General features: G+C 41.9%; 4 protein-coding genes and 3 long non-coding RNA genes across 8 annotated transcripts; 4 read left to right on the top strand and 3 right to left on the bottom strand.

Moving 5' to 3' along the window:
* The first annotated feature begins 44,556 nt into the window (after nt 1–44,556).
* Nucleotides 44,557–47,690, top strand: LOC143133985 (uncharacterized). Its single transcript, XR_012988580.1, has 4 exons — nt 44,557–44,820; nt 45,930–45,997; nt 46,183–46,357; nt 46,737–47,690. It is a non-coding gene; the product is annotated as an uncharacterized LOC143133985 (long non-coding RNA).
* Nucleotides 47,691–72,824: 25,134 nt separating this feature from the next.
* fam193a (family with sequence similarity 193 member A) lies at nt 72,825–97,601 on the top strand. 2 transcript variants are annotated; one of them, XM_076293995.1, is made up of 23 exons: nt 72,825–73,220; nt 75,829–75,888; nt 76,095–76,343; nt 76,883–77,064; nt 77,245–77,412; nt 77,628–77,865; nt 78,101–78,225; nt 78,497–78,644; nt 78,758–78,832; nt 78,992–79,069; nt 81,325–81,440; nt 81,641–81,883; nt 82,557–82,710; nt 84,417–84,566; nt 84,907–85,170; nt 86,306–86,519; nt 88,743–88,979; nt 89,397–89,646; nt 90,568–90,754; nt 92,375–92,611; nt 93,790–94,774; nt 94,994–95,075; nt 96,566–97,601. In XM_076293995.1, exons 1-23 carry the CDS (start codon nt 72,987–72,989, stop codon nt 96,657–96,659), a joined length of 4,770 nt encoding a protein of 1,589 aa, XP_076150110.1. In that variant the 5' UTR covers nt 72,825–72,986; the 3' UTR covers nt 96,660–97,601. The 2 variants fall into 2 exon arrangements, with proteins under 2 accessions (XP_076150110.1, XP_076150108.1); XM_076293993.1 differs by having other exon boundaries at nt 88,743–89,024.
* Nucleotides 97,602–102,271: 4,670 nt separating this feature from the next.
* tnip2 (TNFAIP3 interacting protein 2) lies at nt 102,272–106,009 on the bottom strand. The gene is made up of 6 exons (XM_076293992.1): nt 105,403–106,009; nt 104,857–105,147; nt 104,585–104,674; nt 104,139–104,441; nt 103,740–103,856; nt 102,272–103,529 (listed from the first exon to the last, which is right to left on the bottom strand). Exons 1-6 carry the CDS (start codon nt 105,724–105,726, stop codon nt 103,266–103,268), a joined length of 1,389 nt encoding a protein of 462 aa, XP_076150107.1. The 5' UTR covers nt 105,727–106,009; the 3' UTR covers nt 102,272–103,265.
* A 3,042-nt stretch (nt 106,010–109,051) lies between these two features.
* Nucleotides 109,052–112,797, bottom strand: scpp1 (secretory calcium-binding phosphoprotein 1). Its single transcript, XM_076295812.1, has 13 exons — nt 112,541–112,797; nt 112,328–112,382; nt 112,121–112,168; nt 111,586–111,636; nt 111,286–111,342; nt 111,063–111,152; nt 110,848–110,904; nt 110,678–110,707; nt 110,535–110,579; nt 110,389–110,427; nt 110,147–110,179; nt 109,950–110,015; nt 109,052–109,818 (listed from the first exon to the last, which is right to left on the bottom strand). Exons 2-13 carry the CDS (start codon nt 112,379–112,381, stop codon nt 109,345–109,347), a joined length of 1,044 nt encoding a protein of 347 aa, XP_076151927.1. The 5' UTR covers nt 112,382; nt 112,541–112,797; the 3' UTR covers nt 109,052–109,344.
* A 9,528-nt stretch (nt 112,798–122,325) lies between these two features.
* Nucleotides 122,326–128,800, top strand: sparcl1 (SPARC-like 1). The gene is made up of 9 exons (XM_076293163.1): nt 122,326–122,451; nt 124,259–125,329; nt 125,595–125,706; nt 126,048–126,169; nt 126,300–126,420; nt 127,106–127,242; nt 127,985–128,133; nt 128,387–128,535; nt 128,772–128,800. The coding sequence occupies exons 1-9, from the start codon at nt 122,326–122,328 to the stop codon at nt 128,798–128,800; spliced, it is 2,016 nt and encodes a 671-aa protein (XP_076149278.1).
* A 3,639-nt stretch (nt 128,801–132,439) lies between these two features.
* LOC143135092 (uncharacterized) lies at nt 132,440–133,395 on the top strand. Its single transcript, XR_012988798.1, has 4 exons — nt 132,440–132,495; nt 132,634–132,684; nt 132,876–132,918; nt 133,294–133,395. It is a non-coding gene; the product is annotated as an uncharacterized LOC143135092 (long non-coding RNA).
* A 1,091-nt stretch (nt 133,396–134,486) lies between these two features.
* Nucleotides 134,487–134,916, bottom strand: LOC143135091 (uncharacterized). The gene is made up of 2 exons (XR_012988797.1): nt 134,756–134,916; nt 134,487–134,649 (listed from the first exon to the last, which is right to left on the bottom strand). It is a non-coding gene; the product is annotated as an uncharacterized LOC143135091 (long non-coding RNA).
* Between the last annotated feature and the right edge of the window lie 9,263 nt (nt 134,917–144,179).

Genomic DNA, 144,179 nt, shown 5'->3' with positions numbered 1-144,179 from the left:
TGTAAAGTTAGCGTCTTTATTGTAACATGTTTCCCTTTTAGTTCTCCCTCGTGTGTGATCCTTTTTGTGTGGGGGGCTGCGTCCATCCCCTGAATGTGTAGTGTGTGTGTGTAACTGACCTGCTCCGTGTGCATTGTGTTCTGTGTCTGTGTCCCTGCTCTCGTTCTCAGCTAATAAACCTTTTAATTGGACAACTGTGTGTGTCGCTATCAAATCGTTACATTGGTGTCAGAAGCGACTTTTGAACATGGCCTCCGCCCAACGAGAGAAGCTGGGAATGGAAGATCATACCACTGGGTTGAGGCCCACGCAAGAGGATCCAGAGAGAGCCCTTGTAAGGGCTGCTAAAAAGCTTGAGGCCTTCTATCATTACTGCCGCCAGAGGAGAGGAGCTGTCGCCTGGACCTGCCTGCTGCCATGGGAGGAGATCTTGCCGGAAGAGGGGCCTGAAGAAGCGGTCGCGGAGAAGACGACGCTGGACTGGGCGCTGACTCCACTGCGAGCCCCGACGCGTGAGCAGAGCCGAGAGAGCAACACGAGGAGGGACTGTGTTCTGTGTCTGTGTCCCTGCTCTCGTTCTCAGCTAATAAACCTTTTGATTGGACAACTGTGTGTGTCGCTATCAAATCGTTACATAACGTGTCACACAACGTTGCTGTCTGTGCGCTCATTCAGTTCAGAGAGCTGCTGTTCAGTTACTAACCTATCGGCCAATCAGAAAATAGGATTTCTCAACCAATCAGGAAATAGTTTTGTTTTGATGTGGATAGCACATTGGCACTGTGCCAATACCACGCCCCCTCCCCCTGAGAAACAAAGTCTCACTCCTTGCAAACTTCAAAACTTGAGAGCCCTGGTGGTGAAAGACCAAAGGTACCTGAGAAAACAGATTGAAACAGATCAATGACATCATCTGACAATGACTTTCCATTGGTTAACGTCTGGGGTTCTCCTTCAGAGAGCCTCACATCCTGTAAAAGACCTAAGAGAACCTGTTATATCCATAAACCCTGTGTTTTGTATTTTTTGATGAGATCTTAATGGCTGTTACCACTTCGTGTCTGCATATGACCTGTATGAATTGGGCCTGTTATTTCTTTATATGGAGAGGACAGTAAGACATGAGGCTAAAGATATTCAATATCACTACCCCAAAAATACTATGTCTGTTTAGCTGTGGACTTTATTCAAACTGCATCCCAATCTCTTCTCCTTGGAGTATATGTGGATACAGGCTACACTAATTAATTAATGCTTAATCTCAGAATCTCCATGCACAGTTGCCATTAACATATCATACTGTTTGCATGGACGAAGGTGCAACACATTAATATTGAACAATGATGTGTGGGCGTTCTCTAGAATATCAATATGTTATAATAAGTCATACGTTTTAGAGCTTTCTGATGTTGATGGCAAGGCTGTTCCCTTATGTTAACGATAGCCTTTAGTAGTTCAGTGAAGAAGAGAAAATATGAAAGACGTTTTCTGCTGTTCAGTAAAGCCCCTTTTTACCAGCTCTGCTCCCAGATCAGTGGTCATTTCGTCTCATTTGAATTTTAAAACACACACTTTGAAAGTCTCTTTAGAAGATGGAGTCTTTGGGGGGTTGCTGGTGAGAAGGATTTCTCTGACACACACAAAAAAACTGACCTCTCTTGCTGCATCATCTGAAACACAGACATCTGTAAGAGTTATAGCTCTCTCCGTCTGTCAGTGAACAGAGGTTTAAGTAAGTGAAAAAGAGCTGTCCATCAGACATGCCTGACAGCTGTATGGAGAAGTCACCCCCCCTTTACAATAGACTGATACATGATGATAGGAAATTGGTGATGTGCACCACAGAGAACCAGCCCTTAAGAATTGCTGAAAGACACGGAGCACATCCCACCAAAGGGCAAGACAAGCCCATTTCTGTGGATCTATGACAGATGAGGATGCCAAAGACACATAAGTTGTGTGTCTGGTGTGACAGCAGGCCCCAAGGAGACTTCATGCTACCCACCAGACACAAACACAAATGGTCTGATGCAGAGACAGGCCCTCTGTGAAAGTCCTTGTAAAGCTACTGTTCCATAAGACTGAAATCCACTCCTTTGACTTGGAAGTGGTCATGCCATTTTTCTAGATCATTCTGTATGAAAGCTAAAGGGGGTGAGAGAGGTTTTCCTCTGAACACCAGGAGAAATTCACCTCTTTTATAAGCTGTTTTTAGCACCCTCAGTGGACGGATGGTCATGAAAAAACCCACTCCTCTCTGATCCAAATCTTGCTTGCATGCACTCCATGCATTTATTAGCACCCCTTAACTACACTCGTGGCAGCTGGTTTGTTGGTTCTGACAGGCTCTTGATAGAATCTGTGGAGGGCCATTTGAACGAGGCGAGCGGGGAGCGGATGTCTGGCACACACGGCTACACCCCAGGTGGAGCTATATGGTTGTGGGGACTCTGGCGCCTGAATAGCCCTTTTGTGGTGGCGTAGGCCTTGCTTCCTTCTCAGCATCTTGCTTTTTTATTTTATCTAAAGAAAAGCATTGCTGAGCTCTGGTCTCGCCCGGAATAACTGTTATTCCACTCAATTGTTATTTTCAACAGCCTTTCGAAATAACAGAGAATACCGCATTTTAACCTGTAACAGAAGATGACAAAGACAGGTCTATTCTTTCACCCTCATCAAAACAGCCAGGGTTTTTGTAGCTTAACTTCTCTACTTTGTCATTGTTATTTTGCTGCCCTTTTCCTAACCCTGATCCCTCTGATTATCTTATTTTCTCTGTCAGATAAACAGCTATCTGCTCTGCAGTGGCGCCCGAGTTCAGCACTACAATATCATTTGGTACACTGCAAGTGCTGTGTCACTCCTACACTTTGCTCAGAGCTGCAGCAAACCCTCCTTGCGTGGCCATGATGGCTAATACTGAGGCTCTGGTGCCATTGTGTGGATCTGAAAGCCCCATTAGTTACTTCATGTCTGCAATTCTGTTAATCTTTTCCCTTGTCAGTTTTTCCACAGACTCAAGTTCCAGGACTGTTTCTTTGACTGTTGCCTTTGACCTTTTCTGCTTCATTTGCAACATTCCACTTCTACACACATGCTATTCTTTTTTGTTACATGCCTTTTTTATGGATTTTATCTTATCTGGTCTCACTTTTGCCTGCCAGGTTGTTTCTACAATTCTTCTTTCACAAGTAAAATTACTTTTTGTTTCAAACCTGTGTCAGCTGTTGTGCATTTTGGATCACTCATGTCATCATCCATGTTAAAAGAGCTGAAAGAGGGAACTAGCTGGAATCGTTCAGACACATTACCACCACAAGGGTGAACCTTGGAAAATAAGAGTGCTTTTTTTAGTGTTAACAAACGGATGAAGATCTCAGCAGTATAAGTTTGGCAGCCGCTCCTGGGTAGATTGTGTACCTGCTGTCAACAATGAAAATGTCCAGGTACCCTGCAGATTCAGGGCTGTAAAATGATTTAGCCATGGAAGGTAAAACAGTACTGGCCATAAGGCGTTGTGTAGTGTGTCATGTTTATTTTGCAGCCTCATAAACATGCAGACTTGCGATATGCAATATAGTCTTGTTTGAAAGAGAGCCCTTGAGTCATATTCTCCGTATTAGCCCTCTGCACTTATGAGGCGACTGCATATGGAGGATTGTCTATGATGAAGTCTTAATAACAATGTCTGGGAGGGTTTAGCGGAAACATATTTGGAGACGAAAACAGTGTTTGAAAGGTAATGCCTTGGAATAGTGCAACTCACTTGGTGGGCTTGGAATTAAGATCTGAAGTATTTTTTTGTTTCTTTTCAAACATTCATGACAGTGAGATGGATTTATTACTGTGGAGGCAAAGCAGAGTTTATTTGCTGTGTGGTTGTGGTTGACACTTTGCAAATGCGCATGCTAACAATCTCTCTGGCTTCAATGCATTCTCAAAGTGCTCCATTTCACTCATGTGGTTCCCACATTTTCACAAATTCATCACAGCCACACACATTTCAAATTGGCTCAAGATAACACTGGGCCCAGCAACGGTGTGTTCACGTAAAGGCATGTGACATTATCTGGCTATTTCTATGCAAATCAATGGGCCTTTTCTTGTGAGCGGTATTTCATATTGTAGCATTATCTGACAGGGCAGACCAAGCGGTGAAGCTCTCAAGGCTTCATATTCTGATGAGGCTGTGGCCAAAGTGTGTAGAAACGCATTGGTCTCAATCAGAAGTGTTGCAGACTTGTTTATTTATTTTTTTATAATTTGTTATTATTATTTCTTTGTTTCTGTCTTCATGTGATATTATGTTGAGTGAAAAGCTATTAAAATAGCACAAGTGTCTGAAATATGATTATTCTGATAGAGCTGGGAATTACTGCTTCTTGTCAAGTACTTCCCGAGCTAAATTACAGATGCTTGTCAGAACTGTAAAACACCATTTCCTTTGCCAATTTCATTTGTGTCACGGCTCAATTAACATTGTTTACTTAAGTGCTGACTGTGGAATTGAAGCATTACAAGAGGCATTGAAGATTAATTTGCAGTCTAACTTATCTGTGTAATTAACTTTTTCTTAAAGACGATTACTAGTTCATTCGCAGCTCGAGGCAATCAGTGTAATGCACAACCATAAAGAAAACAGCACACACATTGCAACTAAACAGCATGACAATACTGAGTAAGGAAGTAAAGTAAGGAATGCTAAGTTCAAATAACAGCAAACAAAGAGGGTTATTCTATTATATTTGGACAGCCCATACAATTTTGCTGTCTTTAGTGGGCAGCGATCTTATACACATGTTGGTCACAAAACACTGGGCGAGGGTGTAAAAAATGAACATATTTTAAGGACAGACAGACTGGACACTTTTTTGAGCATGTTTCGATGACAGTCCATGTTAAAAACTAGCCTAATGTACACAAAAGTTGACAACAGAATCACACCATCCTTATCAATTGGACAAGGACGTCATGGAGTATAGGTATTTGAATGTCATGTGGGCGACCAAATTCAACATAATTAGGTCTGTTGTAGAAGATCGGCCTACTGCGGATCTACTGAGATGTTAGGCCCCGGAATGACCTGGTTGACGCGTTGAGTTTTGTTACCGTTTAAGTAGAGCCCAAGCGTTGTCCTTGCTTGAAAGAGTATCCATTTATTCCACAACGTACTGTAGGCTAAAAACAGCATGGCAAACGCACCTTCACGGTAGAACGGTCAAAAACCTTTTGCCCTTCCGGGGTTAACACCTAACCACAACAGTAGGCTTCCTACCTATATACCTGATGCCCCCCCACAGATACACAGCGACCCCCTGTGCAATAAAGGGACATGACACCTCAACCATAGTAACATATTTGGCTGCTACATACCGGCCCCTATTTGTTAATGGCAGGCAGACATAACAATTCAAATAAAATACAACAAAGCACCAAAATGTTGCAATAAACCCAATAATGATCCAAGTTTCATAAAGTCAAGTTAAACCTCATGCATCAAACACAGCTTTGTTACAGGCCTTTCAATTATACTGGACTTGGTCTGTAACCTCACAGAACGTACATGACCTTGTTTGTCTGGAAAGACCTCAAGAACCTTGCCCAGGGGCCAAGAACCCCGTGGGGCTGACGAATCCATGATTACAACAATATCTCCTGTGCTCAAACTTTTTTCTTCTGATTCCACTTTTGTCGCTCTTGGAGTAAGGGCAAATATTCTCGTACCCATCTTTTCCAGAAAAGGTCCGAGACATACTGAACTTGTCTCCATCGTCTTTTCACATACTGATCATGAGGCCCGAACACTCCAGGTGGCAAAGCCGGTTTACCCTTCAGAAGCAGAAGATGATTAGGAGTGAGTGGCTCCAAATCATTTGGATTAACTGAGAGCTGGGTGATTGGACGATCATTCAAAATGGCTTCCACTTCGCAGAGCACTGTATGCAATCCATCATCATCCAACATCTGCTGGCGTAGCACAGAGCTGAGAACTCTTCTCACCACACACCTCCATGGTGTGAACCTGCTGGTGGATTAAAGTTCCAGCGAATTCCAACCTGAGAAAGGGTTCCTTGAATTTGGACATGGTTCAAAGCAGCAACCGCCTCCCTCAGTTCTCTTTCTGCTCCAATGAAGTTGGTGCCATTATCAGACCTTAGCTGTGACACTTGCCCTCTTCTGCTGATAAAACGTCGCAAAGCATTGATGCAAGCGTCTGTTTCCAATGACCCTGCTACCTCCAAATGGACAGCCCTGCTTGCCATACAGCTAAATATAGCTCCATATCGCTTGCAGGTCGATCTTCCCTTCTTGACTTCGACCGGGCCAAAGTAATCCACTCCCGTGTTGGTGAATGGTGGTAAATCAGGGAGGACTCTGACCTTTGGAAGATCTGCCATTTTTTGTTCTATTGCTCTACCATTATAGCGCTTACAAAAGCTGCATTCAGAGATGACCTTACGTACAGCAGAATTGGCATTAGTAATCCAGAACCTCTTCCTCACTGCAGACAATGTGTGAGCGCGTCCACTATGGCCCAGATTCTGGTGCACATGCTTGAGAATGAGCGTAGAGACGTGCTGATCCTTTGAGAGGATGAGTGGATGTTTGACCTCTTCAGGCATTGCCCCTTTACTCAATCTACCTCCAACTCTCAAGAGTCCATCATCCAGAACTGGATCCAACCTGTATATGGAACTCTGACGCCTTATGGTCGCCTGAGATGATAGAGCAGCAATCTCTTGACTGAATCGTTGCCTCTGGCAATAGCGAATGATGACCACTTCTGCTCCCAACAGCTCGTCCAGTGTTAAGATGCCATGCTGGGATGTTGTCTTGCCTTGCCTGTTTGTTTTCAGATTGCCAGCCACGGAAGTCTCCAGCCGCTTTCTCCAGCGACTCTGTTCCAGCAACGTAGACTTTATTCTGAGGAGCCAGGGAACTGCGGTCTTAAGCCGCCTCCAGTCAGAAAAATAGACCATGAGGTGATCGATAGGATTAAACACATTAATAGCATTTACAGTCCCCTCCCTTTTAACCTCTACGTCATTGGAGTCCACGGAAATGTCCAATACATCTTTAGGCCAGTACTCCTCGTTCCTCCAGAGAAATGCAGGCCCTTCAAGCCACCTGTCATTCTTCAGTAAGTCTGCCACCTTAAGTCCCCTCGATGCATCATCTGCTGGATTGTCTTGGGTACGGACATGTCGCCACTGTGATGGCTCAGATGCATCTCTGATAGCTGAGATTCTATTTGCCACAAATGTATGAAAACGCCTATCCTCATTGTTAATATACTTCAACACTGAAGTGCTATCAGTCCAGAAGACAGAGTGACTCAGTTTAAGCTTCAGCTCCGCTCTTAACGTCGAATCTACTCTGACAGCAAGTACAGCTGCTGTCAACTCCAGCCGGGGAATAGTCACGGCCTTCAGTGGAGTCACTCTGGCCTTGCCCAGGAGAAAGGAATCCTGAATGTCGCCTGATTGATTTAACATGCGAATATATGTTGCAGTTCCGTAACCACCTTCGCTTGCATCTGCAAAATGATGTAATTGGGCATACACGATCATTCCGAAATTCCCTGGCTTGATGCACCTGGTCACATTGAATGTTCCCAGCAAATCCAGATCCTTCAACCATCCTTTCCGCTGATGCAAGATGTCAGGTGGCAAATCATCATCCCATCCACATCTCCTACAGAGTTCTTGCTGCAACATTTTTGCAAGTAAAGTAACTGGTGCCAGGAAGCCTATAGGATCATACACTGAGCTGGTGATTGACAGCATACCACGTCTAGTGAGAGGCTGCCCTTTCATCTCCATCTTAAATTTGAAGGTGTCGGTCTCCACACACCACTGTAGGCCTAAAGGTCTTTCCACTGGAAGCTTGTCTCGATCAAGGTCCAACTCCTTTAGGTCTTGAGCCCTTTGATCCTCAGCGATGGCTTGTAAAACAACACGACTGTTACTAATCCACTTTTCCAAGAGGAAACCCCCCTTTGAGCATAAAGCAGTGAGGTCTTTAATTGTCTGGATAGCTACCTGTGCCGTGGCAGAGCTCTTCAAACAATCATCCACGTAGAAATTTTGTTTAATAGATCGGAGTACTTCCACTGAACACTTGGACTGATTATCATCGGCAGTTTTTCTCAGTGCAAAGGCAGCGCAACTGGGAGAGGAGACTGCGCCGAACAGATGTACAGTCATCCTATATTCCACTAGGTCTTTAGTGATATCTCCATTTGGCCACCCCAGAAATCGAAGAAAATCTCTGTCTTCCTCAGCGACCTTTACCTGGTGGAACATGGCTTGAATGTCACCCATGAATGCCACAGTTTCTTCCCTAAAGCGGATAAGGACTCCAAGCAATGAGCTAGTGAGGTTGGGACCCTGTAGCAGTTTGTTGTTTAGACATGCTCCTTGGAAGGTGGCCCCACAGTCAAACACCACCCGAAGTGAGCCCTTTCTTGGATGGTGAACCCCATGATGGGGAATGTACCACACCTTCCCACTTTCCCCAGGTAGCTGTTGCTGCGGTACTCGTTCTGCATAGGTCTTACTGATGAGCTTGTTCATGTACCCTGCATACTCCTGATGCAAGTCATTGTTGTTCAGAAACCTTTGTTTTAAACCCTGTATCCTTTGCTTGGCCACTGCAGAGTTGTTTGGCAGAAAGACTTCTTTCCTTTTGAAAGGGAGTTTCAGACAATATCTCCCGTTCTGAAGAATAGCTCCACTAAATGCTCCACTATTTCCAGAAATTTGTGGTCTTCTCTTGACATTTCCTTCTCCTCGCTGGTTTTTTCACTAAAATCATGATTATACTGAGCAGTCAGCATGTTTTCCAGCTTACACAGAGAGACCCTGTTCACTGTAGCAGAAGGGAGCAGCCTCTTTGATGTCCCACCATTTTCAGTCAGCGGCCCGTTAATGAGCCATCCCAGCTTTGTCCTAATGGCATATGGACCTTGCCCATGGCTGTTGATAACCTCCCAAGGTTCCAATATCTCAGGTGCATTGGTTCCAATTAACAGCTCCACATTTGCATTTATACTTGGGATGTGCACCTTTGACAGGTATGGCCATTTAATTAGATCTGCAGATGTTAGCATGTCATTAATAGTGACAGGCATTTCTTTCTGTGCTAAAACCTCTGGAAGGATGTAAAATTCATTACTGTCCAGATCAGATATTTCTAGACCAGTCAAGGAGTGAGCTGGAACAATCTTTTCTTGTCCCATAGTCCTCAACAAGAAGTTGGTTCTCCTGCCTGTAATATTCAGCTTTTGCATTAGATGTTCTGAACAAAATGTAGCTGAGCTACCAGCATCTAGGAAGGCATATGTTTTTATAATGCGGTTCCCCTTTGTGGATTTCACCTTAACGGGTAAAATGGACAGAGCACATCGATCTTCTCCGGCCACTGTACGGCCACAAGTTTTGAACAAAGTCGACTGACTATTAGAAGATTCCTCTACTTGCTCCGGAGTTGCAGCCTGACCTTTAATATGAAGCACAGTAGGGTGGGTTCGATCACAAACTTTACATGTCAAGCGCTGCTCACAATCTCGGCTTATATGACCAGAACATAAAACATGCAAAGCAAATTCCCTTTTCCCTCAAATAGCTAATCTTTTCTTTGTGGTTCTTTCTCTGGAACTGCTTGCATTCCTCCAAGGTGTGACTTCGAGTACGACAGCAAAGGCACTCTGCTTTCTCAGAGGTCTCTAAGTCTGAAATTGGTTCAGACACTCCTTCAGTCAAATCCATTGATGTTACTGTAGTGGCGACAACATTTCCCTTTATTCTATCCCTGGGCTGGGATTTAAACCTAGAGAGACCCTTTACCCCTGTGGCACCAGATGATGGATCCTGTATGTCACCAAACAGAGGATCGGAGAGAATTTTGACACGGCGTTCAATGAATGTGATCAAATCATTGAAATGAGCTCGGTGACTATTTTTTTCCATGATGTCATGTGCTTTAGTCCTCCACTGCTCCCTCATCTTGAAGGGTAACTTTGAAATGATGGTTCTCATGTTCACTGGCATGTCTAATTCCTGTACATATGGAAGCTCCTCCATTACATTACAGCAACCACGCAAAAATAAAGAGTAAGCTTGGAGTGATTTGATATCCTCAGATTTTATGGTTTCCCATGCCAGAGCCCTTTCCATATAAGCAGTCGCGATTTTATAAGGATTTCCAAAGTGTTCCTGTAGAAGATCCTTTGCCACTGTATAGCCACGATCTGGTGCCATGTGCTGGCAACTACGCACCAATTCTTGTGGCCGTCCTCTTGTAAACTGCTTCAAATAGTATAAGCAGTCTGCCTTTCCTGCCTTGTCCTCTACTCCTTGCTCAAAGGCCTTAATGAATGCTCTGTACTGGAGTGGATCCCCTTCAAAGGTTGGAATTTCTCGAGGTGGCAGTGACGATGATTGCTGCTGTCGCACCAGCGCAGCGGTTATATCATTTTGTCTGTGCATGATGGTGAGAAGATCTCCAGATGGATCTTGACCAACTTGATGGTATGATAATTGCCTTTGCCCATCCTCCAATGGAGCCAATATTGACTGGTGATGAAAATGCTGTGATGTTCTCATCATATTGGTTTCTTGCTGTAGTTCTTTGCGGTTGTACCACTGCCTTGACGCCGCTTCACACCACCGCTCGGTTTCCTTTCTCCGCACCTCTAGTGGTAATGGGTCGATAGATGGTAGCAATCCCTTTGACAAATCAATATTTTGCATTGGTTTCCGGGATCCAGGTTTGTATTCCTTTGCTGTAGGGTTCAATATATTGGCAGATGGTTGTTTCCGTTTTTCCTTTTCCAAGTAAGAGTTCATGCCATCGGAGGGTGCTTGAAAGGAGCCTTTCAGATCTGAGGCTTGTAATACAGCCAGCTTGGATTGGATGGGGCCCACGTAGCGCTCTCGCACCTGGGCCCACCATTGGTTTGTTACGCCACTGGGGCAGCCGTGGCCTACTGGTTAGCACTTCGGACCTGTAACCGGAGGGTTGCCGGTTCGAATCCCGACCAGTAGGCATGGCTGAAGTGCCCTTGAGCAAGGCACCTAACCCCTCACTGCTCCCCGAGCGCCGCTGTTGATGCTCACTGCGCCAGGATTAGTGTGTGCTTCACCTCACTGTGTGTACACTGTGTGCTGTGTGTGTTTCACTAATTCACAGATTGGGATAAATGCAGAAGTCCAGCTTCTCCCTTCTTCTCCTAAGCTGTTGTTCCTGTTCCTTCAGAGCATGTCTCTCCTTTAAAGCTTCCACACGCGCTATTAGTGCAGCTCTTTCTGCCTCAGCCTTTACCCTTGCTGAAGATGTGGTACTTACTCTGCTCATACCACTCCTTTGACTTGAGCATTTACTACCAATGCCAACATTGGAAATACTATCATTTGGATTGACATCATCCTCATCACTTTGATGTAAAATGATTGAAGTATTATTTTGAAAAGTTCTTCTCACAGCAGTAGGCCTAGTGCTTTGAAGAACACCAGGCCTGCTGGAGACATTATCAGTTGGATCAACATCATCCTCATTGCTTTGATGTGTAATGACTGAAACATTATTTTGCACAGTTGCCTTTGTAACAGTATCACATTGATTTACATTAGGTCTAGCAACATTCTGAGTTGGATGAACATCCCCACCATCCCCATCATAACAAGAAACCCACAACTTTGCATCAGCAATACACTCATCATTAAACATCATTTTTGCTTTAAACCATGTTACATGTTTGTCCATTTCATCAACTGGCAAAAGTTCCAACAGAGATTCATGTATACATTGTATTTCCTTACACAACTCAATCAGTTCGTTAAGAGCTTTCTCCACCTGTGTTTTATCATTTTTTACCATTAAACCTTGCATTGATTTTCTTATGAGGCTTGCTTTATTTAACTTGGCTTTTCTATCAGTTTGCAAGTTATCCAATTTCACAGCAAGAGCCTTTGCAGTGAGCTTAATTTCACGTTTTGGAGTCTGTGTTTCAACATCGCCAGTCACGTCAGGTTTACTCGCAATTTGTACATTATTCTCCGCAACTTTAGTTACGTCAGGCGTATCCATGATAATCAGTCAAACAACGATAGTCCACCGCATCAATTCCCGAACGCAACGATCGGTCTAAATGCCCGGCTACCAATGCATTGGATTTACCCTTTATGTGTGCACACAAAGTTAATGGCCATTAAACAGTGTAGCGCTATGTTACCTCTGCTCGTTGGGCGCCGTGTAGTCCAGATGCACAGAACACTTCCTCAGGTGTAGGCCTATTACCGTGGATCCAGTGTCGTGGAAATTATCCACTTCCCGAAACCTCCAATCCAACTAGCACTCTGATGTCAAAGACCCGAAGGAGAACACCAAGACGAGAAATGCTGAAGACTGTTGATCCTTTATTCACCGTATTGCAGTGAGAATACAATCCAAACAGCGTCAGGACTGAACCGTCAGGCAATAGAGTGATGAGTTGCAGCTGCTACCCCGATGAGATCTGATCTGAATGTGCCTGAGCTCTCTCTTTTATGCTCTCAGGGGCCTGAGAGGCGTTCCTATCATCAGGAGCGTCACCAGGCCCCTTCTAGCCAATCAGAACGTTTTGGGACTTGAGATATTGGTGGAAACTCCTTCTCATACAAACATTAAAAAATGTGTGTTGCTAGGCAGAATACATGTGATCAAGTTCTATGTGTAATCTGTTGCCAGGCAGGGTATGTTTTGATTTGGTTCTATGTGTCATCCCAACTTTGGTTTCACTTCCCCTCTCTGGAAGGTCCCTGCATCTCCTCTTCTGCTAGCCCCTTCTATTTATGCCCTTCTGGCAAGTACCTTTCTCTCCCAGGCCCTGTCTTGTTTACTTTCACTCTTAGCCTTTGACAGTTCAGTCTCATGACTTCCAGTAAATGTTGCATAACAGTTGCACAAACAACACCTTTATAGTAAATGGAATGTTTCCAATAAACCAGCACACACACAAGTATTATTATTATGTCTAGATAAAATCACCACACCAGTTTAATTAGGTTTTATTATCCAAGCGATTCCCGGCAGCACTCGTAATTCCAAACGTGCAGACAGTCCAAAGACCCGTAATTCCAAACATGCAAAGATAATCCAAAAACGAAGTTTCCAAATGCAGTCCCAAATGATGGCAGGTTTTTTACTAATGTTGTAGAAGATCGGCCTACTGCGGATCTACTGAGATGTTAGGCCCCGGAATGACCTGGTTGACGCGTTGAGTTTTGTTATCGTTTAAGAAGAGCCCAAGCGTTGTCCTTGCTTGAAAGAGTATCCATTTATTCCACAACGTACTGTAGGCTAAAAACAGCATGGCAAACGCACCTTCACGGTAGAACGGTCAAAAACCTTTTGCCCTTCCGGGGTTAACACCTAACCACAACAGTAGGCTTCCTACCTACAGTGGGTCCCCGTTAAAAATTGACACTTCATTCACGATCATGGTGAATGGTGAAATGTAAGTACAACTGCAGCCGCTTGGGGGCAGCGTAGTCCACTGTAGCGTTTCACGGTCGAACCAGACGGCACATTCGACAGCAAGGGCTGTGATTGGCCGAGTTTTCAGTGCGTTTCTCTGTGTTTTTAGCAGCCCCTGCAACATGCTAGTCCACTGTAGCCTAAGCCTTGTACATAATGTTAAACATTGTTTTGGATTCAGTGGCAAGATTTCTTGATTGTACAGTGTCTGTCTCTCAGTAATGTTTTAAAATGAGAGCTTCATCAGCTGGCAGTATAGGCTACTTTGTCGGTAGTCATGAGAAGTTCGCTTGCTAACAGAACATAAAAATGCTGCCCAGAAACCTTGTGAATAGTTCTGACACTAACGAGGTTGAAATATAGCCTTTGCCTACAGCATCTCCTTAACAGTAATGTTAACAAAATGACAGCATTCATATGACAAAGGAAAACGAATCCGGTCACTCAAGACTGTGCCGCAGCCGTGTGGCAGAAGACGCTTGGTGGCCGTCCACAACGTTATAAACTTAACCTAAATAGTCGGCTGCTGTAAGCTACAATCGGATTTTATTGTATACCCCTGTTGTCTCAATGATAATAACATCTCATTTCCGACTATATTTCAAAGTGTGCCGTTCATTTGCATTAATAACATAACATCGTATTTTGTCATTTTTGGCGAAGACATGCATTCCGTTAGGGATATTGAACATATTTAACATTCTCTAACCATCGTGATTTCGAATTGGTGCAGTTGTCAGCACAAAAACTCATTTTATTCTTTTGCTCTTTTGCATTGCTCTATGCTGTTCTATGGTGCTTTCTGCCTCTTGGTTGCGCATGCATGTTTTCGTGACGTTTCATAGAAATCCATGTATAATGAGCGCATAAAACGACTTGTTTTGGGACATTAATCTAGGCTACGTTAAGCTTTAAGGATTGTATGTCCTTAATTTATTTATATAGGCCTATTTAGGCTAGGCTACTTGCGCAAACCCTGGATAGACTTTTATTGCCACACAACAATATTGGTGGTATTTGTTACATTAGCTTCAAAAGGCACTGCTTGTGAAAGAAGGGGGTGGGGGAGGGGAGCTTGCAGCCAAGTGTCGGAAAAATGCATAGCCTACAACACAGAACCCGCTTCTCGCATTAGTCACTGACAGTAGACACTTTTCCAGCCTAATGACTTAAACACATTTTGAATGATTTACAGTATGCCTAGACACATTAGCGCTCCACGTGTAGAAACTGTGCAGAATACAATGTGTGAATGATGCTCAATGATTTGCCAATAGCCTATAATAGTCTTCTGCTGGGTTGCATGTAGCCTACTGTAGGCTATAGCCTACAGTTTTACTGTAGGCTACATGTTTTCAGCCTTTATTGGTTAAATGACCATTTTTATTACGAAAATATTTCTTAACTTCAAAAACTCAGTGTCTAAAACTCGGTGTCATTCAGACTCAACCCTCTTGACGTTTGGTGATTAATTGACAGCTGTTTTGGGACACGTTAAACTTTCTTTATAATGAGCGCATAAAACGACTTGTTGTTTTGGGACATTAAGCTACGTTAAGCTTTTTCACGTTAAGGATTGTATGTCCTTAATTTATTTATATATTTAGGCTACTTGCGCAAACCCTGGATACTTTTATTGCCACAAAAGGCACCGCTTCAGAAAGCTGCACTGCTTGTGAAAGAAGGGGGTGGGGGAGGGGAGAAAGCTCGAGTAGCCGAGAGAGACGCCGAGAATGATCGGTTGAAAGCGTGAACTGAAGGACTGCATCAATAAGATCAACGAATTCCTCCGCACAACACGCAGATCTTCCCAGGGATTCAACGTGCTTTAAATTTAGACTGTAGAATGTTGAATGTAGACTGTTTTCTCCGAAGCACTTTCCCGACTTCGTCTTTCTATAGGCTAAGCATATCATGGAGATAGAGTAGAAAACTGGATTTAACTAAACAAATGTAACTAAGTAAACTGATTGTTTACTCTACAGTAGGCTATGTTCCCCCTCTCAGGCTGTACAGGAGGCCTATTGAAAGTAGACTAATGAGCTTAGACACATTAGCGCTTCCAGCCTAATGACTTTCACACATGAATGATTTACAGTAGACACATTAGCGCTCCACGCAGTGGCGTAAATATAGTTGGTGCAGCAAGTGCAGTCGCACCAGGGCCTGTGACCTCCGTCGCTACCCCCGCAATGCAATTGCTGGAAAATTCTATACCGGTCCTTTCTGACTACCTGCGTGCCTTTGACCAGGCCAAGGCTACAGCGCAGACACTCGCAAATAAATGGGGGTTCAGAGTACATTTGAAAATGTTAGAGCACGGAGAGTGAAGCGTCACTTTGACGAACTATCGGAAGATGAACGCTTAACAAAGGCGAACACTTTAACAGGGGGAATTAATTGGGCATGAATCATTGTGCTGAACGGTATTTGTCAATGAGCAGAAACACACACGACATTCAAACTATTGATAAGATGTACTGGTCTGTATCTATAGGCTAACATTGGACAAATAAATGACACTGACTCGCCATATCCTGACTCAGGAAAAAAAAAAAATTTCTTGCTTTGCCGCAAACTCAGCAATTAAATCATAGGCCAGTTTGCAGGTAGCCTAACGTCTTTTTCATAGAAGGGAGAGCCTAGTCTCTCCTGTGACATGGAGGTGCGCAAATAGTTTTTAATAGCCTGTTCAACTTCGAAAAGCTTCGTTCACCCGATGCCAGTCACTGATTGCAATTTCAAAGTTCGGAAAGCTTCATCTTTTTAAGTTTTAAGTGCAGTGGCCCCTATCTGCCCGCTTTGGAATTATATCTCGAGCCTATTATAAGGTCCAGTGCGTTATGTCCTGGGATTCGGATGTGCTCAAAAAGAAAAGAAAAAACACTTTTTTATAGATGGTTATGAGGAGCAATATGAGAGAGAAATTTGATGATCATTGATCGTTGTTTTGGGACGTTAAGCCTTTTCTATAGGCGTCAGTGAAGGAGATTGAAGAATGACAATTTTTTTATACGAAAATATTTCTTAACTACAAAAACTCAGTGTCTAAAAACTCAGCGTCATTCAGACTCAACCCCTCTTGTTGTTTTATTATCTTTTTTGTTGTCGTTTGAACGTTGGCAAGCAGGCATGTTGCGGTTGCAATTTAAGTGAAATTTCTACAGTAGGCCTACAACATGCTGTTAGGCTGGGCTACTGTCAATGTACTTGTACAGGTAAATGTTCAACAATTGCTGGTGTACAGGTTATATAATCAATTAGCTAAATCATTTGTCCAGCTGTTTAAACATTTTTTCGTGCTACATTCAAACGCAAAAGGTGCTTTGATATATTTTTCGTTTGAACGTCGGCAAGCAGGCATGCTTTGGTTGCAATGAATGAGGATAATTGCTTTTTTTTTGCATTATTTTGAATATGACTCTCTCCAGTCTCAACAGCACGTACTTTTTCCACACGCTAAGTTCTAACACACATATCCCCTCTCGCTTTCTCTCTCTCCATCCCTGCACACGGTGCTTTCTTAAAGGAGCTGCACCATTTTACAACAATTGCATCTACATTTTCATATTAGAATGTTTTGTCAAGTGTAAGCTTAAACTACCGGGATCAATTTAAGTTCCCCTGCCCCCGCTGCGTCATGGAAGCAGTAAGTCAGTCGCATCAAAAATAGTAGTGGCACCCAAGTGACACCTTGTGGTTGTTTGTGTCAACTGCAGTTTGTGCCATTTCTGCCGAGAAAATGGGGATCGTGATTCCTGAAGGAACCCGTCCAAACTTAACAGGGACCCACTGTATATACCTGATGCACCCCCACAGATACACAGCGACCCCCTGTGCAATAAAGGGACATGACACCTCAACCATAGTAACATATTTGGCTGCTACAAGCAGGGCCAGGTTCAGGGGCGGAGCCAAACATTGTAAACATTCGGGGCTTAGCCCATTTAATTTTTAATTTTTTTAAATAACCCCCTAACTACATAGTTCTCAGTAAAAATGTCAAGTTTTTGCCTGAAATTGCACTGTGCCTATTTACAAGGGCATTGTTCCCACCTCTTTTGGGGTCAACCATCAAGTGCTGGACCCCTATAGAAAGCTGAGAACCTGTAGCTTTCGTAGGAAGCAGTCAAGATAACTGTGTGATGTACTGACAAAGAGCTACAGAGGCTAGAATATAGTTTTTTCTTTCTGCCGGATTACAAGCATCTCTGAACTGACCACATTTCAGCCCTCTAGGTCACTTGATATCCCTTAGAAACACAACTACGCCCCACCAGGTCTTGTGAAGCTGTGTGCAAAAGTTGATTAATATAGAATGAAAATATGAGTGCTTTAAGTTTAGACTATTATTTGCCAAGGTATGCCCATGCGTTTTGTAAAATGCCTATGGATACTCCCCATAGGACTTTTTGTTATCCAAAATGCATACTGACAATCAAATGCTTACTGCACATGAACCCCTTTGTGTAGAAGCATAATCCTGGTCTCAAATGAAAGGTAACACTTTGAGGATTCTTGTGGACTATTTAGATTGTATGTCAGGTGTTCTGATATAGACTGACTACACAAAATATGGAATAATTACAAAAAAGTCTCTATTTTTGCATTTACTTTGTTGGTTCAATGAGTGTGTATAAGATAGACTATACATCTGTACAACTAATATTGGATAATACAACAACATGAAGATTCAATTTCTATGGATTCTTGTGAATATTTCAGTACCCAATATGAGGCATCTACTTATTGTGCTGCAGCTACACTGCAGCCAGAAGTCAGGGTATCACCAAAAGCGGAGGAGGGGGAGGGGGGCATTTTGGATCAAATTTAATTGAGAGATAATAAAATTATTCTGAGAATGTAAAGCACTATACAGATTGTACATGAAAAAAAGTTGTCATTTTTGGATTCCCAAGAGTCAAAGCTTTGAAATGGTGTATAACATTACTATGCTACATAGCAATATGGTGCATACAATTGATTTAGAATGTGTGGGGAAGGGGGGTAACCGTCCCGCCGGCGGGACACTGAAAGTTATTTGGCTAAATAATGACTATAGTGAATTTTGTGTAAACTAATGGACACATTGAGACTTAAAAAATGTGAAACTAACATTCAACAGATTCAAGGTATCTGACTGGCACTACACTGTGTAAAATGTATAGTTTTGGGTCTTTCAAGAGGCAATATCTGTTCATATCTGTTTAGCATGTACTTAGTTAATTAAGCGTTTCTTATGGTTTGTATATTATAGTATTTGTTTATTTTCATTAGGCTATTGTTTGATATGACATTATTGTTTATTATTGCTATTCTCCTTCTTCCTCTTCCCTGATCTCATCTGTGTGACAAATATATAGAATATCTTATACTATAATATACATAATATTATGATATAATTACAGTATGGCCAGTCATCATGATACAAGGGTATTTTAGAAGGAATGCATTATCATCTTGACATAGGCGTTTCTAAATTATATTAATTTTGTAATTTAGCAAGATTATTCATAGGTTTCATCAGGCCCCTTTACACAGGTGCATAAAATCAAGCACCTAGATTATGAATGCAGACTGCATGGTGCTTGATTAACACACTTATGGAAAGGGCCCTTTCCTCTCAATATATCATTGTAATGTTTTTTTTTTGTTGTTAATAATTAGTTAGGCAGCCAAAACAACATAACATGACTTATATTTATGTGGACTCTTGGATTTTAAGATCTGTGGTGGTGGATAGGATATCAACAAGGTTTTAAGGTAGGCTAACAGTTAACATTATTTTGTGCAACATAATGACACTGAAAAGTTGACATGGGCAGATAACTGTTAATGGGCTTTTCTGACATTTCAAAACAGTGTAGCCTAATTTATTACAAGACGAGGATCACTTTGTTTTGGGAGCTGGAATTTCTTATTCTGCAGTAGGCTTAGCTAGCCTATGAGAGTATTGAATTTGCCTTTTCCGCCGACGAACGAGGACATTTAACGTTAACGTTAAGCATTTAGGGAGCTAGCCAAGTAGCCTAACGTTAGCCTGCCTAACTGACTGAAAGCTCTTAACGTGAAATCACCAACCTGAAACAACACCATCCGTCAGTTCACTGGGCGATGCTGTTGCTTGAACGGAGCTGGGTGGTCTTTTGAAAAACTTTCTAATATCCATAACGTTTCAACAACATGTACACAAAGTGTTTTATCACAGACTGTAAAAGTGACAGACTTCTGACAGAGGCTTTTTGGAACACCGAAGCCATGACGTAGCGTTGTCAAGGCAGCATTTTCACTGGATCTAAACAAATCAATCTAACCATTGAAATCACCATAGCGGATAGCCCAGAGACCTGGCATAGATCGTGTAGCAAGTTAAATTATTTTTCAATATTGGGCTTTGAAAATAAGGGATACATTTCCTCAGTAATAGAGCATTTGGTGACATTTATGGAGAAACCGAGGGGAAGTTATATTGGAAATAAGAGTTGCCGGGAATTTAAAACACTAAAAAAAGATTCGGGGCTTTTGAAAAAAGATTCGGGACTTAAGCCCCCTAAGCCACCCCCTAGCTCCGCCACTGGCCAGGTTAAGGTCATCTGGGGCCCGGGGCAGAGGCCTCCCCGAGGCCCCCCCCCCATTTTTTTTTCAATATATATTACTATTATTATTATTATCAATATACATAAGAGAGAGAGAGAGAGAAGCAATTAAATTATGACAGACATAATGTAAAAATGAAATTTGCATTTATATTGTGGAACCGTATAACCAACATACAATTGCACCAACATACAAAATACAAGCAGCCTACAAACATGGGGCAATGCACACAAAAAAAATCAACCATGAAATACCGGTATTACCATCAATTACTTCAACTAAGGCTTGAAAACTGCCAGTGGTACCCAGGTCAGACAAAAATGCGCAACTCCCGAACTCTGAACTCATGAAATATTGTAGCCTAGAGTTTGGCGCGCACGCACACAGCCACATCATGACATTGTAACACACTGTCTGTAATACTCTGTAACACGCAGCCCTAGCCAGCCACGACGTCAAACATTGAAACACGCAGTCTAGCGCACACACACAGCCCAACCACATCAAATACAAACAGGTGTCGCAGCCGATAACGGTAACGTTGTCAGGGACATGGGTAGTATGCCTAGACGTGGACTTATCCCTATTTTGATCCTCGTTTTGAAAAAAGTGGACAGGGCACCTGCAGGAGTGAATGCGATGATACGCACACACCCACCTAACTTTCAACGCTTTGATAATATTTGTCCCGGTTAGGTTCCTGGTCAGTTAAAAAGTAGCCTACATACTGTAGTAGGCTAATAACATCCACATACAATATCTTTATAACAACAACGCCTAACAACGACCTATTGATTTGGACAACTTTGTAGCCTATAAAGGCTAAAGTTACCTAGTTTTGTTCTAGCGAGCTACGTTCACGTATGGCTTTAAACAGTGGTAATGCTGGCAACGTTAAAACAGCTGTTCAGGTGGGCTCATAGAATTGGAACTGTATATGAAATGTTGCGCTGACCTGGATTTGAACCAACAATCCTTGGGGTCAGAGCTTACTTCTTTAACCACTGTGCTACCACATTTATTGTAGGCCTGCATTACAAACTGATGGTTTTATGCGTTTTTTTTTACTCTGTAATGAACTGCAAGAACTGACCGTGTGAAAGGCCCAATTGATCTTTTTCCAAGTTTACACTGAATAAGGAGAGGTAAATAGGCCTATTATTATGACCGCCGCGCAGCGAAGCGGCGGTCATATAGGTTTAGTCAGATTTTTTTTTTTTTTTTTTTTTTTCGCATGTCCAAATTTCCGTCAAGGATTCCCGGGACACTGTAAGACTGGGGTACACGAAACTTGGTGGGCATGTAACCCCACATGGATAGCATGGAACCTCCTGTTTTCGTTTTGATCTGTAGCCCCCCCGCTGGACTGGACCCCCGAAAGGAGGGTAGGGCAGACACAGTTTTCTGTGAATATCTCGAGAACCGTAGGGTTTAGGAGGACCATTTTTTTTGTATGTTGATCTCAAAGGGCCATGTCAACCCATTCCATAACCACTCATTTCATGTATAGCGCCACCTAGTTAAACACAAAAAAGTAAAAATGAGGTAGGTCGCAGGTATCTGTGACCTAACATAGTCAAAACTGCACGAAATTGGAAGTGTAGGATCATTATGACACCCTCTGAATGCACGCCAAGTTTCGTGGAATTCCATTCATGGGGGGCCACACAATAAATTAATTTATGTTACTATACACCAACTGGCCTGTAGGTGTCCGGAGACAGTTTTCTGTGAATATCTCGAGAACCGTAGGGCCTAGGAGGTCCACCTTTTTTTGTATGTTGGTCTTAAGGGGGCATGTCAACCTATCCCATTACCACTTATTTCATGTATAGCGCCACCTAGTTAAAAATTAAAAAGCAAAACATTAGGTGTTTTCATCACAATATCTCTGGCTGACATGGTCAAAACTGCACGAAATTGAAAGTGTAGGATCATTATGACACCCTCCGAATGCATGCCAAGTTTCGTGGACTTTCGTTCATGGGCGGCCTTACGGTGTGTTTCCACACACCGAAATTTCGCATCGCTCTCATTGAGGTTGAATGGAGACGAAATTCGCCCTGGTTGGGCGAAATGAGAGCGAATCGCCGAGGCAGGCGAAACAAAGTTGGCGAAAGTTTAACTTTATTTAAATGAGGACCATTCGAGAACCAATCAGGTCCGCGTCTTTGTGTTTGGAGGCGGGAGTTACAAAAAAGTCTGACCAAGATGGCGGAGACTAGCTTCTACCTGAGCTGTAACACGAAAATTTGTATGTGATTAAAATGTTTCTACACGAACATTGGCACTTGTATCAACACAAATTGTGGTTTATATGCCACACGAACTTAGTCAGAGCACATACACCACTAAATAGACCACTATATATGTTAGTTTAAGCACTCGATCTTTTTAGCTAGCTGACAGGCGAAATGCTAGTATTTTAGGACATTGGATTGCATTGTAAACCTAGCTAGACAGCTAGGCTACATGCTGCAGCACAGGTATGAAATATATTATGTCTTATTGACCTTGTTGTTTCTATGAACATGAATTGTTGTTTATATGCAACATCAACTTAGTCGAGGCATAAAGACCCCTGGATATCTTCATTAAGTACTTAAACGTTTGAATTAGCTGATTAGCATAATTAGCTTGCTTGCCACCACTGGCTAGACACTGCAGTCATAAGGTTAGCGGTTTCGCCGTCACGCCCCCGAGGCGAAATTTCGCTGGCCGAAAATCGCGAGGTGTTTCGCTGTGTGGAAACACACCGTTACAATAAAATAATTTATGTGTACATTTAGTGACCGTACACCAACAAGGATTCCCAAGGAACCTCACATGGATAGCATGGAACCATCGCTTTTCGTTTTGATCTGTAGCCAGGCTAGATGGGGGTGGGGTTGTATAAAATGTATATTACATGTGAAATCTATGAACTAATCATGTTCTGGTACTTGTTGTCTAGCAGATACCAGTGAGAATTGAGTGTGCATAATGCAATTCAGTGAGACAGTTAGAATCATATATGCCTTTCAGCGTGACTTATTTTTGTGGAAAACATGTGCTGGACTGGGCGGCGGTCATATTTTGTACCGCTCTGCGGTACATCTAGTTTAGACAGAAGTACTGTAGCTATTGCACTGGTAAATAGATCACATAAATTCCCATTGAGAGACTGTATAGCCTACTGATAAGCTAGCTAGCAGGCAAACTAACTTAGCGAACATTATATTATCACCATTTTTTCTTTTTTCTACCTGTAGGCTATAAGTTAACCCTTTGTTCACAGCCTGCTTAAACACAGTGCATAAGATAGGCTATCAATCACTAACTAGAAAAGCATTTCCTGAAGGAAATACAGTGCATGAAAATGCAAAAATATGAGGTAAAATATCATACAGAGTAAAAACAAACTATATTGGTTGCTAGGTAGATGAGGTTGAATATAGTTGGAATGACTGAACAGTTAAATAGGTGGATAGTTTAAATGGTTAAATTATTTAGGTAGATAGTTGACGATAACTGACAGTTGGAATGGCTCTAATGTTTGCAAGCAGTTATGTAACTATGTTAACAAATATAATAATGCTAACCAAGTTACTTAGTTAATTTAGCTAATGTTTTCTAGCAGTTTTTAAAAAAAAATGCTAATAATGTTAATGCTGTTAACTATGCTAACAATTTTAACTATGTGACTTAGCTAACTTAGCTAATAATTTATAGTAGTTGTGCTAAAATATTAAGAATGTTAACATGCTAACCATGTGACTTAGCTAACTTAGCTATTCATATTTAGCAGTTATATTAACAATGTTAACTATGCTAACATGCTAACTATGCTAACCATATGACTTAGCTAACCTAGCTTATCATTTTTAGTAGTTATGCTAACTATGCTAACTAACATGTTAACAATGTTAACATGCTAACTATGCTAACCATGTGACTTAGCTAACCGAATCATTTTTAGTAGTTATGCTAACTATGTTAACTAGCATGTTAACAATCTTAACATGCTAACTATGCTAACCATGTGACTTAGCTAACCTAGCTAATCATTTTTAGTAGTTATGTTAACTATGCTAACTAGCATATTAACAATGCTAACATGCTAACTATGCTAACCATGTGACTTAGCTAACCTAGCTAATCATTTTTAGTAGTTTTGCTAACAATGCTAACATGCTAACTATGCTAACCATGCTATCTAACTAAAGTGGGTAGGAGTCATAGTTGATGACAAGTGTTGACATAGTTAATGACAAGTTAAACGTTTTTGATAGACAGATAGTTTAATAGATAGTTTAATAATAGTTTAAAAGTAGACTGTTTAAAAGTTGAATGTATAATAGTTTAAAAGTTTAAAAGTTGAATGTAGATAGTTTAAAAGTTGTTGGTAGACAGCTAGTTTAATAGATAGATAGTTTAATGATAGTTTAAAAGTAGACCGTTTAAAAGTGGAATGTTAAAAGTTCAGTAGTTTAATGGGTTACATTGTTTAACAATGGATTATTGTAGTGTAGTTTTTATTTTGAAACAGTTTTGGGCAGAGGAAACAGTTGAATAGGATGTGTAGTCTTAATTGACCCAGATTGTATGCTTAAACATGCCATAGGATTCTAATTGCTTAATGGCCGTATTATGATGTCATAATCGGCAATGTTAAGTCTATGGGGCGTTTACTAAACAAAGATTATGGAAATTAAACACCACTTTTCCATCAAAAAGCTTGTTGTAAAAGGCATAACTTGTTAGATTTAAGAACTAGGTTCGCTAGCTCTGTGTGTTATGAGCAAAGAATCTTTGGTTATGAGTCCCATAGAACAACACTGCCATCTACTGGATTAGAAAGTGTCAGCAGGCTACTTGTGGATCTGGGTGGCTTCTCAGCCGCAAAGTTTGTCTCAAAAATAGGCTACTGTACGTGATCCACAAATGCTGATCCACAAATGCGAAAACGAAAACTGTGTGTGCTGGTGATCCACAAATGCAAAATTAGATTTCACAAAGGCAATTTTCAGTTTTACAAATGCCATTTAATTTACAAATACACATCTACAATTGTGAAAACCAATTTACAAGTTACAAATATGATTTTTTTATTTGTGGATGTCAAAACACCAATGCAAGTCAAGAAATATGTGTGGATGTCGCCATCTACTGGATTGCGATTTCTGTGTGAAAGTAGGCTATTTACGTGTGAATTTGTGTGACTTTCATGTGAAGAACGTCTCAAAAACACGTAACTTTGGAAAGCGAATAATGCGTGTGCTGGTTATCCGCAAATGCAAAATCACATTTCACAAATGAAATTTTCGGCATTTTATTTACAAATGCACATCTATATTTGTAAAAATCAATATTCGAGTTACAAATATGATTTTTTTATTTGTAGATATCAAAACACACATGCAAATCAAGAAATATTTGTGGATCCCCCTCTGCGCATATACAAATATTATTGAGACAAATTTAGCTCCATAAATCACCATCATGAATCTGATGATCAAAATGAGACGTTCTATTCCTTGACACTATTGAGGATGTGGCGAAAGCTGTGGAGGGTGGAGCACAGTCTGAAGCTCTCTAGGGCATAACAGGACTCATGTGGTGTTAATTAACGTAATGCATGGCTCTGTATCTGAAACTGGAACTAATCGCTGCTGGATCAGCTTATCGCACCAACAAACCCAACAAGCCCGCTGATGAATGGCCATCGTATTCAGAGTTATACCCCCTTCCAAATTTATCATAACCCCTTTCAGTGGCCGTGCCAGTAAGCACAGCGTGCAGCCACAGCAAATAATTAATTAACAGGTTAAGTAACTGGAGTTTAGAATTCTGAAATGACTTGCTATTAAGGAGATTGAGTAAAAAGGGGTCACTTGAATTGAACATAGTGTGCCCTAGCTGATGCATCATTGCGGTATAGGAGTCCAGAAAGCTCCGGCTTGTCTAACCAGAGGGGGCATTGATTCCCCTGGTTCCAAATCAGACCAACAACACCAAACAATGACTGACATTGAGTAGTGCAACAGAACTGGGCTTTATTTGAGAGTGCAGATTAAATGCAGTCACCTCTTTTCATATTCAACATCACCCACGGCCCCATCCACAAGGAGTCGATTCTTATTTCATTATGTAATGTAATTTTGCTTATCTGGAGTGAAATGCAGACCAAACTGTCCTTCTCACTTACATCACAGTCAGGGGAGGATCAATTACACTGTCTTCTATAGTCAAGTTTTGTCTTTGCTCTCTCTCTCTCTCTCCCTCCCTTTCTCTCTCCACAGGATTTCCTTATTAGATTATACCAAACAAATTAATTTACAAATTGCTCATTGGCGTTCCATAGGAATGCTTGCTGGCCCGTGTCAGCAACTGCAGTCACCTGTGCATGGCTAGGCCATGTGCACACCCAGAAACAGCCAGCAACAACAACAACAACAACAACAACAACAAAGATGATGGGAGTGCAAAAGCTGAAAATGTCACATTGTTGAATTGGGTGACATTCTCTTGTTTGTGCAGGTGGCAGAAGCTAGGTGACAGATGAGTTATTCACAATGCTTTGATCCAGACTGGAGAGGTGCAGCAAGGCCAATCCATTGTGAATCCAATCCATAACGTTTCCAACACACATTGCTTTTGTTATTTTCAAGAGTGTACACAGTGTGTGTTGAACATAACACAACTTGTGTTGTTTTTTTTTAACACATCTCGATGTCCAGATAAGGACAACACAGTTTGTGTTGTTCCCAACACATTGAGAGTGTGGCTTTATTACTTGCCAATTGAAGCATTACTTACAACAGGAGTAATATCCTCCTTGTTCCAGCAGTGATGAATAGTCCAACTCCTTATCCACTACACTACCTTGGCCAGGATAGAAACCCCTACAACTATGCAAGAGTTTCTGTTTTCTTCTAATACACACTGTTATTAAACATCTGTAAACTATTATTAAATGCTGTATTCTTCATTTGTAAAGCATTATTCCTACATTCATTCTCATCTGTAAATCATGTTTACACACAGTTAAAAATGGTTTGTTCATAGTAAACACGCATATCTATATTATATTTTTGAATTGACTGTTGTAATACCACTGGGCAGAGGTAGTGTAGTGGATAGGGAGCCGGGTTAACATGCAGAGTTGGGGGTTCCAACCCCGGCGTCCACCAATGTGGCCTTGCCCTTTAATTTCATTGACATGTGTAAGTCGCTTTGGGTGAAAGTGTCTAAAGTGGCTAAATGAATAAATGCAAGTGTAAACTTTATAACTCATTTGTAAATGTGTTGCAAGGCATACAACGTCCTCACTTTAGATGAGCTCACAAAATATCATTAACTAACCACTTGTAACTCCAAAAACAACAAAAACAGAAAGGAGGGAAGGAGCAAAGCTAGGAGTTATTTCAGATGGGCAAGAAAGGTAACATTAAGCTAGGCTTTACATTTAACAAACTAAAGGTAGCCTGTATAGCCTAATGTTGTCCAAACGAATACATCCTTGTCAGGCGTTGTTGTAGGACTATTATAAGATATTGTATGTGGATGTAGTTAGGCTACTATGCAGGCTACTTTTCATAACTTTTTAACTGACCAAATGCACACACCTAAAACCGGGAAACGGACAAATATTGTCAACACGGGGGGGGGGGTTATGTGTCGGATGGTGGGGGTACGCGAGCCGAGTCGGAATGTAGGCGGTGGTACGCGGGGGGAAAAGTTTGGGAACCGCTGAATTATAGTATTAGGAAGTGGTTTATAAAATATGTATCCTCACCCTAACTAATCATAAGTACATGTGTATCATGTGTATATAACAACTGTTAAATAATGGAAATATTACTTAATCAAAACCATATTATTGCATCATTTATTAAGTATTAACAATAATGTATAAACATATTTTAGATATAGGCTTATTTACTATGAACAAACTATTTATAACTGTGTGAACAAATGCTTTACTGATGATAAATTAGAAATTACTAATGATGAACAAACCATTAACTAATAAGTAACAAAGGCTTAATAAATGATGAATTGTGTGTAGTTATTATAAAGTGTTACCAATAATTCTACTTCAAATTCCCTTAGATTGTATCTCATTACATTTTCCTACCTGTGAGATGCAAAGAGATGAGCACCACCAGTCTCCAACTACAACGTATTTACTAACTCTGAATTTAGTCATATGAATCTTCTGTTTCCATATGGGCAATATGAGAAGCCCCTGAGATGTGTTCTTAGGTTATGATTATGACAGAGGAAATTGTCAAGATCTAATTGTTTGTTATTCATAGCCACACATCTTTGAAATATCCAGACAGTGTTATCCAGGAAAGTAAATAGGATGGCATATTCTCCTGAAGAAAGAATGTAAGGACATGAAATCTAATTTTCCTCTAGGCTTTCATGTCAAAGATTTCAGTCTCCTAGCTTCCACACTACAGCCACCACAAACTATGGTTTAGTCTTCACATGATTTAGTCCCAAGTCCACAGTTCTGCCGAAACCTCAGGGTCTCTCCATAGTTCCAAAGATAAGGGCAACAGCTCCATCTACAGTGATTAAAGTAGCACTGGGGCATCAACATCAATGGGACCTTGCCAATGTCACCACTTTAGTATGCAGCCAGTAAACTGATGACTAAACTCAACTATTCATTAAACAGTAGCAATAACACATTTAAATCAAAAAGATGTAGCTAATGTATGTTGTGGTAATTAGTATTATACAGCACACATGATAAATAACTGTGTAATGAATAATGTAGCTTTCATTTTCCTATAATAGCAACTTAGAAGCCACTGTATTTATAACCCAGTGGGAGCAAACAATGCATTTGTGGTGTACATCTAAAGTCTTTCCCCCTGAAGAGCAATATCATGTCAGTCTACTGGGTGCCACTTAGCTCACTTGTTTGTTTCTCTGCATGTGAACGATTCTGTGAGACAGCTAGACAGAACCCACAGTCCTCCTCAGAGACACAATTAGATTCCACATGTCAGAAGCAGGGAGACTCTCTGTGTCTTATCCCTGCACGGACAGTTAATTGCGGCCATTTGTTTCTTCTCTGAGATTTGGCCCACCACACAATCCAGTTAATAGAGGCTCGATGAGGCTGCGAGTTTCCTGCTCTCGGATCTTCTGGGAGAAGGACACGGGATGTAGTGTGTGTGGTGGGCTGAAGAGGCCATTGATTTCGCTGCCTTGGCCACAGTGGCTTTACAGTGGATGAGCAATGTCGATATGAGTGAAACAAGCTAACGAGGACCCCACGGTCCCCTCAGTTGTAGCCTTGAAACATGTGTGAACCCCCCCCCCCCCCCCAAAAAAAAAAAAAAAAAAAACACACACACAGAGTGCATACTGTATCAAGGTGTGGAATCCCATTATCCAAGATATGAGGTCCCCGAACTTAATGCACACACAAAGCAGCATTTCATAGCACAGGGACATTCATTATTGTCACTATCCTAGCAGCAGGGTGGATAATTGGTCAACATTGTAGCTGAAACATTTCAGACTGGATTTTCATGGTTTAAAGCCATGATACTTAGTTCTTGTTTGGTAACTGGATTGAAGCGTGGGGGAACTGTGGTTATAAAAAAAACAACTTGACCTCGGGTCCATGGCTGTGGTCCAGCCAGCTTGCAATTTGAGTATTTCCAACGTGAAATCTTCTGTTTGCATACCTTAAAAATCAAGATTTTTCCACATGTTCCTTTACTACCTGGACTTTTTTGTTTAGTTGCCTGTAATACAACATATATTTAGTTCTATTTAAATTAAATTTAGTCAGAGTTTGTATGTTTTTAGGATTGCCATGTGATGATTTGCTATCATTATTATTCTGTTAAAACTACTTAGTCTATTATTATTATTAGTATATTTAATGTAGGTTATATGACCACTTTGAACTGTTAAGTTTTTCCAAAGGTGTAATACACATATTAACAAGACCCCACAAACCTTACAAAACCCATGGCCCTGGCAATTTTCTCCTGGATCGGCCCACCACTGGACCGACGACCCCCCCATCCAAAAAAAATAAAAAATAAATAAATAAATAAATAGATTGTGCATCTAATGTAACACTCGGTGGAGAGACCACTTTCCAAGTTTCACTTTCACTGTCGTTGTGAGCTAAAAGGCTAGGCCTACTATGGGAAATACTTTGAAGTTCCTTTTGAGTAGGATCAGCTCCAAAAATGAATGGGTTTTCTTTAACCTGTGCTACACTTTTCCACCAAGTTTTGCGAAAATTGTAGGCTACCCGTAGTTTTTTTTATGTTGACAGAACCGCACTATAGCTTACATGGTGCAGTAAATGGAAGCTCTTGGTAGATATTTATGGAATAAAACTAGACCTCTGATTGCTGTTTACGGTTAAACTGCGATAATGTGAACACCAGCCAGCGGAGGGCACTTACACAGCCTAGGCTACCATGCACTCGAACTAGCGGCTGCTTGGACAAATCCACTGGAGGGGTGGGGCAGGGGGGCGCGATCGTAACACACACACCTGTCATGAAGAGGCCAAAATGATTGACCTGTCACCCCCCAAGCCAAATGGATGCAACTGCATTTATAGGCTATAGGCCTAGGCCTACGTATGACTGGCCGCAAATAGGCGAAATAACTTTTAAAAAAACCCACATGTAAACCGGTCCACCGGTTGTACAGATTACCAGTCCGAGCCTGGGGGTGGAGGAGGAGCATGTGTGTGTGCATGAATAGCTATGTCCCTGCATGAAAGTGTGTGTGTTGAAATGTTAAAATCAGCAGGATTGGCATATGAAATGTTGTAGGTCGTAGTACTGTATCCTAGTTATGATTGGGAGTGGCTATGAGGTGAGTATATTTAACTGTTAATTTTTGATGATATATGTTTATTGATATTGCTGAGGTTATTGACAAAAGCATCTGCCAAGAACTATAACTGTTTTATTGTTTTGGTTAGTTAATCTGAATTGACCTCTTTCGGGGAATCTGACAACAATGTAGGCACACTGGTTACGGGGCCATCAAAAAGTCAATTATAACTGATTGATGCCTGACCTAAACAGGAAGTACGGTTGTACCATTTATCTGTGGTAACTTAACTGGATAGCAAAATATGTTACGTTAATGATGTGTTCATGAATACCCAATATGTTGTCAACCTTAGACATTAGTTTATGTACAGCATTGCAGTTTTGTGCTTTTTTCTGTGTAAAATGTGCTTTTGCTGACACACTGGCCTATTGAATTAACTATTTAGAGGACTTATCTCAATAATGCATGGAGCTTACCGTATGTCGAGTGGCCTGCTGAACCTAAACTCAACTTAAGCTAACACACGTGTATGCTACAGGGAGAGAAGATACATGATTTCATAAATAATGGGAGAGAGATATTGCGTGTATATCACAAATATTGTGTGTGTGTGTGTGGTTATGAGTGTGTGGATGTGTTTTTGTGTACACGTGTGTGTGTGTGTGTGTGTGTGTGAGAGAGAGAGAGGGAGAGAGAGAGAGAGAGAGAGTCTGAGCATGAATGCGCAAGTGGGAGATGAGATGTTTTCAGGCTAATTAACACATCCCTGCCTCTCCTTAGGGCGAATTCCTCTGAGTCTTCCTTGTCAATCACAAAACATGACACTATTGCCTTTTATATTACAAGCTTTACATTAGTGCAAAGCCTAATAGTGTATTATTTTTTAAAGCATTAAGGCATCCAGAGGGGCTCAAATGCTCTCTAAGCTGCCTTGCTGTACTGCTGTTTTCTTCGAAATTCCCTGACCATCATGTTTGAGATGAGACAGTATAAATTCATATCACACTTCCAGCAAAACTTAAAATTAATTAAAAAAAACACTGGTTATAACACTGGTTAACACTGTAATGGTATAAACACAACCTCTGCCAACTTCTCTGCCTATCCATGAAGCAACATCTAATGCATCAAACATCCCAGGAGAAAGCCTGCATGGAATACTCTTCAGCTCAATACCAGTTCCTGTTGCATCTCGTATTCAAACTCAGCACGGCCGGCCGAGACTGCTGGAGAAGACTGAGGGAGACGTGAGGGAGGGAGGCCTTCCTCAGAGGACGGCCTGTTCTCATGTACTCGCTCCTTGTTATCCTCAGCTAGGGTCGAGACTGCATACAAATCTCATTACAAGATGCCTGCTATGTCAGTCTGCGCTCGTGCCCTTGTGTGTCAGCAATCCCATGCACGCCACTGGCACCAGAAGGGCAACTCTAACCACACATTAAATGAACTCAAAGCCCAGACATTGCCTCAAAGCCTTCGCAAGAGAGCCGGGTTATCCGTCCGTACAACTCAATTTTGGAAAGATGCTGCATTTCAAAGAGGCATGTCGATGCTTTTAGTATTGATCCTGCCGCACAGTGACAGAGATTCAGTCATCGATCCCGTAGAGTGAAGCTGGTCAGGGCAGGAAGGGACTGCGGTAATAGAGACTCGGGAGTGATTCTCAAGTGACCAATTACAGGCCCTGTCTCACTTGTGGTTTGAGATCACGTCTCTTATGGATTTGCATCAGATTTATTTTTTACAAGGAAACTTCCCAGAGAACCAATTGAAATATTTCATTGAAAGAAAATGTGCTTTTGATTCTAATCTATAGATATGTTTATGTATATATTTGTGTGTCACATATTTGTGAGTCTGAATCATTAAAGCATGCGATGTAAAGGATAAAAAATAGCAGCGAAGCAATTCTGCGACTGGTGAGCTGCATGCATCAGTTGCTCTGAGCTCCTCAGAACTACCCTCGTTGACACCATACCCTTCTGAATTGAGAGTGGGTCTGGAAAGACTTCCTTCAGAGGTGTAACTAGCAGTGAAATTAAACTTAAATTGGCGCATTAAACTCTTACCAAATTGTTTCAGAAGTGTAGCAATATTGTAAACAAAGATAAATCCAGTTATTCACTTAATTGCAAAGAAATACACGTCCATGCTGGATCAGCAATTGTATTTGTGTGCAATTAGGGACATTGGAAATGGGCTTCAATGGCCTCTTGCCCCGACGGATCTGCAGAGCAAATCCCATATTTGCCGAAAGTTAGTGTATTCCCAGGCTACCTCAGAACCAGCTTAACAAACAGTATGTTGTATTCTTACATAATTTTACACTTACAGTTAGATTTAAGGGTATGCATACCATGCAAAGACAACTGTACTGATTCTTTAAGACGAGTAAGATACCTGATTAGAAAGATAGAGGATGCTTTCAACCGTTATGTGGAAGGATGGCAATTTAATGCAATTGGACTTCCACAGAAGCCATTAAGAATTGTACACAAACTAGAGGGTTGTTAAATGCATTCTTATCAGACTGTTTATTAGGTTGAGCCAACAGTCATGCATTATTGACAACTTAACTGTCCATCGATTGCTGTTACTGCACAATCAATATGTTGAAAACACAGTTATGGGATGACAATCATGAAAAAAAACTGACTAACACTACAACTAAAATAATATTTTTTTCAACCTCATCTGTTTTTCCCATGTGTAAGACATACTGAGTGATGACCACAGTCACCAGAACAGAAACTACTCAATAAACAAGTTGCACATTTTGCACTGAGAACTGAGAACATCTCTATTTTGATGATCAGACAGATTCAAAGCTTACCATGAATACATTGATGTAAATGCCTAATTTTTTCTCCAGTGAACATGACACATCTGTCTAATTGTAGCAGCATGATAGCAAGCAGCCATTTTTTCTCAGGCCATGCCCTAAGGTATATGTTTCTTTGTTATGAGAACATAAACAGGGGATGATGCCTGAGAGAGATCTCTGTTCCACATCTGTGCCAGGTGAGTACTCTCTCAGGCCATAATATGATAACAGGTTGATTGAACTTTCTCTTGACTTTGATCACAAATCAGTGTTTTTAAAGATGCACTAAGGATATAGATTCTGGCATCCACATTGAGTCATGATGAGTATGTGAAGAAAAAAAGTCTTTGGACTTTTCAACAACACATTACACTAGGGAGTGCCTTAAAAAATATGCTAGTAAATAGCAGCAAATTAATATCTAATAACAAAGTACCGGTACACCATACAGTACAAATCTTTAGGACATTCAGTTCAATCATTTGAAGTATGCTAGCTAGATAGAGAGCACAAGTAGCGTTGTGTTGCTGAGGGCTCTAACAGAAATGTTGACTCATGTTAATGTTGACTAATTGCCTATAATGCACACGTCATTGAATTGTTCTGAGCTGGGACAGGCGAGAAAGGTTATGAGCTTAATGTGAAATCAATAGGCTGACAGGTTCTTTCCTGGCACATATATTGTGTGACCTTCTGGGTGGCAGTTCTTTCATTATGGAAGCATGTTTTTTTTTCTATCCATGCTCCGTTAGTAGAACATGTTCCTGCCTGTCAAGAATTGCATAGTATTTTTTCAGGAAGAAAATTGAACTCATTGATGAAACATGAGTGAAATAGGCCATATGCTGCAAAATATAGCCTATGTGTGTCAGAGTGGTAAAGTGTTTTGTTTTTATTTTCCATGGACATATAATTACAGTACATGTTATTACAGGCCTTATTAGTTTTCTGCTGATTTGCACATGAAGCGATATCATGCCACTGTGTGAGCCAATTAATGTTGCTGGTTCTACTTGGTGTGAGTACATTTATAATTTGACTCTTTTTGACTCTGAAGAAGACGCATGGGCGTTGAAACGTTAGTCAGTTTGCACTAATAAAAATCACTTAAAGCGTTGTGTGCTCCAGTCCTACTCCTTGGTCCTAGTTAGACCTTGGGTCTCCTCTTTTGACTTCTGCGTCCTATTCCGTGAGCACCAACCAGGCTGAAGCGCAAGTGACCCCCTTTTACATTTATAATGCTTTTCAGGAGTCGCAAAGTGCTTTACAAGGAATAGATCAAATGTATGTGTACACAATACACAGTACAAAGCACAGTACACAATATTCAAAAGAGAAAACACAGACATACAGACATAATGTGATACAGACACATTCCACAATGTACAAGAGGGGAGGCACATGCATATTTGTGCACACAAGGCTCTGTATCACTGGGGTCCATGGAGTACATAACAACATTATGCCTAAACATGAAATGAACTACATGCAACGTTGAACAGATGTGTCTTTTTTCAGTAAGAGTCAGCAAGATGTAGCACATTCAGGGAGCAACAGCCTCAAAAGGCCAGTTAGCACGGTTTAGAGGTACGGGGAAAAGATAGTAAATGTAGGAGTTTTGGAGCTTAAGGTGTGAGCTGAGCAGCAGGGTACAAAGGTGTAGGATGTCAATCAGATAGTCAGATATGCTGTGTGAATTTTATCAATTTTATTGGATCCTGAATAAGTAACCATTTGGTGGGCAGCTGCCACACAAAAGTACGAGACTGGGAGTAGGCGGTGTACAGTAGGTTGACCTCACTGTCCCTACTGAAAGCCAGAGGTAGAGGGGAGGGGGTGGTGTAATTGTTTTCAGACTTGTCCTCCACACTATGCGATCTTTGTCAGGCGGAATCTCTGCATGTTCTTCGCTTCGTTCAGATATGAGCTCATTTACATAATGTCCGTCCGAAATACTAGGAGGGGAGTAGTGTTAAAGCTTGGAGTTTGGAGTTCCAAATGTCGGGATATGTTGTTCAGGTATATGGCCCAACCGCTTGATTTCCGCAGAGCATGCACTTACACATAGGTCTGAAAGCAGCTGATGAGACAGAGCATCTCTAACTTTGCAATTGGTGGAGTCAGTCACACTAGGAAATTGTGCCTAATGGATGCCTGGAGTCAATTTAAAAGTGAGATTTTGAAGCATTGTGAGAGCATTGTGTCTATGAAAACTTCTTATACTGCAGCAGTGAAGGTCCTTATGGAAGCCAAAAGATCAGACCACATCACTCCTACTCAAATCCCTGCACTGTCTTCCAGTGATGTAGAGTTGATTTTAGATAGTGCTAATCTTTAAATTGGTTGGGACCAAAATACCTTTTAGACATGCTCCAACATTACATACCCTCCAGACCGCTCAGATCATGGAGAAGAACCTACAGTATTCACAAAACCTCGTGTTAGAACAAAACAGTTGCCTACTCTTTTACTCTCCATATTTATTGTATGCTGGTCTCTAGACTTTATTCTTGCACTGTTGGACTTACTCATTTGCACCATCACCATGACACTCACTCACACAAAGCACCTTACCTTACTATGCACAGAGAATCACAGGCTCAGTCCCTGCCTCAGTCATTGCAAGCGCCTCATGATTAATCACCCACTATGTGGATACTGTTTTTAGACTTGATTTAGATTTAGTGTAATTTAGTAGAATTTGTATTTTAGTATATTCTTTATCTTATACTGTCCTTGTTGCTTAGTTGTGTTTTTTATATTATATACTTTTAATTACTTTTTTCTGCTGTTAGTGAATGTGTGTGTGATGTCTGTATGCTACTGAGACCTTGAATTTCCCCTTGGGGATCAATAAAGTATCTATCTATCTATCTATCTATCTATCTATCTATCTATTTATCTATCTAGTGAAGCAGCATTTAGCAGTTCAACTCTGGAACAAACTTTTCGAAGACATAACTTATGCTCCAACTGCTACCAGTTTTAAATCTAGACTGAAGACAAAACTATTCACTGCTGCTTTCTCTTAATTCATTTGTATTTATCTTGTATTATTTATTTACTTACTTTTGACCAGTAGCTGTATAATAAGTGGGATAATGTATTGTCCGCTGGTAATTATCGGAAAATAAGTCCCTTCAGGTCGAAGCAGGTCTGTTACGTATTTTATGACTTGTATGATGTGTTTTATAACTTTTAACTTTATTTTTTTTTTAACCTTTTACATTTATTTTAATGATTTATTTTCATTATTTATTTTTTTTGTCCTCCTTACTTTCAATAAGAACTTGTTATTCTCTTCTCTCCAATGATGTAACACACACTGAATTGCCTTTGTGCTATACATGTATAAATAAACTTTCCTGAAAAAGACACACTTTTGTTACATATTCTAATGCTCTCTCTCTCTCTCTCTCTGTATGCAGTTGCTATGCAATATGTCTCCTTGAGAGAGACAGACTGGCAATAGTTATTAAAGAGTTAGAGAAAAAAACAAGGTAATTTCTCCTGCCGTCTATACAGTGTGTCACTGTATGTCTTTCTTGTTGCATATTGCAGAGGATCCAAGTTGAGAGAAAGTGGAATAGAACATTATGTCCAATATTCCAATATATGGTTTAATGTTCTGCATTTTGTCCAATATTCCAATATGTGGTTTAATGTTCTGCATTTCTCATTAGTAGGTCACTTTGATACTAAAAGTATGATTCTATGTAATGACTGTATGATATCTATACTGTCCCTGTGTATATCTCTGTGTGACTGTATTTAGAGATAAGCGGGAACATTATGACTTTGCAGTGTTTTACTGTTCTGCATGGCTGCGTCAGTAGCTATCTGCTCCGGATTGTCAGGCTGCCACTAATCAGGGTCTGATTCAGTGTAGTCCACGTGAGATGGGATGACCAACGCCATCTCCCGTCAGCCTGGAAGGGTACTTAAACTCTAACTATTTCCTTGTCTAGTTAGAGCAGCTGATGGATCTTTAGGTGAAGTCATGCTGTCTCTCCCTTGATGCGCATCATTGTAAATAAACTCTATTCCTGATTTTTCATACTATTGGTCTGACTGGGTCTCTATTAAATCTATGGTATCAAAATTACCATCAAAGTGTATCCCCTCCTAAGTGCATTAGAACCTGAGGACTCTTGAGCTGCAATTTCACCATTATGCAGTTCATCCTAATGATGAGTCACTCAGGGGGGAAGGTCAGCTGATTGTGACGGGCTAATGTTGGTTTTCAGAAGCCTACAAGGACACTTCAGAACATTCAATGCAAAATGTAGTGTAGAGATTAGAGAGAGGGAGAGAGAGAATGAGAGAAAGAAAGGAAGATAGCAAGTGTGTGACGTTTCTCCATCCTGTTGGCCTTGAAATTACTTTCCAAGGTTTTACCTGGGAAATACCTTCAATGTATTGACCTTAACGACAAGACTCTGGATGGATAGAGAAAATGGAAATGATGGTACTGATGTTTTGTATAACGAATAATCAGCGACTTCCCTTTTTAATGTCCATCTAAGGATAAACAAAAAATTTGAAAATCATAAAGGTAAAATAGTATTTGGGTCATTCTATGAAATGGGTGCCCTTTGCATCCACAACATTTGATGAGATGCATAAGGCACAAACTAGAGCCAAAGTGTGTTTGCAAATCCAAAAGCTAATAATGCAAGGGTTGTTAACATGATGTGCAAGAATTTGTAACCATTTTTCAAAAGTGCATGGCCATTTCCATGTGTCCGGGTTGACCGACATGACATTTCCATCTAAAATATCACCATGTTATATTATTATCAAACGTTTTGTTATTTTCAGAATTAAATATATTTTCCTGATGACATTAGACATATTTATTCAGAATAAAACCAAGTTTTTGGGAAAATATTTTATGCGACTTACCACCCCATCAAATTAAATTGTTTTGTTTGTAGTCTACTGTTACTTGAAATGAATTCACAAAGACAATTTTGAATAATGTCTGCCTGTAGCAACCAAGAAACTAAGCTAAAAAATTCTGACATTATTGTTTATTTGTTGTTTTTTCATTACTATGAGGGGGTCAGTCAAGCTTAATCCAACCACCTCATCTCTAAATTCAGAGTTTTAGAGTTGAGAGTTTTAACACTATCATTGCTAAGCAAATTACATTTCTAATCAAAGGCATGTTAAGCCTTTGATTATAACTTGACCATTATTGGTTAACTATAGCCAATTTATCATGAAATATACCACCCCGTCACATTTATTATATTTCAATCCATTATATTTTAATGTGAGAAAAAAAAATGTGTAAATGTGAAAATCAAAATACTTTTGATGAAAATTCTGAAAATGTTATAGTGGACAAGGCCCATAGAATGACCCATGTATGAACTGGTGCTGATCTTTGTTTGATTCATTTTACACAAGCAAAGGATGCTGTTCAGTATGGGAGTGGTCCCTGTTGTGACAAAGTTCAGCAGAAAATGCAAATCACCTTGTCACTCTGACTTTTTGAAGGCATTGTCTTCATTTCCTGCACCTCCCCGAGGAGAGTTTATTCAGGATCGATACCATGTGGAAGGCAGATGAATCATTTGGCATTTGGCTTATGGGGGCACATTTATGTGCTGAATGCATTATTAACCCACAGATTTATTGGTCCTGGACCTGTTTACCAAGCCTGCCCCACAGGGAGGACTGGATTGAACAAAAAAGGTCTTGGCCGGATACTGATACATATTTTTGAACAATACCTCCCCCTACTGGGCTGAAAGGTTACAGCATGACATGGCCAGCCTTTGTACGGCTTTGTCTACTGATCGTTTGCTATAGATTTTATCATGGTCAGAATGACAAAAAAAAATATTTTCTGCAAATTTGCAGCAAATACATACATATTTCCCTTCATGTAACTCATATGCTGCCTTGTTTTCTATCCTAGCCTGATTTTTTTTGTTATTTTTAATTTTTTTTTATCTAAGGCAAGCAGTTTATATGATTGTTCATTTAAAACGGTGTGGCTTTTTAGCACAGGTCTAACTTTGTCTCTTCTGATTCAAAACATGTGGTAAAGCAGCATGAGTACTCAAAGGTGAAAAAGTTAATTCAGCGTTGTTCAAAGGCTCAAGTCATGCTGGCCCTGTTTGTCTAGCATACAGTAATTAATTAACACCAGAGAGTTGTTCATGTTTTATCTCCTTGCCCCACTAAGCTGTCTTTCCCACCATGACTGTGCTTATAATCTATAGCACAGACAAGAGCTCATAATTAAAATGCTTGAAGGTTATCAGAAAACATGTAGCCTATGGGGGCACTAAAGTAATGGGCTAATTTCGCATGGGTTATAATTAAGAGATCATAGAAGCAAGAGAACCATCTAGGACACGATATCAGACATGCTTCTGAAACCAGCCAAATGTGATTGGACTACTTTCCATAGCAACAATTACAGTGTGTGCATGGTCCAGTGTGTGCATGGTCCAGGGTATTTCAAGGAGCTAACTGGGAGTGAAAAGGTCTGAGTACATCATGAGAATGACGAAAACGAAGAGAAGAGAAGAGAAGAGAAGAGAAGAGAAGAGAAGAGAAGAGAAGAGAAGAGAAGAGAAGAAAAGAAAATGCATAAGAGAGAATGTTTTTCACAAGGAAGTAAATTTAATTCACAAGATGATCTTATCAATATAGGCAGTGGCGTGGTGGATAGGCTAGATCATATTACAAGTTATTGGAATATGTTCTATGGTGTTTCAACATCAGTTAGTAACTCACTGCAGAAACTGCCCAATCATGACTGTGCCAAAGGATACAGACCTACCCTACATCCACAGCTTAAACACAGAGCATTATTGTGCTTCTCTAAGACGTACAGTAAGACATTACTAATGACGCCCTAGAAAATTCAGTTGGTTCATTGGCCAGCACTGGGTCCCCCTGAAGACACAACATCCACCTCTGAGTCTTCAGAGAGAGAGAGAGAGGGAGAGATTATGTACCTCTCCACCGTCAGAGATACAAAGCAGAGACAGATTCTTACCAAGTACAGGCTAAGTGACCACAGCCTTGCCATAAAGAAAGGCCGGTACAAAAAAGCATGGCTTCCAAAAGAGCAGAGGATCTGTAGTCACTGTACGACTGGTGAGGTTGAGACAGAGATGCACTTTCTTATACTGTCCAAAGTTTGAACAGATAAGAAAGGGATATTTTTTACAATTCTCAAACAAAATTCCAAATTGTAGCTCCCTTAAAGACTCTCATCTATTGGCCCAATTGGCTTGCCATGACATGAGGGACAATGAGTCGGACACCTTGCCACAATTGCCGACCTATTGTCTGTACTTAATTCAATGTATTGTAATGCGTGTGTGTGTGTGTGTGTGTGTGTGTGTGTGTGTGTGGGTGTGTGTGTGCAAGAGAGAGAGAGAAAGTGTGTATACACAATTTTCATGTTACATGTTACTGTTTCCCTTAAAGGTTGTATCTGCCATTGCAGGCCCAAACATAAATGATTCACATTCATCTAATCTTTCCTAACGATCCGATAGCTGGCCGCCCCATAAGCAGACTGTCAAAAAAATGCTTCTCTGTAGGCAGCCTAGGCTCTGAGATCTGCACACAAAAACAATTGCTACCAACAAGTGTTGCCAACCACTCAAAGGCAAAATAAAGTGTTCCAACCAATAACTGACGAGATGCGCTTTCAGGAGAGTTTCTATTGCACGGGAGGGAGTAGCGAGCTAGCTCTCTGTTTTGTTAGAACGTCAACAGAAGTGACGTTACCCCGCAATTGCTGATACAACCTTTAATATTGTCAGTGTTCTAATTGTTACTGTAAAAATTATGGAATGGGCAACTTGTTGTTGGGAACCCGCGGCTATAAGACTGTCTAATCAGACTTGACATACCAAACAAACATCATGTATTGCAGCTATGGGACTTATAGCAGAGTGTCAATCTCCACCCACATGCACCATGCTCTCTCTGATCAGCGCAATTTGATTCCCCAAATAAAGCACTAGTTCCTTCAGTGCCCCACATGACCTCTAAACCACCGACTCTCATCCTCCACTAGAGAGTGGTTATACTCTAATGGTCCACTAACTCCTCTTCCCCTAGACACCTCATAATGCACTTCATCCCTGCATGGATCTCATTAAATTTACTGAAGAAATGCAGACTTCAATTTGAATCACGAATCCCCTTCAGGATCATGGAGTACAGCTTCAATATCAAAGGGTGAGTCACCTTAAGTAACTTATTATCCTCACTGTTGAGCTGGGGTATTCAAGGAAGACTCAAAGGCACACCACCACAGGGAAAAAAGCCACACCACCTCAGAAAAACAAATGTCCATATACAGATGTTCAGTTCATCTTCATCATCTTAGGCACACAGCAGTTCCTCCTCTTCTTTTCGTATTTATTTTATTAACCAAACACATGGTATATGATAAATATGACTATCTATGGCTATTGAATATTGTATTCTATCAAAGCCTTCGAACATATAACAGTCACATTTGGATTCAGCTTCACTTCTCATCATTTTGTAGCATAAAATCCTAACAAACACAATGACACAAGATACTAGTCTTGTATGATGTCTGTTTACACTAGGTGTATACACCACTTACTGTAACTGTACCTTTGAACATAATTTTCGACCTTCTGATGTATTTTTAGTGCTCATATTCGTGTGTATAATTGCATTGATAGATAGATAGATAGATAGATAGATAGATAGATAGATAGATACTTTATTGATCCCCAAGAGGAAATTCAAGATGTCTAATGTTACAGGGATGCAGGGATGATTCGGTTTGTCCTGCATCGGCTACAGTACAGGGTTCCCACTCTAAGTCAAATGTTAAATTCCATGACATTTCCCTGACAAAAAAACTGAATTTCCACGACTTACCATATATAATGTTAGCCTGGGTGCCAGCCGAACTTAGTCCCGCCCAAGTTCGGAAGTTCGGTCTGGCATTGCTCCGTGTGGAGCAACTATGTTCGCCCCAAATCTGGCGGGCCAATCAAATCGGGCTTTACGATGATGGACAGGTGAGCAACAGCGCCTCGTATGAGTATGGCTACGTCAGGCTAATATAATGTACAATATACCCACCAATAATTTCAGAGCAGAGCAGAACACATCACGCACCCCACAGCCTACTCCATAACAAAAATACCTAATACGTAACCTGTAACACACCCATTAGAAGTTCACTCTACGGGCCTTCTGTTCAGCAAAGTAATTGATTATATATCAATGAAATCCAACTGCTGTTTTCTATGGAGAGTAGCCTATGGCCAATCGTCCCATACTAGACTATTCCTAAGGTATGACTTAACGTCAGCATTGCTAGCATCAACGCCAGCAGCAACATTTGAGGTGTTTAAAAAGAGCTATCCAATTTCATTCATTTGGATTTAGTATCCACCAGTTCTCACAATTCTTTTCTCTTCTGCAGGCCACTTTTATGCTTACTAATTGCTGATTCCATTGCTGATTATTATAACTAAGCTACAACACATCCAGAAGTAGCTTCACAACGTAACATAATCATGAATGACAGGAAATTGGATGTTTATCCAAGATCATTGGATAAACACATTTTCACATTCCCTGCAGTCCTTGTGTGTAACAAAGTCCATGTAAAAAAATTCTCCCATAACAAGGTTCTAATCAAGATGAGGCATTATGTATTTGAATAGGTCTAACTATCTAGATTCCTAATGAAAGGCTCTTCATATAGGCCTACAGTAATTTATTAAGAAATAAAAGAGTATATAAAATAGAATGAATAAGAATAAAATGGGACTTTGTTCTGTGATAACCACATTGCCATAAACTACATTGTGAACAGTTTATACTTGCAGTGCCCGTTCAAACATGCTATTCCTGTCGAAAACCCATAGCCCAATTGCATGCCTGCAGGTGTTCATGCTTTAAAAAATAAGATATGGAAAAGCACCATTCCAGCTAAGCATTCAATAATAAATATTGTATATTAGCCTTTAATAAATGTGCAGTGAGCAGAATTTAGGCATGGCTGCATGTGCCATTTTTTACAAATGTACCTAGCTGCTTTGTGTGACACCTGATGTGTGTGTCAAATTTCAAGACTTTTCGGCCATGTTAACCACAAAATATATGCCAACCACAGGATCAGTCACCTAAGGGGGCGCTAGCGAGTCCCTGGGCCACGCCTGGGGTTAAGCTCATGTACCTAACTGCGTTGCGTGACACCTGATGTGTGTGCCAAATTTCGAGAGTTTCCGACCATGTTAAGCACCTCAAAAATAGGAAAGCAAAACAGAAACAATAATAAATATAGCCGCAAGCGGCAATGGCGGGCCTGAGCACCTGCGGGCCGCAACCAGTGACATTTCGGAATCCAACAAAGCACCAACTTGGTGCGTTTGTGAAATGTACATATCTGATTTGAGAGTGTCCGACCATGTTAACCACCTCAAAAACAGGAAAGCAAAAAAGTAGAATAACAATAATAATAAAATAATAATAATAACTAGATGTACTGCATAGCGGTACAAAATATGACCGCCGCTCAGTCCTGTACATCCGTTCCGCGAAAAGAAATCACACTTCAATTTGTCTCCATATTTTACTCCATCCCCCACTCTTGAAACTTTTGTGTATGCTTGTTTGGCATGCCTGAGTGTGTGTGTGCGGCTGCACAGAAAGTAGCCTACTGGTGCTGAAAAGGTGAATAGATTGTAGAATAGCCAAAGAAGATGTAGCATTGTTATAAAACCTTTAAAATCTCTAAACAATCACAAGTACACTGTAAAAAGTTTCTGTAAATTTACACCCAGATTCCAACATTATTCACCGGTTTTCTTTAATAAACAGGACTTTCCGGTCATTAGTAAGACAAATATGTAAAATCAGGCTCCAACACTGTTATTTACCACGCCCGTAATGTTTATTCTGGAACACACGTACTTCCTGTTATCTATTAACGTTACCTTCGTTCTGGTGATGGGAAGCTGTCTGCTGAGAGAAGACGATACGTTGGAATCATACCCAAACCCATCGAAAGCCATCAACACAATAAGGTGAGTTTATCTGTCACCTTTGACCAGAAATACAACGTTTGAAAGCACACTGGTCATGTTTATATTAAGTTGTATAATACAACATCTCTGAATGTTACCCTGCTGAAACGAAGTTAGTAGCAGTGCTATTCAGCTAGCCAAGACCGCGCTTTCGCCCTTAAGCCATGCGTTATCGTTATCACTACACTTGTCGATCAAATTTTACGTTTCTTCATTGCAATCTGGAGCCATCTAAATGTATTGGTATGTGTAGGGTATGCGTAGTTTTTGAAAGTTTAACTCGCGGGATTTACCTGCTATAACACGTGCTTGCTAGCTAAGTCTGCTTAGCATCATCAGTTTAATAAACCAGTGGCCAAATAAACAATATGGCACAAACGGATCAGTGTTGACTGCTGCTTTCAGTGTTTACTTGTATGCATGGATTTCGCCCGTGCTGGTAACTACTTAAAGTTGTGTTAAGTCCTTCAGTTTAGAAAGCTAATGATAGTTAGTAGCCTAGCTAGCTCTCCATAGCAGAGGTGGTTGCATGACACGCGTATGGTATTCCTCCCGAGTTCATTTGAGCTAGCGGCATGCAACAGGAAGATGTTTACATGTCAGATATGTGGGCATCAGTCCACTGCGTCTATTTATGTGAGCCATACCTAAATTCATGACAATATACCCAATATAGAACTTCCATGCTGTGTTCCAGATTGCCAAATAAAATTTAAGAGACATGCAGGTCTTGGATTTCCCCTGGGGATCAATAAAGTATCTATCTATCTATCTATCTATTTATCTATCTAGGTCTTTAGACGCACATGTATAAAAACCATAAACAATGTGGTTTTGATAAGACGGACACTATTTCAAAAGCAAGCCCCTTTACTTTGCACACACATTCCTCACACAAACATCTTATCACACCCGCCTCATCACTTTTAATCATTCAACGGCAGACACACACACACCTTTCATACTCACCTTGCAGACAACTCACATTCACTCACTCCTTACATACATACACACACACACACACACACACTCAGAGATTACATTCACTTTCTCACTCACACACACACATCACGAAGAGTTGTTGAGTGCCTTTCTTTTCTTTTGCTAAGGGATGTGCGACCGTAGCTGATGTTGAGTCTTCCAAGCCTACCTGTGACGCCTCACCTGATATTACTAGGTATGTTTGTTTTCATTCACTAGAGTAATAATGATCAACATATACATATTTAAATCAACTTTTGAACACTAAATGTTTTTTTTTCTGTATTGAATTTTGTTTGGACAAAATCCTAAAATGAATCTAATCATAGTTGACATGTGGATCTATATCTTAAATTGAATATGATAAATTATTTTTTTCAGGTGAACGACAAGGTAATCATCAAAAGTGGATGGTCAGCATTGAATCCTTAATCGTTTGTGAAGGGTCCAACCTCGCCACATTTCTAACAGGCCTTGCGACATGTTTCTCCACCTTCTACATTCTGAATCTGCAATATCAGGAGGAGGCAGCGTGCACCCTTGAATTCATCCAGAGGTAAGTTCATGTCACACTTTCGAACCAGAATTTGTTTTATGTGTGGTATGTATTGGGGGGGTTGTGTAGTAGTCTACTATGTAGTTATAAGCACTACTATGCAGGATTACACCCTCTGTAGAGAGCAATCATGCATAGTACTGCTGTAATAACCACAGAACACTATACTTCTACTTCATACAACTGATTAAATCAAATATAAATGCAGTTACAGTAAGTAATAAATGTCAGTTAATTTCATTGTGAGAAAGTGTGTTAACGTTACAAATTCACATCCGATTCATTCACTTTGGCACAATTTTCCTCTACATGAATCCTAGTGTACCCTATCAGTTTTTGTAACTCTCTCTCTTTCTCTCTCTCTTTCTCTCTCTCACAGAAAAAAGGCCCAGAAGAAGCCTAAGAACAATCACTAATAAGTAAAGTGAATGTTACTTGATTTCTCATGAATGTTACTTGATTTCCTCCCTGATTATCATTTATACTCATCTCTGTACTTTAAATTCTTCTGGACATAATCTGTCAGTTTATTCATTCTCACATGTACACAAGCCCAATGCGATGCAATGATATTGATAATTATCTGTGATAATTATTCTGTATCTTATTTGATTTTGAAATAGTACTACTGTAGATAACATGTCTACATTTTACATACATATGTGATACACAAGCCTAATGCAATGTTTTTATTTTCCATGATAATTCTTTTGTACCTTATTCCCGATTTTTGAAATACAACTAGATCACGTGTCTACATTTTACATTCCTACGTGATACACGAGCCTAATGCGATGTTTTTGTTTTTCATGATAATTCTTTTGTACCTTATTCCTTGTTTTTTGAAATACGATTGTCAAAATACAACTAGATAGCGTGTCTACATTTTAAACGGGCCTAATGAAATGTTTTTGTTTTCCATTGTAATTCCTCTGTGTCTTATTGCCTGTTCTTTGAAATCCGATTTTCAAAATACTACTATGTATCTACATTTTACATTCATACATGATACACGAGCCTAATGCGATGTTTTTATTTTCCATGATCATTCTTCTGTGTCTTATTCCCTGATCCTGAAATACGATTATAGTCAGTCTACATTTTCCAAAATTACTATCTTGCTTCATGTCCCTTCATCTTTCAAAAAGATTACTTTACTGTTAGACTGTCAAGTAAGTGCTGTGAAATAAAATATCTGTTAAATTACAAATAAGTAACTGATGTGAAAACATGGATTTTTATCTTTAAAATGTTGATTTGAGAGTGGATGAACTCAATATATGGCACTTGTTTCCTGTAATTGTAAAAAAATAAAGACCTGTTGTTTAACTAACGTGAAGATCACATTTTTTTCTTGTTACCCAACATGAAAATTATGTTATACAGGAATTTAATGTTATGGTAGTCTGCCGTTAAAAAACGGGAAGCTCCTGGAAATCCTGCCAGTTGTTTCCTGTTAATTTACAGGAAATTAATGTTGTTATTTTACATTAACTTAATGTTAAACCATGGCACCGTTAAATAACAGGAATCTCCTGGAAACTCTGCTGCCAGTTGATTCCTGTTTTTTTACGGGAAAATTTCTTACAGTGTAGGGCAGTTCATCACAGTTCATCCATGGCAACTGGATTGATGAAAGGTCACTTACACCTGTAGGCTACATTGTATTTGGGAAAAGCAAAAGGTATCAGCATAATGTTATTTATTTATTTATTTATTTATAAACAAAAACATCTCTGTCAGTTCCATGCCGTTTTCAACAGCTATCAAAAACAAAGGTCATTTTTGGATGGATGGATTTTTTGTGAATGTTTCTTCTTCTACATAAGATTTTAGTCATCTTTATTCTTTAGTTCATGTGATACTTTATTGTCAATGCACAAATTAAGTAACAGTAGTCTGAAACGTTATTGTTAATGCACAAATTAAGTAACAGTAGTCTGAAACGAAATGCTGTTTTACATCTAACCAGTGGTGCAAATAACTCACATGTCCAAATGGGCCTTGATGAAATGCGTCGCTAGACTGTTCATACACATTTTAACGGGCCTAAGTTGAAGAGCTGTCCGTTATTGTTCGTGCAAATATAGGCTGATTCATGTTCCCTTGCATTGTGTAACTGAGGTCCATGGCTAGTCTGGCTTTCACCAGACCAAGCTCAATCTTTTAAGAAATCAAAAAATAAATAGCGGGCAGATCAGGCTGTGTTCACCCATGACTTGTCGATAGGCGCCCGATATTGTTTAATTTTCCGATTGAGATATCCACGCTCTGGCTATTCTAAATGCAAAAATGCATCAGGGAGTTATGACAAAACTGTAACTAACAAACTAGATCCTAATAGAAAGCTGTTAGCTTCCCTAAGCTAGAGGTAGGCTTATAAGGTAGGCCTATATACAACATAAATTGTCAATAGGCTATGCTGGCGACACAAATAAAATCTCCTATGGAAACCAATGGCTTACGCCAATTACAGTATCAAGCGGACTTAAACTGCCATATCGTGGCGAAAACTTGTAATAAAATTCACGCAGCTCCATGAGTCAAGGAAAGCGCGAATGAAGTAGCCACTTCTAAATGGGACCCACTACACAGTAGCTTAAGCAGGGGCGGAGCCAGACATTGTAAACATTCGGTGCTTAGCCCATTTTTTTTTTTTTTTAAATAACCCCTTAAATAATGACTTTTAGTGAATTTTGAGTAAACTAATGGACACATTGAGACTTAAAAAATGTGAAACTAACATTCAACAGATTCAAGGTATCTGACTGGCACACTGTGTAAAATTATAGTTTTGGGTCTTTCAAGAGGCAATATCTGTTCATATCTGTTTAGCACTTAGTTAATTAAGCGTTTCTTATGGTTTGTATATTATAGTATTTGTTTATTTTCATTAGGCTATTGTTTGATATGACATTATTGTTTATTATTGCTATTCTCCTTCTTCCTCTTCCCTGATCTCATCTGTGTGACAAATATATAGAATATCTTATACTATAATATACATAATATTATGATATAATTACAGTATGGCCAGTCATCATGATACAAGGGTATTTTAGAAGGAATGCATTATCATCTTGACATAGGCGTTTCTAAATTATATTAATTTTGTTATTTAGCAAGATTATTCATAGGTTTCATCAGGTCCCTTTGCACAGGTGCATAACATCAAGCACCTAGATCATGAATGCAGACTGCATGGTGCTTGATTAACACACTTATGGAAAGGGCCCTTTCCTCTCAATATATAATTGTAATGTTTTTTTTTAGTTAATAATTAGTTAGGCAGCCAAAACAACATAACATGACTTTTATATTTATGTGGACTCTTGGATTATAAGATCTGTGGTGGTGGATAGGATATCAACAAGGTTTTAAGGTAGGCTAACATTCTTTTGTGCAACATACGACACTGAAAAGTTGACATGGGCAGATAACTGTTAATGGTTTCTGAACATTTCAAAACAGTGTAGCCTAATTTATTACAAGACGAGGATGACTTTGTTTTGGGAGCTGGAATTTCTTATTCTGCAGTAGGCTAGCTAGCCTATGAGAGTACTGAATTTGCCTTTTCCGCCGACGAACGAGGACATTTAACGTTAACGTTAAGCATTTAGGGAGCTAGCCAAGTAGCCTAACGTTAGCCTGCCTAACTGACTGAAAGCTCTTAACGTGAAATCACCAACCTGAAACAACACCATCCGTCAGTTCACTGGGCGATGGCGATGCTGTTGCTTGAACGGAGCTGGGTGGTCTTTTGAAAAACTTTCTAATATCCATAACGTTTCAACAACATGAAAACAAAGTGTTTTATCACAGACTGTAAAAGTGACAGACTTCTGACAGAGGCTTTTTGGAACACTGAAGCCATGACGTAGCGTTGTCAAGGCAGCATTTTCACTGGATCTAAACAAATCAATCTAACCATTGAAATCACCATAGCGGATAGCCCAGAGACCTGCCATAGATCATGTAGCAAGTGAAATTATTTTTCAACAGTGGTGGACATTACTTGAGTACATTTACTCAATTACTGTACTTAAGTCGCTTTTTCATGTATCTGTACTTTACTTAAGTATGTCAATTTTGTTAAACTTTTTACTTTTACTCCAGTAGGCTACATTTCGAGGCCAAATATCTTACTTTTTACTCCACTACATTTTGTGACAGCTGAAGTACAGCTGAAGTTCCTTTTGGAAAAAAAAAGACTGTACAAATACATGTGTACTTACATGTACTGTATATTTTCTATTAAGCAAGCTACAGTAGGCTTTAAATAATGGTGTTGCCTAACCTATGTTATTGTCCACTGTTTACTGTACCTTGTTGACCCCTTTTCACAATATTGATGTTAACTAGCCTCTTGACGCCATCGAGCAAATGATTGACAATGACAATCTGACACTGTCAAACACAAAAGGGAACATCTTGATTTGGTCTGAAAGTGTAAAGCATTCAACAAAGAAAAATGTGGTTACTTTGAAGTATCTAAGATATCACATTAGTTCGTTTTTAGTTCTTTCTACATACAACAATTATTAGCTGATTTTGTCCTTGAATGGAGGAGAAAGGCTCAATGAATGCCTAGCCCAGGTAGCATTCTGACGTTGGCCCAACGTTAAATTTGGTTGGATAGGTTGGGCTGACCTATGCAACGTATGCCCAACGTTGGGCCAACGTTGGTGGAGTTGGCTGTGTTTGGCTGACCTATGCAACGTATGCCCAACGTTGGGCCAACGTTGGTGGAGTTGGCTGTGTTTGGCTGACCCATACAACGTATGCCCAACGTACAATAACATATAATAATAATAATAATGATTAGTTTTATTTGTATAGCACCTTCCATACACAGAATGCAGCTCAAAGTGATTTGGAACATTTAACACAATTATATAAATAATTAAATAAGAATAATAATAAAAATACAATTTCCTTCGTCCTTCAGCCATTCCTCTTCAGCCATTCCTCTTCATTGCTGTGGCTGTTTATAATCCAATCAGCAACATATCAGAAACATGTATGACTTGTGATAGAGTAGCAACGGCTTTGCTAACAAATGCTTAGGCCTTGATGTGGACTCTAAGCATCAGCCTTAGTATGTTCTTAGTATTTGTTGTGATTACATGAATTTATATACAGACGTTTAAGGAACACAACAACCGGAAGATTCAGTTTGTCTGTTGTGTTGTATCTAAATGCAAATTAACAACAGACCATATCAAAATCTTAAAATTTGGGGTAAGGTTGGTAAAGCCTATTCAAGTTTAAGTTTGCATATGTAATGTTGGTCTATGGTCATGCTTAATGAACAACGTCAACACAAATACAATTGTTATACTATGTAAAGCAGGGGTCTCAAATGAGCTGGAGGGCCACTTCTGCCAACGTCATCTGATTGGAGGGCCACGTCCAAAAAAAGAATGGCTATTTCTAATAGTACACAAAACTTTTTTTTAAATCTTTTTAGACACCTGTGCTAGCAACCTTAGCTTATAGATAAAATAATGATAAAATAAATATTAATACAAATCATAAAAACAGGTATGTGTGTGTTTCACACCAGATAAAAATATTTTCCTCTCATAACTTATTTAAACAAACTTTAGGTGGCAGGGTTAAGAAAACAACACCATTGGATTTTGACATCAAAATTTCAAAAGGCTTGAAAGTGGTCAGAGATAAAGTCCTACTGTAAATCTAAAAATCTTTGAGTATAAACAAAAGTTTATGAAGGAGGAAAATTTACCCATCTAATTTGCCACTGGATGACAAGCACCTCAAATTATACACCTTTCAGTATACTGGATGTTGCACATATTTGAGCAGGTTTACTTTCTTGTTTGTCATATTAGGTATCCACATAACTAATTAACAGGAAAACAGTAGGCCTAAGATGTAAACCAACAATAGTAAACTATTAGTATAACCACAAACCGCTATTATAGGCCTACAATAAAGTAGCCTGGTCAAATCAGTTCCTATCGTGGGTGACTTTGTAGTTCTTCAGAGCCTATTTTTACTACCCCTGCTGTCTGTATCACGTCCATTACGGACACTATCATCATGATTACCACTGCCAACTCCAGGTATATTGGGCAGAGGGTCGAAATAAGCATGGTAGCCTATGCCTGGACACCGTCGTATAGGCTACACGCAAAGACGCACCTCCATCACTTACGCACCGTGACTACCACCGTCAATAGACGATCGATCATAAATCTCCAAAATGCAGATATTCTCCTTAAGAATCAGAATGAATAGGTGAATAACATAGCCTACCCAAGACTTTATCAAACGTGAACGTTTTTTCAACATTTGGTGTAGGCCTATTTCTGCTTCAATTTATGCAAAACTATGACCTGCATTGCTTCGGCGTCATTACAAACAAATGCACGTCTTGTCTTTCTCGCGTGTAATAAGTATTTCCTGAAAACTTTGTACAGCGAATTTAGGCTTGAATCGGAGCTCTGGATGTCTAGCAGTGGATGAGAATCGGATTTGTCACTGTACTTGGATCTATCGTCTATTTTAATCAATGTTGTTGTTTGTCGCAATTAAAAAAAAATACCCTCAAGGGCCGAATTACATTATTATTTTGACATTAGGTCGCGGGCCGATAGTTTGAGACCCCTGATGTATAGATATGCAGCAGATAGTAGGTCCTCTCAAATGCAAGAGCAGGCTAAGTTGAAATGAGAACCGTTTAGACTAACATTTAGCCCATGGCTAAACTGCTAGCAACTACTGCATATAAGTCTTTTTGTTGAACTTTGTTCATGTGTGTCTGTGGTCTGTTTTAGCTTACTTCGTGTTTCATACAACTAATACATTCCAGAAACATTTAATTGATAATCATTGTAATAATAGTTGTATAACAAGTCATCTAAACAAACCTCTCCCAGCAGCCGGTCCATTTAACTTGCTATAGTAAACACACCATATTGTATGGGTATCATACGCTACATTACAACATGAAGACCACCTGAACATATGGATGCATTGGAGCATGGACCTAAAGAAGAGCGAGCTCTTCTAAGAGAACGGTGAGTGCGTGATATAGAATTGTATAGAATCTACCGTTATCTTCAACCGTTAGCCTTCTAGCTGTTACGTTAGCCCAGCCAGCCAGTCCAAGGTAATCTGCTCAATTATTTTTTTTTACATATATACATATATATATACATAAAACCAATTTACTATCTTCACGCTAGCAATCTGATGTAAATGTAATCTTATCATTAGAAGCTATAGCTTCTAGGCAAGCCAGCAATTAAATGTAGATGAGCTAGCAGTGCTAGCCTAGCACCTACCTTTAGCCTGCTAGCTGCTAACAGTTAACGTTAGCTCAGAGCCCGTCTACGGAGAGCCTTGCCACTCCGTATTAAGTCCCATTGTACCGAATTTTGGTTGCAGTTCCACCAGAGTTCCACTGGGGGCGATCGCCATGAGTGCAGAATGAATGGGAGTCAATGGAGCTAGACGGCTAAATTTGCCTCTTTCACCTGATTGTCGTTGACAAATCTCAGATTTGATTGTAGTTTGTATAACTTCAACATGGGTTATAGGTCAAAAGTTGAATGAACGAGTACTTATGTCCTTTTGATTTCTTACAGGTTGGGTCGTTGTTGCCCATAACACGCTAGCATTGTGCTAATGAATGACGTCATTGACACGTTTGAAAGGCTTTTTAGAACAATTAAGTGACGTTAAAAAATATAATACTCAACCAAGTGTATTTTCTTTGCCTCCCCTTTCGAAAACAATATTCAAATTACTTGGAAAAAAAATATATCCCGAGAAAAGTGGATTTTGAGGGGTACAGCTCCATAGACCTCCATGCATTCTGCACTCGTGGACGAGCGCCCTCATGTGGAACCACAGAAGGAACTGCAACCAGTTCAGAACAGTTTAGAAACCGGAAGTTTTCCGAGAGTGGCAGTTCTCCCCTTATTAGACATTCTCTGGTTAGCTATTTTACGTTAGGTAAACAATGGGCATTAGCTTCCGTAGGCATATCTACGGAAGCTTATTGCTGCCACACTAAAAGAAATAAAAAGGCTCATTATTATGTAATTACGTGAAAATTTTCTTGTTATAACAATATCTTTTTCACGTTTTAACAAGATATGTATCACGTTATTACATGAAATTATCACGTTATTTCATGATAATGATATTTTCACGTTATAACATGAAAATATCATGTTATTTCAAGATATGATTTTTTCACGTTTTTACAAGATATTTATCACGTTTTTACATGAAATTATCACGTTATTTCAAAATAACGAAACTAAACGAAACAAGGCCACGAGAGCTCATGGCTGGCATAAATGATAACTAGTGTCTATGAACTTGCACCCTGACTGCTATTACACTGCTGCTTGATGAGTGTTTGTTTTTGTGCATGTGTGTATGAGTGTGTAGTCTGTGTGTGTGGTCAATTCTCAGCTGACTGAGGAGCAGCGAAGAGGGATGTGTGTGTATCGGCAGAGAGCTGCTGAAAAGGAGGCCGATAGAGAGGTTCTATGCAGGATAGCCTGCTCACACCATAGACTGTATATATATGGCTCACACAGCCTGATAGTTCTGCTTTATCTTCTTATCAACACAATAAATAAAACTTTCGCTAACTTGACGCAAGAGGGAGAAAGGGCTTTGATAAATATGCAAATCTTCACGCAATGTGGGTGAATGTATAGCCTAGACTGCTCTGGCTCGGTAGCCTGCATGTCAGGTCATCGCTGTCATTTCTAAGGCTGTGGGGAAGGGTCAAAATATCAGTATAATCAGTATCATGAAATAACGTGATAATTTCATGTAATAACGTGATAAATATCTTGTTAAAACGTAAAAATATCATATCTTGAAATAACATGATATTTTCACGTTATAACGTGAAAATATCAGTATCATGAAATAACGTGATAATTTCATGTAATAACGTGATAAATATCTTGTTAAAACATGAAAAAGATATTGTTATAACAAGAAACTTTTCACGTAATTACATAATACTGAGCCTTTTTAATTCTTTTAGTGTGGCAGCAATAAGCTTCCGTACATATCAGCTGTAACTGTAACGTTAAATGTTAGTTATTTGTTTGGCCGCATACTTACAGGGATACACACACTATGTTTGCAAACAACATTTATTCAGACAGAACACTTAAAGGACAATTCCGGCGCAAAATGAACCTGGGGGTTAATAACACATTTGTACGAGTTCGACCGTTCGCTGGGATTTATTTTCATGCTAGTCGAATGTGACCAGTTTTATTGCAAACCGCTAATTAGTGTTTAACGCTAGCCTTCGGGGCACACGTACAGTAGAAAGAAATCGCTATTTCTATACCACTAACAAGGCTCAAAATAGCACCACACTTACACAGTAGCATAATGAGGGTCTCTACATGTAAACCGAAGCATTGAGAACTTTGTAAGTGTACAGGCAGTTTATTAAAAAGAAACACATTACCGTTCACGTCTGGTTCACATACAGGCAGGCGCCTTGGGAAAACGAAACTCTGGGATGTGAAGTGAATCTCATGTGAAACGTTGTTGCTGAAAGAAAGGACTGTGCAAAAGAGAAGCACTGAACGCAACAGGAGACATAAGAGATGGCAGCTATTTGAACGAATTTGAAGACATCGAGGATGAACCCTTATTGGACGTCGGAATATAGCCTACCAACGAAGAGCTGCGGAGCTCCGTGAAAGGGCTATGAGAGAGAGAGAGCTACCTGTAGTCAATGCTGCACACAGCCTCGCACTTCTAGAAACTGTAGGCTACCTGCGGACATTGTGAAGCTATAGCCACCGAAGAGGAGTGCCTGTGTTGCATGGAGTGGGACCTGTTGCGTCTTGACCCCCAAGAGACGCAGTGTTTTGTAGAGTCTGAAGATTCCCCCTCATTGATAAACAGGGCTGTAGTTGAAACTTTTTTCCATGTCCCGAAAAGAAATTGGAGGCGGCGATCCATACCAGAGAGACCAGATGGACATCCACTAAGTAAGTACACTATACAAGTTATGTTACATCGGAGCTTATTTCTGATAGGCCTATATTGAGCAAATTACATGATTTTAGTTCACATCGCCTGCCTGTATATGTGAACAACCAGACGTGAACGGTAATGTGTTTCTTTTTAATAAACTGCCTGTACACTTACAAAGTTCTCAATGCTTCGGTTTACATGTAGAGACCCTCATTATGCTACTGTTTAAGTGTGGTGCTATTTTGAGCCTTTTTAGTGGTATAGAAATAGCGATTTCTTTCTACTGTACGTGTGCCCCGAAGGCTAGCGTTAAAAGCTAATTAGCGGTTTGCAATAAAACTGGTCACATTCGACTAGCATGAAAATAAATCCCAGCGAACGGTCGAACTCGTACAAATGTGTTATTAACCCCCAGGTTCATTTTGCGCCGGAATTGTCCTTTAAACGTCAGGCAAAGCGAAGGGCTTTCGATATCCTTAGTGAGGTTAACGTCAATGCTGAAGCTGAATCTGACGCAGCCGACGATTTAAATATACCGGTATGCCTGGCAGAAAACGCCCCCTCTGATGATGTGTGGTCAGATGCTGCATCTGATTGGCCCATGTCCTATGAATCAGAGTCTGAAATTGAGTTTAATGTTGTTGACGATAACGTTATTGATGAATTTTGGTCATATGCTCTGACAGAAACTGACACAAGTGATGAAGAATCTGTTGAGTCTGCAGAGTGTCTTGGGGAGGAGCTCAGAGGTTGGGCAATAGACAGCCAAGTACCACAATGCCATCTAAATGGGCTCTTGGGCATCCTGAGAAAATATCATCCCTATCTCCCAAAGGATTCCCGCACTCTTTTAGGCACTCCAACTAATTATGAGGTCCAGCAGATTGCTGGTGGCACCATGCATTATTTTGGAGTTGAGAAAAGCATTAGGCATATATTACACCAGATAGACCCTCTCCCAAAGGCCATTCATTTACAAGTAAATATTGATGGACTACCTTTGTTTAAAAGCAGCAATCAGCAGTTCTGGCCCATTCTAGGCTTGGTAGAGGAAGACAAAACAAAGCAACCATTCGTCATTGCATTATATCTTGGGTCTAAAAAACCAGCGAATGTCAATCTGTTCCTGGAAACATTTGTGAATGAATATGGAAAGCTTAAATTAGAGGGTGTGGATGTTATTGGCAAATGTGTAGATATTCAAATTTCTAATTTTGTTTGTGATGCAAGTGCACGGGCTTTCGTGAAAAACATTAAAGCCCACAATGCATACCATGGCTGTGAAAAATGCACACAGGAGGGAACGTGGGCCGAAAATCGCATGACTTTTCCTGAAGTCGATTCACCTTTACGGACAGATGCGTCTTTTATTAATAAAGACGATGAGTTTCACCATAAAGGGACCAGTGTGTTGACAGAGGTTGGAATTGGTATGGTCTCCCAATTTCCATTAGATTTTATGCACCTTGTTTGTCTTGGGGTTATGAGAAAGTTGATTGGGTTTTGGATGAGGGGACCGCTTCCTACTCGTTTAGGTGCTCATCAGATAGGCTTAATTTCTGCAGCTCTTGTGTCCTTTGCAATGACACTCCCCAGAGAGTTTGCACGGAAAGGGCGATCACTTGTTGAGGTAGATAGGTGGAAAGCGACAGAGTTCAGAACTTTTCTCCTGTACACTGGTCCAGTGGCACTGAAAGACCATCTGCCGAATGTTCTATACCACAATTTTATGCTTCTGCATGTAGCCATTAGAATTTTATGCTGCCCCTCACTGTGCCTCCAGTACTGTGATTTTGCTGAAAAGTTGCTAATCACATTTGTTGAGCATTTTCAATCTGTTTATGGTAATTACGTTGTGTATAACATACATGGGCTGACACATCTTGCCAATGATGCAAGGCAGTTTGGTGCTCTGCATAATTTCTCAGCTTTCCCATTTGAGAACTTCCTCTACACAATTAAAAAAATGATTAGGACCCCTACCCAGCCCCTTCAACAGATCATCAGGAGATTGACAGAAAAAGCAAGTGTCAGAGCGAAAAAAAGGTTTTTCAAGGATGGTTTTTACCAGGAACATAAGAATGGGCCTCTTCCATACAATGTGACGCAATTTACACAATATAAGCAATATATTAATGGTGGAACTTTGATTAATTTATCAGAGGGAGACAACTACATTCTGTTCAATGGAGACATTCATATAGTTAAAAATATTTTAAAAGACAAAGAAGCATCACATTTAGTCTGTCTTAAATTCCAAAACAAATCATCTTTTTTTACCTACCCCATTGATTCATCAAGTCTTAATATATCCTTTGTGAAACAACCCGGGCAGTCATTGACTATTGTCCCTCTTCAAACTGTTACAAAAGTCATTCTTTTACAATATAAGGATGGGTTTGTGGCATATCCTTTACTGCATACTGCTTAATTGAGCTTCAATTAGTGTATATAGTTTGTAACACTAGCTATGTTTGTTTGTTTGTTTGTTTGTTTTATACTGTAGATGTATTCAATTGTTGTTTTCACGGAAAAAAATGAGACAGAGGTTATACCAAGTGACTGGCTGAGCATCGATAAAAAAATTTCCTTTTGGCCCCCATATAATACTACTAAATGTAGAAAAGCGGTTGAAAAAAATGAAACCCCTGATGAAGAATGGGAAGAATATATAACTGAATGGGTGGCTGAGTATGGTAAGTTATTGAGGAAGTTCCACAATGTTAAGAAATATAGAGAAATAACTATTCAAATCTATTGCTCAAAATTAAACATGCTCCTTGTGAGTTATGCCTATAAGCAGTTATTTTCAAATGTTCAGATAATAGGCTTAACAATGTTGTTTGTTTCTATATTTAGATTCCTATGAAAAAGCCCGAAGGAAGCTCGTGAAGTTCTGCAAAGGCAATGGTTTGGAGTCGACAGACGAGGACAGTGTGCGGAAAAGAGTGTATGTTTCCTCTGTTCTCTGTTCTTCTTTTATAGCCTGTTAGGCTTATTTGCTACTAGTGTTCACTGCACCTTTAAAAATTTGATTACACTTAATGTGTCCAACAGACCATCATCGAAATATGTTGGATTTAGGTCTACATCAGCCCCTCTATCTGCAGCCTCAGTAAGACCTCCAGTTCAGGCCTCAACAAGTAGGCTCCACACAGGTAAACAGCACAGATGAAAACATGACATGTAAAGAAAACATACAGTGGTCAAGACTTTGGAATATCGTGTATTGATTCTGTTTCTCACTGTTCTTCTCACTGTTTCTCGTATGCAGAGACAATGGAAAGACCAAAAAAAAAATTCTGCAATAATGGAGCCAAAAGCCAGACCTTGCCAGCCATACCACCATTTCCATTTCCACCATCAACACCAGAGACAGTCCCAGATCTAAGACAAGATGGTACATAGAACTATTCCAAATATTTTATAATAGTTTACTTGGAGCTTTTATTAATTTCCTTTTTAGTCTATAAAAGGGATTAGAAACTCTTCAACAACTTCTTAACAATTAGCCTTAATATCTAATGTGCTTTGATTTACAACCACAATTTAGATAATAAAAAAAAGAACTTGGGACATCATGTAAAATGCTAAATAAAAACAGAAAGTAATAATTTTCAAATTGAGTATGCAAAACAGTAGACACATGTTATATAAAGTTATATACTTTGTCTGTTTCAGAAAGAGAACTCCGACTCTTTCAGATGCTAGAGGAGATAAAAGGCCAAGTCAGACAAAATTCTCTTCTGCTTCAGGCAATTTTGAGAAGAGAGAGTGTCACTGAAGTCAGCAGTTTTCCAGATTTTGAGTTTCCGCTACAAAATATTAATGATATAAAAAAAATGGAGGACCGGCTTTCTGACAAGGAAACACGGCGCTCTCTGGTAAGTTCTGTTTATGTTGTGTAAGTAAACCTATACTCTAGTTATTAGTAGTTATCATAGTCATAATCAATAAATACCATAAATAAGCCATTGAATAAATACATGAATAAATAGGAATACATACATAAATACAATAAATAGTTTTAAATAGTGTTAAAAGGATTGTACATGAGTGGTTCATCCGTTTCTTGGATACCGATAGTTTGATCTTCCTCCTTCGCTCTCATTTCAATTCTTTCAATAAACTCAACTGTCTGAGTTATCCTAAATACTTCTTGAAATCACCTCTTGAACTCAACTCTACTACAGAATCACTAATGCCTTGTCCTAGTAGTGAAGCTTTGGAGGCACCAATTGTGAGCTTTCTTGCTATGCCACTTTTCTTCTGTTATGGGACTGTATGGTAGCCCATAGCACTGTGTAGTGCTTGTAGTTATGTTCCACCTTTTGACAAGCTTAATCATGTATGCACAATCATTTCATTTTATAGGTAAAACATCTCATGAGTTTGGGTGGGACAATAACAAAAGATATAATCTACAGGATCATGCGTGAAACAATCAGCAATGATTTAGCGAAAAAGTTTAACTGGATGGGCAGGGGGCAGAAAAGTCCTTTTTCTGTGTTGCACCTGGCAAAAGTCATCATAGGTAGGCCTACAGCTCTTTAACAATTTCATTCAATGTTTATTCTACACACATTCTGATTGGTAGCCTGCTGTACACATCCAGTATATTATCTACCCTACACAACACAACTTCACGTCATGTTCTAAATCAGTGGTTTTTAAACTGATTTTAAGAGTAAAATATTATCCTTCACTCTCCATTCAATTCCCCCAAATTCCCCACGCAGATGCTGCCAAAAAACAAGGGGCCACCTTAATGGAGGCAGAAGAAAAGATAAAAACATGGCTAAAATACAGTGGTGACCGAAATGGAGGAAGAAAAAGGAGATCAGAAAACGGTACAGATTTCAACAACCAATCAAAAAATATTTGTAATTGCCTGTATGTCTGTATTGCTGACTTTTATCATCACAGTTGTGAAATAGTAAGTAGTTAACTTGAATTTCTTTCCTCAATTTAGAGAGGCAGACACATTCCCCATCACATCCTCCATCTGACATCAGCAGTGAATCTGATGAAGTGTCTGAAATATCTGACATTGTAAGTTTTTTAGTCATTGGTGCATAGTCCTAAATTGTTTTACCTTTTTGTCTCATCTTTTTATCTAATGCTCAAAATGAATAACTATTCGACAAGTGTGGAAATAAGTGACCTGAAGGCATTAACATCATTTGTACATAATTAAGAGAATGTTATGAAATAGGCCTCCATAGATTGTACATTGGCACCAGTTAATAAAATGATTGCTTGATTACACTTGGAAGACAACATTATTAATATTACACATTTCGTAATCTCTTGTTAGACAAATTATCTGTATAATCTTCCTAATGCAGTGAAGTCTTATTTGAGCAAGCAAAACAAAATAATTTCTAAAAGTAACTAAAAGTAATTTCTGTTATTTTATAGGAGCAGAACTGATTGATGACCCATCAACCCTTGAGGATCTCATCACATAAATGTTTATTATTAAATCAATATGTCTTATTAAATGTATTTATTTTAACCCTTAATCTTGTGTTGGTATTATATCACTATTAAGATTACAAGTTCAGGGCAGATTGGTAAAATCATTGTGATCAAGTAAGTAATTTCTAAATTACTGTAATAACCATAAAGGTGGCCAAAATATCAAGATGAGTGTTCTGCTGAAATAAGCAGTCATCTTAAGGTTAGAACGTTGACATAGTGTTGTTAAGGTGTAATTTTTGGGGTAGGTATGCTATTTAAGTTGGCATATGGTTGAGTTGGGGTTGGCAAAAGGTCGGCAGTCGGTCTATGAAATGGTTGGCCCAACGTTAGAAAGGTAGGTTTCGGGTTGGCATAGCGTTGGTAAGGTGTATTTTGGGTTGGCTGGGTAGGATTTTTAAGTTGGCATATGGTTGGGTTAGGGTTGGCCAAAGGTCTGCTGATGGTCTAATTAAATGGTTGGGCCAACGTTGGGCCACCGGACAAAATGACGTTGGGCCACCGTCAGCAGCCAACGTTGGGCCAACACAACCACTGACCTTGGGCCAACGTTGGCCCAACGTCAGAATGCTACCTGGTAGCTATGTCTGTGCCGAATCATTTCAACAATAGTAAAAGCAACTAGTCATAATACATTTCAGGACTTTTACTTTCGATACTTAAGTACATTTGAACTAAGGCAAGTACTTTTGTACTTCCACTCAAGTGGAAATGTAAAAGGAGGACTTTTACTTTTACTGGAGTAACATTTGACCATGTGTATCTCTACTTTCACTCAAGTACAGGATTTGTGTACTTCGTCCACCACTGTTTTTCAATATTGGGCTTTGAAAATAAGGGATATATTTCCTCAGTAATAGAGCATTTTGTGACATTTATAGAGAAACCGAGGGGAAGTTATATTGGAAATAAGAGTTGCCGGGAATTTAAAACAAGATTCGGGGCTTAAGCCCCCTAAGCCACCCACTAGCTCCGCCACTGAGCTTAAGGTGTGTTGCTAAAGCAGCCATAATGAAATGAAGGTGTCATTGTTTGGATACTTCACACACACATGCTTTTTAATTTCACAGACTACAATTACCAAGCTGGAATCAAAGCACATCGATTCCCCTCTCACACCCTGCACGCACTTAAAACAATATAAACAGGCGTCTCAGTCTCACGCATGTATAGGCAAAACTGTATCAGACCGGTGTAACGATGGTAAATCTTCCATTGCACAGAATGATTTTTGTAGCACGTGCAACAAATGACAGTCGAAAGATACAATTAGTGCTGCTATCAATTTGCTTGGTATAACCGCATTTATAGTTTTCTACAAATGCAATCTATCAAATGGGCCTCCATCACTCAACCAACGCTAAAGGTAACATTACCTAGGTCCTTATTGATATTATAAGATTAACGTACCTGCAGTAAAAACCAAGCATGTCCGATAAACATCTTCAGATTTATTTCGGCTTCAAGAAGAAATGGGAATTACATTTCATGTGAACATCGTCCTATCCTTATAAGACGTTCTCTGCGGTAAACTAGTCCTTGTAGGAAGCGTCCATTGTTTTTTCCAACCCACTTTTAACTTCCAACAAAATTACGTCTCACTGCAACGATGCGCCATCTAGTGGACAAACGATTACTTATCGCCAATACTGGAAATGCAGCCATGATGATGATGATGAATATTTATTTTGGCTTTCTTTTAATCCTACTGAATTTGTAATTATGTATCGGCCGTTCTAATACCGATAGTATGTGGGTGCCTGTGTGTGTGTGCATGTGTATATGTGTGCACCGCCATCTACAGGCCAATGAGTGTACAGTCACTAAATGTATACATAACCTAATTTTTTTTAGACCCCCCCATGGATGAAATTCTACGAAACTTGGCATACCCCCAGAGAATGCCAGGTCAATCATACACATAAAATTTGGTGCAGTTCTGAACATCTTAACTGAAGATAGGGGCGATTAAAGCAGAATAATATTGCATTTTCATTTTTTACCGGGGGGGTGCAAATCACAAATGAGTGATTATGGGCCAGGTTGATGTGGGCCCTTGAGACCAACATACCATAAAAGATTCTTCATCCTCAGTGCCACGGTTCAGGTAGTTATTTAGGAAAAACTGCTTTTTTTGCGGTTCGGGGGGCCCAGCATGGGGGGGGGAGTGGCCCCCGGGGACGAAACGAAAATTTTCCGTAAAAGTCTAGTGGGGCTACATACCCACCAAATTTCATGTGCCCCGGTGGTTCGGTGTCCCGGGTATCGTTGACCAAAAATTCAGGAAGTAGATGACGAAAAAAATAAAAAAAATAATACAAATTTGACAATCTCTAGCGGCGGTCATAACAATCCTTACAAAAACAATAGGGCCTTGTGCCCTTCGGTGCTCGGGCCCTAATAATAATCCTTACAAAAACAATAGGGCCTTGCGCTATGCAGTTTTTGTTTATCTTAATTTACCTTAACTGAACAGCTTAGGAGTCACTGAAATGGCTATATGACTTTTCTGGTTGAATGGTGGCCGTCTCGCTTCCCCCTAGCACCTGTGAGCAGAAAAATCATTATTGCAACCTTGGGCCGATGGCCTCAGAGACAGAAAGTCTCGCAGCCTCACAATGTAATGAATTGCTTTACTGCACTACACACATACAGTACATGCCAGGCACCGGCTAGAACAAGGTAGCGATGGAGTTTCTCAGACAAGTGTCATGGCAGAGTCAGCGAAAAGAAGCCGAAAGTGAGTAAACCGTTGTCAGAGGAAGAGGGAAAGAGGAAACGGCAGACTGACAGATTGAGGAGTGTCGTAAAATATATACTCTGAAGCTGTAGGGGAGCTCTGAGAAACCTGCGAGCAAAAAGCAAAGAAATTGCCAAAACTGCATAGTTTCTCTAGCCTGACGTTGTCATACTCAAATTCTAGTCAGAATATGAGTCTGATACTCCATTGGGACGTAATTATGGGGTGTGTTTCAACCGATACAGGGGGGGAATGCCTCTGCACTCAATTGGATAGACCTAACCAATCAGAGCAACGGAATTGCTTACCGTGAGATGTAGGAAGAACACACGAACCATCCTTCTTCTCCAAAAATGCCTTAACATTGTTTTCTGGTCTTTTGTAAAAGTTATTGTGCCATCTCCTACAACACTCATTAGCAAAATCTAAGAAATATGTAGTAGGGTAGGCTATTAGGAAAAACTGATAGCCTATACATCCCCTCCGCTTTTAAAAATAATTCCGTTGAACACTGATATGCTACAAACATGTAATAAACAGCTAGGAAAGGCTGTCGCAAATCCCCTGAACAGGTGGTCAATCAGAGATTTTAAATGAACGAGGGAACAACATGTCACAATGCAACATGCTGTTTTCTCTTGATGAAAGTGAAAGCATGAGTTTTCCCACATCTCAACTTTGGCCAAAGTTTTCAGAAATAATCGTTTTCAGTGATAAAACCTCATTGAAATACAGTTTTTCTCAGTCACTTTGGTGCTTTTCTCACATCACTATTAACATTTAAACATCAGTTAGTGCATTTCTCAAAACAATTAGTGTGAACTGCAAAACCTAGTTGATAACCTTCAAAAGCACGTCACTTGCTCAAAATGGATAGTCCATTCCTCATTTGTAGGTTTCATTGACACAAGTATTTGTGTCAATAAAACTGCCAGTGTCATCAAAATGAGAAGTCTTGACACCATCGTTTATGAACAAGATAGTCAAATGGCTTTGTCATGTTTTCATTACGACAGTTTATGCTCTCTGTGTTTTCCCATGCAAAAAAGGTCAGAACTCGGTGACACTACCTGAAAATACTCAAGACACCACTATGCAGTACTTGTACAGCCATTTGAAAACTACAGTAAAGTTACAAACTGCTGTAGTTACGGGAGTAAGAGAGTAGGCTACAAGACACTGAATATGTATGTTTCACAGTTTTTCTCAGTCACTTTGGTGCTTTTCTCAGAATGAAAATTCTCATAACTATTAGTTCAACCTCCACAACATTTAGTCATTTGTGCACATCATAGTAGCAATTACTCTTTCCTCTGAACAAATTGCCAATGCTTTGAACAACAATCTTTTTGAATCAGTTGCTTTGTCATGTCAGTCAAAATGAACTATACTTATGGATGCTGAATAGTCGTTCCCAATAAAACAAATAGTCTTCATTTCATTGCTTGAGTCATTACATACAAAATTGGTGAACTATAGTTATCAAATTCTGTCACAATGCTGTAGAATTGAGGTCAGTGCTGGGCCCTTAGACTCGTCATCGACGCGCCTGGTGTAGCTCATACCTTAGGCTACGATGGATGTCAGTTACTGTAAGTGTGTGAGGGTTCAGGGCTTAAGTATGACATTGGGATTTAGCCATTATGCCTACATCTAAGACATAGTAGACTAAATGAAGATGACTTGGATCATTTGGATTATAGGCTAATGGGTCTGAATCAAAGCCTAGGCCTGATATGAAATGTAGAAATGTATAATTTCTTGACATACACTGCCCTCTATAGTAATTATGATGTACTGCTAGATAGTTATAAGCAGATAGATAGATAGATAGATGCTGTAGATAGATAGATAGATAGGCAGGCTCCCGTTTATACCCTACCTTTTATACTTTCCACCTGGCTTATATCTACCTATCTGTCTGTCAGGTGGAAAGTATAAAAGGTAGGGTATAAACGGGAGCCTGCCTATGTTCCCACAGCCCTATGTTCCCTAACCCTAACCCAGTGTTTCTCAAAGTGTTTGCGGACCACCAGTGTTTCTCCACTGGTGGTCCGCAAGCTATCCCAAGTGGTCCGTGAGCAGACGTGGAAAAACAGATGAGTTGTTTGCAATATTGAACCAACTTGTATGTAAATCCAAACAGTTCTGCAACACTGCCATGCGATGACAGTTTAAATAATGAATCCTCTGACACCATAAGCAAGGTGCAAAGACAACTAGATGTACCGCATAGCGGTACAAAATATGACCGCCGCTCAGTCCTGTACATCCGTTCCGCGAAAATAATGATGTTATATTATTTATTTATTTATTTATTTATTAATAAACAAAAACATCTCTGTCAGTTCCATGCCGTTTTGACAAAGGTCATTTTGGATGGATGGATTTTTTGTGAATGTTTCTTCTTCTACATAAGATTTTAGTCATCTTTAGTTCATGTGATACTTTATTGTCAATGAACAAATTAAGTAACACTAGTCTGAAACGTTATTGTTAACGCACAAATTAAGTAACAGTAGTCTGAAACGAAATGCTGTTTTACATCTAACCAGTGGTGCAAATAACTGACATGTCCAAATGGGCCTTGATGAAATGCGTCGCTAGACTCTTCATACACATTTTAACGGGCCAAAGTTGAAGAGCTGTTGTCCGTTATTGTTCGTGCAAATATAGGCTGATTCATGTTCCCTTGCATTGTGTAACTGAGGTCCATGGCTAGTCTGGCTTTCACCAGACCAAGCTCAATCTTTTAAGAAATCAAAAAATAAATAGCGGGCAGATCAGGCTGGGTTCACCCATGCCTTGTCGATAGGCGCCCGATATTGTTTAATTTTCCGATTGAGATATCCACGCTCTGGCTATTCTAAATGCAAAAATGCATCAGGGAGTTATGACAACTGTAGAACTGTAACTAACAAACTAGATCCTAATAGAAAGCTTATAGCTTCCCTAAGCTACAGGTAGGCTTATAAGGTAGGCCTATTTACAACATAAATTGTCAATAGGCTATGCTGGCGACACAAATAAAATCTCATTTGGAAACCAATGGCTTAGGCCTACGCCTTACAGTATCAAGCGGACTTAAACTGCCATATCGTGGCAAAAAGTTGTAATAAAATTCACGCAGCTCCATGAGTTAAGGAAGCGTGAATGAAGTAGCCACTTCTAAATGGGACCCACTACTACACAGTAGGTGTGTTGCTAAAGCAGCCATAATGAAATGAAGGTCATTGTTTGGATACTTCACACACACGTGCTTTTTAATTTCATAGACTACAACTACCAAGCTGGAATCAAAGCACATCGATTCCCCTCTCACACCCTGCACGCACTTAAAACAAATAAAAAGGGGTCTCAGTCTCACGCATGTATAGGCAAAACTGTATCAGACCGGTGTAACGTTGGTAAATCTTTCATTGCACAGAATGAGTTTTGTAGCACGTGCAACAAATGACAGTCGAAAGATACAATTACAGTGCTGCTATCAATTTGCTTGGTATAACCGCATTTATAGTTTTCTACAAATGCAACCAATCAAATTGGCCTCCATCACTTAACCAACGCTAACGGTAACATTATTGTACCTAGGTCCTTATTGATATTATAAGATTAACGTACCTGCAGTAAAAACCAAGCATCCGATAAACATCCTCAGATTTATTTCAGCTTCAATTTCATGTGAACATCGTCCTATCCTTATTAGACGTTCTCTGCGGTAAACTACAGTCCTTGGAAAGCGTCCAATGTTTTTCCAACCCACTTTTAACTTCCAACAAAATTACGTCTCACTGCAACGATGCGCCATCTAGTGGACAAACGACTACTTATCGCCAATACTGGAAATGCAGCCATGATGATGATGAATATTTGGCTTTCTTTTAATCCTACTGAATTTGTAATTGGGCAATTCCATGCAAAGGTCATCCTTACCATGGAAAAACAAAGGTGTGCATACGCAAATAGAACTGTTGTTAAAATCTTCATTTAGGTCTATATTTTATTGTTTGTAACTGATCTGATTGAATTTGATGGAGAATGACACTCTTTTTACATCATAAATATGGTGTGCAACCATACAGAAACAACTTTTTTTACATGGTAATATTATACATATTTCAAAAGTGGATAAATGGACGCAATGTTCAAACAAATTGTGTCATCTGACAAATTCCAGATTGACATGGGAATGGTAGAGCAATGTCTATGCTCAGCTTGCCTTTAAGAGCACAACTCCTTACATTTGTAAGGCTTTTGTTTTTAAGTCAGCAAGTTCCATGGCCATGTCACATCCATAACGTTTTATAGGAAAAGTTTATGCTACACATACAGTGTTGATGCGACAATGTCCATAGTGTCTGTGCAAAGCTGATTTATATCAATGTAAAGTGTGATGACCAAATTGTGCCCCTTTCTTACTTTTAAAACCTTTAATGGTGCGTTATGGATGTGACGTTATGGATGTTACATAATGTGAATTTACCTCAAAGCCGATAAAACGTCTGTTCTGGTGGCATGTCAGTTTCAACGCATTTCAACTTAGTGTTTACAACTGACATTTCAAAGATTATTATGTTGATCAAAACCACAGGGAGGCCTTGCCTAACCATTAGCAAAACAAACATAATATTAAAGGAGAATTCCGGTGTGATATTGACCTAAAGTGTATTGAAACATGATACCGAGTGTGAACGTATGTCTCATAGCCCATCTCGGCTTGTCCCCTGCACTCCAAAATCTGGCGCTAGTTAGCCGATGCTACCAACAGCTTTTTCAATTGTGGTGCTTCTGCATCGGGCTAGCCATGCAAATAAATATGCTACTGGAAGAAACTGGAATCCATGCATTTCCACTGAATTATTTTAGGAATCTGATCCCTTATCATATCTGTTCATTCTTACTCGTCGCTCGACTTATCGTGACTAAATTCAAGATGGCTGCAAACGCTAAACTTCGTGAAGATTCTGTCTATATAAATCGTCTTGTAAGTAAACTACCAGTGCTTTTTCAAAGTTCTCAATGTCTCGTTTTAAATGTCAGGGCCCTCGGAAGTCTACCAATAAAGTGTGGAGATACATTGAGCCTCGTAAATGGTGTAAAACAGTGATTTATTTGCATGGCTAGCCCGATGCCGAAGCACCACAATTGAAAAAGCTGTTGGTAGCATCGGCTAACTAGCGCCAGATTTTGGAGTGCAGGGGACAAGCCGAGATGGGCTATGAGACATACGTTCACACTCGGTATCATGTTTCAATACACTTTAGGTCAATATCACACCGGAATTCTCCTTTAAAATACCTCCAGTGATTAGCCTAGCCATAGCCTATTTTCAAGTGGCCTAATAACGAAAATCTGAGCGATTATCTTCCTGTAACTGTCATACTAATGTTGTACAGTAACTGGATTATCGTGTTAGCTGGTGAAGATGGCTGACTTTGCAGCTGGAGTTAACATAGCAACCTCCTTCTGTTGCAGATCTGCTCAGCCTGTCGTTCACGTCTGCTTAACACAGTTTAATTTTAAATGTGACGCGATATGACAGCATTTGAAGTGTCAGGTCCTCTGTAGCTAATATCCACAGAGTAACATGAGTAAGGGCAGCAATAAACTAGATGTACCGCATAGCGGTACACAATATGACCGCCTCTCAGACCTGCATATTCTCTTCGCAAAAATAAATCACGCTTGTCAATTTGTCTCCATCTCCTACTCCTGCAACTCATGTGCATGTAAATGAGTGTGTGCATATGTGAGTTTGCTTTTGTTTATAAGAGTGTGTGTGTGTCTGTGTGTCTGTGTGTGTGCATGTGCGTATGCGTGCCTGTGTTTGTGTGTTTATGTGTGTGTGTGTGTGTGTGTGTGCGTATGTGTTTGCATGCCCACATGCGTATGCGTGCCTGTGTGTGTGTGTTTATGTGTCTGCATTCATGTGGGTGGGTGTTTGTGCATGTGTGTGTGTGTGTGTGTGTGTGTGTGTGTGTGTGTGTGCTTGCCTGTCTGGATGTGTTTATGTGTGTGTGTGCTTGCCTGTCTGTATGTGTGTGACTGTGCGTGCGTGCGTGCGTGTGTGTGTGTGTGTGTGTGTGCGCGCATGTGCGTGTGAGTGCATGTGCGTGTGTGCATGTACTTTATGTGTGCAAATAACAATTGTTTGTTTATGGGTTAGGTTCATGCGGGCTCTTGAGACTAACATACCATAAATATTTTGTCATCTTGGGTGCAACGGTTCAGGTAGGGTTAGTTATTTAGGGGAGTGGCCAAGTATCATGTTCCCTGGTGTTTCAGTAACCCGGGAATCACTGACCAAAATTGATGATGGTAAAAGAAAAAAATTAATTTATTTTTTATATTTTAAATGTCCTGATTCTTCCTGTGGATCTTAGTGGGCACTGAGGAAGCAATAATTTCATCGCTAGTTTTTCATGATTACCATTTCAATTGTTTCATATCAAAATTCACTATTTAATTATGTGTTTTATGTAGTTTGTCGAGGACTGGTTCAGACACGTCACATCCATAACGTGAAACCGTCACATCCATAACGCCAGTTTTTCCTACATAATGTATTACGAAATTGACGCATAGTTTCAAAAACACACTTTTTGTGTTCATTCAAGTCTCCTTCATGGTACATATATCATAGTTTTGGCAGTTTCCTTTAAAATTCAGAGTTTGTAGAAAATTTGAGGATTTCTCAGTATTCAGTGGACAGAGGTTGCATTAAAAGTTATGCAAATTAATTCACTGATACTAATTTTGCCCCCACTCTAAGGCATTTTGTTTACCAATATGAGTCCAATTGTCACATCCATAACGCTGGAACTGCCCACTTATGTATCGGCCGTTCTAATACCGATAGTATGTGGGTGCCTGTGTGTGTGTGCATGTGTATATGTGTGCACCGCCATCTACAGGCCAATGAGTGTACAGTTACTAAATGTACACATAACCTAATTTTTTTTAGACCCCCCCCCCCCCATGGATGAAATTCTACGAAACTTGGCATACCCCCAGAGAATGCCAGGTCAATCATACACATACAATTTGGTGCAGTTCTGAACATCTTAACTGAAGATAGGGGCGATTAAAGCAGAATAATATTGCATTTTCATTTTTTACTGGGGGGGGGGGGGGAGGTGCAAATCACAAATGAGTGATTATGGGCCAGGTTGATGTGGGCCCTTGAGACCAACATACCATAAAAGATTCTTCATTCTCAGTGCCACGGTTCAGGTAGTTATTTAGGAAAAACTGCTTTTTTTGCGGTTCGGGGGGCCCAGCACGGGGGTGGAGTGGCCCCCGGGGACGAAACAAATTTTTTCCGTAAAAGTCTAGTGGGGCTACATACCCACCAAATTTCATGTGCACCGGTGTTTCGGTGTACCGGGTATCGCTGACCAAAAAATCATTATCATAATAAGGTGGTTCAGTGAGTAGCTAGGCCTATTGTGTAATATACTGTTGAAGTAGGTGTACTTTTTTTTGTTTTAGCTAGGTGGTCCGTGAGTTTTTTTTTTTATTATTATTGGTTAAGTGGTCCTTGGTCTGAAAAAGAAACACTGCCCTAATCCACCCACCCACCCACAACTCAGGCCTAACATAAATAGGAACATAGGGTGGGAACATAGGGCTGACCCCGTATAAACAACAGAATTTCCTCCTAAGGTTTTGCCAGTACTGCAAGCAAAACGTGTCATTTTGGCCAGAGTGCTTTTGTTTAGACACAGGTGTTCTGTTTTGAGAAAGTGATGTCAGAGTTGACACAAGCATCAAAACGATCGAGAAAACTGTAATTAGCCTACTGGTAGCAATGTGGGCATGCACATGCACACTGAGAAGTAAATTGTTCTGGAATGCAGAAGCAATTGGGCAATAGGCCTATCAGGAAAAAAAGAGTTAAGATAGATCTACCTGGCTGTGTGCAAGTGAAATGTGTCGAAAGTTTAAGAAAAATAAGGCTACGATAGCATACTGTGATAAATGTTAGAACCATACCGCCTAGATTGACAGATAGAAATAAAGAACCATTGTTTAAAATCCTACTTGTGTTCATAAATAAACGTGGTATTCTAAAATAATGATAAAACACAACGACTGTTACCTAATTTCGTGGCATTAAACGGAGATTGAGAATATTCGCAGTTGACTTTTTGCACACTACATATCCCAGCATTCAGCTGTCTGTCAGCATACGCCAAGAACGCAATCGCAGCAGCCAATTCCTGTTGAGACGGCCATATTGGAATTTCAACTGTAGTAGCTAGCAGTCTGGTAATATTCGGAGGCTCTGTTATTTTGTCATCACAACATTGATCACCTTTATTTATATCTTCCGATCTGCAGTCTGGCATCCAGCCGGAGAACCCCACATTTTGTAGACGGAAAGCTGTCTTTAATATACCTTAAAAAATGAGTCCAACCGACGCAAAACGAGGAGCTAAACGCAGGAAGAACAAGCGGGGCGGTGGCAGCAGTAGCTGCACCAGCACTATCTGCAGTATCGCTAGTAATATCCAGGCCGGGAGCCCAACTACGGCCCGGACTTCTCTCTCAACAACCCCGGCCGCCCCTGTCACGAGCTTTTTAACACCGGGAGGCACGGGGAACGGTGATGTTGTGGGGATCACAGGTCTAAATGGAGAGGTGAGACTTGTATGCAGATGTACGATCATAACGATCAAGTTTTACATGAGAGCAGAGCACATCGGAAACTGCGGCCTACTTGAAAATCTTTATCTTGCTAGCTGGCTCGGTAACGTTAATGTAAGGTTTGGAGCTTGTCCTGGTCCTACCAACACTGATCAATACCAGTGCTCATCATGCATTGCGTAGAAGCATCTGACAAGAAGCACCGTATACCGAATGTCATATGTAAGCGATCACTGCTATATTTCATCGGAGTGTGAACTCCTCAGTTAATGTTAGCTTATTAGCTAACTAGCTAATCGTTAGCCAAGTTATCAGACTAGACCAGCCCAACTTAACAAGGAAAGATGTCCGTATGTTTTCAAGCAATGGTATGATTTTTGATGATAGACTTCGTAAAGGAATGCCTATTGCCACTATGATCTATATTCAGTTTGGGATATAGCAGACAGAAAGAGGAATACTGGTAACTCGAGGGGTTCTGTCAATCGATTTTTGCTGTCAGTGTTCACGAGCTGATCTTACATTAGCCACCATAGCAGGTCGCTGGCTAGCTACTGTGCCATAGCAAGTCGGGAAAATTGGCTATGAATTGTAATCAGTGAAGCTTTAATTAACATAATTTTATATTTTTGGTTTGACCACATGAAGGGTATGAAATGGTCACGTGTCACAATTTCTAGAGCTTGTTAGATAAGAAATTGCTTTAGCTAGTGCTACGTTAGTTATGGTAACGCCAAATTCGCCAGCGACACCTGTCCCAGTGTCCGTAGAGCTTCATAACAGGAAGTGTTCCTCAGAAGCTGCATAAAGGTGTCACTGGATCCTATTATTGGATCAGAAGAGGCACGTTTGTTGTTTTGTTGTAAGATTGGTAACACATATCGTGGATCTTTTTTTACCCTCTGTGTAGGCAAATGATTTGGTTGGGAAAATACGTATATCTGACGTGACAGGAACTATGCCTGTTAATAAATGTTGGCCTACATCCATGCTGGTACTGCTTGTCCGGTGTTGTGGTCAACTCCTCTTATCTATGTGGCTGCTGTACTAGGCTATTACTTACTTTTTTGTTTACATCATCTCAGCCCGGTTTGAAAATATTATCCACTTATCCCATCCCTATCCTACACTTATAAACATTTTCCCTGGGTGCTTTTGAGTGTCTGTGGATGTACATGAGTCTTTTGTTTTGTTTGACATCTAGCATAGAACCTTGATCTTAAGACTGAACCCGTGGCCTGACCAATCATAGTCAAGTGTTTGATTGAAATGGTGTTCCGTTTTTTAACTGTCTAAATAGCTAAAGAAGAAAGACAAAAATAGTTGCTATTTTTGTCAATGTGTGCAGTTATGATGTTCATAAAAGCATCAATATTGTTTAGATGTTGCTTGATTCCTTATGTCTCATGAACGTGATCATGCCCACTCAATTGGTCTAAATTGGAGTAGGGTCTGCTTCATGTTGAAAGCCTGGGCTAACTGCCTCAGGAGTGTGCCGCCCTGTAGCTCAAAAGAGGCGGCTGTTGATCTGACATCTGCTGCGTGGCTTGCCATCTCCTCAGGCTCAACCGGCTCCGGAGATAAACAGGGAAGGGTCTGGGGGAAATCAGAGGGACGGGGACAAGTAGGTTTCGAGGTAGTACAATATGGCACATGACATGTGGTTTGTCAGCATGGAACGTGGTCATGATTATTCCTTGGATGTGTCTTGCTGTTCCTTGCATGACATCTCAAGCTGAATGTGCTTTAGCAGGTGCCTGAAGCAGTAATTCACAAGACACTGCTGCACTGCCAGGCTTTGTACTGGCCACCTCAAGCGACCACGGCCTCAGCGCATTTAAATTCAACCGGTGTATTTCTCGCCAGTTATTTAGGTGTGTGTGACTTAGCATAGCCCCCTCCCTGCAGTGTAGTGCTATTATACCATGCTGTTAGATTTACAGCTCAGAGCATTACCTCCCTGTTTATTTTTTTTCCCTTGAGTTGCAAGTTACTGAGGTAACAGCATGGATTTAATTTTGCCTGCCTGCTTGCAGGAGCGATATTACTCTATCCCACTCTGAGTAGTTATGCCATCTAATAAACCAGTCTTTTTGGTGCAGGGGATAGATGAACTCAACTGTAAGATTTCAACTGTAAGATTTGAAACAACAAAGTATGAAATGCTAGTCATATTTCAGGCTAAGTCTGGTGCCTGGTGGTACCTGGTGGGTCATTTTTCAGGATTTAAGAAATCATTTAGCAGGTTCTTTCTGAAGGCCTCCAGGGTCTTGTATACAGTGTTCAAGGTACACATTGCATTAACTGATTGGCAGAAAACAGCATTTTTATTTTTGTAAAGCATAGATTTAATTTCACAAAAGCACATTGTTTGCCTGCTGAAGTACCTTAGTATTATTGACGAGATTGTAAGTCAATGTGAGAACTTATAGGCCTAGCTTATGCTCCTATGTCATCATTATTATTATTATTATTATTATTAGAATTATTATTAATAATTCATTCATATTATTCATGCTGTGTCTTAAGTAAGCTTAAGCCCTAAACTAGTGAACTGCAATTCCTGCCTTGTTGAACGTGTGATGATGTTTCTTTTCTCCAGGTTCCCATGAACGGCACGCCTCAGTTCTCTGTGAACGCAGACTTCTCAGGAGTCCTTCAGGTAAGATGTGACGGTGCTCTCTGCCTTCCAGTTGTTGTGAGCACCCCCCACCCCCTCCAGTCTTTGAGTGGATTTGCAACAGTAGTGATGCAAACTGTTTCTGTTGTTGTTTGGCAACATGCTGCAACATCACACCGGCTGTCTCTTCCTGCTCCTTCTCTCTCCTCCTCCCTCCCCATCCTTCCTCTCGGCTTCCCCTTCGGCAGTCCCAGACTCCGTTCACCTTCGGCCTGAACCAGAGAGCCCCCTACACGAGCGGAGACCGCTGCCTGCTGTGCCGGAGCGAGCGGAAGGACAGCACCCTCCTGGACGCTGAGGCAGTGGGGCAGAACGGCATGTCGCAGCCCCTCAAAGCGCCCAGCTCCCTGCAGCTGCCCCTGTGGGTGTGCCCGGACTGCAGACGCACCGTAGAGAAGGAGGAGCGCCACGCGGCCATGGAACAGTCACTGGCCATGGTACGCCTCTCGCTCTCGCTTTCTGGAAGTTTCTCCCGTGGGCAGCACTGCAACTTTAACTAAAGTGGAGTGGAGGGTAGTAATAAAAGATGGGTCTTTTTTGTTTTGAATTGCATACTTGCCACTGGTGTACTTGGTGCAGCCAGTTCCTTTGCTTACCTTAAGCCTACCCAGTACTATGAGCTATGAGATGTACTGTGATCTCTTCACTGCTCTAACTGTCCAAAAAAAAAGTTGTCACCATTCAGGGGACACAGCCAAAGACAGACAGTCAAAGACAAGACAGTCATTGGTCATTGGTCAAAACGTTCTGTATTTCCTGTTGATAAATGAGTACTTGTCAGCTTGCCTGTGAGATTGCTGTTTTTTCTTCAGTAGCTGCTGCAAGACAGGACGACCTTAGAGATTTAATGACGAAGTATTGTAAAAGGAATTGATTGCGGTGACTGGTCTCTTTCTTGCACTCACAACACTGCTCAGCTCCGTCTAACTGTCCTGTCTGTCTGTGCTTTTGCGTTGTGTCTTTTTTTCTCTCTCAGAACCAGGACTTCCTGTTGCCGATGCCAGTGGGTAACGGCGGGCTCGTTCAGGAGCCTGTAGGGGCGGGGAGCCGACTGACGGGCACTGGCGGCGCGCCCCCTCTCCCCGCCCCGGAGCTCAGCGCCCCCCTCCCCCTCGCCACCGACACTGTGTGCAACTGCGAGGCCTGCAACGAGAGGAGGTGAGCACTCGGTCCCAATCTCCTCGGATTTTAAAAGACAGGCACAACACCCCCCCCCCACCCCCACCCCACCCCGCACACACTTCTAACCCTCCTCTGTGTGTGTGTGTGTGTGTGTGTGTGTGTGTGTGTGTGTGTGTGTGTGTGTGTGTGTGTGTGTGTGCGCACGCCCGTTTGCAGAGAGATCACTGCGGAGTCGGAGCGGGAGTCCCAGCAGCTGCAGAACCACTGGTCAGAGGTGCGCTACCTGGTCCGGTGCATCTATCGCCAGACTGGCACGCCGCTTGCCGACGACCAAGACCAGCCGCTGGACCGAGACAAAGAGAGCATGAAGGAACTGGTGGACAGGTACGTCTGGACGCTGACATTCGCCTCTGGCCTCAAAGTGGCTTTGGTTGGGCCCAACTTAGTATACTGGAGAGTGATAACAGTCTATATGGATTCTTGAACTGGAATGCCTCAGACAGAGCTTTAGCGGGTTAGATTACACACACACACACACACACAGACATAGGGTGTGAGTGAGTGGCGTAACCCATGCGTGCCCCTTGTGTGCGTTCCAGGTTGTGCGAGAAGGACCCGTACCAGCTGTACCAGCGGCTGGAGCAGCAGGCGCGCGAGTACGTGCTAGAGATGAAGGTGCGGCTCCTCAAGCACCTGTCGGCCGGCTCCAAGGTGACGGCGGCAGCCGCGGCAGTCCACGGCCCTCCACAGGCCCACCAGTTCATCTCGCTGCTGCTGGAGGAGTACAGCGCCCTCTGTCAGGCCGCCCGCACCATCAGCAGCTTCCTGCTCACGCTGGTCAGTTTGCCGCACATACCTTTACCACTCTAGGCCTTCTTAACCCATGCGAGGCATACATTTGCGCTCTTCTTTTAAGCATGGTGCCATGACATTTTTATGAAGCTTTTCATTTCCCTTGACACATACCTCAGGTTCTGTCAAACAGTTCCCCCTTTCTCTGAGGAGGTCATTCTCCCTGTCGCTGCTTGTTGTTGACGATCCAGTGTATTCCCTTCTCCTCTCTGCTCCTCAGGAAAACGAGCACCTACAGAAGTTCCAAGTGACATGGGAGTTGCACAACAAGCACCTTTTTGAGAACCTGGTGTTCTCTGAACCAATCCTGCACAACAGCTTACCTGCCCTGGTCTCACAGCTCAGGTGAGGGCTCTCCGGCATTCAGTAGGACAGCTCACACGTTTTCAGCTGGAATTGAGGCAGACTAGGCCCCTCCAATATTATGTATTTTTTATATCTGTATTCTTGTTATCCTGAAATCGATCAGCTGTACAGTAGAAATATATTTTTATATAATATATTATTGTACTATATGTTGCACTTATGCCACTGTAAAGCAGGCACACTCTCTCATCGGGATAAAATGCCACAATGTTCTAATTATGTTTTGTGTATGTGTGTGCTATGTCTTCAGGCAGGGCACAACCTCTCACGACTCTTACAGTGAGGACATGTACCGAAAACTGCTGGAGAGCTACCAACAGCTGGACCAGGAGATGAACTTGGTGGCCGTTGAGTGGCTTGAGTGTGAGAAGAGAATAGACAGTTATGTCGACGAGCAGGTAGGCTACGAGCATTGTGTCGTGTTTGTTCATCATTACTATCTGTTGTTTGATGTATCTGATTTGACTTGTTTCCTTGCTTCATAATGGGTTTTGTTATTTCTGTTCATTAGTTACTTTCCAAGGTCGAAGGGCAGAACGGCACAAATCAACGGACTGAACCACACAAGTCGTTAATTAGCAAAAATGTAAGTCAGTTTGACCTTTGACCTTTGTGACAGTTGCACTGACAGCTCTGTGAATACAAAAATAAATTAAATACACAGAGATAATAGAGATTAATACATTTGAGATGGTGCCCACCTTGTATCGCACTTTCAGTCAATGACATGATGTTCTGTTTTCAGATGTCCTTAAAGACAAAGCAGCGAATGCTGAAAGAAGACTGGGAGTTTTTCAAACAGAAGAAGTTCATTGAGGAGCAGGTATGAGCAGACATTGAGACTTAACTCATTGAGTGCCAAAAACGTAATATTAAGTTTTACCTTCCCATGCGTTGAGTGCCAAAAATGTAATATTACGTTTTTAGCTTTTTTTTTTATTACGAAACTAGACACTCTAACACACCTTATGTGATTTTGGGAACTCTGTGATGAATGGAAATGAAATATATGACGATCGAAAACTCATGAAAAGGCAAGATCTGGACATTTTATCTGGACGTTTGATCTTAACTCTGCTTTTGATGGTTGCCGCTTTGTTTCGAATCAGTCACTGATTAGCCTATCAGTGACATGCATGCCAGGTCAAAATCAGGTCATTTATTTTCGTGGGTTTATCACTAGGTGGCAGGTCTCGTTAGATCTCTTCCCAGAAACTTTGCAGGCAACACTTCTCAGGTTATAAAAGACGCAATATCTCCATTTCTAGAAAAAAAACAGGGATTTTGATGAAAACTAGCCACTGTTTAGCTTGGAATTTCTCAGGAACAGAGGCGTGTAGAAATACACGGTTTGCACCCACTGAGAGCTTAAAGTCTCACCTTTCAAACGAGCCATTGTATGTGTTCATAGCTATAACACAGAATATGCTGTGGCTGTATCATCAACAATGGTCTAGATTGCTGGCACTCTAGGACAAAGCTTCCGAAAACAGATTGGCATTCAATGAGTTAACATCTAGCACACCTATTATTTAGAGTATGCATGTCTTGTATGTTTACATTTTTAAATAGATAAGAAGACAAGTGCTCATTATTTTATACATATCATGAACAGACAAAGGAATGAAGAAATAAAGGATGTATTATAAGGAAGTTATAAAAACAAAAAAATGTTAAGCCCTACACCCACCAGTGCCATATATGGCCTGTCGAGGCTTGTTTTTTTTATCACTTAACACCCACTGGATGTCTCATGTCATCTGTACAGTTAACAGAGTTATTTTTCTTTGAGCATTAACTTTGCAAAAAAAATTTTATTCTTGGTTAACTTTACATACCCCAGATATGGGCTTAGAGTTTGTGTGAAGGTGTCTTGTTTGATATTTTTATAGCCATTGCTTTTGTTGCATAGCAACCACTATTCCTGGGAACCACACTCACATACAGTATCATGGGCATTAACTTCATAATCTTAGGTGTCTCTGTCATTATGTTTTGTGTAGTTAGAATTAATACTTTTGTTCTATGCTGACCATACTCTAATTTGAAATACATACAGACAGATTTTTTGCCGTGAATGTCATTTGACATGATTGTGTTGGTGGAAAAAGGGAGCTACTATGAGGGAGAGTCATGAATCGGACAAAGTGTTGTCATTAGCCCCTTTTACATGGACACTTTTAATCTGATTACAAATGAATGCCTCAATGGATCGGATTCAGCCTGATCCGACTAAATTTCTGATCAAATACAGAGAGGTGGTGTACTGATAATCGGATTCAATCCAGTCGATTGAAAAATCCACCAATGTAAACAGGTACTCCGATTGTTGGAGTAGATTTCTGCTTTTTGTGCAGGTTTTCCCTATGTATGGGATAACGGTCGCCGAGGTGTCCTGTTATACGGAATTAATGGACGAGGACGAGAGGCAAGAACTTTTCCCGTTGCCTCCGCCCAAGTCCATTAATTCCGTACCTCGAAGGCCGTTATCCCGCTTATCACCCGGTTGCCACTATAGGCAATAGTCATACCTTTATAGCACGCAAAGGAAACAAGCGGTTTTGTTTAAAAGGAAGCAGACGTGTTCAGTTTGTTGTACAACTTTCTTTGGCCCTATAATAGCGATAGCATGGACAGTAAGTTCGTTTACAGTTGATTCCATAGTTGCGAAGCCTGCTTCCAGACTAAACCATCATCCTTCTATGGTTGTTATAGCAACCATTCATAAGCATTGATATGGAACGGTGATTAAACTTTTTTTTACCAGATCTACTTCATAGGTGTCCCGCTATTCAGAATTAATAGCCACCCCACCAACCAATCAGAAAAGAGTATTTCTTCTCTCCAGGTGATAAGTGGTAATAATGTAGAGTGACATAAACAAATCAGATTCCATGGCAACAATACAACTAGGAGATTCCAAATGATTAAATGCTTGTTCCTTGTAAACGCAGAGTAAACGCCAATCTGTTTTTTCAATCTGATTGGAAAAAAAATAAACGTCCATGTAAACGCAGCTTGTGTTTGGGGTTTTGAAAATGAGATTCACACCTTGCGTTTTTGTTTTTCTCAATCTAGGTAGCAAACAGTCAGAAGTCTGTTGCAGGAGACACTAATTTCACAGACACAGTGAGGCAGATGCTGTCTTCCAGACTGAGTTTACCAGACTGTCCAAACTGTAATTACCGCAGACGGTAAGGTTCCACCTACAGACCATTACGCCATTTAACTGCATTGTCCAGCCATTAGCACTGACCAAAGTGCTAATGCTAGTTTTATCACTAATTCATCATCGTCCATTTCTCTCACTCTTTCTCTCCCTCCCCCCTTCCCTCTCTCCCTTTCTTTTTATATCTCTATGTATCTACTCTCCGTGCCCTGCGTCGCTCCTCAGGTGCACCTGTGACGACTGCAGTCTCTCTCACATCCTGACGTGCGGCATCATGGACGCCCCCATGGCCGAGGAGCTGCACCTGAAGCTGCCGGCACAGGCGGAACCGCCCAGGGACTACCTGTCCCAGGTGCACCCCCCCAGCATGTCGTCCGGCAGCTCGGGCTCGGGCTCAGCGTCCAGCTCCCCAATCACCATCCAGCAGCACCCCCACCTGCTGCTGCCGCAGGACACACAGGCCACCTTGTGAGTGATCCCGCGGTGGGCAGCTCAACACCATTGGCTACAATATTTACACACACACATACTAACACTCACAGGGCCTTAATTTAAAAGTCTGTCAACAAGCAAAGTTCTTGTGCAATGCTGTCATGGGGGCATTGAGCTGAGGCATCGGTGAATGTCTTGCCTGTGTTATTAAATTACGAAAAAAAAAATATTTTACCTAGTTATTGAATTAGCCTCAGTCTTAGTTAGACTTAAGACTATGCATTTAGTCCATCAGATTAGGGCCCATGGACACAGACACTGTATGTGGTTGTGTGCTGTGCTTGTCTTCGTCGTATACCATAGTAATTATATGGAAATAATATGCATCTACTTTGAGTAAGTTACCGGTAAATGTTTGCAGGTTGAAATGGAAATGTGTTAGAAATCCTCAATCCTATCTTATCTGGAAGACAACACTCAATGTCTGGGGGTCTTTGTGGATGGAGAGCATGTGCAGACAGATAATTACCAGTGATTATTCTTTGTCGACGCATGACGTTAGCTAGTTAAGCAAGTTTGTGTGTGCTATTGTGTTGTTCCAACTCAATAAATCCTCTGTCCCTCGTGGAACACACCCTAAAGTGAGAATGAGTGACTCACACTTTTGTTTTTTGTTTGTTTTGCTTGGTTGTTGTCTTCCCTGGCGTAGTGGCAGTGACGACGATGAAGTGCCTCCTCTGTCGGCAAAGTTTGCGGACATCTACTCCATGAGCCCTTACAGCGACCCGGCAGTGGTGGCCGTCATGAACGGCATTCACAGTGACCTCAACGGAGCAGGAGAAAACATGGCGCTCAAGGAAGAGGTGTGTGTGTGCGTGTGTGTGTGCGTGTGCGTGTGCGTGTGCGTGTGCGTGTGTGTGTGTGTGTGTGTGTGTGTGTCCGCGCGCGCATTCGTGTGTGCATGGGAAAAAGTGTGGCCTTTGGTGCTGCCACTTCAGGCATTTTTAGACATGTTAGGTTTCCAGTGTAGGCAAAGTCCACTCAGATCTGTGATTTTAAAGGTTAAATTACATGTTTAATTACACAAAGAAGACACTATGGTTTAACAACATTAGGGTTGGGCACCGAAACACGGTTCTAATATGGCACCGGTGCCGACGCAAACGGTAACTGCATCGAATAACAACGTGGATTTCAGTGCCTCATTTCGGTGCTTAAATAGCGTTTTTTCGAGGCATCACTGCATGTCATGCGCCATCTCTAACGTTGATGTGTTCTAAACAACATAATGACATGATATTGATCTTTTATGTGCATGAGGCCCATATAGCATCACAATGAATTTGAAGATCATGTTAAAAGTTGCTGTAAAGTAGCTGGCAAAAACATAATGATGTAGGTTACATACCTGATGTCACTGAGCTGTCAAAGAGGCTACGAAACCATCTCCGTACGTTATCGCTAATTAAACTCAGCTGACTGGTGTTAGCGCATAGCCATAGTTGCTGTTAAAATGCCTACTAGGCTAGCGCTGGGAATCTAAACACTTAAACACCGACATGTAGCCTAACATGTTCAAAACTATTGCGTGTTATGGGTTAAGACATGACATTTCTTGAAGCATTTGTGAACACACTAAATTAACTGGAAAGTAGAGTCCCTGTTAAATTAGCTTGCTTGCAAATGCCGTTGTCCATGACCTGGCAGTTTTATGGAAAGCGATTTTAACATAGGCCTACCTTATGGCAAACCGCCTACACTGGATAAACTAGAAAGCAGAGCTTTAGCCTACCATTGTGTGTGCATGCATGGCAAGCTGTTTTAACATTTAAATGTATTATTCGTAGGAGCAATGAGATATTGATAGTAAATTGAATATTGAACAGTTCAATTTCATGTTCAAATTTGTCTTATCAATAATAAAAAAAAGCAATTCATGCTTTAGACCATTTTAATTTAAAACATTTTAAAAACAAAGTAGCCTACCGTTTCAGGCACCGTTTTAAAAGTATCGATTTAGCACCGGTATCGGATAAAACCCAAACGATACCCAACCCTAAACAACATGCTTTTCCATAAGCAGTTTTTGTCTGAATTTGGAAACCTCGTCCTAGAAACTCGGGACTAGAAGTTGTCAGGGTCCAGTTGTGTTTCAATCTCTGCTACGGACATTTTGCTATTTTCTCTCCTGGCTCTCTGTCCACCTCCTCTCCTCTCCTCCTCTCCTGTATCTGTCTCATCTCCTCTCCTCCTCTCCTGTATCTGTACCATCTCCTCCTCTCCTGTATCTGTCTCCTCTCCTCTCCTCCTCTCCTGTATCTGTCTCCTCTCCTCTCCTCCTGTATCTGTCTCCTCTCCTCCTCTCCTGTATCTGTCTCATCTCCTCCTCTCCTGTATCTCTCATCTCATCTCCTCCTCTCCTGTCTCATCTCATGCTCTCCTGTATCTGTCGCATGTCCTCCTTTTCTGTGTCTCTGTCCTCTGTCCTGTACTGAGACCTTGAATTTCCCCTTGGGGATCAATAAAGTATCTATCTATCTTTTTATCTATCTCTACTCCTCTCCTGTAGTCTCCGCGGGGAAGCAGCAGCAGCAGCAGCTCCTCTGAGGGTGATGAGGAGGAGGCCGAGGGGGAGAGCGCAGGAGAGCATCCAGGGCAGCAGGGGGAGCACTCTCCAAGGAAGAGCGACAGCCCGCCTCCATCCTACCCACACACACAGGTTCTCTCTCTCTCTCTCTCTCTCACTCTCTCTCTCTCTCTCTCGCAGTTCATGCTTCCTCAAAAGCAGGATAAGCTGATAAGCTTAGTTCTAAATAAGCTGCATTGGGCGTTTTCTGAACTTGGTTATAATTTAGCAGAACAGTCTGAGTCTGTCACCCTTGCACTTAAACATTACCATCTTCCTCACATATTCTCATCATTGATGTGAGGTATGGGCTAACTCACATGCACTCATAGAATATTACAGCTGAAGATAGCATGTCATGCGTATAATTTAATGATGTAATATGTGTATGATATATTTATTAATTATAAAACAATTCTTCCTCTACACGAAGGTGGAGCAGGTGCAGCATCCCTGTGAGTGTCATGTGTGCAACCAGGGCAACATAGATTCCACCAGTCTGTTGCCCGGCAACAACAGGCTACATGCCGCTCAGCAGCAGCAACAGCAGTTCTTCACAGAGAAGATGGCGCCCCACCCCAGCCTCCACCTCTACCCCCACATCCACGGCCACCTACCATTACACAATCTGCCCCATCTACCCCGGCCATTGCTGCACCCCACCCTCTACCCCAGTCCACCCCTCGCACACAGCAAGGTGAGGCCACGATTCAAAAACTGTCTCATGTAACGCTATCAATAATAACAACAGACCGACATCTCAGGTGCTCCTTGATCAGGTCTGTCTTAGTCCTTCTGCAGTGGTATTCGGTTTTGAAACACATGGCCGTATTGTGTTAAGATAAAGGCCGCATTTTAGTTGACGTCTTTAAAGCTGCAAATTATTTTACAGACACTAAGCATGCAGTGGACTGAGTAGTGTCCTAACTGCATGTGACGCGATGTTGTTTGATAGCTTTGTTTTCAATTACAATGTCCTATCTGGTTACATAGCAACACAGTGCTGTGCGGCGCAACAGAGGGCACTGTTTTGAACAGAACTTCTGTTGGATGCCCTGATTCAAGTTTACTTGGATTTGCTTGCGTTGAATTGAACAAATTGAACGAGAGAGATGATGCAACAGAAGTGAATATTTAACTGATTCAGTGTGGACAGAGAACGTTCAATGTTGCATGTTAGATAGTCAGATACTTGCATACAGTGAGGGGCATGCTGTACGGCAGCCTTGTGCTCCAGGCTGCTGAGCTGTTGTGTAAGAGAAGTGCAGTGCAGATTAGTCAGGTTTGTGGGGAATTAGAAATGTGGGCCACTCTTATTCTCTGGCCCTCAAATGCATGGCACTAAGCTGAAGGCAAGGCAGGTCTTTATGTCCGCACTGCCACTGGAGGACCACTAGGGGTCACACCTCATCAAAAAAAAAACTGGACGGAGTTATTTGAAACTGCTGCAGCGTTGTCGCAAAAGGTGTGCAGAGGTGTTTTGAGAGATTTTGACCTTGAGACTTCATAATGTTTATATCTGGTCTGGTCTGTCAGATGAAAACAGACGCTGTTTATATCAAACCTATATCTATGCACACATTTTATTAGAATCCTTTGCAGTTGATCTGGATGTTGATACAGGTATTGAATTCTTGGCTGCATTTTAGCCTCTGACAGCTTCACAATGTGATATAAACAGACGCTGTTTATATCAAACTTATATCAGATGCACGTATTTGCTTAGACTCCTTTGCACTTTTACCTGGATGTTAATACAGATATTGAACTCTTGACTGCATTTTAGCATCTCTGTCAGCTTCACGATGCCACTGTCCTTTATCCCCGTCCAGACTCTGCCTCCTGCCCCCTCGTCAAACCACACAGGCGGAAGGCCGCAGGTGTTCAGCCCCACCCTGCCCGACCACGTCTACCCCAACTGCTTCAGCGGCGCCGGCGACTGGAGCGGCTCCCTGGGCTGCCCCTCGCTCAAGTTCGAGAACCTGTGGGACGCCCACATGATGAAGAACTGGAACTCCAGTGTGCTGCTCCCCGACCCCCTCTCCGGTGAGAATGACCGGGAGTGCACCCTGCGCGCAGGCCATGGAGGTGTTATTTTGATCCGGAGGGAGAGGGAGGAAGTTCCGGCCCCATTCATTTCCATGGCCGATACTAGGCGAGCTAATTCACCCCAAAATTGACTCAATGGGGTTCCGCTGCCACTGTCGCTGTCTTAAGAAACGGCGCCATCCAACATATGCTCACTTCCTTCCACATTTTCACAAACAAACTAATTATGTCCCACGTCACTGATGTCGTCGTCCATGTGGATTGGCTGATCCTCCCAGCAGGAATTCATTTACATACAAATCCAGACATACAACATCCGTTTGTGTCCGCCAGCGATGTGGCATCTAATTGGTTTGTTTTTGAAAATGTGGGTAGAAATTATTACTTGAGGGTAACCATTTGTTTAAAGATGGTGGATGCTAATTGGCTGAAGCTATCAGGCCATTTGTTTAAAGATGGTGGTTGATAACTGGCTGAAGCTATCAGGCCATTTGTTTGAAGTTGATGGATGATAACTGGCTGAAGCTAACAGGCCATTTGTTTGAAGATGGTGGATGATAACTGGCTGAAGCGAACAGGCCAGATGTACTGTGGTGGTTCTGCCTGTGCTCCCTATTCTGCCTAATACTCCAGCCCACTCAACTCTGAGTCTGTTGTCTTGACAGTTGTAGTAAATACCTTAGCTATTTAACAAACAAAAAAAGTCTTCAAACAGTTGGTACAGAACATGGCTGGTGGAAATATGTGTTATTTTATGTTTATATTTTTGTTATAGAAGTCCAATTTAGCTTGAATATAGTTTTTGTGTGGACTCCACATTGTTGACATCGTGTCATATCCTGTCCAGCTTATATACAGTTAAGAACAAAATGATTCATACCCCTGGCAAATATTGATTTAATATTCTCTTGACCAATATGTTTGTTCTGGCTGAAAATGACACTGCCACATGGCAAAAGGTTGTAAGACAATATGGGAGAAACAGTAAAGAAGCGTTTTTCATCTTTTAAATATTTTTATGAAAAATGGCATGGCCGAAATTATTCATACCCTTTTTAAAAAGTCATATTTATTTGCATTCACAGCTCTCAAAATGGTTTGCATAGTACCTACCAAGCTTCTCCATGTTGCCACCTTTTTAACAGCAATCCAGGTCTTGAGGCAGGATCAGTTATTTGCCATCACTCTGGCCTTGTGTTGTCAGATTAAGGTCTGGACTTTAAAATGTTGAAATTGTTCTTTTTCTGGACAAAGAATTTAGCTTTCGCTGGATTCACAGGAAACATGTTTTTGACCAGGGACATGGTCTAAGATTGGCATAAAAAAGAAGCATTAAATCCCAATGATGCCATGTCCATTTCGAGTGTGGGGTGAGAAAATTATTATTTTAGGATGTTTTTCAACCAGGGAGACCTGGTGACCTCATCAAAGTAAATGGTAACATTAAAACAAGGGGCTAAATTAACATTCTGGAGGAAAAGATCAGGCAGTGTGCTGAGAGACCTGCCCCAATAGATGGCATTGGACCATTAAACCACACAATGATCGAAAACATACGGCCAAACAAGGCAGGAAATAGTTAAAGTTGCAGTTGGCAAGATTTTTTTGATCATATTCACTGAAACCAATACTATGCTCCGACAGAACATAAATCAGCTGGTTTTAGAAAAAAACCTGCATTTCTCCCTTCACCTAGAGCCTGTTATTTGTTTTGCAAAAATCCACAGCTCCCGGTTCTTCTGGTCCAATCAGAGCAGGGCTGTGTGAGATCGGACTGTCAATCATAGTCTGGTGCAGTCTGATGCGCACTGACAAGCACAAATTCAATGAGAGGGTGCTTGTGGTAGTGGGAGAGGGGCAAGAGAGTTGTAAACATTCAACATTTTGGCTAAGTCCCCTCAATCTGACAGACTTGCCAACTGCAGCTTTAATAGAGAACAATATCAACATTTTAGAGTGGCCCAGCCAGACTCCAGACCTCAATCCATCAAAAAAGTGAGCACAAGGTTAGAGTGATGGCAAAGAATCATTCCTGCCTCAAAACCCGGATTGCTGCTAAACAGGTGCAGTCTAGAATCATTGTGGAGACATGGAGAGGCTTGGTATGTATTATAAGAACCATTACCGGAACAATAAGAGCTGTGATGGCAAATAAAGATGTGAATTGCATGTTTCTGTCTACTGTTGTTTTGAACTCTGTTGTCTCTCTGGGTGTTGAAGGTGACATGCTGGCTCCTCCGTTGCCTGACGTCCCCCTGCCGTCGCCGGGTAACGAGCACCCGGCCCTGGCCCCTCCGCCCCCCGCCCTCGCCCCCCTGGGCAAGGAGAAAAAGAACGGAGCCAAGAAGAAGTGTCTCTACAATTTCCAAGATGCCTTCCTGGAGGCCAAGCAAGTGGTGATGGCCACCTCGGCAGCCACCTCCTCTGTCTCCTGCACCGCCACCACTGTCCAGTCAAGTAATAATTTCCTCGAAGTTGCATCTAAGAGACACACCTCCCTAGGTAAAGAGGGGAGTGCTGCAGACAGGCAGGCAGGGGATTTGGTTAGGGCTCACACAGACACATTCACTTCACATTTTGGTGTTTACTTTGAAGCTTGAACTTGAACTTGAGCTTGAGCTAAAATTGAGTGTGTGTGTGTGTTACCATAGGAACTGTGTAAGGCAGTAACAGCAGTAAGGCAGTTTGCACACACTACTCAGTATTTGACACACTAGATAACAACATATAGTGCACTGCTACAACATTAGCATAGGTTGTGAATGTTATGTGCTATTGACATTGTAATGTCTGGATGGTGATGTGATGATGTTTAATGCGGTGTCCACGATGTGTGAATTCCGGTCCCTCATCTGTGTTGTCTTCCCTTCTCAGGCGAAGTCTTTCACAATATAGGTAAAGAGGACCACCGACACCCCAGCAGCCCTCTCGCCGCGCGGAACAGCCCCACGGGACTGCCCCCCCTCAACGGTGCTTCCCTCGCCAACAACCCCGCCACACACCTGCCCAGTATGGGCTCGCAGCCCGGCTTCATGGACGCCCACCCAGGCCTGTGTCTGTCCGCCGCCGAGCCCCCTTCGATCCCCGGAGACGGTCCCGTCAGCGCACCCCCGAGCATCTGCAGGTCAGTTAGCCACACCTGCGCTTTCAGACGCAACTCCAATCGCTTATATCATCATATTAGTGAATAAGAGGAAAAATGGCCCTTTCAGATGCAATCCAAATAATGTTTATCGTCATATTTATGGATAAGAGGGAAAACTGTAATCATTTTTGTTGGGTTAGTTGGGTTATCTCTTTATGGATAGATAAAGAATATGTTGTTCAAGTACACTTTGTCATCATTATGAATAGGTTGCAACTGTGAGGGCCACTGTAGGATGTTTACTCTAAACATCATAATCTACCACATCATGAAACTCATGGCAGTTTAGTAATTGCGCCTCCATCATTAGATTAGCTCAAACTGCCCTTAGCCATTGCGGAACAAGAAAGGTCATATCTGCTCAGTGTTATCAAGGTTATAACTTATGTCAGATCAAACTATTTATTAACATCTGATTGGGTGACGGGCATTCAACGAGTATTCCCACTTGTAATCTGCACCGCTAGTAATCACTCCACGTTTTGCATTTAATTTTCAGACGCCAACATTCCATTCAGTCAAAGGGAGAGATCAGCGATTTCATTACATCACACTTGGTAGTTATTGTGGGAGAAAGTGCATTACATTGAGTAGGGTGAATATTCATGTAACATGAGGACAAGCAAGTTAACAAATTATTGTGCACATACAGCCCATCAATAGACTATTGATTAAAAAACTATTTATTGTGGTGGAGGATGAATGAACAAACATCAAATGGAACGATATAAAAGCACAATTTGATGTTTTTAAACTTGATTAATTGTAAGTGGAAATATGGCGATCGTGGCGTAGTTACCGTCGTCACCCAGCCACCGGCCTTGCGCTTACAGCCCCGGGTATATCCTTTAGCGACCCCACTCTCACTCGTACCTCATTGACCTCTGTCTGACCTTGCAGTGACCCGGACTGCGAGGGGCATCGCTGCGAGGGCAACAGTGGGTACGATCACCCTCCCTATGACGGCGAAGAGAGCCAGGACGAAGACAGCTGCTCAGAGCACAGCTCCTCCACCTCCACGTCCACCAATCAGAAAGAAGGAAAGTACTGTGACTGCTGCTACTGTGAATTCTTCGGACATGGAGGGGTAAGGTTTCATCACAGCAGTTGGAAATGTCATTGTAATCATTGTAAATATTACATATAATTATTTTTTAATGGCATGCCTATAGGGCATTTGGGGCATGATTCTGCCCATGGAAATATAGGAAGTTGGCAAGCAAGCATGAAGATAAGCGATGTTAATGCCAGTGCAGTTACTTACCTGACTTTTCAGATGGGACATGACTGTGCAAGCTCAGTTGAGGTTGCCCTCCTTTATGAAATGCAAATATTATGTTAAAGGAACTTCAGGTTAGATAATATGATGGTCTAAGTCAGAGTTACAAAAACATAGTACTCTAGATGTCTAGGTTTTAAGTAGTCAAATTGCTGGCAGAATAATGTAACTAAAATTTGTTGATTTTAGCAGTAGTGGTTTGCCACTACTATCGTAACACCCCCAATTATCACCACTTTTGTTCAGAAATTCTAAAACAACAATATTTTTTAACACTTCAAAATAACATTTGCTAAATGAACCTTACATTTTTCAGTAGCCATAGGTGTGTAGATTTGACCAAAATCTGGTTTGGTTCTTAACGGGAGCATTTACTGCCTAAAATATCCGATTTTGTTTACCACGCTCGGAGTTATAGTGCTGGCTTGATGGGTCGCCTATTTACGCCGATTCAACGGCACATGAACGGTTCGACCGAAAATTCTCGTCATGAAATTAAAATTCCACTGGAGCTCCAAGCGGTTGTGTACACGCAGCCTTACAACACTGTTTACAGCTCTTCGAGTCACACTAAAATGTTATTTTTGGTACATAGCTAATTTAGATACACCTATGGTGTGGGTGGTTGCGTTTCTTTAGGAGTCCGCCGTCTTGGTTTGTATAGAAATGGATATTAAGTGACACATACACGCAAGATGGCGGAAATATGGGACCGACGGTAATAGGGGGAGTTCCGATACTGATTGTTAGTGGGAGTGAACTTGCCTAAATTTATTTATTAGCTTTCTTTTCTGAGTGAACAGCGTAATTAAATCTAAGTAAACACATGACTTGTTGCCATTTTCTCCTAACTATGTTCTAAATCTATCCCTTGTGTGTTTGTGTGTGTGTGTGTGTGTGTGTTTGTGGTGAGATGTGTTTGTGTTCCTGTTCCTGTCTGTATGTATGTTCCTGTCTGTATGTATGTGTGTGTGCGTGTGTGCGTATGCCTGTGTGTGTGTGTTCGTGTTACCGCTCCTCTGTGTGTGTGTGTGTGTGTGTGTGTGTGTGTGTGTGTGTGTGTGTGTGTGTGTGTGTGCGTGTGTGTGTATCTTCTTTGCGTGTGTGTGTGTATCTTCTTTGCGTGCGTGCGTGCCTGTGTGTGTGAGTGTGTATCTTCTTTGTGTGCGTGCCTGTGTGCATGTGTGTGTGTGTGTGTATATGTTCTTTGTGTGTGTGTGTGTGTGTGTGTGTATATGTTCTTTGTGTGCGTGTGTGTGTGTGTGTGTGTGTGTGTGTGTGTGTGTATATGTTCTTTGTGTGCGTGTGTGTGTGTGTGTGTATATGTTCTTTGTGTGCGTGTGTGTGTGTGTGTGTGTATGTGTTCTTTGTGTGCATGTGTGTGTGTGTGTGTGTATATGTTCTTTGTGTGTGTGTGTGTGTGCGCAGCCCCCGGCGGCCCCCACCAGTAGGAACTATGCAGAGATGCGGGAGAAGCTGCGGCTGCGGCTCACCAAGCGCAAGGAGGAGCAGCAGCCCAAGAAGGAGGAGCTGGTGCTGGAGCGCGATCCGGCCGTGGCCGACCACCGCAAAGTGGAGGACCTGCTGCAGTTCATCAACAGCGCCGACAGCAAGCCGGCCAGCAGCTCCAAGGCGGCCAAGCGCGCACGGCACAAGCAGAAAAAGGTTCGCCACCACCACGCCGACTTTGCTGCACACCACACTCAACTTTTTTTTTGTTTGTTTTTTTTTTCCAACCTGGTGTTTAAACAATTTACAAGAATGTCTGCGCTGCGAATAACAAAAACAGGGCAACCCCCCCCCCCCCATCTGCCCGCACTTGCTTTTTAAAGACATGTTGCTGAAATTTTTGACATGTAAACATTTTAAATGGTCACTTATGCTACTCCCACTCTTAAAATTTGATGTTTCATGAAAAGAGATTCTGACATTTCAGCATTGGCGTACCAACGTTTTTTAGACTGTGTAGAGAAATGTTGAAGGAGAAATGATCCTGCTTCTGATTACCTGTGGCAGGAAGGTGCTGAGACCAGCTTGACTGGGGAAAGGCTGGGAATCTAACAGGAAACATCCAGCACACTTCACTTGAATTCCACTTGGCCCAGAGCCAACTGTATTCACTCTCCTCTGATGTTCATATTCAGCTCTTGGTAACTTGAGGTTAGATAGAGAACCTTAACCAAACCCGATCAGTGTAGAGAAGTACAACCTTCCCTAAAATACCATATTGTTATTGTCAGAGAGTTCGAAGTTTCCCCTTTGTCGTCACCTAAATCGATTCCTACAGCTGATTTTCAGGCACCAAAACCAGGTCTAATATGCCCTTAACCTTAGTATCTCCATATGTCTTTATGATAAAACCTGCACTGAGCTATTGACTGTTTCCTAAATTCTCTCTGTTCATAGACCACACACTGGTCTAATGTTCATATTTTTTCCAGGGAGATGCACCTTCATAATAAAAAAAACGGCAGTCAGTTGAACACCTTTGTCTTGTCGCAGCAGATGTTCAGTTTCATAGTATGATCTCCCATCAAAACATCATCATAGTATGATGTTTTGGCAATGTTGGGGTTTGAAACATTTTCTTCTTTGGTTTATAAAGACAAGCAGAAATGAAAGCATTCCGTTCAAGAGTTTAGAGCTTATTAGTGTCGTATGACCAGTAACGGAATCAATTTTGTTTACTGCTACCTAGGTTATTTCTTCAGACACAAGTTAGTTATGTTAATAAATACCTGGCCTTTACCCTTGATGGCCTGGACACTGGTATAGATTTTGAGTTCTTAGGTGTGATTGAATCTCCGGTGCTAGAGTGTTTGTTGTTGTTGCTGTTGTTGCAGCTGGAGGAGAAGGCGCGTTTGGAGGCGGAGGCTCGGGAACGTGAGGAGCAGCTGCTCCTGCAGGAGCAGCAGCGGCGTGAGGAAGAGGAGGCCCTGAAGCAGGAACTGCTGCGCCTCCAGGAGCTTCAGCTTCAGCGGCAGCAGCAGCAGCAGCAGCGCGCCAACAAGAAGAAGAAGAAGGACAAGAAGGCTGCCGAGACCACCGGCACGGCCGCCGCCGCCACCACCACCACCACCGCCACGCATCTGGGCCCTCTACTGCCCGCGCTCCAGAACAACCCACAGCCCCTCAAGCAGACGGCCCAGAGCGTGCTGGAGAAGAACATGAAGAATGGCAAGGCGGCTCTGCTGCGCGGCCTCATCGGCCTGACCCACAAGGACCTCCAGCCCGAGCGCCTGCCCGCCATCGCCGCCCCCCCCAACGGCCAGCCGCCAGCCCTGCACAGCCCAGCCGAGAGCGGGAAGGACAAGCCTGCCAAGCACCTTCACAACGGCGTGGCCGCCGCGGTCATTGCAGCCACCTCAACAGCGACGACAACAACGCCGATGACCGCGACGACGACAACAGCGGTCAACACCTCCCTTCTACAACCCGAACCCCTCAGCATCAAGGCTAGGGCCAAGTCGCAGCCCGCCAACGGCAGATGCCATGGCGAAACCACCAAGAGGTCGGCCGACGCCATGAAAACCTCGGAGGTGGCCTCCAAGGCGGACGAGGGCGCGTTCACGCATGCAAACTCCAAAACGAAGTCCCGCAGCAGCGAGGAGTCGGCCGCAGAGGCACGCAGGGAGGAAAGGAGTAACGGAACGTCGGGGAAGAAGCAGCTAAACGCCGGAAAGGAGGATAGGACCTCGCCTGTGTCTGTACAACATTCGGAGCCACCCACGCAGAATGGCCGACCACCGGCCAACGAGTCCCCTCAACCCAAGGGCAAGAACAAGAAGAATAAGAAGAAGAAGTCAGACAAGATGACCAACTCTATAGGTTTGTGCCATTTTGTACCAGCTTGTAATAGTTTTGGATGGCTGTACTTTTGTGAAGGTTTCTCAGTGTGTGTGTGTGTGTGTGTGTGTGTGTGTGTGTGTGTGTGTGTGTGTGTGTTTATGTGTGTTTATTTGTGTGTGTGTGTGTGTGTGCACGCATTTCTGCATGTGATTCTCGTTTTTTTGATCCAGCACCTAAAAGCGCATTCTCTCGTTTCAGATGACGTGTTTCTGCCCAAAGATATCGATCTTGACAGTGTTGAAATGGATGAGACTGAACGGGAAGTGGAATATTTCAAAAGGTAGGGGCTTCCAAATCTCTTCATTTCTGGAAATGGATGAGATAAATATGCAACAGCCAGACTCCTTGTCTGAGAATGACGTGCTCTGTAGAGGGCAGCGCGTGACTGACCATCAGGTGTATGCTGTGGCACTGACTGTAACCTAGCCCTGCAATAACCTTGTTACACTACATTTCTCTGGGTACTCTATAGACCAGGGTTGGGCAAACTGCGGGCCGGATCCGGAGCCAAGCACTTTCATCCGGCCCGCCGAGCATTTCATTTAGTATCAGGCTGCTCGCTATTTTTTTCCTGCGATAGAGACGACGTTGGTTAGCTTTACTGCAAACTGCTTTTCACTCTCCTTAGATAACGTTTACAATGTCAATGTCAAAACATCATGTTAAATAGAGATAACATCATATTAAACTAAGTTAACTCTTAGTTATCTCCTTTGCAGCAGATCTAACGTGAACATTATGCGATCCATTTAATTGGGAATGCGTCTGCACTCACGAGAGGGAGAGAGCCGCAGGTTCCAGCTGGCTTGTGATTGTTGATAATTGATATCCTTCTTATAAGAAAGTTTTAAAAGGAAATCATGAAGGCAACAGTAGTTCCCACTACTGACCATTTAAAAACTGTGAGAGGGCCCAGCCGTAGGTACAGCACTAGCCATAGCGGAGCAGGCAGAAGATAATTGAGAAATAAACGTGAATTAAAGCGACTGTCTTAAACAGCATAAAATTAGCAGTATTTTTAAGCAATTCATATTTTAAAGCAAATACTTTTCATACTAAATTATAGGCTATAAAAAATGTATTTTTTTATGCGTGTGTCGTGGGGGGAGGGGTTGCTGTGCGGCCCGCCGGCCAATTTTCAAAACCCAATGTGGCCCTTGAGCCAAAAAGTTTGCCCACCCCTGCTATAGACCCTTTTAACATGTTCCTAGAGGGTTTCCGGTTGAAAAGTAATGCAGATACTTTGAAATGAAAATGAATCGGACTTTATCGTAATGCTCTACAAAATGTCGACTTTAAAACTTCTTTTTTTTATAAATTGTTATTTTCCTGAAGTTATCATTAGTTCAATGTTGTTAACTTTGTCTTCAGAAATACTTTAGAAATGCTGTTTGTTTATGCAGTTGAAAGGATCTATTGTTAAAATAAGTGCAAAGGAGTATCCAGGGAAATTATATAAAAGCAGGATAGTAATAGCTAATAATTGTCAGAAGAACATAAACACAATTAGCTGTCCAAGGACAGATGGGAATGAATGGGAGAAATGATAAATTACTTCTTAAGCGTTTCTTTAAGTCATTTATAAATGTCAACAAGGCCAAGGATTATTTTGCAGAAAGGGATAGATTTTGAGTGCCCCATCACTGCTTGTGAATTGCAGCTTAAATGAGTGGGCGTTCACTTGTTGTGACATGTGGTGTGGGTAGGTGAGCCTTGAGAATCTGACAAAAAATAAATAAATAAATAAACATTCTTTGTGTCCTTCCTCAGGTTCTGCTTGGACTCTGCTCGACAGACTAGGCAACGGCTATCCATCAACTGGTCCAACTTTAGCTTGAAAAAGGCCACCTTCGCCGCACACTGACCGGAGTGTGGGGGCTACACTTGAAGAGACTCTGGCAGGAACTCAATCAGCTCCCCCACCCCCTCCTCCACCACGCTCCAGGCCAACTGCTGACCCCACTGCTGCTATGCTCCGACCGACCGCTCCTCTGAACTACATATCCCACGCTGCCTTGCCTTGTCCTTGTTGCTGTGTGGTTCCTACTAAGAACCCGTATGGGCTGATGTTCTCGCAGTACTTTGGGGAGGGGAAAAGACAATTGACGACAAAAAAATCGACTTCTCTCAACTTGATTTTTTTTTCTTTTCCCTCCTTCCATTTTTCTTTTCTTGCTTGTGTGCTTTTGGTCTGTGAGTGGGGCATTTCACATTGACTGAAGCCATGTTATATGTTTTCTTTTGGCTTTACCAAGTTGTCCAAAATGCTTAATATATGTTTGGAATAAGGCCTCCTTAAAAAAAAGACAGAAAACAAACTACACAACAAATACATATGATTAAAAATGCCTTTTGTTCACTATGGCTGTGGCTTCTATCACACTTGCACCCAGAACCGCAGTTCAAGAATATAGCAGACATGGGCTCGGACCCATCCAGGTTCCTTACTTCCCCTGTCAGCCTGTTTCACTATGTACAAGAAAGGCTAATACTTGATAAAGTTCTCATCGGTTCTCAGTTCCACTTGACAGCCGTTAAGGAAAGTGTCCAAGTTTAAAGCTTTTATTTTTGTTTTGTTTTGCTTTTTTTGCTTTATCTTTTTTTTTTTTTTGACTTGTAGCCAGCTTGTATCGAAATACTTTCAGAATCAAATTGATGAAAAAAAAACAATACTCACACTATCAATCTGTTATAGAGTGTCTATTGTATTAACACTGAGGCCGAACCGCCTACTTTTTAACATATTGTTAAGTAATATTAAAATCTTGTCTTTCTTTTTTGAAAGATGGAATCCAGTAGAATGGCAGGATATGTGTCTGTGTGTTGATGTTCATTTTATTGCTCCATCTTTTCTAGTGCGGCCTGGTTTCGTTACCCCTTTCCTGCAGTTGTGCAATCTTAGATGTTCCCGTAGTAACTGGAAACCAGACCCGCAGGCCTCGCCGTGGCCTCCTGTGTGTTTGTTCCTCAGAATAAACGTCCCGCCGTAGATTTAGCACTGTCGAGGCAGTTCAGCACTGGAGTACGGGAGACAGCAGTCGATTCTTGTGTCACGCCTGTCATTTTGGCCACCTCGGGCATGTGTCACTTCTAGGCCACTTTGACTAAGGTCAGTTATGACAGCAGAGAAGAGGTGGTTTGAGTAGGCAAAGTACCTAGCAGTATTACTTTCTCCTCTGATCTACTTGTGAGCTTCGGTGAGTCATGTTCCTTTCCCAGTACATTTCCCTGAGAGAGCATGAAGAGCACAGATGACCCAAAGGCTACATGCACGGCAGCTGCCCAGGGCTTACTCCAGAGTGCCGTCACTCTTAACAGTGTGTCCTCCCAGAGATGACCAGTACTGACCTACTGTCCAGAATTGCACAGGTGATGAAATCTTTTGTGTGTGTGTGTGTGTGTGTGTACGTTTCTTTTTGCACCACTGCTGTCCCGGCCCAACAGCTTTACGGGCAGTGCCATGAGTCATGAGGGTTTGTCTGAGACGCAGAAAGGGTGGGGGACTCCAGAGATAACTGGGGGATGGATCACATGACCATCTGGTTCTCACGCTCTCTCAGGCCGTCCCCTTCCAGGCTCCTAACATGGACGGAAGGCATAGAGTCTGATACTGACAAGGGCACGGAGCCTGCAAAGGCGGCCATTGATAAGACACTGTATGGAGACTAATAATCCAGCCATTAGCTCACCTCCAGCTGGTTTGTGGCTGAGTTCCTGAATGAGTGGTGTCAGATTACAACTGATCACATCAAAACTGGAACAGAGACTGAGGCTGTTACCTCAGCCTCCCTTACTGACAAGGTTGTGGAAATTTCTCTCGGTGGGGAAATAGGCTTTACCTGTCCCTCTGTTCAAACACTTTAAACTGCGCTGAAGATTTGAAACGGGTGTTTTAGGGGAGAAGCATTCTTTACTTGGCACAGAACACCATTTCAGACACCCACAGAGAGGGAACTTTTCAGGGCTGTTTGTCTTATCTTCAAACTTCCTTTCTCTCTCTCTCGTCCTCTCTCTCCCTCTCTCATGTCCTCTCTTTGTCTATCTCTCACACTCACTCTCACTGCACATCCTGCCAAAAAGCGCTTCACTCTGTGGTAAAAAAAAAAACACCCACCACCACCTCTGTCACAACCGGCGATGATGGTCTGATCTCACAAAAAAGTCTCTAGATGGGGATTTTTCTGCACTGGCAAACATACTCTTTACAGGTACAGTACTAACACTCCTGAGTGATTTCCCTGTTGAGCCCCATTGTCTGGGCTCGTGACTGGATTATGTGTGTGTGTGTGTGTGCGCCTATTCAAATCACCAGGCAGGATAATAACCAGAGGTGCTGTGTACCTCTTTATATGAGTGTAAGACACAGCAGTGAGTCACACAGAAACAAGGTCACCATGGCAGCACTTCCTTGAGTGCGCATTTAGAGTGAAATCTCAAGGATTACTGGCAGCCCCGTACTCTCCTTATATGCACATAGTGATACTAACCTGCTCAAGCCTTGGCATGAGGAAGTGGATGCATTGTCCATTATGTCTAGAGGATGTTCTGCGCTCTACTCACTTCCTCATTGAAGTCAAAAGTGGTTCTCTGCTTCTGTTTTCAAATGTCCCTGATATGGAAATGACCTGCTGGCGGTGGTCAGATTTTAATGTTCATGAACAATTGTGAACATCGCAGATGATTGAAAGCAAGAGGCAACATATCAGTTGTAGCTTGTTGTCATGTAGTTTTTTTGTTTTTTTAATGAATATTTTTGGGCTTTTTATGCCTTTAATCAGACAGGACAGTGGAGAATGACAGGAAGTGAGTGGGAGAGAGAGTGGGGGTGGGATCCGGAAAGGACCACGGGGCGGGAATCGAACCCGGGTCACCGGTGTACGGTGCAGGTGCCCCAGCCAGTCGCGCCACAGCTGGGGGCCTTCATGTAGTTTTTAATCAAGCTGGATGGTTAGCTGTTAAGCTTTTTCCCCCCCTTTTCTTATTTCAATTTGACCAACTAGTTATTGATCTCTTATCTCTGTAACAAACTGGGGGGGTCTACATTTGGAGTCATGTGGTATGCTGGGACATTCTATCAAAGACATACCTGTCTCATCGGGGATGTAGTGAAGTGTAGTGTAGTGAAATTTCAGAAATAGAGTTTTTCACCAATTGCAACTTTTAACATTCAAAAACCACACTGTATTATCCACATTCACAATATGTACACTTATCAACACTCTAGGAACCATTTAATACCACTGGTATTGTTAGAAACACTGGACAATAACCTCGACCATCATCAAACATGTTCTCAATGCCTTTGATCACAGAGATCACAGAATTAATAGTTTACCCACCTCTTATTTTACCACTACATGTACATCCCAGTGACTGCTTAGGTGATATGTGTGGCCTTTGCCGTGCTTAGACCTCTAATGTCTGTTTCCTCCCCACAGTGGAGTCTGGACAATAACAGGGACAGGCACATACAGTATGAGCTTATTAGAGGGACTCAGAGATGTGAGAAGGGATCCCAGGGCTTGTAATCAGATGGGGGCAGGTGTGTGTATGTGTGTGTGTGTGGGAGGGGGGTGTAGGGAAGGGCAATGGCTCACTGTGCACAGCCTGAAGCTACACAGAGAAACACATGAGCGGGGAAAACCCTCTGCCCGCTCACTCGGGAAGTGGTGATGGCGTGCTGCGAGCTCGAACCTCGTACCCCAAAGCTCTGCTGGTTATCTCTACAGTACCTTTTATCGTAAAAACATATTGGTGTGGGGGGGGGGGGGGGGGGGGGGGGGGGGGGCGTGAGGTGTGTGTGTGTGTGTGTGTGTGTGTTCACTCCCAACAAGAGTAATATAACAAATACTGCTCTGCTTTTGTTTCAGCGCTATGCAATAGTAACAACGTACTGTTGGGAATCCCCTCCTTTTATGGGAATTTCCCATTATTTTCAGATACAGAGGAGATTAAAGGCTGTATCTATCCCTCCTGTGCCTGTCTGGCCTGCTGTCAGGTCCGGCCTCTCCTGAGGAGAAGAGGAGAGCAAGAGCGAAAGCCACTCAGGGGTCAATGGCGGAGACCCGCGATGCCGTGTGATTTTCTTTTTTTTTCTTTTTTTTTTTACGCGGGCACTATTCTGAGGCTATGTAGGAGTGGCTGCCTCTCCCTCTGGAGGTCTAAATGCAGTGGGCACAGTCGAGTCAAGGGTGACCTAATTATTTCCACTCCTGAGATGAGTGGGTTGAGTGTGTATGTTTGGTTACAGATCATGTGGTCCCAGCAGAGGAGGTGGGAGTGTGCGAGGGGGGCAGGGGATTCCCTGTCTGGCCCACCTAGCCATTCTTATAGCAGCACCATGGAAATATCTGACTGTAAGAAGGGACAGACCTAAATGCAACTCGCTAAAACTAGTTTTGAACAACCAAGCAGTTACATTTCTGAGAGGGACACATAAAAGACTGCCTGTTTCAAAAGAAATAGGCCATTAAGGAAGAAAACAACAGTTCTCCAGTGAAGAGTGCAACTAGAGAGCTAACAGAGCCTCAAGCACAATCTGAGGTTCGGAGCATGAGAAGAAATGCGTAATGAAGACTTCTACCTACGTCACTTCAAGGATGAGATTAGTGTTACCGGTATATGCTCACTCAGTTACTCCTAGCACTGTTTTCTTCTTGACCTCCTCGGAAGTCTTTGCCCAGAAGATTCAATCTAGCGGTAGAGTCTAGATGGCGTGCAGTGGGCTGTTTGTGTTGCTCTGACATGCTAACACCACTGATGGGACTGTAAGAACAGACTATTTTGAATGTCCCTGCTATTTTCAAATGGCACATGTAATAATAGTGTTGCCAATCTTGTTCCATGTATTGTTTGTCTCTGATATTTCAGTTGATGTGCCAAACACTTGAGTGGCCCCTGAGACTTCTATGCAAGCACATACCAGCTTAAGTAAAACTCTCTGGAAGACACACACGCACAGACACACGCATGCACACACTGACACACACACACACATAGGCCTTGTTTGGTACTGTACTGCCTGCCTGCCTGCCTGCCTGCCCACTTAAAATAGACCGTCATTCCCCAGTCCAAGACCTCTCTCTCTCTCTCTCCTCTCTCTCTCTCTCTCTCTCTCTCTCACACACACACATACACAGAGAGAGAGAGAGAGAGACTCAAACACACACACACTTTCTGTCATTTATTCCCAGAAAGACAGCTGGGAATCTGCCTCAGTCATAGCCTGTCCATTCAGCATGGCATGGGAAGGGGCTTTCCACAGCACACAAGCATGCTCTCAATACACACACACATTGTGGAACTTAAATACTATATCTAGAACTATCTTAACGCCTTCACAATGCCCCATGATCTGGCCGTCATCATTACATAAGGATTTCCGAACATGTGTGTTATCCACGCCCTTCTGGAGTGACCCATACTCAAATCATGACCCATATTCAAACCACCAAGACACATAAAAACACATGTGACTAGATGTGTGAAATAAATGATTTATTTAAAAAAAATAAACCTCTGAATGATAACCCACCCCCTTAATCTTAGGTACAAATTTGTCAGTTAAGATGTGATTTGACATAGTGTACCATGACATCTGAAACTGAGTCAATTTAGTTTGGAACAATCTCTGAGACTTGATTCTCAAAATCACACGCATTTCCTGTTCTTACTCTATGATGGTCTTTCATGGTTTAAAGTGGATCAGATGGCAAGGAAGTCATTTTAGTAGATGCCTGTTGTGATAAATTGTAATCAGTCATACCTCAGTAAAAGTGAACTACAAAAATATATATTTATATTTAAAAGCATACTGATACATTTCACTAAATGTATCACTGTGATACATATTTCAATAATTTAATGATTAAATTTAGCATTACTCTTTAAAACAGGAAATGAGTCATTTTCAATGTATTTTTTACAAACCAAAATATTATACATAGATATTACAGAATGATATGAATAGCACCATAATAACACACAATAAAATATATAGTATTAATTATATAATGAAATCTACCAAAAGCTTATGCATTTCCCTACACACATAAAATATTCATTTGTGCTTTCAACCATTTTGGCAATAGTAAATGAGAAAAAAAGTGCAAAGGTTTTCCATCTATTGGATACACAAAGTATTCAACTGAGGTATATTCTGTTGTACCTAATGTCTAGCAAATCACATTTGTCTGACATGCAGCATTCTGTGGAAATAAACTTGTCAAAAAAATACTTGACTAGACATACCACAACACACAGCCAGTTAAAATCCAGTTCCCATTAAAATCAAAGGAAATTAACTTTTAGATTTGACTTTGTATTTGCGAGGTGCATATTCTGATGTGACTGTGATTCAAAGGAAACTGTCAGTTTGGCCCTTGCTCTGACGCAGGCTCATGTAGTGCTTTGCTGTTGGTGCCAACACCGAGAGTGGCAGAGTTTGCGTCTGAGGGGAACGAGTTCTCACTCACAATCTGGCGCATTCGTCCAGGTGCTTCATGTACTCTGTCGTGCGTGCGCCGTCGTACGTGCTGAAACAGTACGGACACTGCAGGTCGCCCGCGGCTCTGCACTCAGTCCTCGTGGAGCTTGGCGTCGAGTGCGCCGCCGAGCGCTTGGACCCCGGCTGGTCTGGGCTGTTTCCTAGCAGTGGTTCTGTCATGGCGTCCATGTGTGGGGATTTCTTCCGGCTGGCATGGATTCTGCAGGTTTTGGGTACCTCTCTTGGGGTCTGTGGTGCATAAGCAGATATCAAAGTCAAATATTTCTTCAATCTCTGATCTCCATAAAGACATAATATACTATTCTGCTTTGTTTTGTTATGTTATGCTATTGATGAAAGATAACAAGTGAACAAATGAGCCTTGGTGTATCTACAGTAGGTGTCAAAGGCAAAGATGGCAAGGCAAGTGTCAAAGATGGCAGCAGTGTGTCCCCTTACCTGACTGCGGATTTGCAGCTGGAGACGGCCCACCTCCTCCTGAAGGTCTAGAATCTTCCCCTGGGCTCTTTCTCGATCTGCCCTCTCAGACTTAAAGTCCTCGATGTATGCAAGGACCTGTTGTGATCAGAACATCCAGGTATTCAATTAAAGGAGATTCACTTAACCTCACGCTAAGTCACATTATCATTGAGTTCATTTTTCAAAATCCAATTTTCCATTGACTTGCTTACAGAGCTACACATACAGTATAGGATAAAGGAAACATTCATTTTCTATTGTGTTTGACTTATTTCAAATAACTAATTTAAGTGGCTATGAGAGTTGCAGGGTAAAAAATGATGATGACAACGATGATGATGATGATGATGATGATGTTGAAAATGGTGAGGTGCTGACCTGTTGTTCCAACATCTGGATGCGTTCCTGATCCCGTTTGGCTATATCGTCCCTCTCTCCCACTAGCCTCTCACAGTCGCTCATCTTCTCCTCCAAGAGGTTGTTGAGCCGGGCGATTTCCTGCTGTAGCAGACTGGACCCCCCAGGCACCAGACCCAGACCTGGTCCCATGAGCACCGGACCGACTGCAGCAGGGCTCCCAGTGACCAGCACGCTGGACTCCTTCAGCCGCTGGCACAGGCCCCTCACGTACTCCTCCCGGCTCGAGTCGTACTTCTGCCACTTTGCATTGAGGCTCTCTACCTGAGGTGAGGACACGACAGGCCAGAATGGGTCACTTCCTTCTCATAACAACCTTCTCATGACAACCTCATATCATGGTATCATGTTTGAACTCAATGCAAACTGATTAGCATGTGCAGTAGTAGAGTAACATTCCAGCTTACATATGCCACTCTCTTTTTCAGCCGCTGATTCTCCTCCTGTAGTTTGTCCACTAACTCATTAAGACCGGCACCCTCTGTGGAGTCCACTTTCTGGGAAAAACAAAATGAAAATGGATGATTTTTGAACGCTGAACTCATGAATGTGTATTAGAGAAATCCTTTAGACACTTTTATTTTATTTATTTATTTGTTTATGTGTTTTTTTTTAAGGTGGGGGGGCCAGCCAAATTAAATAACATAACACTCCAATTTGAGTCGTTAATGATACACACCTCTGAGACGTCTGGCTCCTCAGCCAGGCCCCCTCTCTTCTTCTCCTTCTCCAGACGGCCCAGGAGCTCCTGACAGACCCTCACCGTGGCCCCCAGCTGGCCCCTCAATTGGTCAGCCTCCTCGGCCAGGGAGTTGCAGAGGACGGCACGGGTGGCCTGGATGCGGTCTCTCTCGGCCAGGGTTGTGCGAAGACGCCGGATCTCCCGCTCCTGATCCTGGTCTGTCCGCTGAGCCAGTCTGTCCAGCTCCTCCTCCTTCTCTCTCACCTGCCTCTGAAGTCGTTCGACCTCCTGAGGGGCAACAGGTACCACACAGGTGTCAGACCAACCGACCAATGCCTGATGCCTGATTTAAAAATCTGGTGGTCCTACACTTGATTAAGACTTACACTTGATTAAGAGCAGCAGAAATTATACCAATTTGGAGAATACATAATTTCCTTGTTTTACAGTGGTTATACATTGAGGATACATGGGCAAAAAGTATTTGTTGCTAAATAGATGGATGTGATTTGGCAGGTGTAGAGTGTAATAGGAAATACTCACTTGTTTGCTTGCTTCCAACAGTTGGCTTCCATCTGCCTCAGACTCTTTCAATCTTTGTTTTAGTTTGCTAATTTCTTTGCATAAGCTCTCCAAAAGAGACTTAGAAGGTCCAATCACCACGGGTTCCTCTCCTTCGACATTGATCAAAGTCCTCTCGTATTTCCCAAGTCTTGCTTTTAAATCAGCTATTACAGAGTCCCGAGAATATAGCTGTTGGCTTAAATTAGCAATCTCTCTTTGCGTTTCGTGGTAAAACGTTGTTAGGATAGAACAACTCCTTATCTTGGATTTCAGCGCATCGTTATCCACTTGGATGTTAGTCATGGTACACCCTTCTCAGAATTCAGACGTACCCTAAATAATTACTTTATAGAGGAGTTGCTAGAGCAAGCAAAACATCTGCACTATACCATAAATATAAGATAGTATTTTGCTCGTGCCGAGTTGATGTTCGTGGGTTCAGCCGCATGTCTTCTTGTCTAAGGAGAAGAACTTCGTCGCCTTCAATTTCGAAATAATAATTCCGCACTAGGGGATTTCCTTGGGACTTCCCCAGCTGAACTGGTGGACTTTTCTTGTACTTCACATTTTAACATTGTAGGATACTTTAATGACAACTCCTTTCCATCTTGTGCACAATCATCAATTCCGTTAATTGTCTAGTCACAAAGAAGAACACCAATGGTTTTTCCCGAGTATGAAACACTTAATTTGTCTTTTAGCTGTGTAGCTTGACAGCGCTGATGCAGTTGCACATGCGTGCGCCTCTTCCTGTAACTAGATTAAGAACACATAACCCTGAGGTTAGAGTGCGAAAAGGCCTCTTGATAACCACAGTTCGTTTTACATTAGCAAAACTATGTCATCGAATAGTTTCACAGTTATGATATTCAATAGACATGCTGCTGCTAAGCATTATTTTGCGTAGCCTGTGTGCAAAGTGACGCAGTGGAAACTTCACCAAACCACAGACCCAATGTATGCAAAACTCGTGTCTTCTGATACAGTGCTAATTCTACATATATTATCACAGCCGGTATTCTTAAAAACAATTCTTTCTGACGGATCAACGTCCATATGATTTTAAAGTTCTATATAGAAAATTGTGATGAATTAATTAATTTTTCAAGAATGCTTGATGATTTACACTAAAAATTCTTATCAGTCAGCTGTATTGTGTAAGTTTTACAACAATGTGTGTGTCGTGTGTGTGTGTGTGTGTGTGAGAGAGAGAGAGAGAGAGAGAGAGAGAGAGCACATGCTTGTCCGTGGGTGTGGCTCTGCAGTGTGTTGGTGGTGCTGGGATGTGTGGGTGCACTGTAAACTGTAAATGTGCAAAACAGTGATTGTACATGTGTGAATTCTTGTGTGTGCGTGTGCGGCTGTGCATTTACTTAAATATTCTTAGTCTAGATTACCATAAACGTGTAACATCCATTTGATATTTCATTAATATAGCATGCCATTTGAAATGCCTCTTGCCTAAATATCTCATTTGAGAAATGGGTAGTAAAACTTACCTACTGGCTTCAAGGAGAACAATAGTTCCCCCTAGTGGCCATTCACTGATCCATGGAGCTAGCTTTTTCAAAGTGAGGAATATTAATATTACCAAATATTCTCTCTATTACTTTATCATTCTTTTCATTCCCAAACTTAATATCTTCTTGATCCCACTCATCATGTATTAGCCCCCTCTGATCATCATAACTGTTACCAGGAGCATTATCATCATCATTGTCATCATCATTGGCTATGGCATTATCTAGCCTATTGTCTTTCTCGTGTTCACTGTCATAATAATATTCATCATCATCATCATCATCATAATAATCATCATTATCATCATCATCATCATCATCATTACCACTATCATCACCATCATCATCACCATCATCTTCATCATAATACAAATCCTCCTTATCATCATCATCATCATCTTTATCTTCTTTTTGATCCCACTGGACCTGTGTGAGTTTCTGGTCTTCATCATCATCAACATCAGCAACAGCAGCAGCAGCAGCATTATCATCAGCATCAATGTCTTCTTAATGTCTTCATATTTGTTGTTGTTGCTCTCTTCCTTTGAAAATGTATTCTTTTTTACGAAATTCTCCTGTCCAGCATAGAGAACATTATTAGCACCACCAAAGCATTCGCTCCTTCACTGTTTGGTATGTTCAGCTGTGTTTGATTTTCATCACCTTTATTCATACTGTTTTCACAGAGAGGAGTAATGTGTTTGTGCATATGTGCATATAAAGCAGTATACTCATTATCATCACAATAGCAAATAAAGTCTTTTCACCTGTGTGTGTGTGTTTGTGTGTGTGTGTGTGTGAGAGAGAGAGAGAGAGAGAGAGAGAGAGTGTGTGTATGCATCTGTTGTCTTAACAATCTTGCTTGTATTATTCAACTCTTTCTATTTTCTTAATGCCTAAATTATGCAGACAACTACCCTGCATCACAGTGTGTCTAGACTGTAGATCACTGCATCTCCCCGCCAGTGATCTCAGGCTTGTTTCTGAAGACAGGCATTCCAGTCTTGCTGTAATTAGTCACATTGGTGTGTCTGAGCCGCGTTGTGCCCAACCTCAGAAGAATCTTCATCTTCCTGCCAAAACAGCAGAGCTAATACACAGAGAAAATTCCCAATGAGTGTAATAGCTGTTTGCAGTTGAGGCCCGTCTCTTTGGGAAACTCCAGGTTGAACTCTCAAACTCTCTACTGCCCCCCAGTGGTGCAATTACCTTAAACTTTAATGCTATCTAAAAAAGCATCTTTGGATGATTAATTGGAAAGGTACTTTTTACAACTGTGTTCTGTGTTCTCCTTACAGTAGTTTCAAAACCTCTGTCATTGCCATTCATTTAAATGTGTTCTTTGGTGCTTATCTAGGCAAAGCAGTGTGATATTGAGCAAGCCTTGATATATAAACTCTGCAGTGCATGAAAAGATTTATTTTGCATTCAATCATAATCGATTTTGAGATTTTGAGGCTTACTCAATTACATTTGTTGGACAACTCATCACATAATTCCGGTTCAGCTGAGTGAAGGCTGGTCATGGATAGTGGACCCTGTAACTAGCATGGTCTTTGTGAGGAGAAGTCTGCATATGTGCTGAGAGACTCTCACCACTGACTGAAGGTGTTTATTTTCTCTGGGCCATGTTTAAAGGGGATTGTTGACGGCAGGTCTGTTAATTTTATTTTGAGAGCTGAGCTCAGAGCACCTCATTTTTGGATTGTGATAATCTCACACCGGGCATATGCAATTAAGAAAAGCAGCTTCAAATGGCCCTTGAAATGTGATAAATTGTCTACTTAGTGTTCCATTTACTGTATGCCAAACATAAGTCATGTGATTATTTTATTTGGATTCAAATCAAAGAGTTCCTGTCTGAGTAAATTATTAAAGCAAAAGGGCTGGTGTTCATAAGATGGAGAGGTATGCCTGAAAGGACTGTGTTGAATGGCTCCTGATTGTTATAATAGCCAAGGTTAGAAAAAAAAAAGTTCACCACAGCACATTCAAGTCATAATAGTAGCTTTATTCCATTCTCTTCTCTAATTACTCTGTCAGCAGATGATTAACATGGCTCACAGTCACAAGATACTATATGGTATGTTTCTGCTATTAACAAAAATACTTAATTACAGCAAAGGCATACAAAAATGCAGTGCAAACGAATTTAATTTAATTTAATATATAGAGAGTAGCCTACCATTTCATATAAAACACATTCACTTGATATATGGCACATATCACAGAAATAACATTAACTCAATAAAACATCACAAAAATCAGTTCAGTGATCTATCAACACTCAGATAATAGTATTAACACATGGGCGGAGGAAAACAAATATAGGCCTATTTCTGTTTTTAAATTAAATAAAAGTGCAACACAGTACAAGGTGAATATGGCTACAGAGATTGTGTCATCTTCGCAGCATCAACTCCCCTGGTGTGTCGAAAGGCATGAAGAGGCCATCGAAGGGCTCAGGGTCACCAGCGTCGCCAATGTCTCTCATGTTAGACTCATCACTGTCACTGTCACTGTCGCAGTCTTGGTCACCTCCTGGGGAACACTCGGCAGATTTGCTCTCGTGGCTCTCGTGACTGACCGCAGCCTCACTGTCCTCGTTGCTCTCCGTGCTTTCAGCGCTGTTGTTCTCCATACTTTCTGTGCTGTTGTTCTCCATACTCTCAACACTGGCACTGTCCTCTGTGCTGTTTCCCAGATCAAGGCCCGTGCTAGCTTTGCTATCCTCGCTGCTTATGCTTTCAACGGAATGACTTGGTCCTGCAGTTGCTTCTAGGATTTCATTGGAGATGCTGTTGCTCTCCTCTGATTGGTGTGAGTCAGTAGGCCTATCCATAACAGTTGCTTTGACAGCATAAACCTTGAAAAACTGGAAGAAGAAGACATACACCATAAAGGTGAAAAAGTAGCCTACCCTGACATGCTGATGTTGATGTCATATTTGATAATATTGTGATACAGTTAAATCCAGTGTGTTATTGTGGCGTGTTTTCAACATACCCTTCGTAGGTTCTCTTTGCTTCCTCTACTGTCATCCCTGGTGACTCCAGTCTCAACTAAATTAAACTGCAAATAACCACAAGCAGACATGTTTTTAAATCACCACATCTCTGATACGTATTTTAATGACCAGGGCATAAGTTAAGTCCTAAATGGCCCTGATGACTCAATCTAATCTTTATTTTGAGATATTTTACCTTGTCTTCAAGGGAGCGACTCTCCTCTGATGTCTATAAAGAAATAATCAAAGATTGTCAAGGTGATGATTCAGTAGGCTAAGTTCAATGATTAGATTAAAAAAGGAATTGTAAGATAATTAAATAGACCTACAGTAATGCAGCCAAGGTAGTGGTAGATTTAGTCCCATTACAACGGGAGCTAAACTGTCAAGCTAATTGTTATAACTGTATGATCAACTGTATATTCAAATAAATCATACCGTGTCTTCCAGGGATTTACTTGGACTCTCATCTGATGTCTGAGTGGGAAGATAGAAATAATGATGAAAGATCTCTTTCCTCAATGCTAAACTAAAGTGTGTAATTATTAGTCAGTTTTATTGTCAGAACAAGAGATATGACTTACTAAGTTATTGGATTTAGATTCATCTGACTCGGAAGATTCTGAAGTCTGTGGAAAGATGTAAACAATTAGTTTTGATCATCGTTATGTCCTACCCATGTTGCTGTCCGATCAAGTAGACTATGTTAATAGTGAAAAGCACTCACTGTGTCCTCAGATGTGTTTTCTTGAGAACTCTGGGGAAGGGGGAAAGGCAGCAACTATGATTTAGTGTTCATTTATTCCATAATTATTTGGGATGCATAGTTGCAGTATAGTTGCAGCAGGCAGTTGTTAATATTTCTAAATCTCACTGATTTCTAGTTGGTCATCTTACCGACTGCTCTGAAGTCTCACTTTGACTGGATGAATCCGACACAGATGCACTCTGGGCCTGCGAAAGACATGACATCCATAGATCAGTACATACCTAAACACATGGCACATGGGGAAGAGATGAGGCAGCCATGTTTTAAGTGTTATGTCACAAGTAGGAGGTGGTATTAAAATAATAGCATGCAGTGTAAATGTTTCATGATAGAGTTGACTGACCTGCTGCTCTGAAGAGACGCTTACTTCTGATGATGATGATGATGATGATGATGATGATGATGACGACGACGACGACGACACAGAGGTACTCTGTTTAAGACATTAAATCAGACATTACTCCAGTGTGTGAATATAACTATTCAAATGTTCTCAAAGTTTTATTTCAGTTTTTTTTCTAGTATCAAATAAACTCCATTAATTGATTTCCATGTGTCCCTCTCACCTTCAGCTCGGATGTGTTGCTTTGTTCTGAGGACTCAGATTCAGACGAATTGTGTGCCTGGTGAAGATAAACCAGAGAGTGTCATACTAGACATGCAACAGTTATATGAGTTATCTCAGACATGTTTATTTAAAGCAGAATCAGAACTTGTACTGTGAGTGTTATATTGTGGTTTAAAATGCATTGTAAAATATCATAGCTCACATGAGAATGGTATGAATAATGGATAGCAGGGCATTTTTTTTTCACGTCACATGCGTTTTGTGTAAATGATTAGTAGAAATAGACTTTTAAACAAACCTTCAGCTCAGGCATGCCTGTTAGCTCCAGAGAGTCCAAAACGGATGAGATCTGTGAAATTAACATTAAAGAAGAGGTCAATAGCTGCACTATTGAGAATTAGTAAGACCAAGCTCCCTCTGCTGGACGACCACAGGTAGTGCAGGCTTTTGCTCTAGCTGTGCTCTAGCTGTGCACAAAATAATAATATATTGACCTTGGCTAAAAAGTGGTAAAACAGCATGTCCTTAGACAGAAGTCATATTGTCATTCCTTAATAATATAGAAGCATGATGATTTGATCAATGGTTCCCTAACCCTTTTAGACCGAGGATGTTTCTGATGTTTTGATGTTACAGCCACTTTACCTAATATTTCAGCTGTAGCCTACAGCACATTGACAATACCGAAGAGAGACATTTGAACAAGTCTCAAATCTATGTTTGTTAACACAGTACTGGAAGAAAGCAGGGCCAACAAAGTGTATGCTATATGTCAATTAATTATAGGAATAACATAAAGCTAATATTTCATTATAGTTGATAAGCACACTCACCCCTGATAATGGGTTCACTTTACTGTCCATAGTTGTGTTGTACATTATCTGTCAGGTGGAATAACAAAGAATGTATCAACTCAATTTTATATTCAGCTTTGACTGATTTCATTTCTCAACTTATAGTATAATATAATAGTAATATAGTATTATAGTAACTACCAATGCACTTATGTTTGTATGGACAGATACATGTAGGATACTCACAGGGTTGGCCATGGCTGCACCCACAAGACAAAGAATCACAACGGTAACCCTCATTCTGTTGAAACAGAACGCAAATTGAGGTATTGTGATAATCTATCTATCAACTTTTAAAACTTTTAAACTAACTAACAACTTTCAAATCCCATAAGCAAGAAATGAAATATTAATTATAAAAAACAAAGTGGATTTTGAAGTACTAAAAAGAAAACATACCTTTTTGTATTCAAATATGTTCCAATATCCAATTAAAAGTTGAGAAGTTTATGTCCTTGGGTCCTGAGAGCTTAGAGAGTGAAAGGCTGGATTAAGCGCTGTGGTAGAGTGGTGGCACTGAGGATGGCTATTTATCAGGACGCAAGTACGCAAAGGTGGACGCATCACTTCCTCTACTACACTAACTCACCTCCAGCATGTTCACTGTGCCGTCCCATGGAGGATGGCTTGAATGGCAGACATGCACATACACAGACACAGACATAGACACACACACACACACACACACACACACAGGAGGAGCTCTAATTTAGTATGCCAAACTATAGGGTGCGTGGGTTGTAAAGACTGACTGTAAGCACTGAAGGCACCCACGCCGGAACAGGAAGACCATAATAAGAGAGTGTTCACTTCCTGTGGTTTCTTTTATTTTTTTATACTACACTTCTCCCCATCCTCCTCTGGGAAATAGCAAAAAAAACATATATTAAATTATTATCAAGACTGAATGAAACCATCACAATTTAGAGCATGTTCAATCAAGCTTCAGTTAACATAACATTTAGACCTGTTACTGTCATTATATATTTATACCACATGAACATGGTGATTTTAATATATCATTATGATTATATTAATATTAATAGCAGTATTCTTTGCTACTTCCTGAAACACCATGTTTGGCTTCTCCACTGGAATGTGTCTGAATCTCCATTATGAGCATAATGACTTTCACTCTGCACACAAGCCCAGTAATTACACCTCGCAGGCATCACCCTGTGTCTACCAGAAAAGCCTCAGCTAACTGCCACTGTCTGTGATGTAGTGTCTGTAACTGTATGCATCTTCCCAGCGGCAGGGGAGGAGAAGGGTCAGACAGGCATTCTGCCTTAATCAGGCTGTTTTCCGTCGGACATGATGCAATTATGGGACACTTTCTTTCTCACTAGGTGTGTAGGAACATCACAAGCGTGCTGACAGTGTAAATGGCCTCTTGTTTACTCATGCTGTTTCTTTTTACCGTAATAAAGTGAAAAAGAAGTATGTCATGAATATAATTATGAAAATATTGCCATGGATCATGACTAACATACTGTAAATGTGTATTGTGTATAAGTGGACTTCCTGAACATATCCAAAAATACAAATCCAAATGCCTTGGACACATGCAACCCCATTCACCCCAGTCAACCTCTCATTTAGCTTTGTTTAGATTTCTCAATATAGAATGTAGGACTGGTTTCCCGGACACGGTTACTCCACAGACATGCGTCACTCAGGGCACTTTTGTGCCTTTTATGTAGCCTAGTATAGTGTGGTATGTTGCTTGTACAGTTTGTTTTACCATAACAGAGTCCTCAAAGTTCAGTTCAGGTTCCTTGACTGAATAAAAAACATAAACCGGTTACAGTAAAAAACAGTTACAGACACAGTCAAGCAGAGTGAGTCAAAAATCATCTCATTAAATGCCACAAACAAGCAGTGACATCAAAGGGGATTCCTTTTGCTTTCATAAATAAGGAATTCCTCATGAGTTGGGGCTCAATGACTGTAACATCTCCATTTGATGGATATTTTTCACACATTTCAGTATTATTTAGTTTAGTTATATGCGTGACATGACATTTTTTGTCATTTTATCCCAGTAATGCCTATGGTCAAGCAACTAAACCGAAATGTATTAATCTAAAATGCAGCAAGGGAATGAGCCTGGCAAGTGCACATAAGAAGAGTGGGGATAGGCATTGAGGCTTTGTAGTTAATTGTAGACAACACTTTGGTATACGAAGATGGGCACCTAAAGAAGCCATAAAGGAGTTGTCTGAAGCTGCTGAAAATGGAAGCCAAAAGCTTAAGGTGAGGGGCATACTTGGGGATCAGGATGTAGTCTGATCACTAAGATTTGTGAAAAGTTGCCGTCAGATGTATGTTAAGGTGCATTTGTTGGTGGCTCTGGTTGACATGTGTCTTAACCCATCGTGAGGTTGGAGGGGCTTGGAGGGGGGTGCCAGACATCACTGTCGTCTTCTGCCAGTGTCGTGGGCCTAATTTTTCAAAACACAGATGAAGGAAGGTGCCTACTTGAAAGCGAGTCAAAGTCTCACATAGGGTGCTTTGTTGTTGATGTTGTTTGTTGCTGCTCAGGTTCTTTGTTTGGGAAATCATATTTTTTTTTCCATTGTGGTCACAGCATAGTGTGTAGTATAGGCACTACGGACCAGACTTAATCCAGGTAATATTCTGGGTACCAAGGAGGCGAACATCTGGAGTCTGTTCTCCAGCCCCTGATACATAGAACATCAAAGCATGTTATGCAATTGTATTCAAATAATTAATCCCATTAAAAAAATACCTAACTTTTATTTAGAATAATCAGATGTTGTTGTAGCCTATTTATACTCTCTAAATATTTCAGATGAAAACCTATATATGCTGTATACTGTATGTTTACAAGCCTAGTCTGTTGGTTCTGTGTGAGAAAAAGAACACCACACCAGCAGGTGGTGGTAAAGCTTCCTGGTCCTGGCTTCTTAGCAAGAACAGGCTACAAGTAACCTAAACTAGATGTACCACAGAGCGGTACAAAATATGACCGCCGCCCAGTCCAGCAAATTTTTTTCCACAAAAATAAATCACGCTAAAAGGCAGATATGATTCTAACTGTCTCACTAAATTGCATTATCCACACTCAATTCTCACTGGTGTCTGCTAGACAACAAGTACCAAAACATGATTAGTTCATAGATTTCACATGTAATATTAATTTTATACAAAGCCACCCCCATCTTGCCTGTTCATAATTCTGAGAAAGTCTTGAATTGTGTGCATGTGTGCGTGTACATGTTTATGTTTATGTGTGTGTGTGTGTGTGTGTGTGTGTGTGTGTGTGTGTGTGTGTGTGTGTGTGTGTGCAGGGCCGTTTCAAGGAATTTGGGGGCCCCAAGCAAAATGGACATGGAGCCCCCCCCCCCACCGCACGCAAAGCCTACAGGAACCACAGCATAGCCATACAGTTTAAGTTCACCCACACTTTATATAAATAAAAAATGTTGACAGTGCAAATACTGCTGTTGCATATAGATACTGTGCATTAGTTTTGAACATTTTGAACATTTGCAAAAACACCACAGTACCATAAAATCCAATGTCAGCTTCTTCCTCATGAATGGAGGATGAAGTTGATCGTGTACGTGGGAAAATAATTGAAATGAAAATCTGAAATTACCTGTAGTACGTTTGACTATTTCACTGTTAGCATATTGGAAAAGGTCATTAACAGCTCAGCTCAGTGAGATAAATTCACTCTACCTTCATCAGTGGAGCTATCCTTAGGAAGAGCCTGAGGGCTGAGAAATTTAAGCAAAGCACCTTGAGGGAGAAAAAAAAGATATGTTAGCATTTCCATATTTTGATATTTAGAAGGGATGCAGCTGCTTTCACAACTACCAATGCTTACTGTAAAAACATCCCAAGCTAATGTTATACATTGACCTAGGCCTACTTCTATCTTAACATAGCATTTAAGCATTCTGCTGTTTGAGAATTAGACAGACGCACCTGGTGCTTTTAAGACAGTAAACAGCTGGCGTGCATGAATACTGCTAGACATGAATGTTCCAGTCTGCTTTGATGCACGGAATTTATCGTGTGGTTTTCCTAACCCCCATTTGGTAAATAGATTTACTGTCAAATAGTTAGTATAGCAGAGAAGCTCTGCCACTTTCATCAAAACCTATTACAAAGCTATAGCAATGTTATGTCATTAAATACGATAAACAGTGATTCTGGAACAGATCTGCGTCTTCCTTATCCGGTTAATAAACATATTACAGTATGTAACCATATTCCGTCCGTTCGGAAAAAAAAAGTTGCGCTAACTGTTCTAGTTTGTTACAAGCAGCATGGGCCGTCAGGCAGGTAGTTAACATAAACATTTTTTGCTAGGCTAGCCTTCCTGCTGCGACATTACACCATTTGTACAAGACAAGTAGAGCTATTTTATCCAGTGTAATTTATTACTTACCACTATCTTGTTTTTTCTTGTCATCCTCTTCCTTTCTCTTCTTTCTTTTCTGGCTTCCGGACGCATAACTCCGCTTCATTTTGACTGCCGGTTTTATATTTTCCCGGCAGCAGAGATCACGAACCTGGGTGGCTGGCTGCCGTCAGCAACGACTACTGAGAGGGGCCCCCTTGAGGGGGATCCCGGTATTGCCGGTAACAGTGTCGTTGCACTTTACTGCATTGACTATCAAAGGGGCGCTCACAGTTTGTCGTTGCATTTTATTCTTAACCAGTCGTTGTCTTGGGGCCCTTGGCCAGCTCGGGGCCCCAAGCAATTGCTTGGTTTGCTTGCCTTCTAGCGACGGGCCTGTGTGTGTGTGCGTGCTTGTGTGTGTGCCTGCGTATGTGCCTGTGTTTGTGCATGTGCATGCATGCGTACATATGTCTACTGTGTGAGTATGTGTCATACGTATGATTACTGTGAATGTATGTGTGTGCGTGTGTATCTGTTTATGCACATGTGTGCATATGGAATGGGTTAACATGACCCCTGGAGGCAAACATACGGAAAAAATTGGTCATCCTAGGCCCTACGGTTCTCAAGATATTCACAGAAAACTTGGCATGCATTCGGAGGATGTCATAATGATCCTACACTTTCAATTTCGTTGAGTTTTGACCATGTCAGCCAGAGATATTGTGATGAAAACACCTAATTTTTTGCTTTTTTAATTTTTAACTAGGTGGCGCTATACATGAAATAAGTGGTAATGGGATGGGTTGACATGGCCCCTTAAGACCAACATATAAAAAAAGGGGGTCCTCCTAGGTCCTACGGTTCTCGAGATATTCACAGAAAACTGTCTTCGGCCACCTACAGGCCAGTTGGTGTATAGTAACATAAATTAATTTATTGTGTAAATTAGGGAGCAAGGGGAAGTGCTATTTTCCCCTTAAAATCAACCCTCAAAATATAGCCAAGACCGATGCAGGCTTAAAACGAAGTGGGAGATGAAATTACCCAGGATACCGTGCGAGCTCAGCGAGCCGGCCAAATTTTTTTATATATTTTCGCAAATAAGCATATTAAAATTTCGAAATATGTTGGAATATGTTAGTTTGATGCACATCTGATGGACTGTTGAGTTTTGAACACTAATGTTAGAAAATATCTCACGAAGCTATCTGACGATGTTCATGATATCTGCTGAGTGCTTTGAGAGAGTCTGCCCATAAAATAACGTTATATATCTGATCTGGGTATTTAAATATCAATATTTAAGGTGTGTGTTCTGGCGTTCATATGAACACAAATATCTTCGTTGATCAACCAGACGTAGATAAACCAGCACAGCCCACACAACAATGACCGCTGGAACGGGTATGTTCCTGAATGAAAATAGTAGCAGGCTACTACCGGTAGACACGTCGGCACTGCGCGTGACGTACAGTAGGTGAGCACGTTCGCTACGCTAATTTGCATAGTGGTGTCCCAATTCATAGGGAAAGATCTTACCCTCCACTTCCCTTGTCGAGGGGGCTTTAATGTTGAGGGCACTCAAAACCAAGTGGAAGTTTTAAGGGGGGAGAAATGGGACGGGCCCTAAGAGACTGTCCCTGAACCTTCATTTGGAGATGACAAGTGGTGTGTGAAGTATAGGTAACATCAACACACAAACACCTCTTCATTTGTAGGTGAAGACCGATCATCTGCATTTGCTGCTGCCTGTGATGTGTGTGGCAGTATAATTTTAACATTAAAATAATATCATGGAATAAAAATATGGAGAATGTTAAACACAATCTATCCATATTCAGGCCAATATACTACATAATGTACTAGATATAAATATGTAATATTCATTCTCCATAGGCGGACCAGAAAACAGGACTAACAGCAGACAAATGCAAACTTGCCTAATGAGTATCAGCAGTGGCGCCACCAAGGGGTGGCCAGTGGTGGCCGCGGCCACCTCAACATAAACTCTGGCCACCCCTGTGGCCACCCCTGGCTATGTCAATTCACACCCATTATTATGACCGCCGCGCAGCGAAACTATATAGGTTTAGTCAGATTTTTTTTTTCTTTTTCGCATGCCCAATTTTCCGTCAAGGATACCCGGGACACTGAAAGACCGGGGTAAACGAAACTTGGTGGGCATGTAGCCCCACAAGGTTAGCATGGAACCATTGTTTTTCGTTTTGATCTGTAGCCCCCCCGCTGGACTGGACCCCCCCGAAAGGAGGGTAGGGCGGACACAGTTTTCTGTGAATATCTCGAGAAACATAGGGTTTAGAAGGACCACCTTTTTTTTGTATGTTGATCTTAATGGACCATGTGAACCCATTCCATAACCACTCATTTCATGTATAGTGCCACCTAGTTAAAAATGAAAAAGTAAAAATGAGTTGTTGTAATCACAATATCTCTGGCTGACATGGTCAAAACTGCATGAAATTGAACGTGTAGGATCATTATGACACCTTCTGAATGCATGTCAAGTTTCGTGGACTTTCATTCATAGGGGCCATACAATAAATTAATTTATGTGTACATTTAGTGACCGTACATCAACAGAGTTTTCTGTGAATATCTTAAGAACCGTAGGGCCTAGAATGATCAATTTTTTGCCTATGTTTGCCTCCAGGGGTCATGTTAACCCATTCCATATGCACACATGTGCATAAACAGATATTCACACACACACATATATTCACAGTAATCATACGTATGACACATTCACACACAGTAGACATATGTACGCATGCATACACATGCACACACACAGGCACACCCACAAGCACATGCATTTTACATGTGAAATCTATGAAAATCTATGATCTAATCATGTTTTGGTACTTGTTGTCTAGCAGATACCAGTGAGAATTGAGTGTGCATAATGCAATTCAGTGAGACGGTTAGAATCATATTGGCCTTTCACCTTTTGTTTTTCAGCCAGACCAGCTGCAAGATACCCTGCCTTTGCTGAATTACTGAAGTTAAGCAGGCTGGGTTAGTACTTGGATAAGAAACCTCCTTGGAAGAGTAGGTTCCTCCTGGAAGTGGTGTTGGTGGCTGGCCAGTAGGTGGCACTCTTCCCTGTGGCCAAAAGCCACCAAACAAATATCAATCCCAATGTCCTATTGCAGTGACAGGGACACTGTACTGCAGGAGATGTTTTCCTTTGCATGAATGTTAAATTGAGGTCCTGACTCACCATGGTTGTTAAAGATCCCATGGCACTTATCGCAAAGTGTAGGTGGTTCCCTGATTTGCTTTATTTATGTACACATACATAAAGACACACACACACATGCACACACCCACACACATACACACACACATAAAAACACACACACACAAAGACACGTAAGCACACACACACATGCACATACACACACACATACATGCACACACACGACATGCACAAACACGCACACAAACACATAAACACACATACACACACAAACACATGCACCTACACATACAAACACACCTACATACACAAACACACACACACACACAGACACAAAAAAACACACACAAAGCACATAAACACAAAAACAACCACACACTCTGCACACACTCAATTACAAACACACAAAAAAGGAACAAAGTAGGAAATGAACACAATTTGACAAGCAGGACTTATTTTTGTGGAAAAAATGTGCTGGACTGGGCGGCGGTCATATTTTGTACCGCTCTGCGGTACATCTAGTTCTCTGTTAAATTACTCACGGAGTACTTATCACACATAAATTACACAGATATCATGTGAAAGAGCAGAATCTGAGCTTTCCAAGTATATTAGCGGCTAGGTGTTGTGATAAACGGTTCGCGAAAAATACATGGCATTGGATTTACATGGCATTGGATTTAAGCGGATCCCGAGTAATCCGGTTTTGAAATTGCAGCAAAATTCTACATGTTATCCAACTTTGTGCTGAAATTCTAATATATTCTAATAGCACCCTAAATAATGAACTTGCCTTTCAAATCAAAGAATCAAAGTTGCTCATGGCATGCACAGATCAACAGTGCTTTTGAATAGATATTTCTACCAGCATGATTCAGGGCATGGATACAGCACAAAGTATTTTTACCTAATATAAAGGCTGACCCAAGATATATGCAAGCATGATCACATCATACTTTCCCAGATATGGGTAGGCTAGACTTGAAAACAATATAGCCTAGCATATGAAGAGCTCTTTTCTTAAATGCTATTAATCCATTGTTGTGGAACAAGTCATGTTAGTTATGTCTCATAACCATCTAATATATTTGAAAATAAAATATGAATAGGGAGCAACTGGGTTTCTGATATTTAAGTGTCTCTGCCATTTATATAGCTTGTTAGAATATTTCTCTTTTCCATTTAATGTTGGAAAAAAACAGAATAGTTCACATAAAAAAACATATTCCCACTTACTCCCTCTCCACTTTCTCAATCTACTTTCTTTTGAATTATTATTTGGAACAATTTGGCAATGGGTGAAGGTTGAAAGATATTATGAAGGACTAACTATTCCTTCTTAGTTTTGTAAGGGGTCCTTGAAATACCACATATTTTCATTCTTGTTTGGCAGAAGGCATGTTGTTATCATTGTTTATGTTGCATTGTACCCAAATATCCCCTTGTGTAATCACCTGCTCAAATATCCCCTTGTGTAATCACCTGCCCAGCATAACAACTTCAATGAGATTCAGCTATTTTCCTGTAGAATTATCTAGCATTATTACTGCTGACACGCCCTATAAACATGTACAATATGCATTTTGTTCATTTTGAATGCATTTTGTGTTACAACATTCAACAATCCTTGTGTGTGAAATAAGCACATTTTGCACATTGCGATGCAGATACTGCACTGAATCCCCCCACCCCACCCCAATCTCCACCCCAGTGTGTTGACTCCCTGGTTGTGGAGAAGCGCCTCTCCAATGTTTTCCAGCCGGGGAGGCATGCATAAAAGACTCTAAGTAGTGTCTGTGGTGCGGGGATCTTCAGTGCATTTCCACAGTGCTCAGTGTGAGGATCCCCACCCTCAGCCTCTCACACGGATCCAGCCTCCAGATTTCTGCGCTGCGCATACAACTGCAGGTAATCTCTCCTTAATGTGAAGACAAAAAGAATCTCTCTGGTGGGTGTTTTATTAGGGTAACTTGCTGCAAGGAAGCCTTTATTCAAGTGGTTTTCGTTAGGAGGATTGGTCATCTGTGTATTGCGGCCGACCAGACGAGAAATGTATGCCAGTGTTGATGATCCCCATGAGTGTCTTCGTTCTATTTTCATTGGGGCTATAAGTGGAAGGAAACAAGCTTTGTATGCATTTTGATCATATCAAACGATTATGACACATACAGTATTTTATACTTTTCTTTTTACAACTTCATTACATGTTTATGCTATAGCATATACATTATGTATATAGCATACATTTACTCAGTGCAAGATCATGAAATCAGATAAATAAATAAATAAAATCAAACAACCAATAATAAGAAAGTACATTTGCAAGGGTTTCTAGGCTACTAGTGCTTGACATATATTTTGGGAGGCACTATCAACGTTTGCTTGTTGGGTTCAAATAATGTCTGTATTGTTTCCGCCTGAGAGACAGAAAAGTTGTGTGTACTTAGCCCATTCTCTTTCCAGTCTAGTACCTACTGCTGTTTACTTAGCCCTGATGGACTCTGAATGTGACTTTTGAGAGGAGCACATCTCAAGGCCTATTGCCATGGCAACAGGGAGCTGATTTCTGTGGCTGGCTGTGTCATGGCTGACGAGATTGCCTGCATACAGATTGAGACACCTCAAGGAAAGAATGGGTGCCATGCTGTGCATATGCTGCTGCTGACCACCGGAGGAGGACTAAATGACCTGAGAAGACTTTCTCTTGATGTCAGAACTATACTTTTTTATCATGTGAATTAATTTAATTTATTTTCACAGTTGAAATGAAGACCCGTATGCTTCTCCTGTGCCTCATGGCTTCAGCATCTGTCATGTGTGTAAGTAATTTGGAGTAAGGCTACCTAAAAAGTGAGCTATAAGAACGTAAAAATAAAGTCCATAAGCCATAGACCACAATTAATGGGTTCCAAGTAATTCAGATGAAGTGACCCTGAGAGAAAAATGGTGGAACTATTTGATAGGTTCAGCAGGTGGCAATAGGCAGGTAACCCTGTCAATTTAGGAAATTTGAGTAAATGGGACCAAGAATATGCTGCAAATGTATCATTTTTTAGGATAAATATGTTTTTTTAGCGATTGACGTGTGCCATTTGCAGGAACCCCCTTTCAGCCAAATTGTGTTATATTAGGCACATAGCTTTTATGTGCCATTATACAGTAAATAAGCCTGTGAAGTTTTATGAAGATTGGCAAATATTGGCAGCTGAAATTGGATTTTTGGTGGCCATTTTGAAGAGTGAACCAGTTGGCAATTTGGGACATGTTTTCATATAAACAAGTATAAGTGTACCAAATTTCAAATTTTTATGTTAAGCCGTTCTTGATATATTGACATGTAGCAGCTGTAGTGTCCCCTATGGGTGGAAATACGTGAAATTCGATGTGCATCCAAAGAAATATATGGTGAATGTATTTTAGCAATAGAGTCATTACGTGGCCCTGAAATGTGATTGACGTGAAACTTTGAAAGAAGGCAACATATCCAAAATCTGCAAAGGGAATTGTGTCCATTTTTTGATGAATGACATCAGGCTAGGTTATTTTACTTTAACTTTTCGTTTTTGACGAAATAAAGGCTAAAGACACTTTTTAGTCCAAATGATGTCTATTACCAGACAGAAAATACTTGAGACATTAGGATGATGAAAGAACTTCAACTGTAGGCCAAGCTGCTTTGGAGATACCTGCAAGAATGTAAACTTCATTATTACAGCGCCACCTTGAGGCCTGTGTATGTCATTTCATGTGCCTGAGTTAGAGGTGAAGTTCTGAACCCCTCTGCCAACTTTGGTGTATTTTGGCCTGCCCAGGTTTGGTGTTTTTGCTGCCCAGTCACTTTTAGCCCTTTCTAAAAAATCAATGAGAACAAAAACAATGGGCTTCCAGCAGTTTCACTGCTTGGACATTTAATACATGTTTTGTCTATCCCTCAAGGTCAGAAGCAAACCTCATGCAAAACATCATGGCATTTCCAAACATTCCCAGTCACCTCAGGAGAAGGTAATGTTACCTACTTCACTCATTTGGATAATGTGCAGCATTTAAACAGTGCCTTATTGCAACGACAACTTTTCTGCACTGTCATCCTTTGGTTTGTATCTTAAAGGCTGTTATGGTTACACTAAGATCTCATATTGCACTCTACCTTGATTGTTATCTCTCATTGGAAGTCACTTTGGACAAAACCGTCAGCTAAATCAATAAATGTAACACACCTGACAACCTAACACACCTAACTGCACTTAAACATGTACTTAACATGCACTTTCCTCTCCTCCCTCCTCTACCTACTTCTTCTTCTACCACTTTCTCCTTCTACTACACTTATTAGTACTTTTAACTTCCTTTAGTAATAGTATGAATTGATTTAGTATTAATTCCTAACTAAGGTCTCCTTTACATTGTAGCTCAAATATTACTCCTCATTTGTGTAAATTTGGATAAAAGTGTCTGCTAAATGATTTAATATAAATGTAAATGTAATGTAAAATTTGTCTCTACTGCTTTTCTCCAGGATTCGGATCCTGAGGAACCGAACGAGGGGAATGGTTCCATTCTACCCACTTTCCTCCCATTTGAAGCCAGCAGCCAGGGGCAAGAGGATGAGGAGGTGACCATTGAGGGAGGACAGGCCAGCGAGGCGGTGGGCTTTGGGGAGGAGGACAACAAGGAGAGCGGCACCCCCGTTCTCCTGAGTGAGGAGGCACTGGCCCACCTCCTCCAGGGCTCTGAGGAGGAGCAGGAGGAGGAACAGGCAGCTGAAGTGGATGAGGTGGCAGTAAAGGAGAGCGAGGAGGGAGAAAGTGATAACGGAGAAGAGGTGAAGAAGAACGTAGAGAAGGAGGAGGAGGATGGGGAGAAGGAAGGTGAGGAAGAGGCTGAGGGCCAGGGGGTGGAGGTGGAGAAAAGGGTAGAAGAGGCGGAGGAGGAGAGCAACAGCAGCACTGAGTATGAGATCCCCATGGATTTAGATTATGCCAGTGACAGTGATGGGTCAGAACCTCGGGACACCAAGCTGGAGGAGGCTAAACCCTCGTCCAGCGACGCTGAGGATCAGCCTGAGAAGGAACACATGCAGGAGGGGAAAGTGGAGGACCATGAGCAGGATGGCGAGGAGATCCCCGCTGTCATGGCCGACTATGATCCCGAGACCACAGGAGAGGACGCCGAGATGCCCCCCAAAAAAGAGCTGGAGGAGGAGCTCAAAGATAAATCACAGGAGAAGGACACGTCCCTGGACAAGGAGAAAAACAGCAACGACAACAAACAAGGGGATGGTGAAGACGGGGACGATGCCCTTCAGGAGGTCAAGAACAGCGTGGAATTCAGGTCTGCACGCCTGCCAGGGGACGAGGGGGACAAGCAGGAGAAGCTCACCAACGAGAGCGGCAGTCACACCAAGGGCAAAGGTCGCAAGCAGAAGAAGAACCAGCGAAGGAAGGGGAAGGGGCAGATGCAGGGTGACCAGCCCATCCCGGCCGAGCCCAGCAACCCAGGGCACAGGCAGATGCTTGGGCAGGAGAAGACCCCTGACACTGATGACAATGCTGTCCAGAGGCCTAAGAGAAGGAAGTCTGGGAAATGGGTAATTGTGGGGATGACTCCTCTTCTCTGATTGTTTCTTTAATGAATTGTCATGCTTTCCCCTCATGCTGACTCCATTGCTGTCCATCCCTACGTTAAAAAAATGCTGTATCACTCTATAGTCCAGAGTTTCATTACTGGGGATTTCTGCGCTTGAAACACAATAATATTTAACTTTAAAATCAGGGTTCTGACCATGAAACAATTTGAACAAAAATGTGGCCTTGTAGGCCTGCGTGGTTTAACTCCTCTCTCCCTCTCGACAGGCCCCTATGGTGGGCATGAACCCCGTCCAGATCAGGGCCACGGTGGAGCTGTACCCGAGCCTGAGGCCACCCCCTACCCTGCCCGGCCAGGGCGCAGAAAGCAGTAAGTGTTGTTTCAGCGCTTGTGACTGCACGCAGCCGCGCTCTCATCAGGAATCTGCTGATGCGGGTCTTTTCTTTGGCGCTCCCACACAGAATGTGGTCACTGGCCCTGTTTTAGCCATGGCAATGGGCTTAAGGAATCAATGGCAGAGCTCACATCTGATTTAGCCTCTGTACAAACTCACCAAGCCCAAGGAATTTAACTCACCTCAGAAACAACCCTCTCTATCTCTCTCTCTTTGTCAGAATCACACATAGGAAAACAATGCATACATTTAATTGTGATGGCTTATTTTGTGGTAAATTAGGTAGTAATGTCAGGTAACAAGAATGATCTTTTTTCGTCTGTAGATCCCTGTGAAAATGTCAGATGCAAGCGTGGAAAAGTCTGCAAAGTCAATGAAGATGAGAAGCCTGTTTGTGTTTGTCAAGAGGCAGCGGACTGCCCTACCAGTGTTACTGAATTTGATCATGTAAGTTGAATACAGGACATTTCAGCCAAGTTCAATTCACAGCTGACCCCTTCTACACTACAGTAAACATGCATTTTGTTGTTTGTCATGTAATGGAAAATGTAAACTTTAAAAATATAATTTTTATTAGGTTTGTGGGACAGACAACAAGACCTATGACACATCTTGCCAGCTGTTTGCCACAAAGTGTAATCTTGAAGGCACAAAGAAAGGACACAGACTTCACCTAGACTACACTGGAGCTTGCAAATGTACGTCATGCAAAAGTCTTTCATTGTTGTTCATGTCAGAAAATCAGGGAGTCAGGGAGACTAATCTCAGCAGGTCTGGTATATTTTACACACAGTACCTCATTGATTGATGAGTTGGTACTTGTACCATCAAAGCTATGAATAGTATATGTACATATACTGTGTGTGTATATATATATATATATATATATATATGTAATATTTATGTAATATAAGAGTAGAGTGTATGTATATATATATATATATATATATATATATATATATATACATGCACTATATATATACATATATGTATATATATTATTCATAGCCTTGATGGTACAAGTACTCATCATGTCTCAACATGTGTGTGTGTGTGTTTATAAAAAAAGTATGTGAAGAAAAAATCCATATTAAAGTGTTCTGTGTTGAGTTGTGGGATGGGTGAAATTTTGATCAAATTCAAACATTGGATTTACAGTAAATGGTTGTTTGTGCTAGCACTTCAATTGGTTTCAAACCAAACACTTAACATGTGCATACCCCAGCGAATGTAACATCTCTGTGTGTGTGTGTGTGTGTGTGTGTGTGTGTGTGTGTGTGTGTGTGTGTGGGTGTGTGTGTGTGTGTGTGTGTGTGTGTGTGTGTGTGTGTGTGTGTGTGTGTGTGTGTGTGTGTGTGTGTGTGTGTGTGGCTTCTCCCCCAGTCATCCCTCCCTGCCTGAGCACAGAGCTGGCCCAGTTTCCCCTCCGCATGCGTGACTGGCTGAAGAACGTCCTGCTGCAGCTCTACGAGCATGACACCATGGCGCCCGGCTTTCTGACCCCTAAGCAACGGGCCAGGGTACGAACACGCAGCTGCAAATGATCGCGCAGGCTAGAGAGTCCCCAGAGTGGCACTAACCAGTGATGAAACTAAACTAAATGACTACATGTAAATGTAAATGTAAATGAAAATTGTCAAGGTTTTTTTCTCCATCAAGGTTTTGGTAGATGTATGTGCATGGTAGACAGGGGTGAAAGGGTTGAACCCCCCACTTCATTGCACTCTGTAACGGTTTCATTCATTGCAACGATATAGTTATTGTGGGGTTGCATTGGCCGGTTTTGGGTTACAACACCCCCCCACCCCCATCCCCATATTGCCTGCCTATGATGGTAGATATAATTAAAATCTTCCCGTTCTACAATGGCTCTATTTCTGGTTGATGATTACTACTAGTCGCTTTGGATGAAAGCGTCAGCTAAATGGGAAGGCACAATGAACAAGGGGTACAAGGAGTAAAATGACCATTGCTGGTTCAGAGGTTGTTGACAGGGGCTCTTCATTGTCAGTGACAGAATGCTGGATCAAGAGAAAAGAGCTGACTCATATTACTGTGCATTGATAGTACGTGTTTAAGGTAAAAATATACTAATAAAATCACAGTGACACACAGATTATAATTTGTCTTGGTAAAGTATAACTTTAGGTTGAAGGTAACTTGAAGGTTTTCCTACAGTAGAGTCTCAGTTGAACACAACAGTACCCTTGGGCTTTTTTTTTTAAATGTAGTTGATGTGATGTTCCATCTGCTCCCCTACAGGTGCAGAAGATCTATGAGAGTGAGAGGCGGCTGCATGCAGGAGACCATCCCATCGAGCTCCTAGCCCAGGACTTTGAGAAGAACTACCACATGTACATCTACCCTGTGCACTGGCAGTTTGCTCAGATGGACCAGCACCCCACAGACAGGTACAACACATCCGTAATATCAGGACAGTCCTTACGGAGTCATAATGCATGAGATCAAACTGAAGCATGCCTGAAAAATCATAAACGAAACGCTGCCACAAGAGACAAGTAAAATAAGTAGTGTTTCTTTACACCATATGAGCTTGTTGTATACTACTATAGAAGCAGAAAACGTACCACTGTGCCACCATAGGACTTGATGAGTGTGCGCCACTCCAACTGCTCCCCCTGGTGTTTGCCTTGTGTACTGCAGGTATCTGTCTCACTCAGAGCTGGCTCCTCTCCGAGTGCCTCTGGTGCCCATGGAACACTGCACCTCACACTTCTTCCAGGAGTGTGACGCAGATAAAGACAAGCAGGTGTCCTTCAAGGAGTGGGGACACTGCTTCGGCATCAAGGATGGTAAGAGCTGTGGCATTTTCACAGGGACACATACACCTTATCTATCAGAGCTTATATGAATGTGCAATGCATCCAGACACTCACTGTTTTTCCTTCAACAGGAAGTCATTCAAAACATTATGACATTATATATATATATACATATATATATGTACACACACACAATGTAATACAATGTTTTTAATTTGTTCCTTGTATTTTGATGCCATACCTAACTGTGTGTTTGTGCCTTACAGAGGACATGGACACTCACCTACTGTTCTAGTTACCTCTATACCTCATGCATGGAGAGACAGGAGGACTTCTCCGACTGGTGCTGAGCAGACAGAAATGAAGCTTCTCAGACTGTGAACTGTAAAGGGGGACATTGCAAATTCAAGAAGGAACATGTGCTAAGTTCTTCTTGCCACTGTTTTCCACTTAGATGGATTGAATGAGAAATGTGGGTTTTTTACACTTCAGATATAATCCAATGTGGGGAAATGTATCTACACATGGGCATGTTGTATGATGCAGTATGTAGTCTTAGCTAGTGAGGATTTTTTGTAATTAATGTGATCTTGTATATCTAACCATTAACCACAATACTATCTATGTTACAAAAACATTCCAAAGGGGGAAAAGTTTACATTTTGTTCATATTAGATAGAATAAAGTGTTAAAAGAGTATATATACTACTTAATGATTATGCTGGAATATCATGTTTGATCATTCCATATGGTGCAATGTTTTACATCACTGCTATAAATAAGAGCAGAAAATGAAATGGCACTAAAAATAAAAATGAAACTGAAAGATCAAATCGATTACTGTAAGTTAACAGCAGTAGCTGTTACTATGTAGTGTAAAGTGCCACATATTATTTTACATGTAATGTCTGATGCTTCCTTAACACTTCTAATAAAAGCCTTTGAATATGGGTGTGAATAATCATGTAATTGCTGTTTCAGCCTATTTTCATTTTCTCCACTCATGTTCAGGTGGACTACTTCTGCTCTCATTATGGTTGTGAGGGGGCTTGGCTCTGATTGAAAACCTATCCACACAGAAAAAAAGCCAAAATCATATCAATCTTGTCCAGACATTTGACTCATATCGCACAATTAAACCAATAGTGGATATATGTTTGAGCTATGTGTTATAGGGTTTTTACAGTAGAAAGAACAGAGGCGCACTCAATGGCTTGATACTAATACAATTTGTATTGAGAACTGATATTTTAACAATGAGTCTTAGGCTATGGTCTTAGGACAAAACTTATAGGGTTTTTAAAAAGTGTTAGTGATGTTTTGACTGTGAGATGAATGTAGTCAAAAATGCCATCTTTAAAAGGATATTTACAAAAATGAAAATATAATCTATAGTACTATAGTACTGTATCTATCGTAAAGCATATCTAACCTCAGCAATGATACTACAGTAATAGTATCAGACTAATGAACTGCAGCAACAAAGTTGCATTGTATTAATTTCATCTGGGGGGAGTAGCTCAGCTGAACAAAAATGTCTGCCCATAGACACCTGAGCTCAACATTCTGCAAGGTTTTGCCGCTTGTAGACATTGATGTCATCTTCACGCACTCTTTAGTCTTGGGTGTGGGAAGGGATTTGTAAAATGACCACTTCACTAACAATTTGTGGTAATCACAATACCTGGTGCTTCACACAGTCTGTTTTCCAAAAGACCTGAAAATACATAGTATCTCCCATTAGTGGTCGCCCTTTCTTAGTCAAGTGTCTAAAGTGATAATGATATTGTATGTACAGAGTTAGCCTAAGCAAGGCTCTTTATAAAAAGAGGTTGTTCCCATACAAAACAGTCAGTCTTCCACAGGAACACTGACAGTATCGAACCAGAGGTATTGGGAAATGTGTCCTGGATGACTGAATACAATTAGATAGATAGATAGATAGATAGATAGATAGATAGATAGATACTTTATTGATCCCCAGGGGAAATTCAAGGTCGAATTCAATTTGTGTTTGTGTAAGGCTTAATGTGGCTCTTACAGTGTACAACATTAATATTTTTCAGGTGAAAAGAAACATGATCTGTTTCCTGTGGATCATCTTCCCCTCCTTGGCCTCTATGGTAAGGTTGCATGAAAGCAGTGAGAGGCTGCGGTCTTGTTTTCATTATGCAACTTGCTTTTCTCTCAGTGTTTTTTTCTGTCTGTGGAGTTCACTGCTGATGAATGATTTATTGTTCTCCGGATGTTTAGGCACAGGCAGGGGGATCAGGAAGTGCAGAGGTATTGTTTGTACAATAATTTGCGCAGTGGTATTTAGTCACTATATTTATTCACATAATGTCTGAAGGCCTTAATAAGGCCTTCACTGTAGAGACTGTAGACTGTAGACTGTCCTGTCCATGATTATGTGTCTTTTTTGTGTCGTAGCATGCAATGCTATGTAACTGCTCTGTATTCTCCCAGGTTGCTAAGGCTGCTGGAGGGGTGAATGGGGGTGTGGGCAATGCCGCTGGTGGCAATGGTGTTAATCCAGGGATCCTCAATGGCATTGTGATGAATGGACAGCTTCCTCAGGTGGATATCAAAGTGTGAAAACTGTAAATGTGACACATAAATACAGTATATATTAAACGTGTAATTGTTTACAAAGGGTGATGGCTTTCAGCTGAAAAATATGCAAAGATATTCTGTAGAGATAATATATTCTGGTGTAGTAAAATAGGCAATATGTCTTACCTCGAGTCTGTGGAGTGGGTAACATTGATTACAATGTATTGATTACAATGGATTCCATAAACCTTTTCTCAAACAGGACAAGTTATAGAGTTTAATCAGCAATAAATAAAAGAGATCCTACAAGAGCTACAGAAACTATATCAATAAATAGTGTACCCCTTAGAGTAACCATTTCACTGGACTCCACCCCTCTCTTGCAGCTGGTACCAGTGGGTGCCTTACTCCTCCAGCAGCCAGGGGGTGCTGTGCCAATGCTTCCTGGACAAGGTGCGCAGCCTGGGGTTACCTTCCCCCTGGCCTTCGCTCTGCCTCAGCAGCAGCTACCGCAGCAGCAACAGCTACAGCTACTGCTACAGCAACAGCTACAGCAGCAGCAGCAACAGCCTGGACTGCCTCAGGGCCAGCATCAGCCACAGGCAGTCAGCAATGCTTATGTTACATTATACCTGACATAAACTGTTATGTTACATATGTTACATATCTGACATACACCATGTCCAGACATTTGATTCAATACTGCGCTGTTGCAAATCAATTATTTTCAAAATACATTTTTTAAAATGTGCTATAAAAATAACGGGACTTAAACAAAGCTGAGTGTTGCCTCATTGTGGTTGATTTTGCCCATGTGTTTGCAGGCAGTGCCGGTGTTTGCAGTGTTGCCCCAAGCTATCGGCATGGCAGGGATGGGGGGGCTGCAGTTCTCTTGGATGGCAGCTGGGCAGCAAGTGCAGGTGCTAATTACGCCATAACGATTCATGATCAGGTCTTTACAAGCACTAAGAGGATGGGGACTGATTCAGTATTTATAGACATAGCGGTCCTGAGTCAGGATTGGGTCGCACCTCCTTCCATTTTCATTTAAACGTTGAAAAATGTCATTTCATTAAATATTTTCAATGATTTTTATTTTTCATTTTTAAACATCACATTGTTTGCAATGACCTATTTTATGTTGTGTTCTGTCTCCAACAGGGGGCAGGTGGGGGCCAGGGCCAGGGGCAGGGGGCAGCGGCTAAAGCCCGAGTGAAGGTACTGTTGTGTCCAACTGAGACTCTACTGTAGGAAGTTACCTTCAACCTAAAGTTATACTTTACCAAGACAAATTATGTGTCAGTGTGATTTTATTAGCATATTTTTACCTTAAACACGTACTATCAATGCACATTATGAGTCAGCTCTTTTCTTTTGATCCAGCATTCTGTCACTGGCAATGAAGAGCCCCTGTTAACAACCTCTGAACCAGCAATGGTAATTTTACTCCTTGCACCCCTTGTTCATTGTGCCTTCCCATTTATATTGCCTTCCGTGCTTATATAGCACTTTTTTACATATATTCAGATGTAAGATCTAATGTTTATATACACTGTACAATATTCCATTATCCAGGTGATGAAAAAACCGACCATCAGACCCATGTGCCTGTCTGAAAGACTGAAGGTAAGCTGAGAAACTGTTCAACACAAACACAGCGTGTATTTGTTGCCCCAGGGCTCCCTTGTGAAAGAGATTTGAATATCTCAATGGGACATCACCTGGTAACATAAAGGATAAATAAATAAATAATAAATAGTCTAATGTGCTGCAAGTTCCTGTTCCCTAACATACACTGCATTGGTGATTTGTTTTAGCTCTCCTTGACTCCCCAAAGAAAAAGTGCCTGAGGAGAACCATGTGAGTCTGGCACACACACACACACACACACACACACACACACACAGACACACACACACACACACACACACACACACACACACACACACACACACACACACACACACACACACATGTATATACAGACACCTTTCCTGTCATGCTGTCACTATTGTGGCATTAAGTTGCTTCATTGCGATGCTTTGCTGCTTGCTGACATGCGGACTTGTCTGTACCTGAACACTGTACTTGTCTCCAGTGTTGAGATCATATTTATCTTCACTGTCAGTTTTGCCTTTCACCAGACAGAAAGGACAGAGAACTGGTTAGAGGTGGTTTTGCAATGGAAACAGTGTTGAAAAAAATGTACCAAAACATTATTTTCTCATATCCAAGGTGATCAGAGCGAGACCCAAGCTGAGATGGAGAAGAGGTTTCAGAAAAAAAGAAGATTGACAGCAGATCTTTAAATACACCGTGTAAAATATGTAACCAGCTGTGACGGACTGTGTGGATTCATGTTGTCAAATTCTTTTTAATGAACAAATAAATCTGTTTAACTCACAGAAAGCCTCTGAAGTTTTTTGATTTACACCGTGTAAAATATGTAACCAGCTGTGATGGACTGTGTTGATTCATGTTGTCAAATTCTTTTCAATGAACAAATAAATCTGTTTAGCTCACAGAAAGCCTCTGAGGTTTTTTGATTATTTAAGGAGATAAGTGGTAAATATGTTCTAGGTTAGTCTATGATAAAGGTGTGCAGAGTGTTAGGCCTGCGAAAATAGATGAATCACCACGATGAACAGAAACAATGAAATAAAATACAATGCCTAACAATGACTTCACCAACCACAATGACAGGTAGACTATACTTACTGCACTTTCAGAATGGCTATATTGTGGGTTATATTGGCATGTTAGGTTGTTGATGACCTATATACCGCAGACAAAGCAACAGCATTACACTCCTTACCCCAAGCTATTACCTTAGTGTGCACATTTAATCAGCTGTTTTGCAGGATATGAATGTCTTTACCTCATATAAGAGGGTGTGACGGACAAAATGTCATGTTTGTACTGTAGCTAACAGTAGCCTATGTTAATGTTCTAGAATAGTCTTCATTTGGTTTCACCTCTCAGCAGCACACTATTGCTATGAAATTAGACAAACACAAGTCACAAAATAACAAACATGGCTGTTTATTGGCTAGTGTGCTTTTTATTGGTTATGTTCAGGGTCAGGCGTGGCTTTTGAGTATTTGTCCAGTAGCCACCTTGTTTGTGTGAAATGATCTGTGATTGGCTGTTAGTTTCGTACAAGTGTAATATCCAAGGATTGATCAATCAAAATGACAGCAAGATGAATAAAGGTGCAGATTATTAGCATTTCATATTAAGACTAGATGTACCGCATAGCGGTATAAAATATTACCGCCACTCAGTCCTGTACATCCGTTCCACGAACATAAATCACACTAATCAATTTGTATACATCTTCTACTCCACCCCCACTCTTGAAACTTTTGTGTATGCTTGTTTGGCATGCCTGTGTGTCACGGTTCAGACAGACGACCAGAGGACCACAATTGCGTCACACCAGAAAGTTTATTAAACTTAAGGGAAAAGGGAAGTAGGGAGTGAATGAAGGCTCCAGGGGTTCCAGGGGTAGCCGGGAACGTGCTGTGTCTGTCCCCCCCCCCAGTGGCAGCGAAGCGTCCTGTGATGCCGGTGGTGGGTGGTCCGGAAGTCCTGGGGGGGAACACAGATACAACAGGGCGGATGAAACGAGGCAGAAATACAGTTCAAGGGAAATCCAAAATTCGTAGTAGCAAGGCAGAAGGCTGGTCAGAGTTACCGGGATTGAAGAGTAGTCAGGAGTCGTTACAGCAGAAAGCAGGTCTGGTTTTCAGGGGCAGAAGAGTAGCCAAGATTCAGGCAGGTCCGTGGTCACAAAACAAGAGTCAGCCAGAAGCGCGAGCAAACAGGTTCCGGGTGTGAGCTTTGCAGACGATCTGACAAAGGAGAGCTGAAAGACAGGGCTTTACATACTGGGAGAGGTTAGTGGGTAATGCAGCGCAGCTGGCAGAGTAATTAGAGCAGAGCAGAGCAGAGACAGGTGGAGCTAGTTAGGCTGAGTAGAGAGAGTGGTGAGCAGAGTGGAAGATAATGGAAACCAATTAAGGTGGTAACCCGGTGGAGTGAGAGGGCTCATGACAGAACCCCCCCCCCAAGGGACGGCCCCAGAAGTCCCAAGAGCAACACCATGCCGGGTGGGAGGAGGGGAGCCGGCGGAGGGCTAGAACTCCTCCGAACGGTCCGAGTGAACGTCCTCATCCTCGGAGGAAGCCGGAGGGTCGTGGTCGGGAGACGGGACAGGTCCCGAAACAGGGTCAGGCACAGGACAGGAAGCCGAGCGGGCAGGACGGTTAGGGACCCCTCTGGGGCGGCCCCTACGGATTGCAGGTTGATCAGGATTCCGTTGGTGGAAGGCGGTGATGAGGGTCCGATCCACAATCCGACAAGCCGGCACCCAGGTCCTTTCCTCAGGTCCATAGCCCTCCCAGTCAACGAGGTACTGGAGACCCCTACCCCTCCGTCTGGACCGAAGCAGGCGGCGGACGGTGTAAACCAGACCACCATCGACGAGCCGTGGAGGAGGAGGAGAAGGCGCAGCAGGGACCAGCGGACTCTCATGAATGGGCTTAATCTTGGACACATGGAAAGTGGGGTGCACCCTCATGGAATTAGGCAGTTGGAGCCGAACAGCAGTTGGACTAATCACTCTTACGATAGGGAATGGGCCAAGGAACCGAGGTGCCAGCTTTCGCGACTCCACCCTGAGTGGCAGGTCCTTTGATGACAACCATACCCTTTGACCAACATGGTAGGTGGGAGCAGGAGTTCTCCGACGGTTGGCCCCGGTAGTGTAGCTGGCAACGGATCTGAGGAGTGTGGCTCGGGCTTGTGACCAGGTGCGGCGACATCGACGGGCAAAAGCAAGTGCAGATGGGCAAGTAACCTCCCCCTCCTGGCTGGCGAATAGAGGAGGCTGGTATCCATAGACACATTGGAAGGGGGACATACCGATGGCAGAGCAGGTCAGGGAATTGTGTGCGTACTCCACCCATGTCAATTGCTGCGACCAGGAGTGGGGGTTGCGGGATGTCATGCATCGCAGTGCCTTCTCGAGCTCCTGATTTGCCCGCTCTGATTGCCCATTGGATTGGGGATGGAATCCGGAAGTCAGACTGACTGTGGCTCCCAGCAGGTGACAGAACTCCTTCCAAAAGGCGGAGGAGAATTGTGGGCCACGGTCAGAAACTACATCCCTTGGCAGTCCGTGGATCCGGAAGACGTGTTCCAGGACCACCTGGGCGGTCTCCTTGGCGGTTGGGAGCTTGGGGAGGGGAACGAAGTGTGCCATCTTGCTGAATCGGTCAACTATGGTGAGAATGACGGTCATGCCACTTGAAGGGGGCAGCCCCGTGACAAAGTCAAGGGCGATGTGAGACCAGGGACGTGTGGGCACAGGCAGGGGCTGCAGCAATCCGGCTGGGGGCTGGCAGGATGACTTGTGTTGGTTGCAGATGGGGCAGGCTTGGACGAATTCCCGTACATCTCTTCTCAGAGAGGGCCACCAGAACCTCTGGGTGAGCAGGTTGTAAGTGCGGGTGGAGCCAGGGTGACAAGCTAGGCGGGAGTCATGTCCCCACTGAATGACCTGGGACCTCAGGTTTTCAGGGACAAAGAGGCGGTCAGCTGGGCAAGCGCTGGGACCTGGCTGGTTACGGAGAGCTTCCAGCACCTGTTCCTCAACGTCCCAGGTCAGAGCTGCTACGATGCAGGGACTTGGCAGAATCGACACAGGATCCTTGGAGGGGGTGTCATCCTTCTGGAATTGACGGGAGAGGGCGTCTGGCTTGGTGTTGCGTGACCCAGGCCGGTATGACAGAGTAAAGTTAAACCTGGTGAAGAACAGGGCCCAGCGGGACTGCCTGGAGTTCAACCGTTTGGCCGTGCGGATGTACTCCAAGTTCTTATGGTCGGTCCAAACGAGGAATGGAACAGTGGACCCCTCCAGCCAGTGACGCCACTCCTCCAGGGCAAGCTTCACAGCCAGCAGCTCTCGGTTCCCTATGTCGTAATTGCACTCAGAGGGGGACAACCGACGTGAGAAAAAGGCACAGGGATGGAGCTTCCTATCCTCCGCAGCCCACTGAGAAATCACAGCACCGACTCCCACATCCGAGGCGTCCACCTCCACAATGAACTGCCGGTCCACATCAGGCATCTGGAGGATGGGAGCGGAGGTGAACCTTACCTTGAGGGTACTGAAGGCTTTGTCGGCTGCTGGGGTCCAGGTGAAGGGTTGCTTGGTGCTGGTTAGAGCAGTGAGAGGAGCAGCAACGGTACTGTAGTTCCGGATAAACTTCCTATAGAAGTTAGGAAACCCCAGAAACTGTTGCAGCTTCTTTCTGTTCTCCGGAACTGGCCATGAAGTGACTGCTGATATCTTGGCAGGATCCATTTGGATACTTCCCTCTGCCACGATGTACCCCAGGAAGGCCACTGTCTTGACGTGAAACTCACATTTCTCCGCCTTGGCGTAGAGGGAATTCTCCAGGAGACGGTGAAGGACTTGCTGGACATGGCGGGTGTGTTCAGACAGGTTTCTGGAGTATATTAAGATGTCATCCAGGTAAACGAAGACAAACTTATTTAACATGTCCCGCAGCACGTCATTCACTAGAGCCTGGAACACAGCAGGAGCATTGGTGAGGCCAAAAGGCATAACCAGATACTCGTAGTGGCCTGTTGGTGTATTGAAAGCGGTTTTCCATTCATCTCCCTCCCGGATCCGCACTAGGTGGTAAGCGTTTCTGAGATCCAACTTGGTAAAAACAGTGGCTCCCTGGAGCAACTCAAAGGCAGAGGTGAGCAGAGGCAGAGGGTAATGGTTCTTCACCGTGATGTCGTTGAGTCCCCTGTAGTCGATGCAGGGGCGAAGAGATCCGTCTTTCTTCCCCACAAAGAAGAAGCCAGCACCAGCAGGAGATGAAGACGGGCGGATTAATCCTGCGGACAGAGAGTCGTTGATGTAGTCCTCCATGGACTTTCTTTCAGGAGCAGACAACGAATAGAGACGGCCCTTTGGAGGGGCTGTTCCAGGGAGGAGGTCAATGGCACAGTCGTACGGTCGGTGAGGGGGCAGAGATGTGGCTCTTGCTTTGTTAAACACTTCTCTGAGACCATGGTAGCATTCTGGGACATTGGATAGGTCAGGAGCAGAGTTGGTGGGTACTGGCCGAGGAGGTAGTGCGGCAGCAAGCAGGCAGGTTCGATGGCAGTCCTCTCCCCACTCCCTGATCACCCCGGTCACCCAGTCGAGCTGAGGGTTGTGCCGGCGGAGCCATGGGTAACCCAGGATGATGGGTTGGCCTGGAGAGGGGAGCAGGTGAAACTGGATAGTTTCTTGATGGTTTCCGGACAGACCCATAGAGACCGGGGCCGTGACATGAGTGACCGATCCGAGTAAGTGTCCGTCCAGTGCCCGGGCAGGAATAGGAGGTGTCAATCGGTGGTTCTCCAGTCCCAGTTGGCGTGCCAGCTTGATGTCCATTATGTTGGCTTCGGCGCCAGAATCCACCAGAGCAGCCAGGGTGTGAGTTGAGTCAAAGAGACGGAGGTGAACTTGCAGCAGGGGTTTGCGGTCGGGGGACTGGACGGTCATTGAGCTCAACCGGACTCCCCCTATGCCCGGTGAGCTTCGGCTTTTAAAGGGCAGGTCACAACACGATGTCCATCACCTCCACAATAGAGACAGAGGTTTGAGGTGAAGCGGCGCTGGCGCTCTGCAGGAGTGAGGGAGGCTCGCCCAATTTCCATGGGCTCAGACTGGTCAAGCTGGCTTGGTTGAGTGGCAGTAGACGACAGGAGCCCAGTCGGATTTCTCCGAATGCCGGTAGTTGGTGGATTTTGGCGCCCCCTCTCACGACGACGGGTCTGTATCCTTCTGTCGATCCGGACAGCCAGTGCGATGGCTTCGTCAAGGGTGGAAGGCAGTTCATGGGAGACCAACTCGTCCTTGATATAGTCGGCCAAGCTATGGAAGAATGCGTCCACCAACGATGGTGTGTTCCAAGAACTTCGTCTTGCCAGGGTTCGGAAGTCGATGGAATGGTCTGCAACTGTACGTCTGCCTTGCCGAATACTGAACAGTTCACGAGACGCCTCTGCAGTTGGTGAATCCAGGTCAAACACCTTCAGCATCTCCTCAGCAAACAGGTCGAAGGTTGCACATGCAGGGGTTTGACGTTCGAACTCTGCTGTTCCCCAGAGTCGAGCTCGGCCCGTCAGGTGAGTGATGGCATACCCAACTTTAGCCCCTTCAGTGGCGAAGGTCCTTGGCTGCAAGGAGAACTGAAGTCGGCAGCTAGTCAGGAATGGCCGGACCTGGGTTGAATCGCCGTTGAACCGCTCTGGGTTTCCGATCTTGGGTTCCGGGACAGTGGCTGCAATGACCGGGGCAGGTAACTCGGGGGCTGGGCTGGTGGGCAGACTGACTGGAACTGGGCCGGTGGGTGGAGTGGCTGGGGTAAGGTTGGTGAGGAGTTGGATGATCATGCCGAGTTGTTGTTGCTGCTGCTGGAACTGCTGCTGTTGTTGCTGGAACTGCTGATGCTGTTGGTGGCCGACCTGAAGCAGGGAGGCAATGTCGCCGCTCATGCGGGCTAATCCTCTCTCAGTGTGTTCCAGGCATTGCATGGCGGTGGGTTGCTCAGGTTCATCGGCTTCCATGTCGGGGGAAGTGTGCGCTGAGTCCATGATGGTCAGATCGTACTGTCACGGTTCAGACAGACGACCAGAGGACCACAATTGCGTCACACCAGAAAGTTTATTAAACTTAAGGGAAAAGGGAAGTAGGGAGTGAATGAAGGCTCCAGGGGTTCCAGGGGTAGCCGGGAACGTGCTGTGTCTGTCCCCCCCCCCAGTGGCAGCGAAGCGTCCTGTGATGCCGATGGTGGGTGGTCCGGAAGTCCTGGGGGGGAACACAGATACAACAGGGCGGATGAAACGAGGCAGAAATACAGTTCAAGGGAAATCCAAAATTCGTAGTAGCAAGGCAGAAGGCTGGTCAGAGTTACCGGGATTGAAGAGTAGTCAGGAGTCGTTACAGCAGAAAGCAGGTCTGGTTTTCAGGGGCAGAAGAGTAGCCAAGATTCAGGCAGGTCCGTGGTCACAAAACAAGAGTCAGCCAGAAGCGCGAGCAAACAGGTTCCGGGTGTGAGCTTTGCAGACGATCTGACAAAGGAGAGCTGAAAGACAGGGCTTTACATACTGGGAGAGGTTAGTGGGTAATGCAGCGCAGCTGGCAGAGTAATTAGAGCAGAGCAGAGCAGAGACAGGTGGAGCTAGTTAGGCTGAGTAGAGAGAGTGGTGAGCAGAGTGGAAGATAATGGAAACCAATTAAGGTGGTAACCCGGTGGAGTGAGAGGGCTCATGACACCTGTGTGTGTGTGCGGGCCGCACAGCAAGTAGCCTGTTGGCACTGCGAAGGTGAATAGATTTGTAGCACTAGCCAAAAAATGTGTAGCATTTTTATAAAACCTTTAAAATCTCTAAACAATCACAAGTAGGGCAGTTCATCACAGTTCATCCATTGCAACTGGACTGATGAAAGGTCATGTACACCTGTAGGCTACATTGTATTTGGGGAAAGCAGAAGGTATCAGTTTTACATTTATTTATTTATTTATTTATTTATTAACAAACAAAAGAATCCCTGTCATTTCCATGCAGTTTTCAACAGCTATCAAGAAGAGAGGTCATGCCATGGATTTTTGTAAATGTTTCTTCTTCTACACATGCACGATTTTAGTCATCTTTAGTTCATATGATATTCAACTTTATTGTCAGTGCACAAATTAAATACCAATAGTCTAAAATGAAATGCAGTTTTACATCTAACCAGTGGTACAAATAACTGACATGTCCAAAAGGGCCTTCATGAAATGCGTCGCTAGACTGTTCACATTTTAACGGGCCAAATTGAGAGCTGGGTCCGTTATTGTTCGTGGGAAAAATACTGATTTCCACATTGCAACTACTGAATCCATGGTCAGGGACCACCAGCAATGTCCTCACGGACCACAAGTAGGCCGCAGACCACTGGTTAAAAACACCTGGCTTACAGTATCAAGCGGACTTAAGCTGCCACCTCTTGGCGAAAAGTTGTAATACATTTCACCCAGCTGCGTGAATCACAGAAAGCGCAAATGAAGTGGCCACTTCTAAATGGGACCCACTGTACAGTAGCTGAAGGTCTGTGGCTAAAGCAGCCATAATGAAAGTGTTATCACTGTTTGGATACTTCCCACACACACATGCTTTTTAACCGCATAGACTACAACTACCAAGCTGGAATCAAAGCACATCGATTCACCTTTCACAGTCACACCCTAAACAAGCACTTCAAACAAACAAACAAGCGTCTCAGTCTCACACATGTATAGCCATAGGCAAAACTGTATCAGACGTAACGTTAGTAAATCATCCATCGCACAGAATGATTTTTGTAGCACGTGCAACAGGTACAGCCCTGCCCTGGATACATCTCTCAAAGTGCGCTCTAAAACATTTGGTTTAAATGGAGATGTAGCCTAGATCATCACTGGTGCGTTAATAAATCTACATTGTGATGAGTTGACACAAATGATTCACTTTGACGAATTTATGTAGTCTAGTCAATTACGTTGTCTCAGCCATGCTCTTCCTTAACGTTACTTGAAACACCTTTGAAAATAGAGGATTGTTTGGGAATGAACGTTAGCTCAGATGCTTTTTGAGACTTTTTGTGGTCTTACTGTAATGCAACATTTTACAAAGCACTGACAGGGCCACCAGGACTGTGAGCGAATCAACAGCAGAAAAATCTATTTAGCAAGCAGAAATGTCCCAGCCTGTTTAGGATGCTTCATAGACAAGTTATCTTTCAGGTAGGCTAGACCTATTTCCATTAGAAAACCATCACGTTAGCGAACGCGTTGTGACTAACTCACTTAGCTCCTGTAGGCTATAGTCTATGGTCAGAAAAGAAGATGACAGTCGAAAGATACAATTACAGCGCTGATATCAATTTGCTTGGTAACCACATTTATGGTTTTCTACAAATACACTGGTCAATAATCAAATTGGCCCCCATAACTCAACCAATGCTAACGGTAGGCCTAACATTATTTTACCTAGGTCGTAGGTATACAACTTGTATAAGATTAACGGACCTGCAGTTAAAACTAAGCATGTCCGATAAACATTCTCAGATTTATTTCGGCTTCAAGAAGAAATGGGAATTACATTTCATGTGAAAATCATCCTACCCTTATTAGACGTTCTCTGCGGTAAACTAGTGTTGTTCTTGTAGGAAGTGTCTTTCCAACCCACTTTAGATTAACTTCCAACAAAATTATGTCTCACTGCAACGATGCGCCATCTGGTGGACAAACGACTACGTAACGGCAATACTGGAAATGTAGCCAAATGATGATGAATATTTGGTTTTCCTTTAATCCTACTAAATTTGTAATTATGTATCGGCCGTTCTAATTGCCGATACCGATAGTATGTGCATGCCTGTGTGTGTGTGCGTGTGTTTGTGTGTGCACCACCATCAACAGGCCAATGAGTGTACAGTCACTAAATGTACACATAACTTTTTACATCATTTTTTTAGACCCCCCATGGATGAAATTCTACGAAACTTGGCATACCCCCAGAGAATGTCAGGTTAATCATACAGATACAATTTGGTGCAGTTCTGAACATCTTAACTGAAGAGAGGGGCGATTAACGCAGAATGATATTGCATTTTCATTTTTTACCGGGGGGGGGGGGGGGGGGGTGCAAATCACAAATGAGTGATTATGGGCTAGGTTGATGTGGGCCCTTGAGACCAACATACCATAAACATTTGTTCATCCTCGGTGCCACGGTTCAGGTACATTTTTTGGGTTTCGGGGGGCCCAGCACGGGGGGGAGGGGGAGGGGTAAAAGTGTAGGGGGGCTACATACCCACCAAATTGCATGTGCCCCAGTGTTTCGGTGTCCCGGGTATCGTTGACCAAAAATTCAGGAAGTAGATGACGAAAAAAAAAAGAAAAAAAACTTTGACAATCCCTATATGACCGCTTCGCTAGCTTCGCTAGCGGCGGTCATAAAAACTGTTAAAGGTGCTCTAAGTGATGCCACACCACTAACCACTCGGTGAGTTGCACAGTTTTGAAAACAAACATTAAGGGTTGTTTTAAGGACATGTTTGTGCATGCCAATAGGCAGCCACTCTGAAGTAGTCAAAGGCGATTCAAAACTAGTCAGAAAAGTCGAGATAGGACCCATCGTCAAACCAGAAAAGGGACTCAAAGTGCTAAATATCTGAATTATCCTTTACTGTAAGACATCTGGAGGGAGGTTTACCCATAGACAGTAAAATAAAGGGGTTACCTAACATACTGCACAGCTACGTACCAGCTGGCTACCGCTAAACTAACTATGATATGAACTTCTGGACTATGACGGTTGCAACACAGGTGTTTTCCAAAACCATAGCTCCATTGAATTGGTATAGCCTAAAATATTCTGTTGACGTGGGAGAATATGGTCTGCACTAGACTATAGCTTGACAGTGGTAATCATTTAGCACACTAACACTTTACTTTGAGCTGGATTCAAACCCATAGGGCAGGCTAGTACCTACCATGACACCTTCCAGAAGGCAGAAGAGACATCATGCACTTCAGTTCACTTGCCCCACTGAACCGCAGAGCTGATGGCAAATTGCCAAGCTGAAGTAAACATAAGTAAGAATAGAGGAGATCAGCCTGGTGTAGCCTGCCGTGAGGCAAAGTAAGTTGTGTCATAGAATTTTGAGGGAACCAATGTGTTAAACGGTCACTGGTGCAACATATAAGTTAGGGCAAACAATTGCTAGATTTTGCAACTTTTTCACCTATCACGATACAGTCATATGTATGGAAAACATATGGCCATATGAGAATGAACATCCGGCTGTCATAATCATAATCATCATAATCATTAATATGTTGGTGTGCCTTGGCATTTTTGTTTGACATTTGAACGGTTGAGAACTGTTTCACCTACGCTACCTTCAATGATGCATGTATAGGATTAAAGTTAATTTCAAATTAGTTCTTCATTTTAAAAGGTCAGCCTATATGAACAAATGTATAAACTTGATAACCTATTAATTTAAAAATAGATCATTC

This window comes from Alosa pseudoharengus, unplaced genomic scaffold (genome assembly GCF_046254945.1).
Source record: "Alosa pseudoharengus isolate Yale_2024_CS ecotype anadromous, Long Island Sound unplaced genomic scaffold, YU_APseudo_1.1 YU_APseudo_1.1_scf_2, whole genome shotgun sequence".
NCBI classification, from domain to species: Eukaryota; Metazoa; Chordata; class Actinopteri; order Clupeiformes; family Clupeidae; genus Alosa; species Alosa pseudoharengus.
The sequence above is the reverse complement of the archived record's forward strand: the minus strand, read 5'-3'. Positions and strand labels throughout refer to the sequence as shown.

Excerpts from the sequence above, each read along its gene's own strand:
- fam193a (XM_076293993.1), top strand. The coding sequence starts at position 72,987 with ATGAGTCCAACCGACGCAAAACGAGGAGCTAAACGCAGGAAGAACAAG. Across the intron at positions 81,884-82,556 it reads CAGGACACACAGGCCACCTT|TGGCAGTGACGACGATGAAG; the intron begins GTGAGTGATCCC and ends TCCCTGGCGTAG. Across the intron at positions 95,076-96,565 it reads GAAGTGGAATATTTCAAAAG|GTTCTGCTTGGACTCTGCTC; the intron begins GTAGGGGCTTCC and ends GTCCTTCCTCAG.
- tnip2 (XM_076293992.1), bottom strand. The coding sequence starts at position 105,726 with ATGACTAACATCCAAGTGGATAACGATGCGCTGAAATCCAAGATAAGG. Across the intron at positions 105,148-105,402 it reads TGTTGGAAGCAAGCAAACAA|GAGGTCGAACGACTTCAGAG; the intron begins GTGAGTATTTCC and ends GTTGCCCCTCAG. Across the intron at positions 104,675-104,856 it reads AGGAGCCAGACGTCTCAGAG|AAAGTGGACTCCACAGAGGG; the intron begins GTGTGTATCATT and ends TGTTTTTCCCAG.
- scpp1 (XM_076295812.1), bottom strand. The coding sequence starts at position 112,381 with ATGAGGGTTACCGTTGTGATTCTTTGTCTTGTGGGTGCAGCCATGGCC. Across the intron at positions 110,708-110,847 it reads GTGAGACTTCAGAGCAGTCG|AGTTCTCAAGAAAACACATC; the intron begins GTAAGATGACCA and ends CCCCTTCCCCAG. Across the intron at positions 110,428-110,534 it reads AATCTAAATCCAATAACTTA|ACATCAGATGAGAGTCCAAG; the intron begins GTAAGTCATATC and ends CTTCCCACTCAG.
- sparcl1 (XM_076293163.1), top strand. The coding sequence starts at position 122,326 with ATGGCTGACGAGATTGCCTGCATACAGATTGAGACACCTCAAGGAAAG. Across the intron at positions 122,452-124,258 it reads TGAGAAGACTTTCTCTTGAT|GATTCGGATCCTGAGGAACC; the intron begins GTCAGAACTATA and ends GCTTTTCTCCAG. Across the intron at positions 125,707-126,047 it reads CGCAGAAAGCAGTAAGTGTT|ATCCCTGTGAAAATGTCAGA; the intron begins GTTTCAGCGCTT and ends TTTCGTCTGTAG.